This window comes from Eupeodes corollae, chromosome 1 (assembly GCF_945859685.1).
Source record: "Eupeodes corollae chromosome 1, idEupCoro1.1, whole genome shotgun sequence".
In the NCBI taxonomy this organism is placed as follows: Eukaryota; Metazoa; Arthropoda; class Insecta; order Diptera; family Syrphidae; genus Eupeodes; species Eupeodes corollae.
In genome coordinates this window covers 295,027,733-295,171,911 of record NC_079147.1, presented here as the reverse complement: position 1 = coordinate 295,171,911, position 144,179 = coordinate 295,027,733, and the positions used below count along the sequence as shown (strand labels likewise).

The 144,179-nt window shown below is 33.2% G+C and overlaps 4 protein-coding genes across 8 annotated transcripts; 3 read left to right on the top strand and 1 right to left on the bottom strand.

Moving 5' to 3' along the window:
- Positions 1-8,548: 8,548 nt before the first annotated feature.
- On the bottom strand, positions 8,549-12,330 carry LOC129951540 (uncharacterized). The gene is made up of 3 exons (XM_056063751.1): positions 11,409-12,330; positions 9,826-11,196; positions 8,549-8,739 (listed from the first exon to the last, which is right to left on the bottom strand). The coding sequence occupies exons 1-3, from the start codon at positions 12,328-12,330 to the stop codon at positions 8,549-8,551; spliced, it is 2,484 nt and encodes an 827-aa protein (XP_055919726.1).
- Positions 12,331-42,543: 30,213 nt separating this feature from the next.
- LOC129951530 (uncharacterized) lies at positions 42,544-43,224 on the top strand. Its single transcript, XM_056063740.1, has one exon. The coding sequence runs from the start codon at positions 42,544-42,546 to the stop codon at positions 43,222-43,224; it is 681 nt and encodes a 226-aa protein (XP_055919715.1).
- Positions 43,225-51,160: 7,936 nt separating this feature from the next.
- On the top strand, positions 51,161-56,361 carry LOC129940715 (protein SERAC1). The gene is made up of 6 exons (XM_056049154.1): positions 51,161-51,471; positions 53,256-53,424; positions 53,488-53,865; positions 53,932-54,196; positions 54,261-54,915; positions 54,985-56,361. The coding sequence occupies exons 1-6, from the start codon at positions 51,401-51,403 to the stop codon at positions 55,763-55,765; spliced, it is 2,319 nt and encodes a 772-aa protein (XP_055905129.1). The 5' UTR covers positions 51,161-51,400; the 3' UTR covers positions 55,766-56,361.
- Positions 56,362-66,186: 9,825 nt separating this feature from the next.
- Positions 66,187-128,534, top strand: LOC129940706 (uncharacterized). Of its 5 annotated transcripts, none has more exons than XM_056049137.1 (7): positions 66,187-66,896; positions 124,826-125,453; positions 125,617-125,825; positions 125,898-126,390; positions 126,451-127,022; positions 127,092-127,238; positions 127,370-128,534. In XM_056049137.1, the coding sequence occupies exons 2-7, from the start codon at positions 125,023-125,025 to the stop codon at positions 127,486-127,488; spliced, it is 1,971 nt and encodes a 656-aa protein (XP_055905112.1). In that variant the 5' UTR covers positions 66,187-66,896; positions 124,826-125,022; the 3' UTR covers positions 127,489-128,534. The 5 variants fall into 5 exon arrangements, with proteins under 5 accessions (XP_055905112.1, XP_055905117.1, XP_055905114.1 ...); XM_056049142.1 differs by lacking the exon at positions 66,187-66,896 and adding an exon at positions 111,818-111,910; XM_056049139.1 differs by lacking the exon at positions 66,187-66,896 and adding an exon at positions 111,819-112,154.
- The last annotated feature ends 15,645 nt before the right edge of the window (positions 128,535-144,179 follow it).

Below are 144,179 nucleotides of genomic sequence, written 5' to 3'. Positions count from 1 at the left end.
TAGCCTTCCAAATTGTATTTTGTATATTGAAGCTCTTTACCTTCTTCCACAAAAGTTTCAAGTAGTATAAATATATCATATTTTGACACTAATTAAAAAAAACTGGCATTAATAATTTACTTTTCAATCCTTCAACAAATGTTAAAGTTAAAAAGGTCAAAGAAATTAAGAAAATTTGAGAAATTAAAATTGGTATAAGAATGGCAGACGGCAACTCTATCCTATGTTGAGTGTTGGAATCTAGTAGAACTCGCACCCGAGCCATATTGTTTGCTTATATTTTTCCTAAATGCTTAGTCAACCTTCTGAAGATTGTAATGTTCTTCAATTTCAGTGCTGAATTCAAAAAAGTACCATTTTTGTTTCCCATATTTCAAAACATGTCTATACCAAAGAAATTCCCAAAAAAAAACTCAATATTTATGACCTTTCATGGGAATACCCCACGCATAAAATATTTTAATTCCAAAAACATTTGAATTCAAATAAATGTAAACTATGATAACAATTCCAGTGAACATTTCATCACATCTAAAGACTTTTCTTGTCTAATTTTAATAATAATTTATTTTTCCATTTTTCCTCATAACAATTTGTTTACTAATTTCAGTGTAAGGAGAAACTTTAATACAAAACAAAATATATTATGTACCAAACTCTCAAAAATCCCCCACAAAAATGTGCATTTCAATTGGAATTAAAATTAAATGTGCACAGTAAAATGTTGACTTTCTGATAGGTAATCTTGCTCTGTCCCTGTAAAAGACTTTTCTTGTTTTTTTAATATATGTATAGTTTGTATTGAGCTTGGTAAAGAGGTATACGAGTATATAAATACCTTATTCAACTTTTCCAATAATCCTCAATTTCTGTCGAACTAAACTAAATGCAAAACCTGCCTCAAACCATCTGGATTCTGGAGGTTCAAGACTCAAGAGTGTACTCCATTCAAATCCCACTTAAACTAAATAAAACAATACAAAAAGAATGAAGAAAAAATGAGAACATACAAATAGTAATATAACTTTATGCAGGTCTTTCGTCTTAAGTGCACACGAATGCTTCTTGAGCTTCTTGGATGATGAATTTATACATGATTGAGTGTGCCCAAGAAGTGCACTCTTGACTGGATGGGATAAGGAAAGAAGGGGATTCAAAAGGTGAACAGGAGTAGGAAAATCATCTCATCACAGTTAATCCGACATACATAAAATTGTTTGTACAGTTGTGGCCATACAATTAAGCCACCGAACGGATACAAACATTTTTTACTAAATTTCTTTCCACTTAGATTGCACAAAGACATCTTCAAAAAAGCCCGTGTTTTTGGAACTTTATCGTCTGAATTGGTTAGTTTAAGTTCAAAAGTTTTGGAAATCATAGATAACCGTACTTTGTTAAACAATTGTACCCTGAATACATCCAATATCAGTGAATTATTATAATCATTTTTTTTGAAGTGGTTTATTAAAAAACGGCGGCTTTCAAGTATTTTTGCCATATTGTTTTCATTCTTTAAGCTCCAAGGCCGTATTTGTAATTTTGTAATCTTATTGATGTAATGAATTTTGTTCGATTTTATTTTTGAAGATATAAGCATTTTCAAAAATATTAGTCAATCGGTTGAAAATTGTCTAAGGTGATAAATTTGGCTAGAAGAAGGTAAGGTCCCTTAACAGACCACATGCAGTCGAAGAATAAGCGGAGGCCCTAGACTGCTATAAAGCAGACATCACCGCCATTCAGGAAATTTAATGTGATTGGCCGAGCAAAAAGTATGGTGACTACTACCACGAAAACCAACAGCGCTTATTTGGATGCGGCTCTGTCAGGGGTACTATGCGGCTGGATGCGGCTCTGTCATTGGAGCCAAACTTAGGCAAGAAGTCTTGAGCTATGGGTGCATCAACCAGTGCCTCATGACCATCCGCATCAAGGCTAAATTCAGCAATATTAGCCTGATATGCGCAAAAGCCCCCACAGAAGACAAAGATGACAACACCAAAGATATGTTCTTGGAGCTCCTAGACAAAACATATGAGCAGTGCCCTAGCTACGATATTAAAATAGTCCTGGGCGATTTTAATGCCAAGCTAGGAAGGGAAGACATCTTTGGTGGAATAATGGGGAAAAACAGCCTGCCCCACAACACTTCAGACAACGATTTCAGGCTCATAGATTTTGCTGCGGGGGGAAACGTCATGGTAGCCAGTACGCGTTTTCCACACCTCAACATCCACAAAGGAACTTGGAGTTCTCCAGATCAATCTTCCGTCAACCAGATTGACCATATTGCGATCGACGCCAGACAGGCTTCCAGCATCACGGATGTCCGAACTTTCCGAGGAGCTAACATCGACTCGGACCTCTACCTCGTTAAAGCCAAGGTAGCACTTCGGGCGGTTAGTAGAAAGATGGGGGGCCGCCTCGAAAACACTGTTGGCTTCGTAGTCATGTGTTCTTTCTATCTGTTATTCTTTCTCTTCTGTCCTTCTGTCTTGTATTAATGTCTTGTGTTGTTATCACCTTACATAGTCTAGTCGCTCAAGTTGCTGTGTTCTCTACTCGCTGTACATTTATGTGCTGAGTAGTGTGAAATGTAATGTTATGTTATAGTATCCTTGTCCGAACGAGTTAAAAGTAACCTCTCTCGAAGTTCCTTGCCGCCAACACAATGTATCGAAAACCAGTGGCAACATTTCCAAGATGCAATTAGAGAAACTGCCTCTATAACAAGGAACCCCTGCTTTGATAAGGAATGTCGGCAAAGCAAATGCAGCCAAACAACAGGCACGCAAAGCGGCGTTTCATAAAAGGATGAGAGCTGCTCATGAGCTTTATGAGCAGAAGAGGCGAGAGGAACATCGACTTCTCAGAAGGAAAAAGAGAGAGCATGAGAAGCGTGCGGTCTGAGATGTTGAGAGATTTAAAGGCAGGAATGAAGTTCAAAAGTTTTATAAGCAGGTGAAACGGAATTCACAAGTCCATATACCTAGAACCGAAGGCTGCAAAGACGAAAGTGGAAACATCATAGCGGAACCGCAGTCAATGCTGAGGATTTGAAAGGGCCACTTCTGCAGACTGTATAACGGGGACGACGAACCGGATTCCGCTGTCAGGCAGGTGATCCATTCAACATAGACCACGAAAGCCAACAATCCCGTTCTCCCGACTTAGACGTAGTAAAGATTGCCATATTTAAGCTGAAGTCTAATCCACAAGAGTGGATGGCTTGAATGAAAAGCTTTAAAAGCACCAGCTGGAGATAATATGGTCAGAAGAAAGCATGCGCGATACTGAAAAAAGAGACCCAACTATAGAGGCCTCAGTCAACTTAACATAGCTTACAAAATCTTTTCTGCCATAATATGTGAACGTCTAAAGCCCATTGTCAACAAACTGATAGGTCATTGTCAGTGTGGGCTTGGACTAGGAAAGTCTACAGACGATCAAATACTCACATTACGGCACATCCTGAAAAAAACCCAAGAAGTTTTAGTTGACACTAACCATCTTTTCATCTATTTCCAGGCCGCATATGACAGCATCTTTAGGGACCAGCTGTATAGAGCCAAACCCGTCTGTTTGTGCAGGATGACCATAGAGAATTCAGGCTGCTCCATAAATTTTGGAAACAACTTAACAGAACTTTGGATGTCAAAAATGGTTTTAGACAGGGTGATGCGCTATCATGCGATTTTTTTAACATCGTGCTTTCAAAATTCTGTCCAATTACTTATATGCTGATGACATTGACATAATCGGAAGAATTCAGCGTGATGTCAATAGGGGTTTTGTGAGAATTGAGGCCAGAGGTGTCAAAAATGGGTTTAACGGTTAATGAGGGCAAAACAAAATCCATTCTGTCGTCGAAAGGACATACAACACCGACGTCTTGGTCACCATCGACAGACGTAACTTTAATGTGGTTAAGGATTTCGTCTACCTATTCTCCGCTTCTAACGCAGAAAACAACATCAGCGCTGAGTTCAAACGAAGTATTACTCTTGCTAACCCCTGTTAGTAATTGAGTTGCAAAGCCCTCTCTCGAGGGACCAAAGTGTCGCTGTGTAAAACCCTAATCACCTCCGTCCTGATATACGGTGCAGAGGCATGGACTATGACAAAAGCGGATGAAAGCACCTTCGGTCGTTTCGAGAGACAAGATCTTTAGTACCGATGCATAAAATGTGGGTGGAGGAGAAGATGGAACGACGAGTTGTACGGGATATGCAGCGACTTAGCCGGAAAGGTAAATGTCCAGCACATGAGATTAATGGGTCACGTAGAGGATATGGAAACCAATGCTCCGACCCGGAAAGTCTTCGAATTCTCACCCACAGGTGAAAGTGACTCCACCCAACTTGGAGCGTGATTCTTACATTGAAACATTTATTTACTACAAAGCTTAAGAGATTATTTTTATAAAGGACATTTATTCTCGGAGTCCTAAAGTTGACACACAATATAGATTTGTTTCGAACCACACATTTTTTAAATTGTGTTTGTATAATACAAAGCCTTGAAATATGAGTATTCATTCTTTAGAAATCATTCTTCTTTCTTTAGCTAGTTAAACTTTAGTTATTGAAGTATTTGCCAATTCCTCACAAGAGTATTGAGTCCGATTGAACCACTTGCTTTACAGTTCGAAAGCCATAGCCATCACTTCATGGGTAGCAACTACCACTACCACTATTGAAATTTTGAATAGCGAAATAATGATATAAATATGAACAAATTTCCTTACAAACTTATTAACCATATTTAATAATATATAAATATTGAAATACTTAATTTCCTAATGAATTCTCAATAAGACAAGATAACTTTAATTTCAATGTCCTAATTATATGACCACAACTGTAGGTAGTTAAGTATGTATATTCAACGCATGACTTCATTCGCTCCTCGCAACCCACAAAGCCTCAAGAAATCAGAGCTACATAAATAAGTAAAGCTAAACGAAGAACTGACATAAATTAATTTCAACTTGAGTTCGCAAAGATTTAGTAAAAAAGAGGGAGATGCAAAAACAAGAAAAGGGGATAGATAGCGAGGGCAAATTCTGGGATTTTGATTTAAGTTTTCTTTATAGTTTTTCACTTCCATCCACCATCAGCTTCATCTTGATCTTCAGCCAATTCTCCAACACTTAAACCAGCATCCCTCCTCCTCCTTCTCCATTTCCACCACCAACTCATTCACCCCTTCTTCCTCCTCATCGTCAGAACAGAACCGACTGAAAAACATGATTCCTTTAAAATACGTGAGAGGCACAATTTTAATGTTTTTCTTCGTGCCATTGGGTGTCTGGCGCTGACACTGAGCCCCATCAGAAATTATAGAAGAGCTTCAAAATAATGCGATGAATGTGAATCTGGTTGATGACGGGATTTTCAGATTCCGGATGGGGGATGTTTTGAGGTTAAGGTGGTGACTGGTGAGTGCGGTTTTTCGAGTGTTGACGGATGATATGGTGAGAGTGCTAAATTTAATTGAATTAAAAATTTGGTTCACACAAAAATTTATTTAAAAAAAAAATGAAGACGAACCGAGGCGTGCAACGAAAAAATATAAACCGGGATAAAAGAATATTGAAGCCCCAGAGCATTGATTTAGGTGTTGATAAGTACATATCTTAAGTCAGATAAACGAAGTGGAGGAAGGAAGAAGATTAAATTGGATGTTTTGTGTTATTAAGGATAATAAGGTGGCAAGGGGTGAAGGGGGGTTGCAATCTTATGAAATGAATCTGTGGGATCTGAAGAAGCTCTTTTGAAATTGAACAAATACGTTTTTTCTTTGTTTCAATTACCTTCTTTTACAAATTTCATGATTAATGTAGTTTTGAAATTACTTTATAATAGATTTTTGACTGTGTGGACGGACCTAGTTGATATTTTTTGTTTATATTGTACGCGCACTCAAGGGGATATGAATACCCTTATAATGATTTTACATAGTGCGAGTAATTAGGTAGAAACGATAGGATTTGAAAGGAGATACCGATGCACATTGGTTTTGAATGCCTACACATTGTACTGAGTTGGAAATTTGGAGTCTGGTAAAGCATTACACATTCGTGTAGTGCGACTAAAAAAAGAATATCTGTACTTTACAGTACGACCGAAATTTTTCTCAAGGGTAAACTGATGGGCATTTCTAAAAGAACCAGTATTACAGTTGAATTGTTTGAGGGGAGGAATGCAATTGGCTATTTCATTAGAGAATTGCAATTCTTGCGAAACCTTTATCTGACTTATTACGTAAAGATATGCTATTTTGTTTTGGTCCAAGTCAAGTTGAAGCTTTCCAAAATTTGAAAGATGCTTTATGCAAAGATCCAGTTTTGAAGCTCTACAATCCAGAGTTAGAAACGGAGCTTCATACAGATGCGAGTAAGGTTGGATACGGAGGTGTCTTACTTCAAAGGCACAATGATAATGAAATGCACCCTGTTTTTTAAATAAGTTACAAGTCGTCGAGATCTGAAAGCAATCTTACCAGCTATGAACAAGAAGTTTTGGCAATTGTAAAGTGTTTGCAGAAGTTCAGGATATATCTTTTCGAAATATTTACAGACTGTAAGGTGCTTACAGATGCTATGAGGAAGAAGGAGCTATGTACGAGAGTTGCCAGGTGGGCGATATCTATTCAAGATTTTAATTGCGGAGTCCTTCACAGAGCTGCTACATCGGTGAGGCACGTAGACGAGCTAGGTAGATTCCCTGCAATAATGAGGGTTGAAGATGGTGTTTTACATCGCGTTATAGTAAACGCAAGAAACGGACGAATTCGATGATAGCAAATATCTTGGAACATCAAGAGCATGAAAATTTTGTTATGCGCAGCGGTGTTCTTTGCAAATTTGTTGAAGGTGATTATTTTATGGTTGTTCCAAAGAAGCTACAAAGAGAAGTACTGCGAGGCATACACGGGCAAGGTTACATGAATGCAAGGAAGGTCAAAGTTTAGGCGAGAAAAAATGTTTGTCTTCGAAAATTAGAGAGTCGTCACGGACAGAGGTTCTGCCTTTACCTCTTATCTATTCAAGGAGTATTGCGAAGAACGAAAGATCAACCATTAGCTAGTGACTACAGGGGTTGCTGGCGGAATTGGACAGGTGGAGAGAGTCAACATTACTATTATTGAAATGTTGCCGAAAATGTCAATCGATGCTCCTGATAATTGGTTCAAGCATGTTTCAGGACTGCAAAGAATCTTGAACTCAACAGTGAATCGAAGCACAAACAAAACTCCATTTCGGTTAATGTTCGGAGTTCGTATGAAATGTGCGGAGAATATTGAACTAAAGCAACTGATTGAAGAATTCGAAAACAAAAGGAAGGAGATGGGAAGCCAAGCTAAAGAAGGATTTGCAAAGGTCCAAGAAGAAAATCGAAAAGGATGTAACCGAAAAAGAAAAGCTGCCACGCAATACAAAATGGGCGATCTGGTTGCGATAAAGAAAACTCAATTTGCACCAGGAACTAAGATGTATCCATTATACATAGGCCCGTATGAAGTCATTAAAATCAAGCGAAACGACCGATATAAAATTCGTAAAGTGAGAGTTCAAGTGGGACCAAATTCTACCTCGTCCTCCGTTGAATTTATGAAGCCCTGGCGAAATAAAGATGAAAGTGAAAGTGATGAAAATAATTCCGGAGATAGTGATGAAGATGTTATGAAATTTTAACGATGAAGAATCCTAACCAAAGATGACTGTTCGGCTGAGGCAGCCGACAAGAAAGATGGCCGAATGTAGGATGACTACATATCATAAACATCCTAAATTAAAACCAAACATTGGAAATGTACACTAGTATTCAAATAATATTTCCAATTCATTCCGTTTCTTAAATTCGTAATTTACTACTAACTAGACTATAAGGAAAAAACTTAGCGCAATAAGAGGCTATTCAAAAAAGTAATGTCAAGAAAAGTAAAAGTAAAGTCAAACGGAAAGTCAAGTTAAACTCTCATATCTTTTTTTATATAAAGTAGTCCACATCCAAAGAACAAAGATGAGAAGCTTAAAACATATATGAAAAGCTAAGGCTACTGTCATCAGCGAAACAATTAAGTGGGTTAGAAGTTTAAGATAAAAGATCATGTAAAACATTAAGGAAGAGCATCTGAGACAAAACGGAGCCCTGAGGCACACCAGCGTTTATTTTGTGGATATTACTGAAAGGTAATTTCTAACCCAACGAAGAAGGGATTCATCAAAAACCAAATGCACCGTTTCGATAAATTCAAACAAACTCTATCAAATGTTCGGTGAGATATACCATGAGATCACCAGTCAACCCTTTGCAACAAAAGCCATACTGCCGGTCACTAAGAAGCTTTCGTTCTTTAAGATATTTCTTAAGCTGAAAATTAATAAGCGTTTCCATGACCTTGGAAAGAAGGGATGTAAGTGCAATTAGACGATAGCTAGATGGTGAAGAGGATTCGCCTTTTTTTAAGGACAGGTTAGACCAATGCAGTTTGTCATCGACTCGGAAAGAGACCAGTAGAGTAGGATAGATGAAAAAGCTTACACAGTGGTTTTGCTTGCGTTGAAGAACAACTCTTCAGCGGGAATACTATCTGGGCCAGCGGATTTGTGAATTTCAAGATCTTTTAGTTCTCTGGCAACTGTACTAGTGTGAAAGAAAATGTCTACCATAGAAACATTTACGCTTTCAAGTAATGGCAGCATCGAATTATAACCAAACTGTGCTGTAGCTTTATCAATCGAGGTTACATAAGGAGTGTCATTAGAAATGAGAGGAACCGATGAAGACGTAGTGTTACCCACATTTTTTACAAATGACCAGAAATTTGTACTACCATTGGCACATTGTAGTATTTTTTGCCGTAATTTCTGGTCATGCAAAAACTTAAATCGTCGAATATGTCCGTTGCAGGTCTTTCTGGCCTCCTGGTTTAAGTAAAGTTTCATTTATTGAAGAACATGGTAATGATTCAAAAGAAATGAAGAATATATTGTTATGGGTGGTATAAATATTGATGTTAAAAAATATAAATTATGTATAAGCTATGTAAAATATTGTTTGGAAATGCTATCATTCGAGACGTTTGAACGTCATAACAAAGTGCACGAGAATTGATCCACGAAATGGAACTAACTCATTGATTGATCACATCTTTGTTTGCAAAGTATATAATCCAATTTACACTGTGGTAATTGAAAACGAAAATACACACCACTACCCAACACTATATTACATTAAAACTGAAAAACAGATTATTAGTAATACTCACATAAACATTTATAAATAAAACCAACTTATTCGGGGGAAAATGCCAAAACAATGTATTAAGTAATTCATTTTTTAAGTAAGTAATTCATTTATTGATTTTATAAAGTAATAACTTGATTATTACAAAAATGAATTTATAAGCTATGGCATTGCCGTCAGCTCAGTTGGCAATAATATTTTAACAATTTAATTTCTTTTTTGGTTTAAGAAGTTTACATTACAATTTTGTTTTAATCAAATTCAGTTATCAATAACATTCTATAATTATATGCACTTTTTAAGAATAAATAAAGATTTTTCCAGTTCGGGCCATTTAGCAAATTAACTGTTTCTTGCACCGTTAAATATTTAGCTCCTAAATATTGTTGTCTTTGTACTGCATAAATTGGGCACACTCCAATAAAGTGAAAGCAGTCCTCTTTTGATTTGAGGTTACACAATGTGCAAAACCGATCAAAACTTCCATTATATGGTGCACCGTTTAGCCCAAGGACCTCGCATCTAGTTTTAAATATTAAAGAGATTTGTTGGTAACTATGCGAATCACAAAAATAGTTATCAGCTTCTAGATTATAGTTGAGTTTTGAGTACAAGAATCTGCTATCCGTCTGCTGGGCTTCCGCTACAAGCAACGCTCTCTGATTATCTTCAAACTTTTGTATTGTACGATACAACCGATCTTTTATTGTTATTCTATCGCCGGGAATTATGTTGGTATTTTCTCCATAGACTTCGCCAAGATTTCGCCATTTCTCCATCCACCAATCTTTATTTCGGATTTCATACTGTAGCATTTTCCATACGAGTCGTGATTCGGGGAAGTCGAGTACTTTTAGAATATAGTCGGCTTGTGTTTTAAGAGTACTAGTAAAAATTTTGGGTAAACCTGTTTCTAAGTAAATAGCATAATTTGGAGTTTTTATTGGTAGGTTGAACAATTTTTTGATGAAACTTCTTTGCAGCTTTTCCATTTCTTCAAATTCATCAGTTCCCCATACTTCTGCAGCGTAACACAATGTCGATTTAACGACTGAATCAAAGATTTTGTACTTTGTTGACAGACTAACGTGTTCATTGAACAAAACATTTTTCCAAGTAGAGTTTATAAGTTTCTGGCAAGTTTTAGTTTTTTCTTCGAAATGTGTTTTGAAATCAAGTGTTGTATTAAGCTTTACTCCCAAATAAGTATATTCTCTCACAACATCAAGACGGTTAGTTCCCAAGAACCAATTATAGTTTTGTGTTGGGTTACCCCGATTATTTCTTGAGAAAACCATTACCTTCGATTTATCTGTGTTAATGATAAGTCCCCACTTCTCACAGAATGAAACAAGGCGGTTTATCATCAATTGTAGATTTTGCGGATTTTCAGATAAAATTACCAAATCATCGGCGTACAAAAGAACATTTACTATGGTGCCTGCAATTCTGATTCCACCAGGTAGTTCAGTCACAACATCGTTTATAAAAAGTGCAAATAACAATGCACTAAGTGGGCATCCCTGCTTCACACCACTATCTGTTTCAAACCAATCCGATATATTGTTTCCATCCCAAACAGCAGCATTAGTTCCACAATACATTTCTTTGATGATCTGAATGAATGTGGTAGAAAGTCCGATTTGCGATAACTTGTACAAAAGCGCGTTTCTATGAATGAGATCGAAAGCCGCCTTAAAATCTACAAAAAGTGCGTACACCTTTTTGTTTCTCGCTTGAAAACCTTTCACTATTGCAGTTAGACTAAAAATGTGGTCGATAGTCGAGTAGTTTTTTCTGAATCCTGCCTGTAGTTCGGTCATGGTGTTGTTTTCATCAATCCATTTTTCAAGTCTAGCGACTAGAATTCCACAAAAGAGTTTGCCAATGGTGTTCATAAACGATATGCCACGGTAGTTTTCGGCTTTATCTAAAGCGCCTTTTTTGTGTATGGGGAAGATTACAGAGTTTTTAAAAGATTTTGGTACAATAGAGTTCGAAAAAATGTTGTCATACAATTTTTTGAGGTGCAACAGAAATACTGGCGTAGCATTTTTAAAAAATTCGTACGGGATACCATCTTCTCCCGGTGCCTTTCCATTTTTTTTGATTTTTTTAAGACATTTTCAATTTCCACCAAAGAGATTTCACAATCCAGAATATCATCGACGATAAGAGGTTCGGCAGTTAAAAAGGTTATGTTTCTTTGATCACGAAGTAGAGTTTGAAAGTACAGTGATAGGTGTGCTGCAGAAACGCCTGTACCTATTTTAAATTTAGAACCATTTATCTCTTTTGTTGCTTTCCAGAATTCTTTTGAGTTTTTAATATTTGCAAGTTGAATAGCTTTGTTGTTTTCCCAGTTGATTTTCTTCACACGACACATATTTTTATAAGAGGTGTTGGCTTCAGCATACCATTTCTTTAAAACTTCGGAATCTGTTTCTCTCCATGCGTGTAATAGAGCAAAGGATTTCTTACGGAACTTCGAGCATTCGGAGTCAAACCACTTTTGCTTGTAAAATTTTTCTCCAGTTGTCATTTTAATTGAAGAAGAACTCCTAATGCATGATATTACTTGCGAAGAGTATTCTTCTACCGACTCTGTGTTCAACACCGTATTTGAAAAAAAGTTGTCTATAGCTTCATGGTATATATTTATTTTTTGTATTTTCCAGTTCATTCTTGGGAGCAAATTAAGAGTTTTTTCGTTTCTTATAGCATTATTAGTCCATTCAATAACTATAGGTAAATGATCGGAATAAGTTTTTGTTTGAACTTCAAACTTGGTTATAAGATCTACCCAGTCGTTATTTACTGCACAATAGTCTATCACAGATTTGCCTTGACCTCCAATGAAAGTATAATGACCTTCTCGATCCCCTTCGGTACAACCATTTAGAATACATAAATCATAGTTTTGAAGAATATCAAGAAGTTTTGTTCCATTTTGATTGTAGACGGTATCTTTGGATGTGCGGTTGTTATAAATGTTGGTAAGGTTTGTTTCTTGTAAGACAGTAGTTGCCGTCTGCATGTTTCCTATCCTTGCGTTTAAATCTCCAATTACCATTACGTTTTTACTCGATAAGTGAAATAGTACATTATTTAATTCTTCAGCATCTTCGATCCAGTTATTGCAGTTGATATAAAAAGGTACTATAAACATATTATTCTGTAGTAAATGTTTAACGACAGTATATCCGCATATGTCCACAAAGTCGTATGTTTTTAAGAGTGAAGTTCTGATCCCAAAAAGATTTCCGCCGCTTGCCCGGCCTTTCTTAGCTGTACGTGTTGCTGCTACCCAATGTAATTTATATTGACTAAAGTAGTTTGTAAATTTAATAATATTTTCCTGTGTTATATGTGTCTCGAATAAAAAAAAGATTTGAAAACTTTGTACATATTTAAAAAAATCTACATATAATAATTTATTATTTAAACCTGATATATTATAAGATAAAATATTTTGTAAACTAATAATACTTGAGCTGACGGTTTTTTCATATCAATGTTGAATACTACTATTTCTACTACTTTCTGCTCCGTTCGAAGAAGTTGCCATCACTGATGTTATTTTGCTATTTGCTTGTTGGCTGTTTGACATCAATGTCAGTTTGACAGCTTCGAAATTCAGTTCTCCAAACATTTTTATTAGCACCTGTTCTCCATCATTATTGTTGTGAATTAATTTATTGTTATTTGTTAAATAAAATATATCCTTTCCAATAACTAAAGCATTGTTTTTTAATAAAATTGGTGCATTGGGTTGTTTAGATTTAATAACCTTTCTATAACTTAACAGAATCCGTCGTTTGTGCTGTAGTTGTTTGGTTAGGTCGCGCTGGATATAGCAACTTGTGCCTTTCAACTTTGTTGCATTTTTAAGCATTCTCGTTGCCAAGAAACTTGAGCCAGTGGATAGTTTCAATTTAGTGATGGATTGATTTTCGCTTAATTTAATAGCTGGTGGCATTTCGTGTTTATCCTGTGTACCAAGCAAAAGGTCAACTATGCCATCAACTGTTTTTTGTACGTCAATGTCGTTTTTAGGGATGGTTAGAATAACATTACTTGCCTTTAGTTCCCGGTTTTGTAATTCTAGTTCCATTTCTTAATTATTGCAACGGGCTTCAATATGTTGGACTTTTGTTGTTAACTCTTCATTTTGTTTTTTTAATGCGGTTATCTCAGATGACAAGGTTTGGAGGTCATTCTTTGTGGCAAGGTTAACGAGCTTTGTTGTAATCTTCGAATCGATTGAACCATCAATGATTGATTTTATTTTAATTAAATCTGAATCAGAAATTGGCATTTTTGTTGAGGATTTAAATATTTTTGCGGCTGGTTTTGAATTTTCTTCTGAGCTAGATAGGTTCGAGTCTTTAGGTGGCGTTTGACAGCTCTTTCTTTTTTTATCGCTCATAGGACTTTACAAAATTTTACAGCACTCAAATATTTGGGTTTTTTCTTAAATAATTAAGATTTACCTGGTGTAAATGTATTTATCAATAAAATTGGATTGAAAAAATGAATTTTTTGTTTTTATTTTTCAAAAAAAGAAATAAATTTGTATTTGATTTTAAATAGAGCAAAAATAATCACAACCGTTTACTTGCACAGCGTTGCCAGTTTTTTATGTGTATCAATGTATTATGATTTCGCTTCTAAACTCAAAGATATATTCATAAAATCAACAGTCACTACAAGAAACTCAAAACACGGAAAAACAACCCATGGATAACATAAGAACCAATTCAAGGAATTCAAAACTAATCCGAGGAAAACTTGGGGTTTGATAAATGATTAATAAATTTGGGGATTGATAAATATGAAGAAAGAAATCTAGTATTGATGATACATTAATAAAAACTTTGAAACAAAATTTAAATTATAAGCAAATGAGTTTGCTGAGTTTTTTTCATCACAAACAGCAAATATTATACATCAATGTGATTTGAAAACATCCATACACACAAACACTCATCAAATAAACACAATTTTTACATAAGCGACAGATGATTGCGAGCTTAACACGATTATAAACATAAAGTCACTTGGGGTGAATAAGTCTCCTGGAATAGATGGGATAAGATCGGTCGACATTAAGAATAATGCTGATTTATTTGCTGCAATATTGTGAAAAATAATAAATCTAAGCCTAACCGATGCAAAAATACCTAAACATCTTAAAACTGCTTTTTGTAAGACCGATCTACAAAAGTGGATTGAAGAGCCAACTGACAAATTGTAAACCGATTTCAATACTCCCTGTCCTCAAAAAGTGTCTTGGAGGAATAGTTGTCAACAGATTGCAAAGTTTTATCGAAAAGCATTCACTTATTAACAAAAGTACGGGTTCCAAAAGAATTTGCTGACTGTATAAACGAGACCTTAAATATGGGAAATAACGTACTTGTACTGTTTATGGATTTCACCAAAGCTTTTGATACACTCAACCATTCGAAACTTTTGGAAGCGTTAGCAAGAATAGGAATTCGAGATAGGCTGATTGGATGTCGGACTATCTTTACAATCGAAAGTTCTTCGTCAAAATAAAAGATGTTAACAGTAAAGAAAAGAATGTTGAATATGGAGTTCCACAAGGATATAATTTGGGGCCGCTTATGTTCATCCCTTATACCAACGAACTTCTTAGTGTTTTCAAGTTAAGTATCCTATTTGCTTAAACTGATAACACTGAAATTATTGCTCGAGATATGTAACTGGAATCGGCCACAATGATAATGCAAAACGAATTTGATGCTGCTGTTCGATGGTGTCACGACAACGGATTGGTAATACATGTTTCTAAGACAAAACTTATGCATATCCGAAGTCCACATGTCCTAAAAACAGACAAACAAATGTATTTCAGGAATGATCTATGTCCAATCACGCCCACAACATGCATTGAAGTTGTTGAACTCTATAGTTATCTTGGAGTTGTTTTTGATTTCAACACATATTAAGCTAAAGTACCATGCTAATGAGGGTGTTCTGAAATTTTATTACCCATTCGTAGACTCAAAGCTGGGGTATAGAATACTTGCCTGGGGAAACATATGTACATCAAGAAGCTTTAAAAACTTTAAAATTCAGCTCTAAGAATAACACAACAAAATAACAGACAGCAAACTGAAAACAAACTCCGAGTACTTCGAGCAAATTTGCAAGATGACCACAATACTAGAATATTATGGCAGCAACCACTTTATTCGCCCAATTCAACATCACCTTAACACCAGACAAGGCGCAGGAGGTGTACTTCACTTACTACGGCACTACAACACATATGGAACGAGACAGTTGGCATATGTTGTCCCAACAATCATCAATTCAATGCCTCAAGAAATTAAACAAATACAAAATTACAAACCATGAAAAAAGCAATTAAAATATTTCTTTTCAAAAGATATAATTAATTGAATCCTTTAAAATACAAAAAATGTAAACTGAATTATAAAATTTATTTTGAAATTTTACTTTTATTAATCTCCTAAAGCTAAAAATAGCTCACTCTATCTAACTCTTTAAATATAAACATAAGTACAATCTTCTGCAGAAAAGCTTAGGCTTCGCAGGGAAATACAAATTTTAAATTTTACTTAGTAGATAATAAAGTTTAAAAAAAAACAGTTGGGTTGGCTTTGTAATTATTCCGGAAATTTACATTTTGGATCATAATACGCTCTTTACATCTCGAATCAAACAATGAGTTCTCTTTGGGTTTGATAGATCTTACCCTATTCGGGATAAAATATCTCATTCTACAAAGAATTAAGTTTGTAATCATATCTCCACTGGAATCCACGTCACTATCGAGGAAGCATAGTGACCAGTTAAAGTTCCTGAAGAATTAATTGAGACCGTCTCAGTTGGCTTTCTCATATTGCCAAACGGTTCTCATAGGAGTTTTTTCTTTAACTGGGTTTTTGTGACATGAGAATTTTGCAGATACGATACCATGGTCTGATGTGCCTAGAGGCGATATTATACTGACCGTTTATTTATTTAGATCTAAGATCAGAGGTAAGAAACAAGTCTAGGGTATTGGCGGATTGACCTGTAGGAGGTTTAACTTAGCAGAAATCTCGACATACCTTCCTTCAGATGTTGTCTGACCAGAATAGCGCAGCTATTATGGACATTGAAATCGATAATATGTATACGAAACTAAAATTCAATTGGTTTTGTTTTCAAGTGATATTTTATTTACGTTTTTTACAAATAAAACTAAAATAAAAGAGTTTTTTTAATAATGTCATATCCTCGTTCATGAATTCTTGGTATTGAAAAATTGAAATATATATGGGGTTGGAGTTAGGTGGGAATTACGAGTATATCTACAGAATGAAAAAAAAATTGGTGAAATTATATTCCTGGAAGCAATTTCTGAGACACAAACACCGTTTCAACACGGTTTATTTTTTCTTCATTTTTCCGTTTTTATTTTTCAATTATACAAACAAAATTATATATGGAAATGTTGAAATTACTTTTTCAACAGAATTTTTACTTAGGGGAACATAATTAAATAAAGTGCTTGCCACATATTTCGTCGTTTTGCGTATACCAAGAATTTCTATTATATTCAACATTCTACAAAGTTTACATGAACGAATTTATAAAGGAAAAGTATGAAATGTTATTAAAAATTTCGTTAAAATTATAAGTACACACACAAAAAAAACAATCTTGTTGACTATAAGATTAAAACAAATGTCAACGCAAGTATCTCTACCTTTATATGGACTTGCTACCTGCCTATAATAAAAGGCTTTGTCAAAACATACAGTAATATTCTACTTGGAAGAAGAAGTATCAAAGTTAAAGGAGGGTGGTTTTTTTTCTAGAAGGTAAAGTAGGATCAATATGACAGAATTATTAACACACTAACCACTGTTGATATTTTTCGAAATTAAAAGCATATTTTTTTTCTAAGAAATTCTGTTTCAATAATACACCTTTTGAAAAATGTCATAAAATGTTGGTTTTTATCATAAATTGAAATTCAAAAGATGTTTTCATTTTTGACTCTTTTGAAACGAATATCCATGTAGTCATTTAATTTTTTTCTATTTCATTGAGGAAGAAGTAAATGATCTTTAATGTAACCAATTTGAGACTTTTTGAATACATATTTTCATTAAATTGAGCCACCATGAAATTCTAAAGTTGTTCCGCAGTGCAAACGTTGCCAAGCTTTTGGTCATACCCAAAAATACTGCAACCGAGAGTTTGCTTGTGTAAAGTGCGAAGGAAAACATGCAACTAAAAACTGTCCTATGAGCAAAGATCAGAAAGAAAAATGAGTGAACTGCAAGGGTAATCACCCGGCATAAGCTATAGAGGCTGCCCAGTTGCCAAAAAAGTCCAAGAGTTCAGAAGCAAAAATACATCTTCTAGAGAAAAAAGCCAGAAACACAGTAAATACCGATTTAACTGCTGAAAACAATACTAAAAAGGAACCGCCTAAAAAGGCTGTTCAAAGTGAAAGCGATGAAAAGAAAGCCTATTCTCAGATTGTTAAAAATGTGCGGAAGAATGAAGAAACTTCCATAAAAGAAATGATACAACTTATTCTTAAAAGAAATGATAAACAGGATTTGAATATCAAACTGCTAATCGAAAAAGTCGCTCTTAAAAAATAATGATGGACAGAACACTTTAAATCGCTGCATGGAATGCAAACGGTCTTATACAATATTTATCCGAATTAAAAATCTTTTTAGATCTAGAACATATCGATATCCAAAACTCATTTCTCCAATGGGCAAAGTCTAGATAATGTAATAGAAAACTATTCATGTTACCACGCTCCACATCCAGCTGACAAGGCAAGAGGTGGATCGGCGATTCTTATAAAAGAAAGCTTAAAACATTATGAAGTAGCCAACTTTACTAGTGAAAATATGCAAGTAACAACTATTAGTATTGGTATGAAAAAGAAAGAGTTTAAGATAGCAGCTATATACTGCCCACCAAGGCGCTCCCCGACAGAATCTTCTTGGGCAAAACTTTCTTGCTGGCGGAGACTTCAATGAGAAACACACCCATTGGGGTTCAATACAATTGCGAATTCTATTCCTCCAGGTCGCCAATTTACAGGCCTTCCGATACTTACAAAATACCAGACGTTATTGTCTTTTTCGTAGCTAAAGGAATCAAACGAAATCACATTAGTGTCGAAGGGAATTATGACCTGTCATCAGATCATACTCCAGTGATTCTATCACTAAGTGAATCGGAAGTACTAGAAAAAAGTAATCCAAAGCTTGTAAATAAGAAAACAAACTGGAGTGATTTTAGAGGAAGGCTTTTAAGTTTTATAAATTTAAGATCTCCCATGGATACAATCGAGCAAATTGACCATGAAGTGGAACAATTTATTGCTGATGTGCAACAGGCCGCTGAAGAAAGTACTCCAACATTTTCTAATAGAAGACAAAATGAAATACAATATCCTTTAGAGATAAGAGAGTTGATAATAGAGAAAAGAAGAGCTCGAAGGAAATAACAAAATACTAGATTTCCAGATGATAAAACAACGTTTAACAGTATAAGCAACAATCTTAAAAAACAAATTTACAAATTAAAAAATGATTCACTCAATACATTCCTATGGAATTTAACGACTGATGCTTCAACCGATTTTTCGCTATGGAAAGCAGCCAAGCGCCTGAAAAGACCGCAGTTACAAAACTTGCCCTTGAAATCTCAAGATGGGAAATGGATCGGTAACCCGAAAGAAAAAGCTAATCTTTTTGCTGAACATCTTGCGAATGTTTTTAAGCCATACTCATTAAACGCGGCTGAAAATAACTTAAAGTTTGTTGATAAGATAGATGAAAGTGAAATACCAATTGTAAGAATTAAAGAATTAAAAAGTATGTGTTTACATCAACTACCAAATAAAAAATCACCAGGTTACGATCTATTTACTGCTCAGGTTATGAAAGAAATGCCATTGAAAGCCATCCCGCACCATTGGAAAATTGCTGAAGTAATTGTTATACCAAAGCAAGGTAAACCACCTACAGAAGTGACGGCTTTCAGACCAATATCGCTTATACCAATTATGGTAAAGGTTTTTGAAAAACTGCTTCTGAAGAGACTTAGCAAAATCATAGAAGAAAGAAGGTTAATCCCAAAACATCAACTGGCTTTAGAAATAAACATTCCACGATAGACCAAGTTCATAGAATATCGGATGTAATAGAAAAAGCATTAGAAGAAAAACAAGTATGTTCAGCTATTTTCTTAGATGTTGCTAAAGCTTTTGACAAGGTTTGGCATGAGGGACTTGAGTACAAACTGCAAAGGGATCTTCCCAGGCAGTACTTTGAAATATTAAAATCGTACATCTCAGACCGATTGTTTAGAGTAAGCTACGATCAAGAATACACGGAATTGAAGAAAATAGAAGCCGGTGTACCACAAGGATATGTCCTAGGTCCTACCCTGTATTTACTATACACAAGGGATATTCCAGTTAGTAATCACACCATAATGGCTACTTTTGCAGATGATACCGCAATTTTGGTACCAGACAAATGTGTCTCTAAGGCAGCAGTAAAACTACAAAATGCCGTCGACACAGTGAGAGCTTGGACCGAAAAATGGCGTATCAAACTCAATGAAACAAAATCTTCACATAAAAACTTTACAAATAAAAAGATCAACAATATTCCAATAATCATTAATATTCAAACTGTACCTTACGCCAATACGGCCAAATACCTTGAAATGACTTTGGATGCAAAGCTTAAGTGGAAAGAGCACATCAAAAAGAAAAGAGAAGAACAAAACAAAAACAAAATAATGCTGTATAATCAGTACTGAAGCCTGTTTGGACCAATGGAATCCAATTATGGGGCCGTACAAAAAAAACAAATACCGAAATCATCCAAAAATTCCAAAACAAAGTCCTTCGTGGAATAGTTAATGCACTTTGGTACATAAGAAACACCGATATAGATCGTGACTTACAAATAGAAATGGTTACAGAAGTTGTTGAAAAATACGCTGTATCGCACAACCAGACACTGCAAAGTCATACTAATTCTGAAATGGAGTTCGTCTTGAATATAAGAAACCATGTTCGGAGATTAAGAAGAACCAAGCCTCATGAGCTTATGGTCTAAAAAAAAACATGGGAAAGTATTAAAAGTTTAAACTTCCCCCAAAATGATTGTACAAAATTAAGAAAGAACAATCCGAAGTCGATCCTTCAAGATTGATCCTGATGAAGAGGTGGTTTTAGTGTCTAAGAGTCCCACACTACTTGATATCGAATACTACCAAGTGTCTTTTGAAGATTTCCTCCTGTCAAAAAAAAAATATTTTCATACAAGGTCATTAATAATCTAGGCATCGGAGATTGACAAACTTCAGTTCGTTGGCGATTAAAGAACTCAACCGGGAATATCATTTTTAATTCGTTCGCGAATTTATTGAGGAGGATCCATAAACGAACCGATCGTTAATAATGTGTAAAAAAAAGGCTGGGCTGCGACCCACACTGATAGCTTGTCTTGCTTAAACATTTTTAGGTTTTCGTGTTGGGTTCAAAGATTTTTCAGTTGAATTTTTCTTAAAAAAATTAAAATTACCAACAACGTTTTTCATATAAAGAAATAGGGTAGTTTGAAAATCTAGTTTTTGTTAAATAGATTTTTAGTCGAAAACAAATTTTTACTTATTTTAGTGGCATTTCTTAAATTTTGACAAATTGGAAGAATAAAATTCATTTGAGAGATACCAAGAACAGAACATCAATTTTTACCAAATTTGCGTACTATTTTTTCTAGGTTTTATTTTTTTATGAAAAAAATGGACTGTTGGATTTTTATAAAAAAAAAACTACTGAATATTGAAAACAATATTTTATGTGAGATAAAAAAAGTTTGAAACCAATATTTTTAATTTTTGAAAAGACATTTAAGTCGAAAATCAATTTTTATTAACTTTTATTAATTTTTTTAGGTTTTTAGTTTTGTGTAAGAAAACTATCAATTCGATTTTTTTCAAAATGTTACTGAATATTGTTGAAAACAATATTTTTTAAAAGATAAAAGTAGTTTGAAGAAATTATCTCAAAGTTTTAAAAACACATTTGAGTCTAAAATCAATTATAACTAAATTTTATTAATTGTTTTGTTTAGGATTTTATTTTTTGTAAAAAAAAACTGTCCATTCGATTTTTCTCAAAATTCTTAAGATGCCTTTTTATATGTTTCCAGTCACTTTTCCTTTACATTTTTGTTTCACAACTCAAAAACGAGTGAACAAGTATCGAAAGGAATTTAATTTTTCCTATTTTTTGAAAACTATGTGTGAGAATTTTATTGTTTTCGGATCGGGAGAAGGTTCAAAAAATTAGATGTATCGATATTTTTTGGAATTATTCCCAAATTGTTACGTTTTTTCCTGTTTACACTGTTATTGACATTTCTCGTTCGCAGTTTTTTAAAAAAAAAAATAACTATTACCTCGTGCCTTTAGTGTTACTTTCCAACCTTGTACCGTAGCAAAGTTTATATTTCTTGGTGGTCTACGGCAAGAAGCCATAACTTTATTTCTTTTAAAAACGCGCCAGTATTTCTTATTTTAAGAACTCATATAGGAAGCGTATTAAAAAGTTTGCAGGAAGGAATGGAATAGGAGTTCCTGTAACTTGTCGTACAAAAATATGGGATATTTACTATAAAGGTGGAATTACTTCGTGTGTCGGAAATCGGACTTTCCAAACATCCAGCTCTTTTAAAAAAACTTTTAAAACTTAAAAAAAAATATAAATGCCTAACGGGAAGAATTTTTAAAGATTGACGGTGTTAAACGATGGGTTTTACAAACGTTACGTATAGCTGATTTTTGAATAACGGTGAGTTGATGTAGTATGTTCACATATGCACTGCCCCAACAGAGTATTCCATATTGCAACTTGGAATGAAAAATAAACCATCTTCAACAAATAAACCATCTTCAACAAATTTAAAGAGCAATGTTTTTATCAGGTGGTAGAAACAACGGGTTGATGAGATAAGATAGTTTTTTAAAATAGAAATGTGCTAGTCCAAGTTAAGGTTTTGATCAAGGTACTTAAAGTATTCAACTATTTCAATTTCAAAACAGCTACCACTACATTTAATGTTGGGATGGTATGATTGAGTATGATGACCATTACACTCACCATAAAGTAACTTATGTCCGGAGAGATACTACCTCTTAGGCTGAAAAACATTAACTTTGTTTTGCTGCTCACAATTAACTCATGTTTAGCAAACCGAAATCTTAGCAACTGAACATCATGGTCAATATCTGAAATTAGATTCAAAGGACTATTGCTACAGTATGCAATTCCATGGTCATCGGCAAAGGCTCTGACTTTACCTAGAAAAGGAATTGAAAAAGGAGTTAATATAAACCATTAATAAAATTGGGCCCAGCACGGATCCCTGTGGGACTCCAAAAAGACTATTTTATATTCATCCGCTACATCTTTTAGATTCTATAAAACAACAAAACCATTTTTTAGTACAATTGGATTGTTGTCATTCAATATGTTCTTACCTAAAATACTATTAATGACTTTACATTCTTTTTTGATGTTGCCTTTGCTGTATGGATATTAGATTGATAAAACGAGTATTTTGTTATTCTTATTTCTTCCTTTTGTGTTCTTTAAACATTTTAAGAAACAATGATACTTCACTTTCAAACATGACTCTATTCCAATTTTCATAGAGTACTCTACTATTTAAAAGTTGATAGTTGACTCTGATAAAGGGAGTTTGGGTACAACATTCATTGCTTTCACATCTATCACTTTCAAAGAGAATTCCTGTCATACAGTGATCAGTTATATTAAGTTCAAGGTTAATTCCAGCAATAAAATTGTAGGGAATCTTATCAAAACGACCAAGAACATGGTCAAGGCACGTACCAGAACAAGAAGATGTAACTCCATTCTCGGCTATGAGAACTTTATAAAGATCAGAAACAGGATTACTTACAAGAACATCTATGTTTAATAATATTTAATATTTGATTTCTACCACACATTAATATAATTGAAGGCGTGGCAGTGAGTGGATTTCGGTTTTAATTCTGGAAACAAACGAAAAATTTTAAAAACCAAACAAATGTTTATAAGCAAAGCTGTTGTAGCAATGGGTGGACGCCACGTTTTCAAACAACCAATTTTTAAGCAACATCAGGAGTGGTACCGAAGTGAAATCCCATATTTTGTATTAACATTTGCCAACCAAATTTTTGTTACACAATTACCTTACTTTTCAAAACATTTTTGTTTGATAAATTGGCCACATTTTAAATGCTACTTCTTAAGCTAATTTAAAATTTAATGTTAGTGGCTAGCATTTAAACACTTTAGTTAAATGTTAAGATATATTAAGTTACAAAGCTAAAAAGATGATTTTTATACATTTTAAGGATTTCAGCGTCTTCTTTTATATATATTTTGAAATCAACTTTTGATATGATGTATGATTTTTATTTTTTGAAAATTTGAAACAGTTCCATTTTTCATATCATTTTTTTTACATGGGTTGTCACTTTGTAAAGACACTGCATCGAAGCAAGGTTAAAAAATACCGTGGTAAATGCCTTTGTATTTAATGGTTAATAATTTTCTAATAATTTTTCAATTTACTACAACTATATTCAGTCCAAAATTGTAGTTTGTTTTAGTTAGTAAACTTCTTAGTCCTTTAGTTTTGTAAAAAAAACAAAAAACACAATAAATCTGACAAACGGACCTTTAGCCAAGGAAACTTAAATAATGCGCTTTAAAAAAACTGAATTTTGGTAAAGAGCTTTATTTATGTGTCCCTAAAGCTTCAGTTAAAAGTCCACTAGGTAAAACAAAACAAAACCCTAAAGGAAAAATTGTAAGATGAATTTACAAAGTACGAAATCTATATCTATTTTTTTAGATATACATAGTTTTCGAAAATTCTTATTAGCTCTAAGATGACTTTTGTTCTTCGCATGAATTTATCTAATGTCTTGAAATGATTTCAATGCAATTCCATTATAGCTTTGAACAATTCATTTTAGAGTTACATTTTGATGCTGATGCTGATGCTGATTCCGAATCAAATTTTTCAATATTTTTAAAATTATTTTTTTTTCAATACTTTTCCAAAACTTGAAGGACAAAAATTGCTTTAATACCGTTTTGCGTTTGATGTTGAGTTGAGTGTCTTTTTAAGGTGTGAAGGTAAAGACGTCAGAGCAATTAGGACTTTCCGAAAAGTAAATATAGGATACTGAAAATATTTAAAGGGAATACTAGAATAGATTTGGAAAATCATCATATCTTTTATTGAAAAAAACCTTCTTCATGAATCTACGTTGCCTTAAAAAACCTAATACAGGATTTTTAGGACTATAAAAGGTTGTTGTCAAAAACTTGACGTAATATTGATTGATTTAGTAGTCCGTCTCATACTGAGGCCATCAAAACCTTTAAAAAAAAGTTGAATTTGATTGGAGGCGGCTTTTCCGTACCGTAGCACGAATTTCGTTCTGTTTTTGTATACAGTTAGGTAGGGGTCTCAATAGAAAACCATTCAAATATTGGAGAGAGGAAACCAAACTAAATAATAAAAAAATAGTTTTTCGATTTAACCTCACTTTTTTAAATTTGTTTTTCTATTATTCACACCCCCTTATTGGGCCTACTATAGGATTTGGGATGGGTTCCAGATTGAGCAGGTGCAAAGTTCCTTGCACTTAAATGTTTCCTTCAACAGTACCTACCTTTTTGCGCTACCAGGATTAATACAAAATACAAAGTAAACAACAGTGAATTATTTTTTTTTATTAATGTGTTTTGAAATTTCCATACACATGTATATAATTGCCTTTACCATTGGTACTCAACACCCCAGTTGGCAAAATTGTGATTATAGCTATCTTTCAATTTGTTGGGTATGAGTACCATGCTCCCCTACAAACAGATTATCGGGACCGCTATGGTTCACCTTTTTATGGATTTAACCATGCTCTCCCAGACAGTCATATGCTCTCCAGTAGTCGGTGTGGATTGTCGTCCCATCATCTACATGCTTCCTTATCAATTGAGTCAGCTTCTGACCTAAAAAAAAAAACTTTTTTTAAATTGTATAGTGTATATAATTATAAAAACTTACATCTAAACTGCGTACATTCCCAGTACACACCTCCAACCTGAGATCCTCAGATCAATCCTCTATCATACCTAAAACCCAATGTCCATCCACCCTACGACCTTTATTGAATTTTCGTCGTCCAAATTTGCTCTCGTCAATTTGAACGATGCGTCTAGACCCACCATTTTTGGCACCAATTTCTTGGTTCTCTAAGAAGTGGTCAACGATAACTTCACGGCAGTAGCTATACCAAAACGCGATGGTTCTCGTTGACACAGAACTTGAAGCGAAAGTAAAGTCTTCCACCATTACCGTTTTGTACTTAAACTTTCGGGCGAAACTGTACACCAAGTACATAATCCTTTGCACAGGGATACGTATCTCTTCAAACCACGTCCCAACAGAACGTCATATTCTTTTTTTGCCTCGAGACGTACTCCTGTCTCACTGAAAGAAACCGATGGAGTTTTCATGGGTGTAGATGGCCATTGGGATTCACTTTTTAAAATCTGGCAACAAACCCAGCTCTTCTGCCAGTCTCACTGCCAAGCGTTCGTCGCTGTTGTTTTGGTAGAGCTTCACTAAATTCCTTAAATGAACTTTAATAAGAAAAACAGTAATTTTTTATATACTATTTGATAATTACTACTGTTTCCGAACATCGTCAGATTTTAATTTTTTTGTTGGGTATTTTCTTCAATTTTAATTGATTTTGAACACCGAGGAACACTGCAACTTTTGCTTTCCATTTTGATATATTAAATTTGCATTCCAATGATGCAATATCATTTTTCTTAGATTGCGGCATATTTTCCGTTAAATTGTTCTTAATCTTTAAAAAATAGCAAAGAGAATAGCCAAAATTCCCAAATTTCTGTAAAATTTCCCTAAAAAAATCAAATAAAATGAACAATTTTTAATAAAATCCCAAAAAAAGTATATCTGGCATAACTGAGACGACTGCAAATTTGGAAAGAATTGTCAAAATAAGAAAAAACAACTGGAAAATGTCCATTATTGGGCAGGTTCAGGTAACATAAGTTACTTTATTTGCAGTCAACTTCATTTCTTGAACGTATATTTTGACCAAAGCAACTAGTTAGTTTTTTAAGTGTCATGAATTTCAAATTCAGAACTTTACTTCGCAAAGTTCTCTCTTAAATCCATAGTACAAAAAGTACCAACAAAATTATTATCTACAAAACACTTTTCAGGTAAGCTACAAGTCCTTTACGATTTGTATTTTGTATTTTGATAAAATTCCTTCCTTTTTAAATTTGACAAGGAACCATTTTATCAAAAACATTAAATGGAATTGTGCAGAAAATAAATAAATCACAGAGTAATAAAGTTCAGCTTTCAGTTGAATGAAAAAACATGATCAATTGTCATTTTAACATAAGTTGACTTGACTTAATAATTAGGGCCCAACTATAATAAGCATAAGCAAACATAAGCTTATGTCAAAAACCCAACGAAAATTCACTTAAGTTTGTGAAATTACTACGGATAGCCATAATGCAATGTCAGGTTTTACTTATGCGGCGAGCGACTGGGATCGCTCTTGCTTAAGTTTGCTTAAGTTAACGAAACATAGAAAAATTGAACGAAACGGCAGCTGGCCAATCAGATGCTAAAAACTTGCCTTAATTTCAAGTCCCTTATGTCGTCTGGACCTGCCCATTGTGTGTTTTTTGTGAAAAAATGTGAAACTTTAAAAATAAATTTAAAAAAACGCGTGTTAATATGTGTGCTGCGGTAAAGGAAAGTTGAGCCTTTGATTGACTGAGCCTTTGATTGACAGTTATAAAACTTATTGACCAGCATCTTTGCAATGATTTCGAAAAACATTTAAAAGGAGCCTTATTTCATGATTATCCGACAGATCAAATTTTTTACAAGATGTTTACAAAAGTCGCACAAAGAAATGAAATTCCATTTATAAATGAAATCAAAAACATTTACAAACATTTTATTTTAACTGTACACGGTTATTGTATATGATATTGATTTAGCATATGCATGAACCGACAAGCCCTACAAATGCTCATTTTAATAAGGGATTTTTGTTTTGAATTAAACCGTTTTATTCAGATATTCTTTTAAATTTTAATCAAACGATTTCTGAATTATTAAGTAAAAACTTCATCTGATTGTGTATATGCAAAAAATGTATGTGCATAAGAAATAAGACACAACAAATAAAACTCAAGAGAAACGTATTTACATTTTCTTTTTTGTATTTTCGATTATTAGCTTGATTTAATTGGCAAGATGCCATAAGCTGCATTACAACGAAAATAATTACACGTTGTTTGTAAACAATGATCAAAATATTGTTTGTAGTAAATAAATTTGTATGCGTAGCAATTGTCTAAAGGTTAAAGTTAAATTTAAAACAATACAATTACAAATGAATGTAGGCAAAACAATTTGATGTCTTCTGGCAAAAGTACTAATGAGTTAATAAAATATAAAATGATATGAATAATGTTATATTTTTTCAAACATCAAATATAACAGGCTTGACACAATGGCTGCGTTCAATCTCAGACAGATAGGATATCCGGATACCTTTTTGCTAGTGTTTTACGTGTAAAATACAAGCTGATCAAAAACAGCTGAGATGTCAAAAAAGGAATGCAAAGGTATCCAAGAATTTCTGGGGTATGCAGGTGTCTGGCAGAACAGCTAATTCAACACATACAGAAGAAGAAAGAAACTTGAAAATTGATTTCAGCTTTTTGTATTTGTTGGTGAACAGAAGGATAAGAAATTGTAGTTGCAGTTGTATTTGAGGATGTTCTGTACATAATAGAAGATGAAGAAGCTATTTGCCTCCGAATTTTAGAAGGATACAATTGAGCTAAGAGGAAATTTAACAAGTTGTTTTTATTTTTTGATGGCTATCTCCATACAGCTATCCAACCCGTGCTTCGAGGTATCTAAAATTTTAAATAACAGGAGGTCTGTTTTGTTTAATAAATACATTTTTCATTGCAGTTGCCGCTAAATGACACAAACTTAAACCAATATAATAAAAAAACGACATCTAACATCATTATGGTTGACCTTTGCTACATCACTGAGCAATTCTAATGACAGCTTGTACTTTTGGCTACAGCTATTTCTCATTCTGTTGCAGGCGGCAATACATCAATATAATCAAGTTTTAAAAAAAAAAATGTAGCCTGATTAAGGTTCTTAATGTTTGTATATTTTTAGTGTACTGTAAATATTTTTGTGAAGTTTGATATTTCTGCAACAATCTCTTTGAAAACAGTAATGGAGATCAGAGTTAAGAGCTAAAAACAATTTTAATGAATCTCATTTACGTATTATATACTGAATTAATTGTATTATTAACTTCCCATAGGAAGTTATTGTAATGGGTCCGATTTGTCAAATTGCAAATTTTGAAATTTCTCGACGTTTCAAGGTCCCTAGAGTCGAAATAAAATATTTTTAGAAAGATGTCTGTGCGTGCGTGTGTACGTACGTTTGTACGTCCGTACGTTCGCGACGTTTTTTTCGTCGTCCATAGCTCAAGAACCAGAAGAGATATCGACTTCAAATAAATTTTGTTATACAGATAAAAAGGCAGAAAGATGCAGAAAGGGCTCTCAAGAAAATTGCGTGGGTGGTTTTTTTACCATAGCAGTTTGAAAAAAAGGTGAAAATTTTGGTTAACCCTAAATATCTTACGAACCAAAAACGCTAGAGACTTGAATTAAATTTTATATAATAGATTGTAACGTAATACCAAACAAGTATATTTTTTGAAAAAAAATCAATATAACGGTTTTTTTTATAAATTAATAAAACTGAAAAAAAAAATTGTCACCTCCAAAATTTTACGACTGAAATATGATTTCATCTGCAAAACAATTTTGTGCAACGAATAATAATGTTTTTGATATCTGATAAAATTTTGAGAAAAATCTAATTGACAGTTTTTTTTTATAAAAAAAAATGTAAAAAAAAGATTACTCAAAGTTGGTAAAAATTGAATATCGATTCAAATATCTTTTAAAAAACTTGAAATTTAGGCTACAAACTTATTTTATCTTATGAGGAATATTGTTTTCAACAATCGATAAAATTTTGCAAAAAATCGAAATTAAAGTTTTTTTACAAAAAATATTGTTTTCAATATTCAGTAATTTTTATATAAAAATCCAAATCAATTTTTACCAAATTTACGTACTATTTTTTGAAGATTTTATTTTTTATGAAAAAAACGGACTGTTGAATTTTTATATAAAAATTACTGAATATGGAAAACAATATTTTCCGTGAAATAAAATAAGTTTCAAGCCAATATTTTTAAGTTTTGAAAAGCTATTTGAGTCGAAAGTAAATTTTTACCAAGTTTTAGTATTGTTTTTTTTTTAGAGTTTTATTTTTTGTAAAAAAAACTGTCAATTCGATTTTTTAAAAATTTTACCAAATGTTGAAAACAATATTTCTTATTTTTTAAAAGATATTTGAGTCGAAAATCAATTTTTACCCACTTTTATACCTTTTTTTTTTAGGTTTTTATTTTTTGTAAAAAAAACTGTCAATTCGATTTTTTTCAAACTTTAACTGAATGTTGACAACAAGATGTTTTGAAAGATAAAAGTAAATTAAACCCAATATCTTAAAGTTTTGAAAAGATATTTGAGTCGAAAATCAATTTTTACCCACTTTTATAAATTTTTTTTTTTAGGTTTTTATTTTTTGTAAAAAAACTGTCAATTCGATTTTTCTCAACATTCTTCAAAATGTTGAAAAAAATATTTCTTATAAGATAAAATAAGTTTGAAGCGTAAATTTCAAGTTTTTGAAAAGATATTTGAATCGATATTCAATTTTTACCAACTTTGAGTAATGTTTTTTTTTTCGATTTTTATTTTTTATAAAAAAACTGTCAATTAGATTTTTCTCAAAATTTTATCAGATGTCAAAAACATTATTCCTCGTTGCACAAAATTGTTTTGGAGATGAAATCATATTTCAGTCGTAAAATTTTGGAGGTGACAAATTTTTTTTGTCAGTTTTATTGATTTTTAAAAAAAACCGTTATATTGATTTTTTTCAAAAAATATACCTGTTTGGTACCATGTTACAATATATTATATAAAATTTAATTCAAGTCTCTAGCGTTTTTGGTTCGTAAGATATTTAGGGTTAACCAAAATTTTCACCTTTTTTTCAAACTGCTATAGTAAAAAAACCACCCACGCAATATTCTTGAGAGCCCTTTCTGCATCTTTCTGTGTTTTTATCTGTATAACAAAATTTATTTGAAGTCGATATCTTTTCTGGTTCCTGAGCTATGGACGACGAAAAAAACGTCGCGAACGTACGGACGTACGGACGTACAAACGTACGTACACACGCACGCACAGACATCTTTCTAAAAATCTTTTATTTCGACTCTAGGGACCTTGAAACGTCGAGAAATGTCAAAATTTTCAATTTGACAATTCGGACCCATTACAATAACTTCCTATGGGAAGTTAAAAAGCCTGGGATGCGACACTGATAACTTCCTATCCCGTCTTTTTATTTGTCTTTGTTGAAAAATATCAGTTAAATTATTCTAAGAAATTCAAAAGCAACCAAAAATATTTTGCATCATGATGAAACAGTTTGATTTCAAAATTTATTTTTTCTAACGAGATTTTTAGTCGGTAACCACTTTTTACCAATTTAAGTAGCATTTCTTAAAAGTTTTTATAAACAAATAGAAATTGGATTAATTTGAAGCCATCAATTTTTGTATACAATTTTCAACTACGTTTGTCTTTGGCAATAGTTTTAACTTCCCATAGCAAGTTATTGTAATGGGTCCGAATTGTCAAATTGAAAATTTTGACATTTCTCGAGGTTTTAAGGTCCCTAGAGTTGAAATAAAAGATTTTTAGAGTACGGTTTGGAGAAAAATTGAATTGACAGTTTAAAAAAAAAGAACAACCTAAAAGAAACATAGCTCAAAGTTGGTAAATATTTAATTTCGAATCGAATATCTTTCCAAAATTTGAGATATAGGCTTCAAATTCATTTTTTTATGATAAAATATTGTTTTTAACATTCAGAATTTTGTTTATAAATATCTAACTGTCAGTTTGTTCATACAAAATTAAAATCTACAAAAAATAGTACGCAAAAGACAAACGTAGTTGAAAATTGTATACAAAAATTGATGGCTTCAAATTAATCCAATTTCTATTTGTTTATAAAAACTTTTAAGAAATGCTACTTAAATTGGTAAAAAGTGGTTACCGACTAAAAATCTCGTTAGAAAAAATAAATTTTGAAATCAAACTGTTTCATCATGATGCAAAATATTTTTGGTTGCTTTTGAATTTCTTAGAATAATTTAACTGATATTTTTCAACAAAGACAAATAAAAAGACGGGATAGGAAGTTATCAGTGTCGCATCCCAGGCTTTTTAACTTCCCATAGGAAGTTATTGTAATGGGTCCGAATTGTCAAATTGAAAATTTTGACATTTCTCGACGTTTCAAGGTCCCTAGAGTCGAAATAAAAGATTTTTAGAAAGATGTCTGTGCGTGCGTGTGTACGTACGTTTGTACGTCCGTACGTCCGTACGTTCGCCACGTTTTTTTCGTCGTCCATAGCTCAGGAACCAGAAAAGATATCGACTTCAAATAAATTTTGTTATACAGATAAAAACACAGAAAGATGCAGAAAGGGCTCTCAAGAATATTGCGTGGGTGGTTTTTTTACTATAGCAGTTTGAAAAAAAGGTGAAAATTTTGGTTAACCCTAAATATCTTACGAACCAAAAACGCTAGAGACTTGAATTAAATTTTATATAATATATTGTAACATGGTACCAAACAGGTATATTTTTTGAAAAAAATCAATATAACGGTTTTTTTTAAAAATCAATAAAACTGACAAAAAAAATTTGTCACCTCCAAAATTTTACGACTGAAATATGATTTCATCTCCAAAACAATTTTGTGCAACGAGGAATAATGTTTTTGACATCTGATAAAATTTTGAGAAAAATCTAATTGACAGTTTTTTTATAAAAAATAAAAATCGAAAAAAAAACATTACTCAAAGTTGGTAAAAATTGAATATCGATTCAAATATCTTTTCAAAAACTTGAAATTTACGCTTCAAACTTATTTTATCTTATAAGAAATATTTTTTTCAACATTTTGAAGAATGTTGAGAAAAATCGAATTGACAGTTTTTTTACAAAAAATAAAAACCTAAAAAAAAAAATTTATAAAAGTGGGTAAAAATTGATTTTCGACTCAAATATCTTTTCAAAACTTTAAGATATTGGGTTTAATTTACTTTTATCTTTCAAAACATCTTGTTGTCAACATTCAGTTAAAGTTTGAAAAAAATCGAATTGACAGTTTTTTTTACAAAAAATAAAAACCTAAAAAAAAAAGGTATAAAAGTGGGTAAAAATTGATTTTCGACTCAAATATCTTTTAAAAAAAAAAAAAAAAATGAATTTGAAGCCTATATCTCAAATTTTGGAAAGATATTCGATTCGAAATTAAATATTTACCAACTTTGAGCTATGTTTCTTTTAGGTTGTTCTTTTTTTTTAAACTGTCAATTCAATTTTTCTCCAAACCGTACTCTAAAAATCTTTTATTTCAACTCTAGGGACCTTAAAACCTCGAGAAATGTCAAAATTTTCAATTTGACAATTCGGACCCATTACAATAACTTGCTATGGGAAGTTAAAACTATTGCCAAAGACAAACGTAGTTGAAAATTGTATACAATTTTGCATAACAAACGAATTTGGTGATAGCTTGCCAAAAACGTAAAAGTTTTCAAACAAAAAACAATTGAATCCGTGATAAAAGTAAGTTTATAAAAAAAAAACTTAGTAATTTCTCAACTAATCTGCTTAAGTCACATTTTTTAGTTCGTTTAATTGAAAAAAAAGGCCGTGACATTTTTCCGCTTCATCTGCATAAACACGGTCTTTCGCGTAGCCCCACGAAAAAAGTCCAGGTGGCCAATTGATACCGCCACGACGAGAAATTAAGAGGCCAGGAAAGGTCCTTGATCATGTTGTGCTGCATGTGGCAGCGTCTTGTTGAAACCACATGTTCTCCAAGTCGTATTCTTCAATAGCAGACAAGAAAAAAGTCGGTTACCATATTTCCATAAAGCTCCCAACTGACAGTGACAGTCGTTCCTTCGTCGTTTTCGAAGAGGTAACCTCCGGACGGCGGCGCGGTGTTATGATTGGTCAGCTGGCTTCAGTTTCTGTCTGAGCTGGACTTTACATGGATTTATAACGACACGGAATCGACACATGCGGGTCTTCACCAACACTTTCACTTGGTAAGAGCGAAACGATGATGCACAGGTCTTACAACATCTGTGACCAATGCAGTACCTTCAAATTACTTCACAATTTACTACATTGCTTATGTAGTTGGACGATCATGTAAACCATAATCTCCTCTTAAAGCACGATATGTGTCTGTGGCAGAATCACCATTTTTGTAGTAGGTGCAAAAGTTAAACGTTCCATTTTCGTAAATGTCAGACTTTCAACTGAAAAAAAATTAAACTAAACTAAGTTGTGACAGATGTCGAAACCGCAAAATGGATAACCCGTTGAATCATATATTAGGTTGAGATGAATTACGTACCATAATTTCAAAACATATTAAGTTACTAATGTATTTCAAAGCATAAGTATTTTCACGAAGTCTTTATTTTGAGTTTTAACCTTATACTACGTTCAAAGATACGTATGAAGGTAGTTCTGAAATACAATAAGCTTTATGTGCCTGTTGGCCACGCCACCTAACCGAAAAGATCAGCCGATACTTATCTCATCTAGCCCATATTCTTTCGGGTGAGAATCACCTCAGTTTTACGGCCAGCATTTATTTTTAAAAAAATAAAAACGTCATTCCTACTAAACTACATCGAGAAAATACGGAAGAAAATGCTTTCGATAATTTTTATTTCAACTGATCGTGCTATATTTTATTTTTAACAAAATACTAAGTGAGTGGGTGTTACAACATCATCATCCGTTGCGACCAACGAACTCAGAACGAACGGATCTCTGATTTTTCATATCTATAAATAAATTTGCTAATTTTCGTTGCAAAAACCGAGATCATCTTAATTCGAATGATTAATTTATTTCTACTCTGTCATCTTCTGATTGTTTCTAAGAAAATAATTGATAAATATTTACGAGAATAATTATTGAATAAACAAATTGTTTAAAAAGCAGTGTTCCAATGTTCTTGAGATTCATCTACTGTATAAAAATAGTGTCAATTATTATTGCCAACAATACAGAAAAGAAAGACAACAACAAAATAGCAAAACTATATTATGTTGACTATCTCAAAGTGTGGCGCTATTTTTTCAAGTGTCTGCAAGAAAACTTAAACAACTGACTCATTTTAATTATAAACATCGTACGATTTCTGTTTTGATAAATAAAAGATATGTTGTCACTATACTTTCCGGTTGTTTTTGTAATTTTATCTTTATTTTGCGTAAACAACAAACAAATGTGTTTTTTCAATGTATTCACACGGAATGGCGTAAGAGCTGCTAAAATGACACACCCCCTTTTTGAAAAAGTCGTAGAACGTAGATAGTATTTAGATAATCCCATAGTTTTTCATTGAAATAAATCGGTGCACCTATAGATATAAAAATAAACAAACATTGCAACCGATAAAAACAAGAAGCATTGAGCTTAAAAGAGGTAAATAACTAGTGGGGTGTTTTGATTGTTGTTATTATTGTTAACGAGCGAAAAAATTCAACAGGCAATCAAAAATTATTTTGTTTATTAAAAAAAAAGAATCATAAACAAAAATTATTAAGTAAATGTCAAGCCTATTTTGATAACTTATTTATCAACTTCCCATAGGATGTTATTGTAATTTGTCAAATTGAAAATTTTGATATTTCTCCACGTTTCGAGGTCCCTAGAGTCGGAATAAAATATTTTTAGAAAGATGTCTGTGCGTGCGTGTTTACGTACGTTCATACGTCCGTACGTTCGCGACGTTTTTTCGTCGTTCATAGCTCAAGACCCAGAAGAGGTATCGATTTCAAATAAATTTTGTTATACAGATAATAAGGCAGAAAGATGCAGAAATGGATCTCAAAAAAATTGCGTCGGTGTTTTTTTACCATAGCAGTTTAAAAAAAGTGAAAATGTTGGTTAACCCTAAATATCTTACGAACCAATGATTTTAGAGACTTGAATTAAATTTTATATTATATATCGTAGCGTGATACCAAACCAATATATTTTTGGAAAAAAAAATCCAATAAGCGGTTTTTTTTTAAATCAAAAAACTCTAAAAAATGTGTCACTTTGAAAATTGTACGAATAAAAAATGATTTTATCTCCAAAACAATTTGGAGCAATGAAGAATAACGTTTTTAAAAAATAGAACCAAAAAACAAACATTGCTCAAAATTGGTAAACATTTAATTTCGACTCAAACATCTTTTCCACGATTTGAGGTCATGGCTTCCAACTTATTTTATCTTATAAGAAATATTGTTTTCAATATTCGATACAATTTTGAGAAAAATCGAATTGACATTTTTTTTACAAAAATTAAAAACTTGAAATTAAATTTAACAAAAGTGCGTAAAAATTGACTTTCGACTCAAATAGCTTTTCAAAAATTAAAAATATTGTCTTTAAACTTTATTTTATTATACAGAAAATATTCTTTTCGATATTCAGTAGGTACTTTTTTTTTTAAATCCAACAGTCGATTTTTAAAATTTGTCACCTAGAAAATTTTACGAATAAAGAATGATTTTATCTCCAAAACAATTTTGTGAAACGAAAAATAACAATTTGAACATCTGGTAAAATTTTGGGAAAATGAATTTGACATTTTTTTTATAAAAAATAAAAAACTAAAAAAACACTACTCAAAGTTAGTAAAAATTAAATTTCGAGTAAAATATCTTTAAAAAAAATTAATATTATGGCTTCGAACTAATTTTAATTTGTAAGAAATATTGTTTTCAACATTATTTCAACAACTTTTTTAACCCAACCCTACAAACTTTTAAGCAAGACAAATCGACAGACGGGAAAGTTATCAGTGTGGGTCACATCCCAGCCTCTTTTTTATTTAGAAATGGCTGTTCTTAAATTTAATTTTTTTTCAAAAATTTAAACTTAACACAATTAGCATTTATACCTTTCAAAATAATTTTTATGAAATTTGAATATTTCAGTAAGATTATTGCTAACTTCCCATGGGAAGATACTGTTATCGGCCCGATTTGTCAAAATACAAATTTTGACATTATTTCTCTACGTTAGAATTTAAATCAACTATTGTGGAGAAATGTCTGCGTGTGTACGTGCGTTAATATGGCCGCACGTTCGGGATACCACTTTTCGTTTTCCAAATTTTGTGCTACAGATAATAACATCAAAAGATGCAGAATATACGAGTATCTTATTGAAAATATTTTCTTTACCATTTATTAAAATTTTTACAAAATCCAACTGTAAATGTAAATACAAAATGGTAAATTCAAAGTAAATATAAGTTTCCAAAACATAAGTTTCCTTATCTTAAAATAACGATAACTTCCCATCGGTGCCGCTCTGTCCATATTTCTAAGACTTTAACAAAACATATTTTTAAACCTTGTGTAAATGAAAAGTTAAAATTTGATTTCAATAAAGGTGGTTTTTATTGGATTAGTAATCCTATTCACATAAAAACATTTCTTAAGGATTATATTTTTGAAAGCGAAAGTTTAGTAGATGTACATAACTTAATCAAAAAATCATTATTTGAAAGTAATGATCGTTTTGTACCAAAGGTTTTAATTCGAAAAAATTCCAAACCTGCCTGGTTAAATAAAAGACTATTGAACTTATCAAATAAAAAATATAATTATTATACTTGTTATCTAAAAAAATATTTGCGACTTCAGAAGGAATTCGACGTATTAAATAAATTCCTTTATAAGGACCATATTTATCGCACCGAATCAAATGTGAAAAAAATAGAAATAGCAAGCGCTTTTGGTGCTTTATCAAAAGTAAAAAATCTCAAATGGGATTTACAACTGCATGCTCAGGGGCTAATTCTAGATACCCTAGTGAAAACAGTAATACGTTTCAAAATGTTGATCAGTCTGTTTATTCTTCTTCAAGTACAAATGTTACTTTTTCTTCAATCACCCCAATGTCAACATCAGTTCCTTAATCTTAAGCTACTCAGATGTTGAATGAGTTTTTTGTGATCTTGATCGTGATAAGAAATCAGGTCCTGATGGGATAATACCAATTGTCTTGAAATATTCTTTTGCTGCTCTTTCAGAAGCGTTAACGCGACTTTGTAATGAATCCCTGAGAACGCAATTTCTATTGAACTTTTCTATGCAATGAAGTCACAAGTAACCTCGAAGATGGTTTTGAAACTGATGTTATATACACTGATTTTTCTATATAGATATAATCACGACATCTTAGCAGCTAAACTACCAGCTTTAGGTTTTTATTTGAGCTTTTTGTTATGGTTACATCTTGTTTGGTAGATCGTACCCAATATGTCACCAAAAATTCGTTTTTATCACTTCCAATATCTGTGATCTCTGGCGTTCCCCAAGAAAGCTACCTTAGACCCATACTTTTTCTTCTTTTTGTAAATGATATTCCTCACATCATTAAAACTTAGCTTTGCCTTATGTTTGCTGACAACATTGAATTGCTAAAAAGTATTAAGTTCTAAATAATAAGTAAACCATTTCTCTTCAGTTTTGGTTGGTTGTCGTCTTTTGTAAAAAAAAATGTTAATAGAATTTTTCGAGAAAATTAGTTAAGAGCTATTTCGCGTATGATAAAATAAGTTTTATTTTAATATATGTTTTTATTCTTGACATTATTATTATTTATATTTAATTTTTGCTAATATTTTCAGGTCAGAAATCAATTTTTACCAACTTTTGGTAGTTTTTTTAGGTTTTTAGTTTTTGTTAAAAAAAAACTATTATTTCGATTTTCTCAAAATTAAAAAAATATTAAAAACGTTAACCTTCATTGCAATTATTCAAGAGTTAATATAAATTTTTGTTCGAAAACATTCGACGTGAGAAATATTATTTTATTTTTATTGTATTTATAACTATCACAGATGAAGAATCTCTTAATCTGTTATTAGACACCCACTTTCCAGGTAGTTCTAACATACTCAACGACTTAACATCAGAGTCTCAAGCTTCTACGAGCGATTTAGTTGATCGAATAACTCGGGAAAAACTGCAATGGGCCATAGACAGCTTTGATCCATATAAATCTCCAGGACCACATGGAATCATTCCGGCCGAACTACAAAAATGCTCAGACATGATTATTCCACCATTGGAAATCATTCTGACAAGCTGTGTAAGGTTGAGATATATTCCCAAAGCCTGGAGAATGGCAAAAGTAGTCTTCATTCCCAAAGCAGGGAAACCCTCACACGTTAACCCTAAAGATCTACGACCAATCAGCCTATCATCCTTCCTTCTTAAAACCTTGGAAAGATTGATTGAAATTTATATAAGACATAATTTAAAACCATGTCTCATTTCCACAGCTCAACATGCTTACTCTAAGGGAAAATCAGTAGAATCAGCACTTCACTCACTGGTACGTAATATTGAATATTCGCTCGAATACAAAGAATATAACCTGGTAGCGTTCCTAGATATTGAACTAGCTTTCAACAACGTCAGTTACCAGGCGATCACAACAGCAATGGATAAGCTGAAATTAGAGAAATCACTCATAGATCTTATAAGTCTAATGCTCAAAAGCAGGACAATAATTTCTAACATGAGAAGTTTTACTACCACCAGATCGGTGTATCGAGGCACTCCCCAAGGTGGAGTCCTTTCGCCTCTTTTATGGAACATGGTAGTAAACGACTTACTTACAGCATTGGAAGCAGAGGGTTTCAAGGTGATTGCCTATGCTGACGACGTTGCGATATCCGTATCTGGGAAGCACCCCCAAGTTCTCTCGGAACTCCTACAAAATGCCCTAAACAGGCTAACTAAATGGGCTAAGCAATGTGGATTGGACGTCAACCCATACAAAACAGAATTAATACTCTTTTCGAGAAGATATAAAATTCCTCAGATTAGCCCACCCAAGATTAGAGGAATACCATTAAGCTTTTCCGATCAAGCTAAATATTTGGGCCTCATTTTAGACAAAAAACTAAATTGGAAGGCAAATATTGATGAAAGAGTCAAAAAGGCTACTGTAGCGCTTTTTACTTGTAAAAAGGCCATAGGATCAAAATGGGGCTTCTCCCCAACAATAACCCACTGGCTATACACTTCGGTAATCAGACCGATACTCATCTATGGAGCTGTCGTATGGTGGACCGCACTGGACAAGATGGTAAATATAAATAAGCTCATCAAAGTCCAGCGGTCAGCAGATATGTGCATCACAGGAGCACTTCGCTCAACACCAACCGCAGCACTGGAAGTGCTTTTAAACCTAACACCACTTGACGTCTTCTCCAAAAATGTGGCTGCCAACTCATGTTTAAGGCTTAGAGCCACCTCTCAATGGACCAGTAACAATACTCGACATACTACTATTCTAGACAGTTTCACATCCATTCCTTCAAGATCCTCCTGGGAAGAATAGGGACCATTGGAAGACGATGCGGTACACTTCTATACTGACGGTTCAAAGACCGATCACGGAGTTGGAAGTGGTATCTTTTCAGAACAACTGAATCTCAGTCTATCCTATAGACTTCCCAATCAATGTAGTGTATTCCAGGCAGAAGTAATGGCGATTAAAGAAGCACTATCCTGGCTCAAAGAAAACGTTATATCTTGTAAGGATATACGAATCTTCTCGGACAGCCAAGCCGCTCTTAAATCTCTCGCGTCTGTCTCCACAAACTCTCGAACAGTCCACGATTGTCAATCATCTCTGAAGGAGAACACTGTAACATTCACCTCATTTGGGTGCCGGGCCACAGAGACATTCTGGGAAATTGCAAAGCCGATGAGCTCGCCAAAAACGGAACACTTCTGCCTTATGTTAGACAAAAACATAACATAGGAACACCACTTGCTACATGCAAATATCTTCTTAAGCAATATGCTTTAGAAACAACAAATACTAGATGGTCACAAAGTACCACCTGCCTGGCAACCAAGCAAATATGGCCAAGTATTGACTTAAAACGGTCAAAAGGCTTGATATCACTAAGCAGACAAAGTATAAGCTCTACAATTGGAGTAATAACGCGACACTGCCTCATAGGTAGACATGCTATGAGGCTAGGGGTCTACACAAATGACTTCTGTAGAAGCTGCATGGACGAGGAGGAAGAGGAAACAGTCCAACACCTTCTATGTACATGTCCAGCACTATCCATTAGAAGGAAATACTTTCTCGGTAATCCCTTCTTCGATAATACCAGTGAACTGGCGACGATTGACACAAAGCGTCTCTCTAACTTTATTAAAAGTACAAAATGGTTTGTTTAAATTCATTACTCTCCCATGAGTAACCTCATTAGTGGTATCACAATGGACCCTTGAGGTCTACGTGTGTCAATGACATCTGGACAGCCACTCTAACCTAACCTAACCATTGTATTTATAAAAAAACATAACTTTGTTTGATTTTTAAATATATATACAGTCTTATTTAAAAACGCTGTATAGAGCCTACATAAAGTTATGTTATCTCTATAATGCCTCTAAACGCAAAAATGCTATTTATAAAACTTATACAAGGTTGCATAGTCCCATAATAAGCTAAACGCGTTTTGAGGTTGAATAGAGCCTACATAAGGAAATTATTGTTATTATTATTTCGTAAATGTCATTTTGATTTCTCTCCTCTCTTTTTGAAATTAAAATAAAAACAATAATGCCTCTCGAGTTTAGCTCGTGAGCCGAAGAAACGAAGAATCTAAAAAAAATATAGATTTTCGAAAGAGAATATCATACAAATAATTGGAATTATTTTGTTATATTTTAGTTGTTATGACAACTAGCAGATTTTATAGTACTTTTGGCACTTTTTTTGATATAAGCATTGTATAACTAAAATTTATAGCAGATTTTTTTATAAATAGGAATTTTTGCAACGTTACATAGAGCCTACATAAATCCTTATTCACTGTATAACTATTCATCTGTTTAGCGAATTCTATTAAATAAGACTGATATTGTATATATAATATACAATTTAATTGAAATCGTTTCCATTATATTTGATATTTAGCGTCAACCAAAATGTTCACTTTTGTTTAATTGATATATTGTGTAAATATTTAAGAACATCATTTAATTTTTTTGACAGTCGTTTCTGCATCTTTTGAAGTTATCTGTAAAACAAAATTAATTTCGAATCGATATCTCTGCTAATCTGTAATGCGTTTCGAAAGCTAATCCGATTCGATTCGTTTATAAATTCGTACTCTGTAAAGCCCAAGCCGATTAGCCATCGTGGGGAATGATGTCCAATTCCCTCCAAACTACCCATCAAGCCAAGACCAATCCAAAAACACTCTAGACATTTGTACATACAATGTAAGAACATTAGCTACAGAAGCAAAACAATCAGAACTAAGAATAGCATTATCAACAATCAACTGGGATATACTGGGACTATCCGAGCTAAGAATTTTTGGACAAGACATAATTGAAAACCAGAATGAATTCCAATATTCTGTTACATTGGTGAGATCAAAGGCTAGCATGGAGTTAGATTTCTCACCAAAAAGAGTTTAAAGGACAGAATAATAAATGTACGATTTTTTAGTGAAAGTGGACCATATTACGCTGAAAAGAAACACACAAACACTCAGTATTCCTAGAATAATACCAAGCGAAAATATTGAAAAATATAATGTCATGCTTAAGAAAGAAATAAGACTTAATATAACTACAAATAGAATAACCGAAAATTTTCAAAGTACATATGATTCATTAGAACAGATAATAAAGAACTCGAGATAACCAACGAAACAAGGACAACTTATCAGACCAGGAAAAAAATGAACTAAGATACCTTCGGAAAACCATAAAAGAAGATGCGAAAAATGATATCCAAACATGTAACGAAACAATGATTAATAATATATTAAGCAACACAAAATCTATTAAAAAGACAAAATCATTTCTTGACAACGGAAAAGATTGGATAACATCAATTAAGAACAAAAATAACAACGCTGTTAATAGGAGAGATATAAATGAGTCTGCTACCAAGTTCTTCGAAGAACTTTTCAAATCGAGAAAAGAAATAAAAGATGATAATACATCGATGGCGGACAGTTACTCCAAATTAAATACTGTTACACTTTTTACAAAAACAGATATTGAACAAGCAATTGACGATCTTAAGACAGATAAGTGTACAGGAAATGATGGTATTGTAACAGAAATGCTCAAATATGGAAAACAACCAATTTCTACAGTCTTTACCATGATTTTTAATGACATACTTATAACACAGCAGATTCCAAAACGAAGGAAACAAGCTACAATTACTCATATCCACATAAAAGGAAATAAAGATGACATAAATAACTACAGACCAATAAGCAACATTTCTATGATATATAAACTGTTCTCCAAAGTAATGTACACAAAAATTAAGGACACATTAAACAGAAATCAGCCAAGGGAACAAGCAGGATTCCGAGAAGGTTTTTCAACAACAGACCATCTACAAACAATGAACCAACTAATTGAAAAAACTAACGAATTTGAAAAACCTATTCAAGAAACTAAACTGGGTCAATAGATATGGAATAAACATTTGGGGACAATATTTGAGCAACCTTGGATTCGCTGATGACATAGTTCTCATTTCATCAACTTCCGGACAAATACAAAATATGTTCATAGAATTGACAAATGAATGCAAGAAAGTTGGACTTCATATCAATAAGTCAAAAACTAAGATAATGACTAACCATATTAAAGATGACATATTGCTAGACAACAAACACATAGAATATATAGAAGACTCACTATACTTATCTAGGACAGATTAAGTCATTCATTAACCAAGAGAAAAAAAGAAGTTTCTAGACGCATTACCAATAGTTGGAAACAATTTTGGAGCCTACAACAAATATTACAATCGAATCTAAGGGACTAAACACGAAAATATATACTAGATTCTACTATTCTACCTGTTATGACGTATGGGTTACAGATTATATTCTTGACTTCAAGTTTACTTGACAAAATAAGAATATATATATATGGAAAGAAAACTACTTAACCTACGAATTAGCCAGAGAGTGAGAAATAGCGAAATAAGACGAAGAACTGGTTTAAAGGACGTGGTTAAACGAGCAAAACTCCTTAAATGGAATTGGGCAGGACATATATCTAGAATACAGAACCAAAGATGGACAAAAATCATTACAAAATGGACACCATCAGAAAGCAAAAGACCAATTGGACGACCGAAGAAAAGATGGGCAGACGATTTGCTTAAAGAAAGACAAAGTTGGTACAATGACGCAAAAGGTAGAGATCTTTGGGCAACATTGGTTGAGGCTTATGCCAGATCATAGAATTTTGACACGCATCCATTTATTTATTCGAACTTTGCTATTTTTTAATAATGTGTTAAAGTTGATTAAAAAAAAAATATGTCAATTTATATAGTAATTATTAATTCAAAAGAAACAGAAAATGGAAATAAATAAATAAATATAATAATAATAATAACTTTGTAAAATGTTCGAATCGAATAAAACAATCATCTAGTACTTCACTGTTTTTATAGTGTTCCGTGGATCGTTTGCTGCATTTTAGGGTCTTCCCACATATTATCGACGATCTTTTGACCCAAAAAGAACGACTTTGCTTTCTCCGCTCCACAGAACATTCCTCCATTTCTCTATTGCCGAATCTCTATGCGATTTAACAAACTCTATTCTCTTTGCCACATGCCTTTTCGCCAAGAATGGTACCTTGCGTGGACTTCGGGCTGGTAACGTTGCTTATAAAAGACGTCTTCGTATTGTGACAGCGCTAACAAAAAGTAGAAGTCCATTTCTTATTTTCCTAGAGCCTATGGAAGGGTTTTCCTTTGCTAACTGAACAATTTTTCTGTCAGTTCTTTCAGTAATCATCCTTTTTGGGCCTCGCGTTTTCGGTGTATTTTGTCATTTTAAGGCGTTACTGACCATTTTTGCTGAGCAGCCTAGGATGTCTTGAATATTTTTGTAGGTTTTTCCCTTCAAAGGCAGTTTTCGCATAAGTTTCGGATTTCTTCGGTGCAGTGTCTTGACCTTCCCATTGTTTATTTTTAAGATAGGTTAGGTTAGGTTAGAGTGGCTGTCCAGATGTCATTGACACACGTAGACCTCAAGGGTCCATTGTGATACCACTAATGAGGTTACTCATGGGAGAGTAATGAATTTAAACAAACCATTTTGTACTTTTAATAAAGTTAGAGAGACGCTTTGTGTCAATCGTCGCCAGTTCACTGGTATTATCGAAGAAGGGATTACCGAGAAAGTATTTCCTTCTAATGGATAGTGCTGGACATGTACATAGAAGGTGTTGGACTGTTTCCTCTTCCTCCTCGTCCATGCAGCTTCTACAGAAGTCATTTGTGTAGACCCCTAGCCTCATAGCATGTCTACCTATGAGGCAGTGTCGCGTTATTACTCCAATTGTAGAGCTTATACTTTGTCTGCTTAGTGATATCAAGCCTTTTGACCGTTTTAAGTCAATACTTGGCCATATTTGCTTGGTTGCCAGGCAGGTGGTACTTTGTGACCATCTAGTATTTGTTGTTTCTAAAGCATATTGCTTAAGAAGATATTTGCATGTAGCAAGTGGTGTTCCTATGTTATGTTTTTGTCTAACATAAGGCAGAAGTGTTCCGTTTTTGGCGAGCTCATCGGCTTTGCAATTTCCCGGAATGTCTCTGTGGCCCGGCACCCAAATGAGGTGAATGTTAAACTGTTCCGTCATCTCCTTCAGAGATGATTGACAATCGTGGACTGTTCGAGAGTTTGTGTAGACAGACGCGAGAGATTTAAGAGCGGCTTGGCTGTCCGAGAAGATACGTATATCCTTACAAGATATAACGTTTTCTTTGAGCCAGGATAGTGCTTCTTTAATCGCCATTACTTCTGCCTGGAATACACTACATTGATTGGGAAGTCTATAGGATAGACTGAGATTCAGTTGTTCTGAAAAGATACCACTTCCAACTCCGTGATCGGTCTTTGAACCGTCAGTATAGAAGTGTACCGCATCGTCTTCCAATGGTCCCTATTCTTCCCAGGAGGATCTTGAAGGAATGGATGTGAAACTGTCTAGAATAGTAGTATGTCGAGTATTGTTACTGGTCCATTGAGAGGTGGCTCTAAGCCTTAAACATGAGTTGGCAGCCACATTTTTGGAGAAGACGTCAAGTGGTGTTAGGTTTAAAAGCACTTCCAGTGCTGCGGTTGGTGTTGAGCGAAGTGCTCCTGTGATGCACATATCTGCTGACCGCTGGACTTTGATGAGCTTATTTATATTTACCATCTTGTCCAGTGCGGTCCACCATACGACAGCTCCATAGATGAGTATCGGTCTGATTACCGAAGTGTATAGCCAGTGGGTTATTGTTGGGGAGAAGCCCCATTTTGATCCTATGGCCTTTTTACAAGTAAAAAGCGCTACAGTAGCCTTTTTGACTCTTTCATCAATATTTGCCTTCCAATTTAGTTTTTTGTCTAAAATGAGGCCCAAATATTTAGCTTGATCGGAAAAGCTTAATGGTATTCCTCTAATCTTGGGTGGGCTAATCTGAGGAATTTTATATCTTCTCGAAAAGAGTATTAATTCTGTTTTGTATGGGTTGACGTCCAATCCACATTGCTTAGCCCATTTAGTTAGCCTGTTTAGGGCATTTTGTAGGAGTTCCGAGAGAACTTGGGGGTGCTTCCCAGATACGGATATCGCAACGTCGTCAGCATAGGCAATCACCTTGAAACCCTCTGCTTCCAATGCTGTAAGTAAGTCGTTTACTACCATGTTCCATAAAAGAGGCGAAAGGACTCCACCTTGGGGAGTGCCTCGATACACCGATCTGATGGTAGTAAAACTTCTTATGTTAGAAATTATTGTCCTGCTTTTGAGCATTAGACTTATAAGATCTATGAGTGATTTATCTAATTTCAGCTTATCCATTGCTGTTGTGATCGCCTGGTAACTGACGTTGTTGAAAGCTAGTTCAATATCTAGGAACGCTACCAGGTTATATTCTTTGTATTCGAGGGAATGTTCAATATTACGTACCAGTGAGTGAAGTGCTGATTCTACTGATTTTCCCTTAGAGTAAGCATGTTGAGCTGTGGAAATGAGACATGGTTTTAAATTATGTCTTATATAAATTTCAATCAATCTTTCCAAGGTTTTAAGAAGGAAGGATGATAGGCTGATTGGTCGTAGATCTTTAGGGTTAACGTGTGAGGGTTTCCCTGCTTTGGGAATGAAGACTACTTTTGCCATTCTCTAGGCTTTGGGAATATATCTCAACCTTACACAGCTTGTCAGAATGATTTCCAATGGTGGAATAATCATGTCTGAGCATTTTTGTAGTTCGGCCGGAATGATTCCATCTGGTCCTGGAGATTTATATGGATCAAAGCTGTCTATGGCCCATTGCAGTTTTTCCCGCGTTATTAGATCAACTAAATCGCTTGTAGAAGCTTGAGACTCTGATGTTAAGTCGTTGAGTATGTTAGAACTACCTGGAAAGTGGGTGTCTAATAACAGGTTAAGAGATTCTTCATCTGTGATAGTCCATGTGCCTGTTTCTGTCTTTAAAGCACTAGGTATTGTTGGACTTTTTGAGAGAATTTTCCTGAGTCTTGAGGCTTCTGAAGTATTTTCTATTTTACCACAAAAATTTCTCCAAGAAGACCTCTTACTCTTTCTTAATTCATTTTTATATTGCTTTAGAGCTTGTTTGTATAAGTCCCAGTCAGAAGGAGATCTAGTGTACTTAGATCTATTGAAGAGTTTACGACAGCTCTTTCTGAATGGTTCTAATTCTTTATGCCACCAATGAGGTTTCTTTTTACCCTTTAAAATGGTTACAGGGCATGAAGATCTCATTGATTCATTTAAGGCTTCGGTGAGATGATTTACAGAAAGGTCTAGTTCATCTTTACTGGAGGAGCTTTTAAGAAGGTTATGATTAAGCAGTTGTGCTAGTACCTCCCTATAACGCTCCCAGTTGGTATTCCGGTGATTTCGAAATCCCGTAGATGTATTTGCTACATCTTTGAGCTCAAACTGAATGTATTTGTGGTCAGAGAAGGAATTCTCTTTTGAGACATGCCAGTTTGAAATCATATTGTGGATCGAGTCAGAGGTAAGTGTAATATCAAGTACCTCTTTCCTATTCTTGGTTACAAATGTGGGTTCATTACCAATATTACTTATGAGTAGGTTAGTGCTTAGTAAATAATCAAATAAGTACTCACCTCTCTCATTTATATCAGAGCTACCCCATACCGTGTGATGGGCGTTAGCGTCTGAACCAATTAGGAGACCAACTTTTTTCGATTGCGCGTCCGCAATTGCCTTCCTCAAGGTGTTTCCTGGAATTGGGCTGTCGTGGCCAAGGTAGGAGGATATGAGCCAGTAGGTGGCTTTATCTGTTGTTAGGACAGCGGTGGTGGTGTCCTTGTCGCTGTAATTGGGGAGTAAAAATATGTTTAAGTCATTTTTTACTAACATGCATGACCTTGGTTCACCTTTCTCCGATGCATATAATATTTTATAGCCAGGAGTCCTGAGACCTCTGATGATGGAGTTTGAGACCCACGGCTCCTGTATTAAGACGATGTCTTCCTTGTTCATATGCAGTCGGAGTATCAGGTTGTTCGTGGCCATGATGGCGTGATGGAGATTAATCTGTACTAATCGCAGCATTGCTACTATTAGTCAGATCAACCTCCACCACTGTTTTGTCGGCGTTTTCCTCGTCTGAGGAGGACCTAAGCAGGTCTTCCTCACTCTGGGTGATGCCTAAGGTGGCGTCTTCAGTCTCCATGTCGGAGTTACTGTCGACTTTAGTTTTAGCCTCCACGTCGGATGGCTTATTTGGGGCAGTGGATGTCGATGGTTCCACTTTTGGTGTTGCATCGACCTCCATTTTCGTTGCCAATGAATCGCTTCCCTCCGCTGAAGAGGCTTCTGTGGGGGGCGTGTTTAGCGTATCTTCATCTTTTTTATATATACGCATCATGATTTCATCGAAACCATACCTAATCACGCCTTTGGTCGCGGCCAGTGGAGCCAGTGATTCCCTATTGATCAGCACGAGAGCCGATCTATAGTGACCCACTGTCTCCTTCTCAACCTTTGGTACTTTCCAGTCGTGAGTAGGCAGGTCCGGATTACTTGTTTTAATCAGTTTCATGATCATGTCTGGACAGTTGTGAAGAGCCGGGACCATTATACGTGCTCTTGGCCGGCAAGGAATATTCTCCCTTGCAACAACCTCGAGCTTGGCACCCGGCCAGACTTCTGGCAAGCCATTGACAGCAGCCCTGTATAGATCGAAAGATCTCTGATCACCACAGGCGATGAGTTTGATACGATTTTGGTACCATCCTGCATCGGCTGTGTCTTGGAGAGGCCCCTGATTTTCCTCGATAACAGATAAAAATCTGAAACCGAGGTGAGCCTTGACCTCTGCCCAATGATCATGAGAGATGTTACCATCCACATGACTCCTGTCAATGACCGCGGCAATGATCTTACCTTTGAGCGCGTCGCTGAAGGAGAGATCTTTGTTGACGGCTGATGTGCTGTTGGAAAGCACCTTCTGCCTTTTTGGTTCGGGCTTGTCACCCTCGAAAGACCTATCTCGCTTTGACGTTGAGTCGCCGCAGGTCGGTTTAGCTTTTTTGCTAAGAAAGCCACTAGCCCACTCGAGTTTACGCGTTTGCTCTGGGGTTCTTTCCGCCGCCGGTATGACACCGACTGCGGCTAGAATCCTTTCGGCGTTGCGTTGGTCTCGATTGGCCTGTGACTTCTTGGACTTCTTTTTGGCCGGCCCAGAACTATGTCCGTGTATCACAGATGTGGGTCCACCTCCAGATTTAATCGCTACCGATGCCAATCCGGGTGTGCCCTCACCCTTTGAGTCAATTCCACATGTCGCAGATTTTGTCTCTCCGGATGGGGTGTCCCTTTTTGGGGTCGCTTGCGACGTCCTAGCAGGAGCGGGGAAGAGGTGGGGTGTGGAATTTCCGCCATTGGGACTGCCGAGCGTCACAGCTGTTCCACTGACGGGTAATTCCTTTAAGTATATGTTGCGGCTAGTAGAGGGAGAAGGACTCTCGCCACTAGTTGCAACCACAGGGTTGACAACACGTTCACACACCTGATTTGGCTCGACAGCCTTTTCAGGTGATGTGACCGCATTGGCAGCCTTGGTGCGATTTTTTTGTTTAATAATTGTTTTGTTTGTTTGTTTATTTTTAAATTTTTTCATTGTATTCCCACGAGTAAAGCGGAAAGACGGTCAGCCCCGGCAGAGCCGCTTGCCGGGGTAAGGCAGAAATATGACGGACCTTGCCACAGCATCCGAAAGAGCTCGTTAACGGCTGGTTTATCCCCCAGCCTTTCATTCTTCGGCACGGTTTTCGTACTAGTACGCTCACACCACCACTGAAATTAGGAACCTCTAAACTATGATTAAATTGGGTTTCCGAACGTTGCACTATTGAGGAGTTACAACAATTCAGCGATCCAACTCAACCTTAGCTAATCACCATCCTGCCAAAAACGCACAGGACTACTGTGGTGATCATTGCCCGCCTGGCACCCACTTGGAGGGTTTGAATGAGGATTTTGCCGGGCAAATATATTTTTAAGATAACATTTATTAATATTTTATATGCTAGTTTGTTACAAATATTTAAAACTTTATATATTAAAATATTTGCTTACAGAAAAATAAAAAAACAATGAATTTTTGACACTTTTTAATTATAAAATCAAAAGCACTGCTATTTTTATGAACACTCTATATCCAGATAGTTTGAAATAATGGGTGTTCAAGCTAAAAGTCTCTAATATGAAAACGAAAGACCTTAAGATGCAAGTAACATGTTAATTTTTTTTGTAATAAAATGTGACCAGCACTGCTATTTTTATGAACACAAATGTATATTTAAAAAAAAAAAACAGTCAATTGAATAAAACAACTACTTTTTAAATTTTCTCTCTTTGTTTGAAGTCAAGAATCACTGTACATTTTTTCAATGAGTTGCAAATTCCTACCATTTGAAATTAAATACAAAAACAACAACATTCAGTTCAAAACAACAACAAAACTAATTCAAAACTTCAATCAGCAACTTGTAGTTATGCACCCAAAAAAATGTAAACAAAAATATTTATCTTTCACACAAACAACAAAGTTTTCTTGTTATCTCTTTCATTTAGAAAGAGCAAAAATATAGGAATACAAAATAATTTCCCTAGTTTCTCCTTTTGGGATCAAATTTGTTCGATTTTTCACACTCTTCTAACGACAATCGACAAATGAAGTACAACGAAACAGCAACAGCTCTCAATTAGAATTAAATAAAAAGAACAACAAACAAATAGAAAAAAAAAACATATTTTCATTTCGATGCCAAATTAACCAACAAAAAAATATTATTCATGTTTTATAAATTCACTTGCGCGAGCCGTGGCCCTCTTAATATCTTAAAGAAATTCAAACTGAGCACAACTAAAACCAAAACTAAAAAAGACAAAACTTACAAAAACAAAAAAACTCTTTTAAATATAGAGACAAAGAAATTACTCGAACTCTTAGTGAAATAAAAATAGTGAATCAAGTGCAGTGGAAATTAATTTAATTTCAAAAAAGAAAACAAAAGTTAATTAAAGGCCTACAGAGCCTGCAAAAAATAATAAATCGTCCACAAATGATGACTGATTCATTGAGGAAAATTGCTCGAAGTAGGAAATTTTATAGTGCCGTTGGAGTTTTGACAGGGTAAGTGAAAAACAACAAATTTACAGTTTTTCAACCCAAAATCCATAGTTGTCAGATTTTATTCATTCATAAAAATTATGACATCAACAAAACCAAAACTGTCATTGATGACATTGCTCGTATCTTATTTTGGATAATATCTTTAGTTCAATTAATTTAATTTGTTGCAAGTGAAATTTAAAACCATGAACTTCCTTCTTCTCCCTCGGCAGTGGCATCATCATTTATCATAATATTTTTATGTATTCAAAAGTTTGTAGTCAAAACATACGATTTTGATAGAAAGAGATGGGAGATGAAGTTCTGACGTGTTTATTATGTTTATTTACATAATTTTTATCTTGGGCAAGGCTTGACAAGACAATGGCCTGACATTTGGTGCGTCTGAGCAATGAACCCACCCAACTGCCTTGCCTCTGGTGGTCTGATTCCCACTTGTCACTTGTGGTCTTAGGGTCACGCCACATGAAAGTGACTAATTCAAAACCAAATTGGAATTTAATTCATAAAAGTTTTTCGTTTATTGTTTACGTTTTTTTTTTCTTATCAACAATTCCTCCAAAAAATTACCTCACCACCTCAACAATTGAATATAGGGTAAGAAATTTAGGAAGCATCCACTTAAAAGAGTAAAGGAGAGAGAAAGAGAGAGGGAGATTCCAACGTAAACGAACGGCACTGTTGAATTCAAGCGACCTTCAAACATCTGTTTTGCAAAAAAGGGAAATTTATTTTATAGACACAAACAATTCAGCTGGAAACACAATGTGATGTCGTTGATGCCAACAAAATATTTCATTCGCGTGCTGAATTTTTGTGGATTAAAATTACGATGTAATGAATTTAACACTTGGCAGGGAAAACTTTTAATTGTTTGTTAGATGGGTCATTTTTATTTTTAACAAATGACCAAAACTTTTAGTTGAAAGTAAACATGTTGTTGTAGTAAAACAAACATGAATTTTTGGTTGTTTATGGGTTAAAGTATTTTAAAAACTAAACAAAAATATTTTGATTCAAATGAAATGAAACGTAGTTTAGGGCAAAATAGTTTGATTGATGTATCGGTTATTTTTAGAGATTTAGGGAAGATTAAAGTGAAGACATTAAAAACGTCACGTAAAAGCAGTCAATTCAAATGATTATGAGAAACAATGGGATACACAAAATAACAAATAATAGTACACGGGTTCATCATTTTTAGGCTTCAAAAGTAAAAGATCAAGAGAATAATTCGGTGGGGACAAACGTAATTTTGCATTTTGCAACTTTACCATGAGTTTAAAATAATGCAAACATTTAACTAATATGAGACTTCAAATGACAGATGATTTTGACAGGTGTCAATTGCCAGCTTAATCACTAAACCACCAAATGAGCTGCCTTAACTTTACTATGAGTTTAAAATAATTTAAACATAGCAAACATTTAACTCATATGAGACTTTAAATGACAGATGATTTTGACAGGTGTCAATTGCCAGCTTAACCATTTTTAAACCACCAAATGACTGATGAGTTCCATTAGAGAATGACTTGCAAACTTACCTTTTTTCATTAGTCGACTTTTTACGAACCTTTTTCAGAACTTTACTATGAGTTTAAAAAAATGTAAACATAAAATTACGATGTGAAACTTCAAATGACAGATAATTTTGACAGGTGTCAAACGCCAGCATAACTATCTTTAAACCACCAAATGCATATTTACCTTTTTCCATTAGACGACTTTTTACCTACTTTTTTTAGAAGTATTCAAATATTTATCGTTTCTTCTTCTTGCAGTTGCAGTCTCGTGCTTTACGAGAAGCACAAAATCAATCAATTTCTCTCGAAACTAGTCAATCCAAGTGTCCTTGATGTTGAAAGAAAACGCCCCGACTACATTTACATTAAATACCACATCTATCGCGAGTCTATGAGGAAACTCCAACGCAAACAGGAACAAGATAAAGTAAAGTCAATATTTTCTATCTCAAGACATCTTCAGAACTAATGGTATGACTTTCTCTTCTAGAATTGGATAAATGTGATTATCAATCCTGTTGGCAAATGGTGGAAATCGTTTAAACACTCTGTGGCATGGCGTTTATTGAATATTGCTCAAAATGGTGATCAACATGAACGTCTCAAGGCCATTCAGCAATTGTCAAGTATTGATCATTTGAAAGATTGGGACTTTAGACATTTGGCACAAATTTGTGATGCAAGAACTGCAGTCTCTTTGGCAAGGTCTGGATGTGATACGAGATGGTTCTTGCCAGTTCATATGAAAGGAGTTATCAAAAATCCAAAATATGCTTTGGCTGATTTGCACAAAATGCTCGAAGATCTTCAACCTCATGATTGTGTGCACCATTTTTTGAAGAAATATTTCCCAGCAAATGATCCTCATGTAAGTCATGAACAGAGATCACTCTCACAATGAAGCAGGATTAAAGTTCTATGATATCAATTTCAGGCTGAAGATATTGATGAATTTATTCAACAAGGCAATTCCCTGTCGGTTCAAGATACAGACTTGTTGAAGGAAGTCATTGCTTTCCTTCATCACATTACAAAAGATGAAGAAATTTGCTTGAAAATCATAAAGGAAGGCGGTCTGATGCATCTTATGGAGCTGAGAAAGATCTTTGCAGGGGATAGTGAAACTCTATCGACTCTGTGCAAGGTTCTAGCTAACATTTCATTGTGTGAATCTTCAGTTCAAGACTTTTTCGCATCAGGTAAGAGATTCTTTTTGATCATTGAAGACGAACATAAAACTAATTCAATCAATTTCAATTAAAGGTTGGATTGGTGTCCTTGCTGAATGGCAAAGAGGTCATGATATCCGCTTGCAAGTGACAGGAGCCAAATGCTTGGCTAACTTGGACCATGATGATCCAAACTACACACAATACCCGCCAAATGTTTATCCTCTGCATCCTCTGATGAGGACGAGGACAAAGCCAAAGGCTGATGTTGTCTTTATTCATGGTCTATTGGGTGGTGTCTTCATAACATGGCGCCAAAAGGATCGTGTTCCAACAGAGTTGGGTCTCTATGGCAAGAATGCATTCTACACAAATGAAGTCGATGATGTGTTCTTGATTGGCGAAGCAAAACGAATGTTTAGCAAAAATGGTAAAAATGGCAAAAAGATGACCAAGAAAATTGAGCAAACATCAGCAGAGAGAGATTCTCTTGTGAGTCAAACAAAACAAAGTGGTAAAGGGCTTGAGATAAGCGATGAAGCTACCAAAGAACTTGTGGAGACATTGAGGAGTACAGCTGAATTGAGTCCCGATTGGGAAGTTGTTCATCCAGACATTCCATTAAAAGCGAATGAAGACTGCCAAGGGGAATTCAGCGTGAATGGAAGTGAATGGATAAATCATGATACGGAAGAATACACAAACTGCTGGCCGATGGAATGGCTGCCAGAGGATCACCCCAATATGAGGTGAGTTAAGACAAACAGTCTGAAAAGTGTAAACTTGTTCTTAATGTATGTCTATTTTTTCTTTTTTAGAATCCTCGGTATTGACTACACATCGGCAGTGAGTGAATGGTCAGCTAACTTCACAAAGTATTGTCCATGTGAAAAGGGCCAAGGGCATTTTGATATCCGAGCAACTTCCCTGCTTGAGCGCATCTCTCGATCAGATGTGGGCAAAGATCGTCCCATTGTTTGGATTGGCCATTCCATGGGTGGAATCCTCACCAAAATCATGCTTCTCAAAGCTCTCGCAGATCCCGACCCAAAAGTGAGACAAATTGCTGAAAGTACACGCGGAATAGTGTTCCTGGGAACACCACACAGAGGCTCCTCCATAGCCAAATGGAAGCAACACATGCAAGTGATCCTTTCGCCTTCGATTGAAGTCAAAGAACTCGAAGAAGGCTCTCCAAAGCTGCTCGAATTACATAATCGTTTCATGCATTGTCTGAAGACTTGTTTGAAGCATGTGAATATCGTGAGCATTGCCGAGGGAACACCCACAATGCTAACTTCATTCAAATTCCCCCTTCGCATTGTAACCGAAGAATCAGCACGCATAGACCATGGAGACTTCTACATTCTCAAAGATGACCATTTGAGTCTGAGTAAACCAATCTTTCGTCAGTCATTTCTCTATCAGAGGCTTTTAAGAGTCATCGAAGAATCAGTGGAGACTCCAAAGCCAGCGGAGGTTGAAGAAGAAAAAGAAGTCGAACCAGTGAGGCAGAGTTTCACAGCTCCTGCTGTGCAGAGTGTAAGTTCTAGTCTTTGGTCAATAATTCCAACATTTTTCGTCAGATATACCGCTTAGAGGGGAACTTTAGCTAGATCTGCTACTTGTGCCTGCCTGCTGCACTCCCGCCTTCCAGAGACTGTTTAGTTTTTTATAAATTTAACTAATTTTGTATTCTTTTTGTACCTACAACCTTAAATGTATTACTATTTTATATTTTAGTACATATTCTCATTTTTTTTTTGTTAAAATATTTTATTTTATTTATAAATTGTCACAAATTCATTACTTTTTTAATTAATTATAACTCTGAGCATCCATGTCCATAAAAATAAAAACAAAGAATATTTATTTAAATTTAATTAAGTGATCAAAAACTCAATGAATAGATTTTCTTTACAAGTTAAAGCTTATAATTGTAAAAGCACTTAAGAGCTTATAAAACAAAACAAAATAACTGTGTTATGAAGTAAATTTTAAAATTCTTTTAAAAATTTATTGATTAAAGAGATGACAAAATGATGTGCTTGAAAAGTATTTAATTTAAGAGCTTGAGATTATTTTCTCTTGCGAAAACTATTTTGTATTATAATACACTTAAGAAATTTTTTGATATTTTTATTAAATAAAATAATAAAATAAATTTGTCAATATTATAAATGCTTAAATATTAATTCTTTTTGTTTAACTTTATTTTCGAGAAAACACTAGACCTTGGAGTCTGGGGTATAAGCACTAGGCGACTTTGGTCGATCATATAGAACTTAATTTTGTGTTGAATTAACTTCAAAATTTGAATGCTTTAATTTTTGTATTCAGAAAAAGTACGCATACGACACAGTGACCCGTATCACTGCTGGCACTTTGGTCCTTTTGACCATGTTATTTCATCAAAGCCACGAAATTTAAATTTCGGTGTTGATCGAATTGGTGCAGCTATGGCCCTTATTATGAGTGTCGTTTGGCTTTCGAAGGGAATTTGCGGTAAAGCGGTAAAGGGATAGATTTACAACGGAACTTAATAGTCTCGGGTCTCCTGTACGTACTTGCGATAAATGGATCAGGGTAATTTTGCATTAGCATCAGAAAACATTTTTTAATTCTTTTTCGTAATAGGTTTGGGCTGATCTCAAATTTTAAATAAAAAAGAAAAAAACTGAACATAAGACAGAAATCCTGGCAACATGTGGTGGACCAAACCGACTGCATACGTTCAGTAATTTGGAGGAAATTGTCATTGACGCCTCTATAGATCCGCCAGGGATTGAGTTTGGGCAGGAGAAAATCCAAAACATGGAAACAAATTGTACGCATGTTGAGGAAGACCCAGACCCAATGAAATTACGGCGGATGAAAGTGATACTCGTATTTAAACTTGTTAAAAAAAAAAAAAAAACAAATAGAAAGGAGAGGACGAGAGGCTTTCAATTCTGAAGAACCAAACAAATATGCAAGAGGGCTTTAATAATGAAGTCAAATCAACGATAATGGAACTAAAAAAAATTTAAAGTTTGGAAGAATATACAAACAAAATTTACTATCAAAAGAAGGATGAAAACAAAGAATTGCTTGCCATAAAGAGAGAAAAGCTTCAGCTGTTAGTCTGGGAGGCGACCGTAGGGTACCCTAACTCATAAGCCGACTGGAATTGAGTACCAGAAATGGATAGAGCATGACGTGGCATATACAAAACTGCAGGGCGGGCTAACTTTCGATGGGCCAAACATGTGCCCGCCCAGCTGTTTTTGGAAAAAAAAATCAAAATTCATTAATTTTTTACATACCGAAAGTTCAATTTTTTTTGATCTCAAACTAAAGAAAAGAACGGTGAGTTGATTAGTTTCACTGTCAACTCAATAAAACCTTTAACTGAATTTGTAAAAAAATTTAAAATTACTAAAAACAAGTATTTTACCACAGTTTTTCACTGTATTACTTGTCTAAATGTATGTTGAAAACATACATACAAAACATGGCCTTATCTTCTGCTACAAATTTTTCAATCTTCACTAGGTATTTGAAAAAGCAAAACGCATACGAAATATATAAGTATTTATCTTCATTTTTTTCAAAAAACAAATAAAATATAATATAACATATTTACAAAAGATAGGAATAAGAACTTTGCATATTTCACATTATTATTAACATAACATTTTCATTTGTTTCATCTATAATATTAAAAATAAAATAGTAAAGATAAAAACAATAAAATAAATAATATTAACAAAACGAAAATAAAATTATAAACATTTTTATTTGCATTAAATTATTAACAATTGTCATCAAAATCTTCATTACTTAAATATTCTAATTCGTCATTTTCATCTTTATTTAAAATAATGTCATCAACTTTTCGACTAGTTGGTTCGTTTTGAAACCAAACATTTTTATCTCCCATCCAAAATTTTTTGGATTGAGCTTTACACAATATGCCTGTGTTGTATTTTCCACATACAACTTATGATTATAAGAAATAATTCTCTGAAATAATTAACAATTTAAAACAAAATATAAATCCTTTTGATAAAAATTTAGAGAAAGTAATTTCTATTAAATATAACAACGGGTAGAGCGACAAGTCAAGATATATCAGATTTTATTTTAAATGCAAATGAAATAGGTTTTTAAAGAGTGTTCAAGAGAGCTTGATCGATTTGCAAAACCGATTAAGCGAAATAAAGTTCTTAACTTTGCGTCTGAACGCTTAAAGAAACACTAAAAGAGTAGTGATGGTAAAAAACAGGGTCTTATGGAGGTTTAGTTCCGTGAACGATTAATAAAATATCAGAAATGATTTTAAAAAGAGTATGTTCTACTGAGTTTTAGGAGATACATATTGTTAAGGATTGAGAAAACTACAATAAAAACGAAAAGGAAACATGTATAAAAAATCCAAATTTCAAGAAATCTCGGGTAAGACTCTTAGGGCAACACTGGGAGGATAGTTCATTCAATTTAATTTTGAGAGAAACACATTTTTTTGACGGTTGACGATAAGTGTTTTTCTTACGAAGTTCTAAATGAATCTACTAAAATTGTGAAGAGTCCCAATACAATTGCAATCATAAAGAATCCGACACAAGGCTAATTTATCATGTCAGTAAAGCAAAACTGAATTCAAAATCAAATGTCACAACTCGAGCTTCTGACACCGTTATTCTTATTATTTTACTTGGAAACATGTATAAATTAAAACATTTAAAGATTTGGCTATCTAGTGGCAACTCAAAAAGGAACAATCTAAGTTGCATAAATTGATCAGAACTTGCCGCAAAACTAGGGATGAGTTTGTGTGCTGCATTACCTGCATTTCATGCACTCACGTCATAGGTTGTGACTGTACATGAAGTTTTTTTTTGAAAAGGAAAAGCTAAATCTTTAGAAATACTAGAAAAATTGTTCATTTTTAGGCCACTTTTGAAAAACTAAGTAATAAAGCTCAACCTTTAGACGAAAAAAGCACTCAAATAATTCAAAATGTTACTGTCAAATGTACGGCTTAAAGAATTTCCAAAGCGTAAATTTAGCAAAGTTCAAATATATCAAAATCTATATGGCTCTAAAAACGTAACTTCTGGTAATTTTTTTAAGAACATTGACTCCATTTCAATTCCACCGTATTTTAAGCCATTGTTTAAAAGAATAAATAGGACAATATTCATAAGCTGTAAGTGGAAAATACAACACAGGCATATTGTGTAAAGCTCAATCCAGAAAATTTTGGATGGGAGATAAAAATGTTTGGTTTCAAAACGAACCAACTAGTCGAAATGTTGATGACATTATTTTAAATAAAGATGAAAATGACGAATTAGAATATTTAAGTAATGAAGATTTTGATGACAATTGTTAATAATTTAATGCAAATAAAAATGTTGGTATAGGTTTATAATTTTATTTTCGTTTTGTTAATATTATTTATTTTATTGTTTTTATCTTTACTATTTTATTTTTAATATTATAGATGAAACAAATGAAAATGTTATGTTAATAATTGTGTGAAATATGCAAAGTTCTTATTCCTATCTTTTGTAAATATGTTATATTATATTTTATTTGTTTTTTGAAAAAAATGAAGATAAATACTTATATATTTCGTATGCGTTTTGCTTTTTCAAATACCTAGTGAAGATTGAAAAATTTGTAGCAGAAGACAAGGCCATGTTTTGTATGTATGTTTTCAACATACATTTAGACAAGTAATACAGTGAAAAACTGTGGTAAAATACTTGTTTTTAGTAATTTTAAATTTTTTTACAAATTCAGTTAAAGGTTTTATTGAGTTGACAGTGAAACTAATCAACTCACCGTTTTTTTCTTTAGTTTGAGATAAAAAAAAATTGAAATTTCGGTATGTAAAAAATTAATGAATTTTGATTTTTTTTTCCAAAAACAGCTGGGCGGGCACATGTTTGGCCCATCGAAAGCTAGCCCGCCCAACGGATTCTTAATCTAGTGAGTCTAAGCTTTCATTTGATACCTCATTTGTCTAGTCGGCGGATGAGGTAGGTTTGTACCAAAAATACCCTTTTTCGAGATGGGTGGACAAGCGGTTTGGCCCAAGTTTTTTTTTGCCCGCCCTCCTGTTTTGAAATGTGTAAGTAAATCCCAATAGACCCATTGTACATTTTTGCAGTCGGCTGATGAGGTAGGTATGTACCAAAAAACGGTACCGGAAGTAGCCATTTTGCCACCACAAGGCCAATCGAAAGTTAGCCCACCCTGCAGTTTTGGCACTCAATTCCAGTCGGCTTATGAGGTAGGGTACCCTACTGTCGCCTCCTGGACTATGTATAAAGTAGATTTGAGAAGCCGACAAAGAGACAGCACTGCAAGACTTAAATTAAAACAACAAAAGCTGGAAATCAAAACAACTCAAGTGGAGATGCATTCGCAAAAAATTTAATTTTTTTATTTATTTTTCTTGAGAATGGAAGTGTTTTTATATATCATTGTTTTTTATTAATTGAAGTATTTTTTTATTATTTTTGTTCAGTTTTAAAACCTACCGCATTGAATGTTCCTATGTTCCTAATAAAATTATGATTTTTTACTAAAAGCCTTTTTGTACCTAATAAAATAAGTATTTTTTAAAAAAAGTTGTACATCTTATTTTATTTCAACTTTCCATCATTTATATAAGTATTTCGTTTCTAATACTGATAGCATTGTTGTTTCTCTGGTGTGCAGTATCATTTGAATTTTGAATGTCACTTGAGTGATCATCATCATCATCTTCGGGCTCATTTATGGAGTCATCAACCATAGGAGTATTGTAGAACAAGCAAATGTTATGCAATGCTGCGCACACGTTTGTGATTTGAGTTACTTTCTTCGGAATATAATGCAACTCTCTTGCCCGTAGCAAACATGTGAATCGATTTTTAAGAACCCCAATTGTTCGTTCGATTATGTTCCTTGCCTGTGCATGTTTTTCGGGACCTCGATATGGAGTCAACAAATACTGATATCCTTCATCTCCTGGGGTATAATAAAACATCAGGGGTGGAATCGGCTAAGGTGATTGTTGATAAATGACAATCAAAATGATCGAATTTGATCTACATAAGGTGATAGTCAAATTGATACCTAAAAGGCTATCACAAAAAAATGTGATAGTCGTTTTCAAACAAATTTGTTTATTCCGAGTAAAGCTTCCAGACGCTTACACAAACGACTGGAAAATTTTCTTAGTTCACTTTGTTTCTTTTAAAAAAAACACATTCCTGTGACCGACAAAGCTTACGACATTCGAAAAAAGCAAGAAAAATAAGAATTTTATTCAAAATCAGCCAATTTGAAACATTTATTTAGATAATTTATAAGAATCAATTTAAAATTTCACTAAGGCAACAACGAATTTTGACAATTTGAATCTGAAATTGTTCAAACGAATTGAATTGAGTTGAATCATCTTACACAGACGGAATAAAAATGATAGACAATTTAGTCACCTTAGCCGATTCCACCCCAGCTCTTTTATGTTGTAACGAATGTTCTATTCTTTGAAATCTTACTTAAAAGGAAAGTATTTGATTGTCCTCTTTTAGTTTCCCTTTCCAGATTTACCCTTAGGGTTGACATGTTAAAAACATTGGCATCGTGAGTTGATTTAGGGTATTTTGCGTTGATGAAACGAATGTTCATCGTATCGTCACAAACCTAAAACAAAACTTGTAAATTAATAGACAAAATTGCTGAAAAAGAGTTTTCTTACTATCATTGCTTTTATGCTGTAAGATCCTTTACGATTTTAGTACGCATGTTGGGGATACTTTTTTGGAGAAGCAATTTTAATGTGCGTGCCATCGACACAACCCATTACTCCTGGTCTATGGCTGAATTTTCACTAATCACTATTCATTCGAAGTGAATCTGTGTATGTCAGTAACGTCGGGAATACTGCGCGGTATTCTTCTATCACATGAACTTATTCATTCCTTACAATTCAGATCTGCATATAAAATGTAGCGGATTTTTTATTTGATGTCTGGCTGGTTAATTGTTGTTAGCATAATATAAGTAAAAACTAATTTATTTGAATATTTGTGTTATAAATAAAAGATTATTATTATTACACAAAGAAAAATTTTCAACAATAATTTCTGTAATGAAATTAAATCCAAACATTGCAAAAAATAAGGTTAAAAGACAACCCGAAGGCCTACGAGAGTTTCGGAATAGTCTAAGAGACAGGCTCAACCTTATAGTACCACCAATGAAAGACGTGCATGAGTGGATAACTGAAAAATGATGATTGTGCTGGCCACTTTAAAACGTCGATTTTATTCAACCTAAGGCACACTTCATTAACTTTGAAAGGTGTTTAGGGTCGTTGTCGTGCATGGAGCACCATAATAGCGGCAAATTGTCTTCTGCGTAGGGTATCATATGATAAAACAGGATATCTCTGTACACGTTCTGGTCCATTTTGGTGTACATATTTACGATGGGGCCAACTCCGCCCGCCGTGCCATGAAAAAGCAGGCCAGCCCATAACGTTGCCTCCAAAGTGTTTTACCGTCTTAATGGTGTACCTTGGATCATATTCCCTGTTTTTTGGACGCCATACATATTTTTTCCCATCCGTTCCGAACTGGCAGAATTTGGGTTCATCGCTCTAGAACACGTTTTTCCAAAAACTAATTAATTTTTCTAGGTGAGCTTTGGCAAACTGTAACCTTGTTTTTAAGTTTTTTTTTATACAAGCGGTTTTCTCTGAGCAACGCCCCCATATAGATTGTTTCCATTTAATCGGCGTCTTATGGTCCTTGAGGAAACATTTACTCCACAGTTCGTTGAAAGTTCGCTTCGAATGACACTGGAGTTCTTAAACGGATCCTTGGTCCATAATTATTTATATAATTCTATCTTCATTTGTAGTTGTCTTTTTGGCCCGGATTTTTGTTTACGTTTTTTATCATTCCAAACTTTTTTAAATGACGAAGGACATTATAAACCAGCTTCCTGGAGCATTCTAACAACTTAAAAATGTCTGTTACCGTCCACCCTTTTGACTTCATTTTCAAGATCAGACTCCATTTTTCCTTTTAGAACCATTTTCCTTTTGCCATGACTAATTAATTTTTTTAAATATAGATCATTAAAAGAATATTATTACCTCGTACGTCCGTACGTTCGAGACGTTTTTTTCGTTGTCCATATCTCAAGAATCAGAAGAGATATCGACTTCAAATAAATTTTATTAAACAGATAAAAATTTAGAACGATTCAGAAAGGGCTCTCAAAAAAATTTGTATTTTTACCAAGTTTTAGTATTGTTTTTTTTTTTTAGAGTTTTAATTTTTGTAAAAAAACTGTCAATTCGAATTTTTTAAAAATTTTACTAAATGTTGAAAACAATATTTCTTATAAGATAAAATTAGTTTGAAGCCAATATTTAAAATTTTTGAAGAGATATTTGAGTCGAAATCAATTTTTACCAACTTTTTTACATTTTTTTTGTAAGGATTTTATTTTTTGTAAAAAAACTGTCAATTCGATTTTTCTCAACATTTTTCAAAATATTGAAAACAAATTTCTTATAAGATGAAATAAGCTTTAAGCCTAAATTTCAAGATTTTGAAAAGATATTTGAATCGATATTCAATTTTTACGAACTTTGAGTAATGTTTTTTTTAGATTTTTATTTTTTATAAAAAAAAATGTCAATTAGATTTTTCTCAAAATTGTATCAGATGTCAAAAACATTATTCTTCGTTGCACAAAATTGTTTTAGAGATGAAATTATATTTCAGTCGTAAAATTTTGAAGGTGGCAAATTTTTTTTTTCAGTTTTATTAATTTATAAAAAAACAGTTACATATACTGATTTTTTTTTTAAATATACCTGTTTGGTATCACGTTACAATATATTATATAAAATTTAATTCAAGTCTCTAGCGTTTTTGGTTCGTAAGATATTTAGGGTTAACCAACACTTTCACCTTTTTTTCAAACTGCTATGGTAAAAAAACCACCCACGAAATTTTCTTGAGAGCCCTTTCTGCATCTTTCTGCCTTATTATCTGTAAAAGAAAATTTATTTGAAATCGATATCTCTTCTGGTTCTTGAGCTATAGAGGAGGAAAAAACGTAGCGAACGTACGGACGTACAAACATACGTACACACGCACGCACAGACATCTTTCTAAAAATCTTTTATTTCGACTCTAGGGACCTTGAAACGTCGAGAAATGTCAAAATTTTCAATTTGACAAACCGGACCCATTACAATAACTTTCTATGGGAAGTTAATAAAGGTTTTGAAATTCTATAAAATTTTGAGAAAAATCGAATTGCCAGTTTTTTGTTAAAAAATAAAAACCTGAACAAACAAATTAATAAAAGTTGGTAAAAATTGATTTTCGACTAAAATATCTTTTCAAAACTTTGAGATATTGGCTTTAATTTTCTTTTATCTTTCAAAACATTTTGTTGTCAACATTCAGTTAAAGTTTGAGAAAAATCGAATTGACAGTTTTTGTAAAAAAAATTAAAAACCGAAACAAAATTAACAAAAATTCGTAAAAAATGATTTTCGACTCAAATATCTTTTAAAAACTTTGAGACAATAGGTTCTAACTAATTTTTTCTTATAAGAAATATTATTTTCAACATTAAGAAAAGTTTTGAGAAAAATCGAATTGACAGTTTTCTTTACAAAAAATAAAAACCTGAAAAAAAAATGTATAAAAGTTGGTAAAAATAGATTTACGACTCAAATATCTCTTCAAAAATTTTAAATATTGGCTTCAAACTAATTTTATCTTATAAGAAATATTGTTTTCAACATTTGGTAAAATTTTTAAAAAATTCGAATTGACAGTTTGTTTTCAATATTCAGTAATTTTTACAAATTTGGTAAAAATACATATAGACAAACTTTTAAGCAAGACAAATCGACAGACGCGACGGGAAGTGTTCAGTGTGGGTCGCATCACAGCCTTTTTTTTTTACTAATCTGATCCTTCTATTCTAATTTTTGTATATTTCATCATATGCTTTTATAATAATATTTTCAAAAAACATAAGAATACTAAAAATATGACTCCTACTGTATTTTCAAATTTGTTCTTTTTTAAGGATTCATTAATAAATCTTATTTAAAATTTGAATGAACAAAAATTTTAAAAAATATATAATAATTTATGTCGAAAATGGGTTGGTTTTATTTATTATTTATTAAATTAAATGTTTTTGGAATGTTTGACAAGAAATTGAAATATTACTGCTCTAGTTCTAGATAAAAGACTTGTCATACATATTTGTACTGGTAAAGCAAAGCTTTAGAGGCAGTGGGTTAATGAAAGATCATTTTGTTTTTGGTATTAAATATATTTGCAAGGACTTTTACTAATTCAGAGTTAAAGCTTGAAAATGATATTTGAAATTTTTATTACAAAACTTAAATTTATTTTTTAAAAACTATAATACAAAGCTTCGTAGTCAAATTTGTATATGTCGATATCTAAAAATTCCAATTATCAAATAATATTAATTAATTTCTCACTTAAGAAAGCATAAACCATTCTCCACGTAATTTTGTTCTTGTCAGAAATCTTTAAATTTTGCATGAATTATTATTTCTAAAAAGCACATAACGATGAAGATAAAGAAGAATTTATTATTATTTAGTTTCTTAGATTATTTTTGCTTCTTTAGACATTCTTTTATTTATATTTAGTTTTATTTATTATTTTGTACATAAAGACTGATTTATTTATTTATTTCTTTTTGTACAAAAAAGCTACACATGTTTAAATATCTCTTAATTTTCTCTTCAAAATTTAAAATAAAAACATTTAAAGAGATTAATCTTTGCAAACTTTTAGAGACTTAGAGACTCACAGACTTAACCGCCTTCACCACGCAAAATTATGGGGCAGCGCGTAGTGTAAGCGAATTTATTTTTATATAATTTCTTAGGTTTGAATTAATTGAATTTGTTTTAGTCAAAAAGCTAAGCAAACGAAAATCAAAACAGTACCAGCTGAGAGTTTGAGTTGTTCGGTCGTCGTCGTCGTTGCTTTCGTCAAACATCTCACGCTTCACGCAGAAAACAGCTTTTAATTTCGTTTCGAAATTTTTGCAAAGAACTGAACTGGTTCGTGCATCAGCTCTCTCTTTCTTTGTTTACATTTTTTGTTTCGGATTCTATCGTTCATTATAAAGTATCTATAAGATAGGAATAATTATTATCAAAAGTAAACAAAGAATTGCGAATACGATCCTCGTTTTATTGTTGTTGTTGTTTGTATTTGATATAAAAGCTCATTCCATAGAAACTTGTTCTAAAACAAGATAATAAAATAGTTTGTTGTCATTTGTTTAAAGTTCTTTTTATTTTGTTGAAATTATTTTTCGTGAGATATTACCAACAGTGTATCTTTAAGATCCACCGACGAGTGACGATACGGGACGCAACAACGTGTTGTTATGTGACTTAAATATCTACATGTGTGTCCATCGAACCTAATTAAAATGCAATAAAAGTTCAATTGTTTTTATTTTGGTTTATTTGTTGGCCAATAAAGTTTCCATCGGTGAAATAGCGACATTTTATTGAACCACTATTTGGATTTTTATAAACTTTTTATTTGTTTGAATCTGCTGCGGGTGCCTATTATCGATAGTTTAAAAAAGAATGTGATAGAACGAGATGAACATATGAACCAATTATCATTTTTGATAGCGCCTATAAAGAGTAAGTTCACTATTTCTATTATTTTTTACTTCATTAACGTGATAGATAGTGTCTTGTACGCTCTGAGCCTTAAAGAGCTTTTTAGATCTTTTTTTTTTGTCTAGTCTCTAAAGCCTATGTAACATATTCGTATAAATATAACTCAAGACTAGCAGTTGCTAGATGCAAATCATATACACAAAGCTTACATAATTAGATAAAGATAGGCTTGCCAGATTGTGTTATTTATGAGAAATTAGGCTGTATTTTTGTTTTTATGAAAATACGCACACGTAGGGCAGACCAATCATAATTAGACTATGTTTGATTTTCTTGGAAAATGTTTACAAGTATAAAAAAAACTCTTTTGAATCGAACGTTGGGCGCCAGTTAAAAGTAAAGAACGTTTTTTTGAGGTATATAACTTTGAAATGGAATGAAAAAAACTGATGGAAGTCTTTTCACTGGTCTATCACGAAAAACTATGGCATTACCACACGTTTACTTCAATAAATCAATCATAGCACGAGCCGTGTGGCAATTTGTGCCACCACAATCTTGTCGAAACCACAGCTCCTTCACAGTTTTACAGCGTCCACCATTGACTGTCATGTTTTGTTCAGCATAGTTCTTAAAGAAGTACCCACCAATGTAAGTTCCTTTTTCGGCTCCGACTTTGGGTTACAAATATTTTCAAATTGGGCATTTGAGCTACTTCAAGGCATGGCAACCCTGGATAAAGCTGGATGGATCTTAGTGGTTGGTTGGTGGTTGTGAATACGAAAAACAAAAATAAGTATAAAAATAAAATAATCCACATGTCTGTCATATGAAATACATAACAACATTCACTTTACAAACGTTTTGATATTATTTTTATTTTTTACTTATTTCATTAGGTTGATTATTATAACGAAAATAAAAACAAATTCTCTTTGTGTCGCTGATTTGTTTAATTTAAAATAAAGATAGTGAAGTGATGATGGCCTATGGATGGAGGAGGCCTTGAGTAAAGTACCCTAGTCAAGTCAGTCAGTTGTATGAATTCAATGATAGAAGTTTGCATGCTAAAGTTTTTGCTCCCAATTGTTGCAAATACCGATTTAAGATATTATTCTTCCTATGGTTCTATGAGAACACATTTAAGTCCGCTTTATTGACTGATTTTTTTGTTAAAAACTGAATTTGACTAGCTTCTTACATGTCTTTGAAACAAAATTTAAAAGTTAACTATTTACATATATGGAATTGTTCTGGAATATTTAAAAATTCTATAAGGCCCTATATTTCGATTTCTTTTGGGCATGCTTTTGGTACCGGAATATTTTGTTCTAATGACTAAATTAATAGTTGCTGTATCCACTTGAAGTGCAGGTAACTTTTAAGTGGTTTTATGCCTTAAGGCGATCATGGTTATATAAATACATAATTAATTACTATTTGAATTGGTCAAAGAAAAAGAAAAATCTTATGAGAACGTGTTGCTAAGAAATAAAACAAATTATTACTGCCCCATATAAACGAAAACCGGCTTTAATAATAGTTTTTATGTTTTTAAAGTTATAATTTATTCACAAAATTGGAGGCATATGTTAGTAGGTTGCAAAATTAACATATTTCACACGCCTCTTACCTTGAAGGAAAATGAATATCAATTAATAAGAGGGTTTTCCAATAATAGGTTTCATTTTGATACTTAAGAATTTAAGAAACAAATATATAATTTTTTTTAAAAAATATCAATGAATGTTCAATTTATTGTAATGCAAAAAGTATGCTATTAAAATTTTTAAAACGATATCAGCTAATTGGCTTTTTTCTTTGTATGAAATGTTCTAAGATCAATTCGGTGTTTGTACTCGATATCTTCACGATTTCTATCTTTAAGGTTTTGTCTGGTTTAGTTTATTCATCAAACAAAGTAACATTAGGTACTTTTGTGATTACTTTATAATGTAATTTATACTTTATTTTAAACATTAACACAAGTTAAGTTATTTAAAACTAACAATAAGCAGTATTTGTTTCTCTTAAGCACCTGTTTCAGAGTTAATTGGCAGTTCTATGATATGGAACATTAAAAAACGATTGGTTTCGAAGCAATCTCGCAGCAAAATTAATCCCAATTAAAGCTTACATTTGTGAACAATCAGTTACGCAATATGAATCCCAGCATTGAACTGACTTTAGCAACTAAAAAATCTGTCTGCTTTACAAAGTCAAGTTTTTTTTTCCAAAAATCCCACCAAGATCTTATTTATAGATATTAACGGACATATGATTCATTTTATAGATACAATTATTTGGACAACGGTTTCGAGAAAACCTTAAGCTTTGGCATTTGGAAATGTAAAAAGTTATTTAAACACTAGTCCGATATAAGATCAAGATCTTTTTGCAGAAGAAAACAAATATGTTCAGTTTTTGCACAACTTTTAAATCATCCGCGTTCATAAAACACTTTGAATTTAAAAATATGTATATCAGAAATATCGTTGATTAACAATAAAAAAAGAAGGGGACCAAGTTGGCTTCCTTGCGGGACACCCTACGTAACATACTATACCGATGCAGAACTAAAGTTATTAATACTAACACCAGGGCCGGACTTAGAGTTCCTATATATGTACATTTTTTAATTAAAATAGCAAATTTACAAAATAAAATAAATAAAGAATACGATAACTCAAAAAATAACACTTCATTAATATTCAGTTTTGTTTACATACTTATATTAATTTTTTAATTAATCTTCCTTACCATCGATTTTAATATTTTGTTGGATACCCTTAATTGGATAAAACTCCGTCCAGTCGATTGGGCATATTTTATATAATTTTTTGAAGGTATTCAATGCCTTTTTTGATCCATTCTTCTTGAAGCCGTAAATGTACTCATTGGCGAGACAGGGTGTTCGCGACCTCGAAGGTCCAATTCTTCCCACAAATTCTTGATTGGGTTAAGGTTTTTTTTTTTTTTTTTTTAATGTTTTTTAATGTTTTTTTTTTTTAATTTTTTGTTTTTTGTTTTTTTTTTTTCTTTTTTTTAAATTTTTTTTTTTCATGCCACCATGCCTATTCTACTTAAAACTAAACCCTAAAACTATAAAACAAGTATGTAAGCCGGCCAAGGCTTACAACCCCATCCCGACTACCCAATATCAAGTGCCGATTGAAGCCACCAAAACTGGTTCTCCTGCTTCACTCTATCAGTTCGCTCCCGTTCGGACACAGCCCTACTGAACCGAAGGAGCTCTGCTCCGCCTTGTGCCATGACGTCCCGATTGTACAGGAGTCGCCTATCCACGGTTCTTCGTCTGACGTGGTAGATTAACGGAACTGCCAATCTATCCTGTATCAGACCGCATCTATCTAAAAAGAGGAATGCCTCTGGGGGAATGAAGCCGCTCAAGCGTGCACTCTCAAAATACTCGTCGTTCGGATAGAACGCCCCGAAAATTAAATTGTTGGTCGAAGACATAGCTCTTGCAATGTGACCTCGAACGAGTTTTATCACGAAATTGTCAATTCTGTTGATTCGAGCCCCGTTGTATAGGACCTCGTTTGAATAGTAATGCACATAAGAAGATTCGGCTGTTCGATATAAGCCGGTACAGCGTCGTAAACACTGCCGCTCGAACACCCGAAACTTCTCCATCTGGGAAGGGGCAACGTTGAACCACACAAGACAACCAAACCATAAACGATCATTGGCCGTATGAGGGCCTTGTAGCAAATTACATTCACTCTGGGGTCAAGCCGACTGCTAAAAAACAGTCGTTTCGTCAGAGCGAAGGCTCCTCTGGCCCTGGTCAAAGCAGCATTTATATGTCTGTCGAAATATAAATACTAATCTAACCAGATACCGAGGTACTTCACTACACTTTTGATCGCTAATGGCTGCCCGTGAAGATCAACGATGACCATCTTGCGCCAATTCTTGCACGTATTCTTAGTAGCCCTAGTCAATGGAGTCCGGAACAGAATTGTCTCTGACTTCTGGACATTTATTTTTAGTTTCCAGTCGTCGCAATATCGTTGAATCTTGTCGAAATCACGCTGCAAGAGAATTCTAATAACCTCAACCTTTCGGGCCGTTCTGTACGCAATTAGGTCCTCGGCGTACGCAATTACCTTTGTAAGACTACCTATCAGATCGCTGGTGTAAATGCTGAAGAGAATCGGCGAATTCACCGCTCCCTGTTGAAGACCATTTCTAATTGAGAATGTTGTGGTAGAAGTTACATTGCCACTTTTGACAACAAACTTTCTACCGTTAAGCATATCATAAAGTATATACAACAATGGCTTGCTTATGCCAAGCCTGCTCAGTTTGTGGTGAAGACCCTCTAACCATACGGTGTCAAAGGCCTTTTCCAAATCAACGAGAACAGCACCTGTGCATTGTTGTTTTGATTTATTCCATTGGATATCAGAAACGAGTTAAGACGCAGCATGAATTGTGTCATGACCCGCCTCAAACCCGAACTGTTTATCCGGAATTATTTTCTTGTCCGCTGCCCACTTAGTCAGAGCCTTGTTGATGATCTTTTCGAAAACTTTGCTGTTGCTCGGAAGAAGACTTATCGACCGAAGATTTGGCGGATTGGAGTTGTCCTTTCCCTTTTGCGGGAGAGGATGAACCAATGCATTGGATAATATGCATTATTCAGTGCATTGTTGAAGAGTGTGGTGCAAATGTCAATTGCTTCCATTGGTAAATGTCTTAGTACAACGTTGGATATACTATCCACACCAGCTGACTTTTTATTATTTATTGAATTGAAGATGAGCTGAAGCTCAACCTTAGTCATTAACAGGAGACTTGGTTCCGTTTGGTCGGCGATTATGGCATTTGCCAAGGAATCGTCATTGAACCGCATGAAACCGCAGTTCTCAGATCGCCATTGTGTCATATCATTTTGAAGGTAAAAGTGATTAAGTAGGGCTCTGTTTTCCAGTTCGTGGTTGGGGCGAATGCTAACATTCACCTTGTACACTTGCTGGAAAGCAGCTCCCACCGCCTCTACTTTTTCCTTCGGATCTTCAATTATGTAAAAGTCATCGTCAAAGATGGCTTCCTCTGGATCTATTTGCGCTGTCATAAGTACGTCTCTGATCTCTGATCTCTTCAGTTCTTTGGAGTTTAAGACAGGGAAGGTCATTATTGTTTTTTTAATTAATTAACTGATCGGATCTTGCGGTCCCAGTACTTGTTAATTGTAGTTCTCCTTAATCAACAGATTGACATTTTTTATTGACGACTTCAGTGTCCTAACCTCCAAGTCGCGTGGCTCTATAAGTCGTCTGTACAAGTTTTTGGGTCTTGTCAGTAAGCCACTCTTGTGCCTACGTAGTGCGTCAATTGTCGCGTCTCTGTAAGTGTCCATTCGGTCCCGTTGTTTGTACTTCGGAATTGTCCGTTCCATCGTTCGTTTTATTTTTACGTCCATCTGTTGTAAGTGTTGGTCAATGTCTGTATTTGTCAGGTTTCTGTTGTTTGGTGGGGCTATGTCACTCGAACGAAGTTCTCTCGCTAGGGCATTGGTGAAACGAGGTCCAACGCACTAACCATCATGCCACGGTTGAGTGATTGCATCATTTTTTTAATGAAATATTAAAGGAATAATATATTAATTTATAAAATTTCCAAATAATAAACCCAAATTCAACTTTTACTACGAGAAAAACACCAAAAGTATGTTTAAGAATAAAAACCGAATATTAATGATACTCGCTGTAAATATAAATAGAAAAAAGAATTATCTGAAATTAAATTTTAGGGTTAACGAACGGAACCTTCCGATCTTTTTTCGCTGAAAAATTGTTGAAGATTTCGTTGTAATCCAGTTCTCGGAGTAAATCACTTTCAATGCTCAGGAGAGAGAGCTTCGATAGACGGTTTTGTATCACTGTGCTTATTTTTTATAATTTTCATTTTTGAAAACGAGTGCACTCCATTGTAATTTGTTACCACCGAAACCAAAGACATTCTCAACGCAATTTCAAGGTTTGGGAATGTAGCTTTGCAATTTTGATTGTCAACAATTTGGTAGTAAAATAGTTCCGGCGATTGTTCTGTTCCATAGTCCTTTTCCTTTTTGTATGAGTCAACAAAAAGAACCAACTCATTGCCAAGACTAGGCCACTTTCACCAATGCCTCTGCTGCAGCGTGCAAATTTTCAGCATCCATCTTCTCGATGTGATTCAGGAATCCAAATCTTGAACGTACAGCTTCATAGGCATGCAATCTTTCTTTGTATTTTTCCTTGGGTGACAGATTTGCGTCTTGTGCTTTCCCGTAATCGAGCGGATTCAACCTCACATTTTTCGTTCTGGTGCTGGTAAGCAACATTTTGTTTGTAGCGTTGAATCGCTCCAAGATATCGTTCCAAAATATTGTAAACAAAACGGTTTCGAGACCACTTTTCTTTAGAAGGTGCGTTGCTTCATTCTTCACGATGTCTTTTTGCTCTTTATTGGAAGAGATGCTGGTTAGAGCTTCTTCGATTTTCGAATAGCGGTTGACTAAATCTTTCGTAGCTTCAGCTCGATAAGACCAACGAGTGTCGCTGAACTTTTGCAAGACTAAAAACTGGCAGCTCTTCTTCTCCGATGGTGCTCGAATTCTGCACGAAATCAAAGAATTGAACAGCCGATGGACAAGAGTTAGCTGCTGCTTTTACCACTAAATTTAAAGAATGACCAGAACAAGGTACGAACGCCGATAAACGATTTATCTCCGAAGTAAGAGCCTGCATCCCCTTTTATTTGCTACGCATGCTTGCAGCATTGTCATATGATTTTGTTATTTCACTGATTGCTTGATTGGAGTAAACAAATATAGATCAATGATTTCCGTTACTTAAGATTAATATAATTAAATAATCATGTATATATGTACAAAGTACTGTAGGCTGTAGGTTAAGGTAATAGACCAAAAACAAAATACATATCAAAGTAAAAGATGTTTACTAGTGTAACTAGTTGGAGTTTTAAACAAGCATTTACCGAAGTCACTATTGTGGGGGCCTCCGTTTGTGGAGGCCGTGGGGCTTCCGCACCGATTGCCCTCCCCTCAATCCAGCCCTGACTAACGTACTGAATACGATCCCTTAAGTATGAATTTAGCTATTTTATAAAGTTCGAGTAAAAACCTACTTTATTTATCTTCATAAGCAAATCATCATGATTGGCTCTGTCAAATGCTTTGGAAAAGTCAGTATAGACAACATCATACTGGATAACCTTTCTCAAGTACATTCAGGACTAAATTACTAAAAATAGTAAGGTTAGTTGCATATGGTGAAATGATTGCTTTAAAAAAAGGTGTTAATTTTTCATAGACTTTCTTTTCAAAACATTTCCGATATGGGAATCGTATCAATTTTACAAAGTGGACGATGGTTTGAAACATCTTGCCTACTTCTTGATTTGTAAACGTAATTATACCTAGTTGTAAAACGTTTCCAAGTTTTTAAAAACTCGTAATTTGCAAGTGAACGGTTCAAAATAATTTTTAAGGAAACAGCCAATGCATTAGCACAAATTCCTAAACTGATTGGAGAAATTTGAGCTTATTTATAAGCATTGGTATGCCTTTTATCTTTAAAGTGGAAGTATAAGTAAGGTTCTTCACCAAGTTTAAGTTATTTTTTATTTTTCCTGGGATAAAAAAACTGAAATTGGTCACATTTATATCTTTCGATTTCCATTCATTTTAAAAATGGACCAGCCTCATTTTTGAATAAATAATGTTCATTCATAAAATTGCACTAAACAGGAACTTGTCGAGAATGAAGAAGCTTATCAATAACCATTCTTCGATTTCCCAAGCCTCAAAAGCTACAATTTTTCTTTAAAATGTCGGCATTTTTAAAAAAGGATGAAAATAATGTTCCATATTATTTTGATTCAATTTAAATACTTTCTAAGAAACCGACTTGAGTTTTTGTTTTAATACTGAAAATACAGTGTAATGACGTTTGTAAAACGTCTTATTCCAAAAATGAACGAGAAATATGGACAACATCTTCATTATATTCAGTAGATCTTGAGCAATGCACAACTTTCGAATCTTCAAATCAAACATTTTGTCCAAAAGCTCAAATTATTTCTGCAGTTTAGTGAATTGTCACTGATTGGAACAAAACTTTTTATTTTTGCAATGCATTTTAACAATGTTTGGGTGCCGTGAAATAAGGCCAAGTGAAATAACACCACCTTTCAAAAGTTAGCCTTATTGCACTTTACAAAAGTGAAATCAATGAAATAGCAAACCTTGCTGAAGAGAAATGTCAAAAGAGCGGCAAGAAATATGGCGTCATTTGCTATCCCTATGGCTCTGCTTTTGAAGCGTCCCTGTTGAAAAACCCTGTACGTATCAAAATCCTACGATATGTATAGATAGGTTTAATGGTACTAAAAATATTGAAGCTTGAGAGAAAAACACGATAAGATTTCCATAAATTAAATATTCTTGTCTTAAATTAAATTATTGACAAGCTAAACTTTGACTGGTTTTGTGCTTTAAATTCAGAAATATTCTAAAAGTAAGAGGAATAAGTAGCATGATCTAATAATTTACTTTATTTCAAAGGCATTTGTTGTTTTTTTTTTAAGATAATTTCAATAAATCTCAAATTAAAAATCGTAAGTGGTTCTTATGAGTTGCTATTGTTTCAACCTTTGCAATCTTCACCCATTTCTTTGAAACATATTGCAAATATTGCTGAAAGGGTCTCTAAGTATGAAATTTATGTCAAATTTGACTTAAAATACTTTCGAAACTTTTTCACTTAAACATAATTAACTTCAATAAATTTGGTGCTGTCATTTGAAATTTGTAGTTGACACGCTAGAATATTTAACCAAAAATTGTTTATAAAGATTAAAAAATGAAAACAAAACATTTGAACTCAAAAAATAGTCAAATGAATAATTTCAATTGTTTGAGTTTCCAAAATGAAATCAAATATAAAGATATAATGTGCAAAAGTTCTGATTATGACTAATAAACCAACCAACCACATTGCTACATACAACAGACATTGCTGATTTGCTTAGAAAATTGTATAGTAAAATGTTGACGTAATTTTCAACAACAACTATAATCAATATTTTGTGCGCCATGAAAATAAATGCACTTTTGAACGAGAGCTAAGTTTTATTTAAATTTAAATAAGTATACGCCCTCTAGCGCTAGAGTGCATAATACTCATTTATTATTGTTTTATTTTTTTTTACTAGAAATGTTGCTGTTTTTGCTTTCTATTGTTTAGTTCGTTTCTTTTTGTTTACATTTTTATTGAATTAAATCTAAGAATAAATTACTGAGTAATAAAAGGGTTGATCTTTAGACTTGCATTTATAAATATTGTAGTTCCAGTTACATATGCGTAGATATTATTATGGATATTTTTGTTATGAACACATTATGAATGTGGATATTTTGGGTAAAAGTCAGACTTTGACTTGGCAGATTGATTTATTCAATATTACACGTGCGATAGATTGATGTCAATTTACATTATTTGCTTTATACTTATTGACGAAATGATTTTAGCAGAAATGTGCGATCTAGACTTAAATTAAACAAAATCAAAAATACAAAAATAATAGAAATGTAAACTGTTTTCAGTAATAAATGAAGTTCATTTTGATTAAATAAAGAACACTTTTACTTTCTCAAAATTGATTTCGGTTAATGGGCGCATTTCAAAAGCTAGTGACTGCGTAGTTAAAATTCAACTAGCTTGCAAAAGCACACTACAAATCTAGTCATTCCGGAACTGTCATATTATTGACAAAAATCAAATATATAAAATAAGAAATATTTTTGATTTGATAACTTCGAATAATCTTTTTTGTTTTCAAATTTAAAAAACGATTTATTAACTTCCCATAGGAAATATTGGAATGGTTCCGATTTTTCGAATTGAAAATTTTGACATTTCTCGACGATTTAAGGTTCCTAGATTTAAGGTTCCTAGATATTTGTCACCTCGAATATTTTACAAACAAAAGTTTGTTTTTTTTTACAAAAAAACTAAAAACCTAAAAAAATTACTCAAAGTTGGTAAACATTGAATTTCGACTCAAATACCTTTTCAAAAACTAAAAAATATTGTTTTCAACATTCGGAAAAAATTTGATAAAACCTAAAAAAAAATAAAAATGTTGGTGAAAATTGATTTTCGACACAAATGTCTTTTTAAAAATTTGAGATATTATCTTCCAACAAATGTTTGCTTATAAGAAATATTGTTTCAAAGATTTAAAAAAGTTTCGAGAAAAATTGAATTGACAGTTTTTTTTACAAAAAATAAAAACCGAATACTAAAACTTGGTAAAAATTTACTTTTGACTCAAATAGCTTTTCAAAAATTTAAAACATAGTGCTCAAAATTACTTTTAATTCACAGAAAATATTGTTTTCGATATTTAGTAGTTTTTTATTATAAAAATCCAACAGTCCGTTTTTTCATACAATATTAAAATCTACAAAAAATAGTTAGCAAATTTGGGAACCATTGATATTCGGTTCTTGATATCTCTCAAATTTTTTGCATTTATCAAAATATAAGAAATGCTACTAAAAATGGTAAAAAATTGTTTTCCACTAAAAATCTATTTAGTAAAACTAGATTTTCGAGCGAAACTATTTCTTTATATGAAAAATATTGTTGGTAGTTTTAAATTTTTTAAAAATAATTCAACTGTCAACTTTTTTAACCAAACACGAAAACCTACGAACCTTAAAGCAAGACAAATCGACAGACGGGATGGGAAGTTATCAGCGTGGGTAGCATCCCAGCCTCTTTTTTCATTTTTAATTCCTGAGTATTAACCGAGTAGCTGACTGTAAAGCGTCAAAATAGCTGTTCACTAACTTTGTAGCCAAAATTTTTACACTGCGTCGAGAGGGAAATTTTAACTCATTTTATTGTTTAAAGTAGCCAATCACGTAAGTACGTACGTAGTGACTACATTAGTGAATGCGCCCAATGTCAATTTACTAAAGTTATTGCTGTCACTTCTGACGTTAAAAAATTAAAAGTTGTCCGTGGTGGAGCTTAATGCGTTGTGTATAAGGCTATGGTAAAAAACATTTCTATTATAGAAAAGTTACATCAACCCAACTGATCTATACTTTTGTATACTGCTTTGGCCATAACAATAGGAACAGAACCTTATTTTTGGTAATGATGCCTTGAACACCTGATATATTCAAAATAGGAAAGTATTTTGTTACGGTCTAAAATAAAAATATAACTCAAAATGCAATTTTTAAGATTTTCCACTTCTTTGCTGTAGACTTAATAATAAATTTGATAGATTAAACTGAAATTTAACTTTAAGCCTTTGTTAATTCTATTTGTTGCAGACTCAACTAAGTACTGGGTTTTTCTAAGGGACTAGAATATAGCATTTCAGTGAAATTTCTACAAGGGTTCATTTAGTTTTAAGTTCTATTTTAATTCACTTTAATACTGTTCTCCATGGAAACGTTTTCAATGAAATGTAGGTCAAATTATTGAAAGAAACACCAACAATCAAACAGGAGCTTCGTTTACTTTGCAGTACCCTTTTTTGCTATATGTCCAATTATTTCAAATATTGTTTTTTTTCTCAATAAAAGGTTTCATTCGAGTTTTTAAAAATAAAGTTTTTTTAGCAGTGTTAATTTTATTTCGAAGAGTTATATGCCTGTATGTCATTAAAATGAGGACCGATACCAGGATAATGACCGCCAGAGCAACCGTTGCATTCTTTTCGTACAAATTCTACAACCAATTTGCACATTAGTGCAAGTATGTCTCCAATAACTTCACTTTATCCATCTTTTATTTATTATTCCGCATTGGTATAGACCTAAACTTTCCCACGATTCCAAATAATTTATATTTTATCCAAACAACTCTTTTGCATTGGAATTTGCTTTAAATTTTCCTATCATTTTGGTCAGCTAAACCTTAAGGCAGTCCCCTTAAACAGTATAACAATGATAATAGCTTTTTTTTAAATACTTACCAATATACCGGGTCCAAAGTAGAACTTTAACATGCAGATATTAGTTCTCCAGATGTACCACGCATTGTTTTTTCCTTTCCTTACAATACTCAAAAATTCAAAACTAATTTACACCGACAGCTCCCATCTAACCCCTCCGTTTTTACGAAAAAAAATGCAAAATCAACATTACGGTAGTAGAGAATTCGAAAAAGGTGGGTCCGCTGTTTACGAATTATTGTCTTGGTTCGCCTGCAAATCGATTCTTTGACAAAAATTGAGTTGCTTGGGATTCACTCGTCTCTCTTAAAAGTAATTTGGCTTTACACAGTCAATATGTTAAAATTGGTAATGTTTTATCAAATTAAATACATTACTTTTTAGTTGTACCACAAGGCAACCACCTTGGACCACTCCTTTTTAATCTTTTTTATTAATTATTTGCCAAATTATATTTCTTATTCAAAGTGTCTTTTACATGCCGATGATCTCAAGATTTTTAGTTGTGAAAGATCTTAATTCCTGACGTTGCAGGTCAATCCGCCAACACTCTAGACTTGTTTCTTACTTTTGGTCCTAATAAATATACTTTCAGTGTATTATCGCCTATAATCTGAAAATTGTTCATGCAATATGAGAAAGCCAACTGGGACGGTCTCAATGAATTCTTCAGGAACTTTAACTGGTCACTATGCTTTCTCGTTAGTGACGTGGATTCCAGTACAGATTTGATTACAAACTTAATTCTTTGTGGAATGAGAAATTTTATCCCGAATAGGATAAAATCTATTAAACCCAAGGAAAAGTCATGGTTTGATTCAACCTGTAAATAGGTTATTAGGGTAAAAGATCTAAGCTTACTGAGGAAAACCGGAATAAGTTGAAACAAGCTAGAAAGACTTGTAACGGACATATACGATGAGTTAAATTTTGCATGACCAGAAATTACGGCAAAAAATACTACAATGTCCCAATGGTAGTAAACATTTCTGGTCATTTGTAAAAACTGTGCGTAACACTAAGTCTTCGTCGGCTTCTTCTCTCGTTTCTAATAACACTCCCTATGTTAGCTTAATTGATAAAGCCAATTTACAGTTTGCTGTTAACTCGATGCTGCCAGTGAGTGAAATAACTCCGCCTGTACTTGAAAACGTAAACGATTCTATGGGACGAATCTTCGTTCGCGCTTGTTCAGTTCCAAGAGTACTTAAAAATCTTATCATTCACAGAACCGCTGGCCAGGATAGTATCCCCGCTTTTGTTCAGAAGAGGTGTTCTTTAACGCTGAAAACCCACTGGGTAAACTTTTCCATCTGTCCTATTCTCCCGGTCTCTTTCCGAGCAGATGGAAAACTGCATTTATCCAGCCTGTCACTTAAAAAGGCAAATCCTCCTCACTGTCTAACCATCGTCCAATTGCACTTAAATCCCTTCTTTCCAAGGTCATGGAAACGCTGATCAATTTTCAGCTTAAGAAATATCTTGAAGAACGGAAGCTTCTTAATGACCGGCATTATGGCTTTCGTCGGAATGGGTCCACTGGTAATCTCATGGTTTATCTCACCGAACAGAGGAACAAATCCTTACATCTTTTTAGAGATAGTAAGATTATTGCACTTGACATTTCAAAAGCATTTGATAGAGTTTGGCATTTTGCTCTCTTATCGAAAATGCATGCATTTGGTATTTATTAACCCCTTTTCGTTGAGTTAAAAACAACCTTTCGTTTAATTCAAGTAGTATTGGACGGGATCAAATTTGTTATCTACAAAATATACGCTGATGTGCCCCATTTCTCTGTTTTGTCTCCAACGCTCTTAATTATTTTTATAAATGATCTCTTGTTTGAAATTCCTAACCCACTACATTTTTTCGCGGATGATAGTACCCTTAGCTTTTCATTTTCGTTTTAAGATTCTCATCCCCGTTCTTCGGATGTGGACTGCCAAAGGCAGGGGAATCAAAAACGGTGTAAAATTTAACCGCAAAAGCGTATCCCTCCCCCGATGCCACTATCCATGAGTAGTACTTGCATCGAGGAGACTGAACAGCTATTAGTCCTAGGTATGTTCATTATAAACCACTTGTTGTGGAGTGATCACATATTTGACATCGCCAAAAATGCTGCTAAGCGTTTAGGTTTTCTCCGAAGATGCAAGAAGTTTTTTATCACTTCTGATCTGGCTATAATTTATAAAGCCTTTATTCGTCCAAAACTTGAGTACAGTTCCCATATTTGGTCAGGTTCTCCTATAACCCACTTGAGTCTCTTGGACAGAATTCAAAAGAGACCTCTAAAAATGTAGGTGACCGTTGTCTTACTGAAACTTTTGCATCTCTCGAGCACCGTCGTAAGATTTCATGTCTCCATTATTTTATCGCTACTTTCATAAGCAAAGCTAGAATGAAGTAGCCAGTTGCATTCCTCCCCTCAAACAATTTAACCGTAATACCATTCATTTTGGGTATACCCATCAGTTTACCCTTGAGCCCAATTTCGGACATACAGTAAAGTAGAGAGATTCTTTTTTAGTCGCACTACACGAATGTGGAATGCTTTACTAGTGTCAATAATTCCCACTCATTACAATATGCAGACATTCAAAGCCAATGTGATTTGGTATCTCTTTTCCAATCCTATCCTTCCTTCCCAATTGCTCGCACCATGTATAATCATTATAAGGGTATTCACTATTCATATCCCCTTGAGTGCGCGAATTAAGTTAACAACGAAAGTTTTTTTTAAGTTTTTTTTAAAAAAAAATAAACAACTTTATTTGTCGACGTCCAAAAATCAAATGCACAAGATTTTTAATTCATAACCTTCACAATGAGAACAAACTATAGATACATATTTATTATTTGGTGTGAGAACGGAAATGCAGAAGGCTTCTCACACCTGAATTTAAATGGTTTTAGTTTACAAATTCAAAATAAAGCAACTATGTGCTGACAATCAAATTTAAATGAAATATAATATTATTTATAATGAACATTAAGTAAAGGTTATGATTACATTGATATTGTATATATATATATTTATGAAGATTCATAACTCCTCCCGCCTAAGTATGAAGTGACGGCCATGATAATGTAACATTATCGTTCGGAGCTTCTTGGTCCATTGCTTCCTCTTCAGGATTATTGTTTCTATGACGTTTAAGGTATAGTATGGTTGCAGTTAAGATAAAGATGATGATGATGTAAATCAAAAACTCTGGTCGGTGGTCTGGCATATCTTTGGTCAAAGTGATAACTTCGGTGTTGGTTATTTTGGTTGCTTCCAATGTACTGCTATTAAATTTGTCTAAATGAAGAGAGTTATTAATTTTTATAAAAATTGATGGAATAATTTTAATTTGATCCCAAAACATAGTTAATTTGTTTTTGTAGATAATATTGTTAATTTTTATTTCACATTCTTCATAATGTAAAAGCAGGGTTCCGGAGATAAATTTGTCATCGATTCCACATGTTGAAGTCATCTTCGTGGTCGGGGAATTAATTAATAGTATGAATCCTTCTTCTGGTTGGGTGATACTACTGTTGATGGTGGTTTCGATGACGTCACAGGTTGCTTCCTTGTTTTGAATGATTTTTGGTATGCATTTTTCAGAGGTCAAGTTCTTTAGCTCTTCTTTTGGGCAGTAAAACGTATGTTCAATGGATGTACAAGGTTTGCTCATGTATTGGATGAAATGTTCATTCATAATTACATAGGATTGATTTAAATTTATATTGAGAGTTTCGTTTATAGGGAGTTTTATCAAATGGTATAGGTTGAAAGGTTGTGGGAGAAGGATAGGTAGTTTTATACTGAAAATTATGTTTGTATTATTATAATAAGCTTGTAGAGATAAAAACTCATAAAGTTGTTCGTCAGAAGAAATTTTAATATTTTGTAAATTCATATGTTCATGTATCAGATCAAGCTCACCAGGATTCAAAATTTGTTTGGATATTATATTAACTTTAGCCAAATTAATTGATTCAATTATTTCTTGCAAATGGCTTGTAAGAATTTCAATATTATAATTAATCTGATATATATATATTGCATGTATTGAAATTTGTCTTCATCGGTTCGAATTTTTTGAGAGATTACTAATTGATACTTGCTCAAATACTCTTCTAAATCTTTTTGCTGTGCATTAATGTGATTGGTTATGTTTGCAAATCTTTGGATCATTTTGTCATTGATTTGTACTTGTCTGTTTAATTCTTTATTCATGTCATGTTCGTTGAGTTTTAAATTTTGTATGTCTTTATTTATTTGTTCTGCGTCATTATTGTCCATGTTGCCTGTAATTGTTTTGATCAAGGAACCTAGTCCGTTGATTAATCCTCTCCTTTTCCGGTATCGGGGAAGTAAAGACAACAATTTTGTTTGTAGTTCTTTAAATTTGAGATTAGTGACATCTTTCATTAATCCTAGGTTTGTATTTTTATTAATGAACTCTACAGATTTCTTAATGTTGTTAATATTTTCTTCATAGGCGGTTAAATTTACGATATGGATGATTTTTATGTTAGATTCAATCACTCGACTCGGACCTAATTTCATGGGAAGGATGCCTTGACTCTTGGATAGATCTTGTATGTCCATGCGTTGACTCATGGCTTGGGTTACCCTGAAATTTTCGTTTTTTTAGTAATTTATTTTTGTGAGCTTTTCTATTGTTTTTGGTTAGTACTGTTATTTTATTGTCTTTGATTACTGTAAGTTTTTTTGCTCTGGGAGCCATTTTATTCCTTCTGTTATTCCGTTCGAAGATTATATCATCCTTATGGAATAAAGGTGGAGTTTCCCTATTTTTATTAATTTTATCTATGTTTAATTTATTGTGGGTTTGGATTTTGTTTTTAATATCTCTATACAATTGGTCTTGATAAGTTTTTAGTTTGTTAATATAATCATGTTCCGAATCATCACGTGTTAATTGCTTGAATTTATGTGTCCTTCCCGTCATTAGTTCAAATGGTGTTAGGTTTGTCACAGTATGTATGCAGTTGTTGTAGGTTATTAGTGCTTCATTTAATATGTCAGTCGGAATCTGTTTGTTGTTTTTATCGTAAATAATTCGATATATTTCGGTCAAAGTTGAATGGAAACGTTCGACCGGTGAGTTACCAGTAGAATTTTGAGGTGTCGTTATGTGTAAGTTTATATCGTATTGTGTGCAGAAATCTTTGAATAGATTAGATTTAAATTCAGCAGCTGAGTCACACACTATTTTCTTTGGTGTACCGTGTTGCGAAAAGAACTGTCTTAATGAACTGGATATACACATACTGTCACGTGCAGTAAGAATAAAAGCAGAAGCAAATTTCGAAAATTTGTCTAAAATGGTTAAAATTTGTACGTTATGAATGCTGTAAACATCAATATGTAAAATATCCATGGGTTTATTAGGTATTTCTGAATGTTCGTATTGAATTTTCGGTGGATGTCTGTCGTATTTAAGAAGTTTACACTTTTCGCAATTATTAATTGTTTTGGTTATTTTTTCTTTCATTTTGGGAAAGTAATAAGTTCTTCGGAGATGGTTAAAAGTTTCATTGATGCCACGATGATTACTATCTTCATGGTATTTATTTATGATTTCATCTTGTTGGTCGGAATTCGTAACATCGTTTAATTTTTCTGTACACCTAATAAGTTTAAATATTTTATTACTTGCAAAATATTTTGAAAATACATGCTGCACTAGTCTGAATGTATCATTGTCAGTATAAACAGCTGTTAGTCTTTTAGGGTTGAGATATTCTTTTAAGATTGAAATTATAACAGATTCTTTGTCTAGGTCAGGTTGTCTAAAAATGCGTCTATGTTTGGTCTCAAAAAGAACATTATAAACCATGTTTGGTTTCACTACACAGTTAGTTTTGTTCAAAACTAATTGTTCAGTAAACTCATTAAGTGGTCTTTCAGAGATGTATATACCATCGTTTAGATTTTCAGAAGCAGAATGAACAGTTGATATATTAGAATTATTTTCTGATAAACTTGCATTATTTTGAACAGATACATTTGAGGCTTGTAAAATAGAGTTCGAGCCATTAGATTCGTTAAAATGAATTTCTATCCGACTTAAGGCATCAGCATTTGTGTTTGCTTTACCTTTTTTATACATAATCTCATAGTCGAATTCCTCTAATTTCAAACGCCATCTTACAAGTTTTGAATTGGGTTCTTTAAGGGAAAACAACCAATTAAGAGGCTTATGGTCCGTTATGATTTTAAATTTACGACCAAATAAATAGGGTCGGAAATATTTTGTCGACCAGACAATAGCTAGAAGCTCTTTTTCGATTGTACTGTAATTTTGTTCCGAACTCGTGAGTGTTCTTGAAGCGTAGCAAACTGGTCTATCAGATCCTATTGGGCCTTGACTAAGTACTCCTCCTATGGCGACATTACTAGCGTCAGTTGTTAAATTAAATTCTTTAGTAAAGTCGGGATATTGTAATAAAGGATCATTACTTAGAATGTCCTTGCAATGATTGAAACATTTTATATATCGTTCGTTAAGAACTATCTTATTTCCCTTTTTTAAGCATTCTGTTAAAGGCTTTGTAAGATTTGCAAAATCTTTTATAAATTTTCGGTAGTATCCAAGCAACCCCAAAAAGGATTTAATTTCAGTTTGAGTTGATGGGATTGGATAATTTTTAATTGCATGGATCTTATTAGGATTCGGTTTCACACCTTCAGATGTCACTAAGTGACCAAGAAATTCTATTTCTTTGCGTAGGAATTCTGATTTATCCAATTGAATTTTAAGGTTAGCCGATCGTAATTTTGAAAAAACCATTTCTAAGTTTTCCATATGTTCTTGTAAGGACGTTGAATAAACGATTATATCGTCCATATACACAAGACATACTTTACCTATTAATTCACGCAGAATATTATCCATTATTCTTTGAAATGTTGATGGGGCATTTTTGAGCCCGAAGGGCATTCGAATATACTCGTAATGTCCATGATCAACAGTAAAAGCGGTCTTTTCTATATCCCTAGGATCTACTTCAATCTGGTGAAACCCAGATGCAAGATCAAGTGTGGAAAAGTACATAGATTTTCCTATCTAATATTTCTGTTATGTTCGGTAGAGGGTAACGATCGCCTATAGTTTTATCGTTTAGTTTACGGTAGTCTACTACAAGCCGCCATTTCTGTATGCCAGAGGCATCACGTTTCTTTGGAACAATCCAAATAGGACTACTCCAAGGAGAAAAGCTAGGTCTTATTATTCCTTGCTTTAAAAGTTTTTCGATTTGTGATTTTATCTCCTGTTTGTGCACTTCTGGATACCGGTACGATCTTGTATAAATCGGTATATTGTCTGATGTTTGAATACGATGTTTAATTGTATTTGAGAAGGACAATTTTTCACCTTCAAGAAAGAAAACATCATCATATTTCCTACACAATTTAAAAATTGATTTTTGTTCTTCAGTATTGAGATGTTCTGATCGAATTAGTTTGGTAATATCAATTTCGGATGATATATTTTGAATTTGTTCGTTAAAAGGGCAAACATTGACATTGTTTATTTCTATGAACTGTTGAAAATTTTCTACTGTAATAGGTTGTTCCAAAAAAAACTTTTGTTCAGTGTTTGAAATATTATGTACTTCAATATCACTATACCAGTTTTTTGACTGGTAGATGCCTTCAGGTATTTCTAAATAATTATTAATTTTAGTCGGTTTTATGTATATATCACCATCTTTGTAATCTACAGGTAGTTTTGCTATCATTCTACAATTTGCTGGAATATTGTATATTTTAGACATTAAGTTTGGTTTGAATAACAAGGGCAGAATTGCGTATTCAGTTTTAAGTTTTTTATTAGGTAAGTCAATAGTTGCATTAAGTTTTTTGAGAGTTTCTAAACCTATCAATCCATCAAAATAGTTATGAAACTTAAAAAGGAGAAATGTTATAGGTTCTTTGCAATTGAATTCAGGGAATGCATCAAAGGTAATTTTTTTGTTTAGTGTATGGGTATTTAAAACTGTCTTGATAGTAACGTCTTCTATGTTTTCATGATATTGAGGGTTTGTATATTCTGGGTTAGTAAAATTTGCACAAGCACCGGTGTCTATTAAGAATTTTAAATGTTTACCGTAGGGTGAAGCTATATTAATATATGGTAATTGGTTATTTCCATGATTATTTAATTCTAAGAAACCGTATTGTTTTCCGAGGCTTTTATGTGAAAATTTGAATCATCAATTTCATTTTTGTTTTCTGACTTAATTTCCTGATTTGATATGTCGTATTGATAACTAATATTATCTTCATATTGTTCAACATAATAATCTAAATTTGGTTCATAATTAGTAGAGTCATTGGAATTTTGATAATAATCGTAGTCATTATTTGTTTCTGGGTCATAATCAATGTTATGTACTTCTTTTATTGAATATCTAGGTACTGGCTGAGAAAAATTTCTTTGATAGGGATGATTTTGTACGGGAGTTGGAAGCGTTCTAGCTTGGCCGCTTGCAACTTCCATTGGTGTAGAATTAATTTGTGGCTTATTGAAATTGAAGTTTGGTCTAGGAGTAGAATTATAGTGCAATTGGTTAAATGGTTTGGAAGTAAGCATATTATTTGATGGAACAGAAAATCTATTATTAAATTGTTGTTGCGCTGGATATTGTAATCTTGGAGCACTCTGTTGAATTGGTCTATATTGTGGTAATTGGTTGTATTGAAGGTTTTTAAAAAGATGTTGTGGGGAAGAATTATTAAAATTAGGTTGGATTGATTTATTAGGTCTGGAAAATAACAAATTAGAACTCGGTGAAGGTTTAATCAGAGAAACATTTTGGTTGTTCATATTTTGAGAAGGAAATTTGTTTTGAGTTGTGGAATATTTCATATAAAACATATTTTGTTCTTGAACACAATAATTAAAGGCTTCTGTAAGCGTTTTGGGCTTCATTGCACGAATTGTTGAACCTAATGGTTCTTTCAATCCGATTAGGAAGGTATTTAGACACATATCCGTAAAGAGAGATTTTTTGGCTGTAACAACTGATGGTAATTTTTCATGAATTTGAACATGGTTTACTATTGTGGACAGTAATTCTATTACTTTCGCGTAAAATTGTTCAATAGTTTCTGTTGTTTGTCTAAGACCGTGAAGGTCTCTTATCAGAGATGTTTCATTTCTCTTGTCTGCGTAGTGTAGAATGAGATTAGCTTTTATAGTATCCCAGTTTGTTGGGGTGCCATACATGTTTAGTACTTCATTGGCATCTCCCACAATTTTGTTTCGGACAGCTCGTAAAATAACATTCGCATACGGTGTACCATCTATTTGTGGTAATAAAACTAATATTTCCTCTACGTTTTTAATGAAGTCATACAATGACCTCGGGTTACCATCATAGAGTGGTAGGTCTTTTATAGCGTCCGGAATACGGAGACTTTGAAATATAGCGTTTACGTCTGGAGCCGTTGGGATTGTTGGGATCGTTGGGTTAGACATTGTTGAGTTACTAGCAGAAAGATTTGGAAGGTTTTCAGTTTCTGTGCTAATATGATTTTCTTCCAAAATTATTTTGGATTCGTAGGGAGCTGTATTAGATACACGACTTTGTTTATCTTTAGGCATATGTTAAAAAAATATATATATTATTATTAATATTACTACTTTTTTTTTTCTTAATTATTATTTAGAATTATTTAGAACCAACTTTATAATATATTTTTTTTTTTCTAGGCTTAAATTAATTTATTTTATTATTTATATCTAATTAGAAAGGCAATTTGATTAAGGAAATGAACAATATTCATCAATACAGAACTCACATTAAAACAATCCAGTAGAACATTGTTTCCTATCCTGAATTTCGGTCTGGTAAAGTTCTTCTTTGCTGTAGCAGGTTCCTGGTTTGATGAAGGTGTTGTACTTCTGTTGTTGCGTAAGTTCTTTGTGTCTTTTTCACAGTATTCACAGTTAACCGGTGTCTTTTTTGTTTTTAGTATCCACAATAAACCGTTGTGATTTTCTTATTTTATTATTCACTATTAACAGTACTGTTTTTTTTTTATTTTTTTTTTTTTTTGATTTTACACAATAAACCGTTGTGATTTTCGTATTTTATTATTCATTATTAACAGTAGTGTTTTTGATTTTACACAATAAACCGTTGTGTTTTTCTATTTTATTCAACACGATTAACTGTATTGTTTTACACAATAAACCGTTGTGTTTTTTTTTGTGAAAAAAAGAAATCCGCACGACTGCGCCAATTAAGTTAACAACGAAAGTTTTTTAAAAAAAAAAATAAACAACTTTATTTGTCGACGTCCAAAAATCAAATGCACAAGATTTTTAATTCATAACCTTCACAATGAGAACAAACTATAGATACATATTTATTATTTGGTGTGAGAACGGAAATGCAGAAGGCTTCTCACACCTGAATTTAAATGGTTTTAGTTTACAAATTCAAAATAAAGCAACTATGTGCTGACAATCAAATTTAAATGAAATATAATATTATTTATAATGAACATTAAGTAAAGGTTATGATTACATTGATATTGTATATATATATATTTATGAAGATTCATAACTCGCGCACAATATAAAAAAAACATTGGTTAGCAAGAGTTATTCTTCATTTGATCTTATTGCTGTTTTCTGTGTTTATAGCGGAGCCTAGGTAGACGAAGTCTTTGACTACCTCAAAGTTACGCCTGTAGATGGTGACATTTTGACCGAGACATCGGTGTTATAAGTTCTTTCTTGACGACAGCATGTACTTTGTTTTGCTCTCATTACCCGTTAAACCCATTTTTGTTGAATCTGCCTCAAAAGCCCCATTGACATCAAGATGAGTTCTTCTGATTATGTTAGTAATTGGACAGACTTTTGAAAGATAGTGCCTCTAGCGGGAGCTCTACACTATTCTTTTCAAGTACAAAGTTAAAAAAATCGCATGACAGGGCATCACCTTGTCTAAAACCTTTTTTGACATCGAAAGGTTCTGTTAAGTTGTTTCCAACCTTTATGGATCGATTTGATGTTCTTGAGTTTTTAACAGAATCTACCGTAACGTGAATATTTGATCGACTGTGGACTTTCTTGGTCTAAAACGACACTGATAAGGACCTATCAGGTTGTTGACGACGGGCTTTAGGCTTTCACATATTATGGCAGAGAAGATTTTGTAAGCGATGTTAAGTAGACTGATTCCTCTATAGTTCTTGCAGTTTAGAGGGTCTCCTTTTTTTAGAATCAAAAAACAAGTATACCTTGTTAAAATCAAGTATATTAACATTATGCACTTTGAAACAATTACAGAAAATGAACACTGTTTTCTGCAAGCAAAAATGTAAAATATAAAAGTAAACACAACGCCATACGTCTCAAGTTTAATAAAGTAATTAAAAAAACAATCCTATTTCTTCCGCGTTTAAATGCATCATCATAAACCAGATAATAATGCACTCATAATTTTAATCTGTTTTAGTTTTCCATTACTATAATTATTATTAAGCTGATAACATAATAATTGCATAATACTTTCATTTTACGCTAATACAGTGTCTTATTTCCATCAATTGAAAGTAATCTATGTCGTATCACCTTACACAACTTAAGATTTCGTTATTTCTTGAATTTAATCCATGTTTATTGACCGAGGTTTTTGAAAAACCAAAGTGGGTTTTTTTACGTTGCAGTCTAACTACATAAGTGTACCCAAGACATTTTTAAATTGAATAACTTATAGAATAAAAGTATAAAAACAGTAATTACTTTACTATGATAATTATGGGTACTCAAGATGAAAGCAATCGAACTTAATAAGTCAATAATCAACTATACTTCAGAAAATGATACACAGATTGATTCTTTTACAAGTGTAAACAGGTGTTTAATTTTTAAGTCAAATGAATATGTCACGTTGACATTTTCTCATAAAGTATATACAAAAAAGGTCTGTTTGGTACAAATGGAGCATAACATGCGCCTCTCAAGTGTAAACACTAAATTAAAACCTAAAATTCTATTTAAACGACATAACTACTTAAAACTGATACTGAAAACTTAAACTTTCTATAAAGCACGTGAACTGGCATCAAATCACGCCTCAGACGTGTGCAATTTCCAAATTTGTTATCACTTTTAAATGTCTAGTGAATTTGCCGCCGAACAGACTGACAGAACAAAAAATCAAACATATCTTTTTAGGGTCATAAAATAAACAAAAAAGTCGTTTGTAACAAAAACACAACAAAATTACTAAAAAAAATAAAATTCAGATAAGGAAAGGAACAAAAGTCGGAAGTTTGAACCTATTATTTGAATTTAAAGATTGCCACCATATAAGCTTATAAACTGAGCTAGCTACTGTCAAAGTCAAGAAATTTCTATTTCTTAAATTAAAAATATTAAAAGCTATAGTTCGTGATGAAAATAATTTTATTTAAATGTTTGTATTCTATCAAAAAATTGTGTATGAATATTATTGTTGCTAATTTTTGCCTTTCTTGGGGGATTATAATGATGCCATGTCTGATGGTGGAATCTTATATGATAATGAAATAAAAATTCATATTTTCAAGAACATAAAAATGTATTTAAATTATAAATGGAGAACACGAAACACACTAAAAATAGAAAGATATAAGTTGCACAACGAGCTTAATTAAAACAAAATAAATGTAGAGTAAAAATAGCAACAAAATTAAAAAAATTGTTTATACTTAAGTAAAACTTAAGTCAATTATGACAGAGAAACACATAATTCAATCTCTGACCTCATATTTTTTTTTGCAAATTAATTTAATTCAAATATTACCCTATCTATGTTTATAATCGCTTAGGGGGTATTTGAATTGATTTGAATTTAATTAACACTAAATAAACAATTCTGTATACTCGTATAAATATATTCTCGAAGCTTTTTAACATAAATAATGTAGGGGTAGTCTTGTTCTGTTCCCAAGGAAGGTTTTAATGTCAAATTATGCATTTAAAATTAATGAAGAATTTTATATTGTATATTTATAAATAATAACTTTTAAATATTTTAAACAAAAGGAAGTAATTTGGGAATGTTTCTTAAGTTGCCGGAATAAGCAGAGGTTATGACCTTAGTCAAAATCAAATATCTGCAGAAGGTGATTTCAATCAATTTGTCTTCGTTAGCAAAGATTTTTACCACTTCTAAAATGCATGTGGAGGTTGTTTAATTGTCCGCAAACCACATAAGAACATTGTCAAATCAAAAACTAATTTCCTTCAATTACGTCATTTCTGGTGGTTTCTTTGCGAAATTCAATAGTTTGGAATTTAAAAAGTCAGTCATTTATTTAGTAGGATAGGCAGATTTGGTTAAAGGTTATATATATATCAATAATGGTGGTTAAAATTAGTTTATAAAAAGTAATATTACGATTACTTTTCAAATTGCAAAAATATTTTAGAGTTTTTTTGTTCTGAGAACTAAACTCAGAGTCTTTTGAGAATCTTAAATACGCTTTGACAGAATCTGCTTTGTGCGTGCTGTCTGACTATGAACACTCAAAATTCTTTTTAAAATTAAAAAAAAAAATTTTAACTTCCCATATGAAGTTATGTAATGGGTCCGATTTGTCAAATTGGAAATTTTGACATTTCTCGACGTTTTAAGGTCCCTAGAGTCAAAATAAAAGATTTTTAGAAAGATGTCCGCTTGTGTACGTACGTTCGTACGTCCGTACGTCCGCACGTTCGCGACGTTTTTTTCGTTGTCCATACTTCAAGAACCCGAAGAGTTATCGACTTTAAATAAATTTTGTTATACAGATAAAAAGGCAGAAAGATGCAGAAAGGGCTTCCAAGAAAATTGCGTAGGCGGTTTTTTTACCATTGCAGTTTAAAAAAAAGGTGAACATTTTGGTTAACCCTAAATATCTTACGAACCAAAAACGCTAGAGACTTAAATTTAATTTTATATAATATATTGTAACGTGATACCAAACAAATTTATTTTGTGAACAAAATCCAATCAGTGTTTTTTTTTTATAAATTAAAAAAAAACTGATTTGTCACCTCCAAAAGAATTTTCTTGTAAAGTTTTGAAAAAAATCGAATTGACAGTTTTTTATAAAAAAAAATAAAAACTTAAAAAATACATCACTCAAAGTTGGTAAAAATTGATTTTCGACTCAAATAACTATGAAAAACTTTTAGATATTAGCTTTAAAATACTTTTATCTTTTTAAAAATATTGTTGTTAACACTCAGTAAAATTTTGAGGAAAATTTAATCAACAGTTTTTTACAAAAAATAAAAACATAAAAAAAACGATACTAAGACTTGGTAAAAATTTGCTTTCGACTCAAATAGTTTTTCAAAAATAAAAAATATTGTCTTCAAACTTTTTTTATTTTACAGAAAATATTGTTTTCGATATTAAGTAGTTTTTTTATAAAAAATCTAAAAATCCAGTGCGGTTTCTTATAACATAATAAATTCTACAAAAAAAATACGCAAATTTAATAAAAATTAATGTTTGGTTCTTGCTTTCTCAAATTTATTTCATTCATTCAATTTGCTTCTAAAATTGGTAAACATTTTTTTTCGACTAAAATACAATTTAACAAAACTGGATTTTGAAACTAAACTATTCATTTATATGAAAAATATTGTTGCTAATTTAAAATTTTTTAAGAATAATTCAATTGACAACTTTTCTAACCCAACACGAAAACCTACAAACTTTTAAGCAAGACAAATCGACAGACGGGATGGTAAGTTATCAGTGTGGGTCGCATCCCAGCCTTAGACTGACTTACATGAGGCATTTTTTAAAAATATTTTTAGTATTTGAAATATTGACAAAATTAAAAGCAATTTAGAATTTGGGTTCAGTAAATTCAGCAAATTAAAAACCGTAAGGAAAAGGTAACTATTCCACTTTTGCTTTACTTATTTTACAATAGAAAAGTCTGTCGAAGGTTTTATAAAGACTTGTAATTTTGTATTCTATATTCTTAAGTTTTCTTACACCCATATTATGGAGTTTCTTTAAAACTAGTTGTTTGCAAAACTAGAATTACGGAGTTGTTATTGAGTCAAACTCAGTCTATAAATCAAAATAGTTTTTGACTAAAAATAATTTAACATTTAAATCAAATTTCTTAGAAACGTAAGAATCAATCAGTTTTGACGTAAAACTTGTTTCGAAGAAACTCAATAATATAAACTTAACTAGAATGAGCAAAAAAGCCAAAATCAAAAACAAATTTACATATATATTTTTTTCCTATTTTTATTTCAATTTTGAAATCAAAATGGAACGAGAATAGAAGTTAAATAAAGTTAAAGGTTTTTCAATTTTTTTTGTTGAGGAACAAAATACTATTGGAATACTATTTTCTAATAAATTTGTATAATTCTTTGGATTCTCTTGATTTGTACTCGTTTTATATATGTTGTAGAAGTATCCGTGACGTTCATGGTTAGTGCATTTGAACGTTATGTCAGATGTCTAAGGTTAAAACCCTGACTGTGCCATCTACAATTTTTTTTGCACGGGTACTGCCTCTTGCGAAGAGTAATTTTTGTCATGAAAAGTGATTTCTCAAATTAGCCGTTCGGATTCGTCTTAAGACTGTAGGTCTCCTTCATCCCTGATAACATTACAGGAATGGTTGAGAGTTGTAAATCACTCTGCCCTTGTTCTCAACGGACTGTTATGTCACCCAATTTATTTGTTTAACTGTCAATATTTGTTATACATCCTAAAAGACTACCAGAGCATTTGATGACTGTGAAAAGTATTTACATTCGAAAGCACATTCTTTTAAAATTACGACTTTCTTAAAACTACTTAGAGATGAGTTCCTAATCAGAAAAGGAAAAACGAGGCTTTGATGCGACTTACATAATAACTTCCCATCCCGTCTGTCGATTTGTCTTGCTTAAAAGTTTGTAGGTTTTCATGATGGGTTAAAAATTAAAAATTTTAAAATTACCAACAATATTTTTCATAGAAAGAAATATTTTAGTTTGAAAATCTAGTTTTTTTTTAATAGATTTTTAGTCGAAACAAATTTTTACCAATTTAAGTACTATTTAATCAATTTACCAAATTTGCGTACTATTTCTTGTAGATTTTACTTCGTATAAAAAAAATGGACTGTTGGATTTTTATAAAAAAAACTACTGAATATCGAAAACAATATTTTTAAATTTTGAAAGGCTTTTTGAGTCGAAAGTAAATTTTACCAAGTTTTAGTTTTGGTTTTTTTTTTATTTTTTTATTTTTTGTTAAAAAAACTGTCAAGATTTTTCTCAAAATTTTACTAAATGTTGACAACAATATTTTTTAAATGATAAAAGTAAATGAGAGCCAAAATCTCAAAGTTTTTGAGCCGAAACTCAATTTTTACCAACTTTTATTAATTTTTTTGTTTAAGTTTTTATTTTTTGTATCATAAAATAATCAGAACGATTATAGCGAACTTGTTGACCAATTTTACAAATATCACAAAATGAAAATGTTTTAAAATCGTTCTGAATTCATGCACAACTCATTCAATAGATCAAGTAATCAACATGAATGTTTATTGTTGACGTACAGAAGTTTTTGTTTTGGGTGAACTCCCACGCAAAATATAACTTTCATTCATTCCTTAAAAATGTTTAGTTACCAAAGTTCAAGTTTACTTATTATTGTTTAAAGGGTATGTTTAGTAAAAGCTAATAATGAAAACAGTTAATGAGTTTTACGTACATGGATTCAGGAATATTTCTGCAACAAACAAATCTAAAATTTGGCCTAGCAATTATCGAACTGCTTAAATGATTGAAATACTAATCTAATTGAGGAATCTGAACTAGCTAAAGTTGACAATGGAACTTTAAAAGTATGCTTCTCGTAGCATTGTCTGTACAAAAAAAATACGGAGACACCCCCCTATTGTTTCCACCTGAACTTCTAACGTCGCCAAAAAAATGCTCTAAGCAAACTACAGCTGAAAAATTGTCTGTTTTGTTGTTTTACAAAGTATTGAGTTACATTTTTGTCCATTTCCAATTATACTTAACCAGTTGCAGCTCATATTGCGTTCGCAAATAATTTAAATAAACAAAAAACAGCACTAATAAATCATTAAGTATGTATTTGGTCAATTTTACTTTATTTAATATACATTTACTACATTTATTTGGATAGAAATTAAAAAGCTATACAAATCTTTCAATTTAAGACCATGTCAGCACTTCAGATTCTGAAGATGTCAGCATTTCAGATTCTGAAGACTAAATGTGAGAATGTGTTTGGGTCTTGCATCATTTCACGCACACTTTCTCACATTTAGTGTGCAGTTAGATTGTAGACAAACCGAAATGTCAGTCTGAGATTTTTCATCTTGTTAAATGGAGTTTTTTTGATGTGAACCCTTTATCAAACGCATTTAGATAAAGTCATTGCCTGACATTTACTTGGGTTAAAGTTAAGTCCATTCTTTTTGCACCAAACTACAAAACTTGTAGTTGTAGCCAATCGTTTATAGATTTTATGCATTTGAAGATTTTTATATCATCCGCATAGATTAAAATTAAAATGTTACTATATATGTATAGTACACAAAGAGGTACATCATTGATAGCTAAGATAAATAGTAAAGGTCCTAAATGACTACAATGGGGAACTCCGGTCAGGAAAAGAACTTCTGAATTTAACTTGATGAGATCTTTAAAGATAAAATACATGTGAAGTTATACAAAGTTACCTGGGTATCCCCTGATGGCCGAACAGAAAACCAAATCGACCATTTTATAATACTACAACGATGGAGGAAATCACTGTGCGATGTGAGGAATGAAAGACGTACAGATGCAGGAAGCGATCATCATCTGCTATTAGCGACAATTCGACTGCGAAAGTGCGAACAGCTGCTATATAGAGATGTACATATACGGCAACCAGACAAAAATTTAATACAATCGCTTTTAGTGACCCAAATACTTGTCGTGATTTTGCAAACACTCTTAACGACAATTCGTCAAATGCGGGGTTAAACGCAAATGTTCCCGTTGAGAAGTTGTGGGGCACGGTAAAAAAGAGTTTGTATTGAAGCTGGATCTGAAACGGTACCGAGGCAATCTAGAGATAAGGATTTGTGGATATTCCATGACACCTGGGACAAAATTACACACCGCAGAGCACTGAAAATAAATCTGAATAATGAAACTGATGCTCATCGGAAAACGGTTTTCTGAAGTGAGTATAGAACAGTTCAAAAGGTAGTGCAGATTTGTGTGAAAAGAGATAGGATAGCCAGATTAGACAAATTGGCAGAAAGCGCTGATGAAGCTGTAAAAAGAGGTAACGCGACGATGCTGTACAAAATCACTTAGGATCTTGTAGGCCAACAAAATATTGTCAACCATTCGTTCGTGACACTAACGGTAGTCTTTTAGTGTCAATGGGAGATCGATTGCGGAGTTGGAAGGAGCACTTCTGCACATTGCTGAACGAGGACCAGAAAACAAAGGTAAACGCTAATGCAAATCATCATCATCATTATCAAAGCAGCTGGGCTGGATGGCATTCCAGTCGAATTCCTCAAAGCAGACCCCGACTTTGCTCCGGTATTTTGTTGCCAAATGTTAAGACTGTTTGGGAAAACGAAACCTTTTCCAGGAAATAGAAGGACGAGGTAATTGTCAAGCTACCAAAAGAACTGCAATAAATGGCGTGGAATCACCATTCTGTCTGTATTTTCGAAGTTAATGGCAACTATCATTCTCGAGCGGGATTTTGCAGTGGTCGATCATGTGTCGTTCATATTAACATCTTGCGAATTATTCTTGAACAATCGTCTGAGTACCAATCGCCGCTTTACCTCATGTTTGTCGATTTTGAAAAGGCCTTCGATCGCGTTAGGTGTGATGTTATCTGGAGATCGCTTGGTGCTAGGGGCATTCCTGGATGCCACAATGGACAGCTTTCCGAAGCATTTGAAGTGCAATAGGGAGTGAGACAGGCTGATGTATTGTCACCGATTCTTTTCTTGCTTGATATGGATGATGTTATGACTGCTACGGTAGTTAAACACGAGAGACTGCAAAATTTTGTCGACCGCTATCTACCATAACCATATCTGACTCAGGACTGTGCAAACAAAAGTGGATGTTGACATCGCGCAGAGAAAGTGGTGCTGCATTGGCCATACATTGAGGAAGCCGGACGACAACATAGCAAAGCAGTGCTCTTAATGGAATCCTCAAGGTAGAAGGCGGCCTAGAAGGCTAAGAGAAACATGGAGATCATCTGACATGAAGGAAGCTCGGTCCCAAATCTTGGAGACGTGGTCTCAGCTGAGGTAACTTGCTAGGAATAGAGAGATGGAAGAAACTGGTTGCCGCCCTATGCTCCAAGAGGAGTTAAAGTGCCTTTTAAAAAAGTAGAAGTTTTTCGAGCTATCCAAAAAAAATTCTTTTTGACTAATTTTAACAAATATCTTGAGGTTTTGAAAAAATAGCAGAATTCTTGAACTTTTTGGAATTATAAATTCTATTAATAATTTCCATAACTAATTGTAATTTTAATGGATTGAATACCGAACTAATAAATTGTTTAAAGTAATGTTATGATTTTTAATACTTTTTTAGTTTACTTGAATATAAATTTTCTTTCAGTGCTGAAATAATTGAGTTATCATTTATCAAAACAAGACTGAAATTGAGAAAAGTTGCATATTATTTAAAATCTTTTTGAGAGTGAATTTGGTACATATCATTGATTATTAAAAGACCTTAAAGAAAATTGTATCTCTCACAGCTCTCGACTACAATAACCTTCGATTTTAAGATATGCTAATAACATATTTTCCGAACTTGACGAGACTTTGGCTTAGGTGCACAAAAATTCAAAATAAAGTAGATAGACCTAAACAAATAAAACAAATTCAAATTAGAAGTTCAACTACAATTTTTTCAAGAATTAGAGAACTCTTCTTTTAAAATCATAAGTATCAAATCAAATAAAGTGTTTCTTTTCATGACGTTAATTTACTTGCACTTGCATTGGTTTGGTAATTTAAATAATCAATAATTAAATAATAATTCAAAATATTAAATCAAATCAATTGATTTTCTTCACTTCACATAACCTCTATTATTGAACCTCAAAGATTTTAACATATTCAATATTTTTTGAATAATCTTTGCACCAGAACTTGTCTGCCTGATGTACATACATTAGTTTTCGGTGACTTTGTATTGTTTGCATGAATTACTATCCAATTGAATCAATTTAAAGTTAAAAGAAACTTTCTTATGTAGCACCAAAGAGAACAAAAATAATTGTTCTTCTGCATTGAATATTTGATATGTATGAAGATATGTTTGCAGTAGAATTTGTGTCAATTAATATAAATTGACTAATAATAAAATCAACAAATGCCAATTAAATATATAAATACAATACGATTGGATCTATTTTAATTTCGGTTACTTTCTTGTATTTGACATGCTATTGTATGACATTTCTTCGAACAAACGTCATCAGCATCACGAATGATATTTTATGAAAATCATTGTTAATTTGACATTGAGCTGTCATTATTATGTCAAAGACATAATTCCTATGAATATTTGCCACGTGTGTTCTTGACATATCGCTATTTTACGAACAAAATGTCAGTCACCTTTTTCAAAATACCATGTGATCTCTTATCTCCCATAAACATAACTTAATGTGTTTTTCTTTAAGATTCCAAACAATAAGCGCACACTGCATTCAATCGTCCGCGTCGCGTCAATTGAAGCTGATGTTTTCCATTCAAAAACGTGACAAATAACCTGACAGTTGACGTTGAGAGAGAATGCTGCTGTTGATTACTTTTATTATCAATTTTTTCGTTTGCAGGAAATCTTCAATTGAAACTTAGAGAGATGAATGAATTAAGATGAGTCGAGATTGTTGAGGGTTCACTTATAACATTTACACAAATAGTTTATACAAAGGTATGATATAAACAGATTTATAGTTTCAAAGTCAATCAGAATTGACCACAAAAAAATAATCTCAATTAAGGTGATTTAAAAGTTAAATAGAAATAAAATATACTCTTACTATAACAATAACCCCTAATTTCGTCTCAAATTTCTATTTTCCAACTTAAAACGTTCAGACTTTTGATAGAAGTGAGCTTATGTAGTTTTTAGTTGGGATATGTTTAAAAGTAATGAACCACATCTCCCACAAACAGAACTAAATCGGTTTAAAAAAATTATTTTAGTGGGTGTGTAGATTTTGAAATGCGAGCTTAATTAGTACCTCAATAAAAATAATCAAGATAAACCAATTAAGTTCTGTCTATGATAACATCTCTCTATCTCTGTGAATGGGTACACTATGTTAGGATTTTATAAAATAAATTATGCTATCAATGAAGAATTTAGTTGTTTGCCTTCAATTATTATCTGTCAGTTGCCACAGTGAATGAAGGCTGCCATAACTGTCAGTTTTGACATTGAAAATTTAATACAATTGGCAGTGATCAAATTGGAATTGGACACTTCCCACAAATCATCTTAATATCTCATTATTTTATGTTATTCTTGCTTGAGAATTATATAAGAAGAACGTTAGTAAAGAAAGGTTTTTAGAAATTTGTGAGAGTAAGAAAATAATGAAATATCAAGATAAGTTAACCAGAATATGTTTAACCTTAAAACTATCATTAAACAACAACAATTTATAGAAAATGTCGGACTTTTGAAATTCTTTTATAATTTTAAACCTATAAATCTAACCTACTAACTAAGTAACTAACTACGGTTATGTATGATCTTGTTTTAAGTTTTAAGTGCATAATTTTTTGTCATGGACGTGTTTTTGGTTTTTCTCCTGCTGTTTAGTTTCTTGAAAACTAGTTTAACGGAAACTCTAGTCTAAAGAACATTAAGATTATTAAAAAATATGAATTAATTTTACAAATTAGTAAAAATAATTCTTGGCTTTATATTTTTCTAAGAAATCAGAGATTTACATATTTGCGTTTCCATATTATTTAGTTTTAAACTTAGAAAAACTAGATTCAAAGGTATTTCGAGTGTTAAGTTTAAAAAACAATTATAAAGACGACAGCACAATTAAAATATCGCTTTTTATCAGAATTTGATTGCCATTTAAATAATTTTGTATTTAAATGTTAAACTAATTGTTAATTTCCCCGTTAAACTAGTTTAAAAGAAACTTAACCAAACTAGTTTAAAAGAAACTCAAAGGAACCCATAATTTGGATAAGAAAAAAAACTGATATTCATTTAAAACTATAAGAAAATAATATTAAAAGTAAGATCGCTGTTTTAATTTTCAGTGATTTAGAATATATCTCTCACTCAAGGTACTTGTATATGACAAGATAGGGAGTGGCCAAAATCGGAAGGAGGTTTTAATTTCAATAACATACAGCAAACAAATCAGAACTAGTAACAAAATTTTGGATGAGAGTCACATACACTGCTTTTCAAATGATAATTTTTGTAATAAATTCAATTGTAAATTAAGAAAATTCTTAAATTTCATCAAAATCAAAAATTGGTGTTAAAACTTTTTTGCTTTGATATTTGAGAACTTTTTAACTAATTTAATGCTTATTTTGTTATAATAAGCTGTCAATTGAGTTATTCTGAAAAATGTAATAAATAAATCTTTAGATGAAAAAGTTATTTAAATGGAAATTTATTTTATTAACAATTTTCGGTCGAAGTTGTGTAGGTTTTTATTTTTTGCAACAAAACTGTAAATTTCAATATCTTTTTGAAAACTAAAGACTAAGATAATAGAGACTTTGAAACGTCGAAAAAAATTACAATAGTCAAAAAATTAGTTTTAAAATACTTTTTTAACGGATTTTGCTGTCTTGAATTATTATTTTTCTATTAGATCAGGTTTTTGAAATATTTATTGCTCTTCAAAAATTGTGTTAGAAAAACATAAAATGCTTGAGGCTGTGGAGTACAACAAGGTTCTTAACAAAAACATTAAAGACGGTAATTATAATTGAAATCTAACACTTTTCTACTTAACCATAACTTCCAAATATTTTACTGACACCATAGGAACACTCCAAGTTAAACTTTAAACGTGTGTACGTACGTTCGTACGTCCATACGTCTTTACGTCCACATGTCCGAACGTCCGTACGTTCGCGACGTCTTTTTCGTCGTCCATAGCTCAAGAACCAGAAGAGATATCGACTTCAAATAAATGTTGTTATACAGATAATAATACAGAGATATGCAGGGTGGTTTTTTATCATAGCAGTTTAAAAATAAAGGTGAACATTTTTGTTATCCCTAAATATCTTACAAACCAATGACGCTAAAGACTTGAATTAAATTTTATATTATACATTGTAACGTAATACCAAACCAGTATATTAAAAAAAAAAACAATTAACAGTTTTTTTATAAATAAACAAAAACTGAAAAAACAATTTTTCACCTCGAAAGCTTTATGAAATAAATATGTTTTTAACATCTGGTAAAATTTTGAGAAAAATCAAATTGACAGTTTTTTTTATAAAAAATAAAAACCTAAAAATAACATTAGTCCAAGTTTGGAAAAATTGGTTTTCGACATAAATATCTTTTCAAAAATATAAGATTATGGCTTTCAACTTATTTAAACTCTTAAGAAATATTGTTTTCAACATTTGGAAACATTTTGAGAAAGATCGAATTGACAGTTTTTTTTACAAAAATAAAAACTTAAAAGAAAATTAATAAAAGTTGGTAAAAATTGATTTTCGACTGAAATATCTTTTCAAAACTTTGAGATACTGGCTTTAAACCATTTTTATTTTAAAAAATATTGGTTTCAACATTCAGTAATTTTTAAGAAAAAACTAATTGACAGCTTTTTTACAAAAAAAACCTAAACAAATATCCTAGAAATTTTTAAAAACTTACTTTGTTGGCCGAAGACATAGCTCTGGTAATGTGACCTCGAACGAGATTTATAATAAAATTGGCAATTCCGTCAATTCGGACCCCTTTGGATAAGAGATTCGGCTGTTCGATGTTAGTCGGTATAGCGTCGTAAACAATGCCGCTCGAACACCTGAAACTTCTCTATCACCGGCCATGAAGATCAACGATGACCATCTTGGTTCTCGTGGTCCTAGCCAACGAAGTCCAGAACAGAATTGTCTTCGACTTCTGAAAGTTTATTTTCAGTTTCCAGTCGTCGCAATATCGCTGAATCTTGTCGAAACAACGCTGCAAGAGAATTCTAATAACCTCAACATTTCGGGCTATTTTGAACGCAATTAGATCGTGTCGGCGTTCGCAATTGCCTTGGTTCGACTACCTATCAGATCGCTGGTGTAAATGATAAAGAGAATCCGCGAATTCACCATTGAAGACCATTTTTTTTTTAAATCTTGAATGTTATGCTTTCATAGTTTTAAAAAAAATATTTTTGGATTTCGAATTTGAACTAGGATTTATGCTTGAATTTAAAAAATAATTATTTTAATTGTAATAATTTTTTGAATTCAATTCATTGTAAAAATAAAAAATATATACATATCCATAAAACGCCTTATATCCGTTTTTAAGTCGAATTGGAACTAAGGCGATCAACAATATTAGGAAAAGTATACATTTATTTCCAGATGCAAGACCTTGTAAAAAAAAAACTAGATTTTATTTTTCGTCACCTTATTTATTTATGAAGTATTGAAATTATTTAGAAAATTGTCTTCTTCAAGTATTGGAGTACTTTTCAATTCAGTTTTCATGGTCATCTAAAAATTGAAATTTTAATTTACCATAGAAAACCCCATCGAAATCTATAGTCTTTCATCAAGACTGTCAAAAACCAATAGAACACATGTTGAACATCAAGCGTCTGCATTGTGTTGATGTCCATTGATCATCTTCATTGATTTTTGCTTTATTGATAGTGCTGATCAACAGCAAACAATTTGAAAAGCTTTGTCAATAATATTTAATTTTTAGTCTTAATAAGTTGAAAAACAAAGACATTTTAACATACAGTTGTTTTGTTTTTGTGTTTTTTCAAATCCTTACCCATTCTATCAATTTTCTCTAAAGATCATCGAACTTTCTTCCCCTAAAAATAGTTTTATTTTATGTGTCAACTTGTGCAACACAACTTGACCACACTTCTTCTCAATACAACAGTACAGTTTTTACTTTTCAGTCCTCAAACTGCTTTAAATTCAATTAAATTGGTGTAAATTTAATTCAATTTATATAAGAGTGGGTGCAATGCTGGCCACCGCCACTGCTCCGCCTCTAGAGTATAACTCAGATCTAACGCAAAATCAAGCTCTACAAGCCCCCAACACATACTTTTTCGAATCCTTTACACTTGATTTTTGTTTATTTGTGCAGCAGGTTTTGTTTTTTTGTAATATTGTGGCATGCAACGATCACATGCGCTCGATGCGATTTAAACGCAAGTGACGCTCGGCTAGCAATAAGTTTGTTGGCCGTTCTGTCGTTGTTAGTTTAAAAAATAAATAGGTATAGAAGTTGATGCTGTTGGCCGATGGCGTTTTTCTTTGGCAATTACCCAAGTGGAAAAATGAACTACAAATAATATGAAGGCCACAATAATATGTAAATGTTAATAGTTCTGACGTTATAAAAATCTTTTCAGTTCTTTTGATGCCACACATGCAAATTATGCACCAACAGCTCTTGCTCAAATAACAGGAACATTTGTTATTTAATTAAAACGAACACGACTTATTTGGTTGAAAGAATCAAAATTTTGGTAGAATTAATGTTTGATTTTGAAAATACATATGTCTAAACTTTCTTTAAATAAAGGTGACAGAGAAATTTTGTTATAACATTTTAAGCTAATCTATTCAAAACGGTTCTTCGTATCCTGCGGAAGGCTAGATTAGGTGAAAGTTGCTGTGTAAGATGGAGTAGGACACGCTTACGCTAGTTTAATATATACCATTGTGATACCACATGAATCTTGAAGCTTTCTTTTAAACTCAATGAAACCCGTTTAGATCCCTTACGAAACGTAAGAGGTTGATGATGTTAATATGTTTGAGATCGTTTAGATACTCCCTCTACCTCATTCATACAGGTTCTGCAAAAGTCACATGAGGATATGCCTAGCCGCGTGGCGAGCTTTCCTATTAGACAGTGCCCGGTTATGACACCGATTATCAAGCTTACATATATGCGATCTGCTTAGAGATAGCAAGCAACTTGATCGCTTTAAATATAATTGGACCAGATGTGCAACGTGGTGATGTAATTTAGCACCTGGTGTTTGCGTTCTTCTTAGCGTCTTGCATTAGAAATAGTTTACATAAAACCAGCATTAGCAAAACATTGGGGTTTACTGTACCATTCCTATTAAATTCATCTGCCTTACAATTTGTTGAATAGTCTCTATGGCTCGTCATGCACCCAGCAAAGGTGAATATTAAACTGTTCTGAGATCTCCATGAGAGATGATCGACAGTTATGGACTGTAATTGAGTTTGTATAGACAGAGTCCAGAGATTTGATAGCGATGTGACTATCTTGAAAAATACTGATATCACGATCTCCTTAAGCTAGGGCAACACTTCTCTTAATACCAAAATTCTGCTGGAACTCGCTAAAATGATTGGAAAGTCGAAATGAGAGACATAGTTTCAGTCGTTCAGAGTACACACCTCCATCCAACCCTTGATTTGTTTTTAATCCATCTGTATAAAAGTGGACTGACTCTACTATTAAGAAGGCAGTATCCTCAAAGAAAGATCTGGAAGGTATAGCATTCTGGAAGTTTCTGTTAAACAGCAGTTGGATCGTGTAATCTGTGTGCTTTGCAATTGATTCGAAATATTTTAAAACGACGGAGTTGTCAACACTTTTTTTAATTCACTGCGACGAGGCTTTTAGGCGAATAGCAGAACTTGCAGCTATTCATTTGCTTAATATATCAAGAGATATTAGTTAGGGTAGGGTATATCGAAAATGAATCTAACTTTAGCCAAAATGTCCTTTGAAGGTGCGATGGCTAAAAACAGACGTACCTTTAAAAATACTAGTTGAAACAAAAAATAAAGTAACAAAGCCATGACGCCTTTAAGGCGCAAAGAAGGAACAGAATGCAGTTTAAAAGGTTGAAACAAAATTCGGAAGGGATTACAATATCAGTTTATTCTCCAATAGTAGTACCCATGACATGATAGTTAGGTAGAAATGGCGATATCAAGGCAACCTAGCATGAGATCCAATTAGCGCTGTAGTGCGCCGTTTTGATAGATATGATAGTTAGTACGTTGGAGTGTCATGCGAGAGGTCTTGGGTTCGATCCGAGCCTGTGCCACCTAAAGTACTGCCTGTTGCTAGGAATTGACAAATTCTCCAAGGTAATTCTTGTCATGAAAAAGTGCATTCTCAAATTAGCCGTTCGGATTCGGCATATAAACTGTAGGTCTCCTCCATCCCTGAAATTACTCGCACACAGGAATGGTTGAGAGTTGTAAGTCACAAAGCCCTGGTTCTTTATGGACTGTTGCGCTACCTAATTTATTTACTTATTCCCCAATGGAAAAAGTATTCAGCTTCAAGCTCACGTAAAACCAATATTCAAACAAAACCTTTCAAGAAAGATGTTGGTACCATGTTGCTGTATGAAAAGTAGAATTAGTTTAATTGTTTTAAAAAATAATTATTAAAAAAAAATATCAAACTCAATCTATCCATAAACATTTTTTTTATAAATGAACTGTACATTATATTCTTTTTTGATGTTTAAATAATAAAGTTTTGTAAAAAATTAACTCTTAAATTTTGACATTAATATAACTATTTTTTTTAAATAACAAATTGAAAAACATTAAGAAAATATTAACCAAAAAATTTAAAAGGCAAAAATATAGTTCTGTTACCTTACACAATTGCTGCAGACTCAATTACAAAAAAATTAAGTTCTGTTTCTATTATTTCGGACGAAGCTGTATATAGGTTTCTATTAGATTTGTGGTATTAAAGACGCGCGTTCATGCACAACCAGTAATAGATAGGACGAGGTTGAGCTTTTTGTGTTATGTGCATACATATGTAAATAGCTTAGGTTAATGTTTCGTGTTTTTTTATTATTTAAATTGCAAGCAATCAATCTATTTACGCAGTTCACTTGCATAAAATAGCATTCAATTTATGTGACGTGTTTAATATAACCATTTGTATTATTGTATTTTATTGTTGCGTGAAATAAGTGAAGTTTTGTATTCTCTTAACAAACAATAAATAAATTTAACAATATGGAATAGCTCCATTTAATTGGTCTTGTTGTTCAAAGATATAATGTAGTCAAGTCAGTCAAGCGTATTTCAGACTAAATTATCACAGGTTGAAATTAATTTCATTATTTTTTAAATTTTACAGCGAAATATTGTTCACTTTTATTAGAGGAACTTTGTTATTCTTGTAGACACAAAATATTGTTTAAATTTTACTAAATCAAAATATTTCAATCATTGTGTTTTTAATTAAATAACATACTATTTAAATAATACATATTTTTTTGAATTCAATTTATGTGAAAAAGTCATGATGTTTTGAACACCCTGTATCGAGGAAATTTAAAGCAAATTATTTAGTTTTCTTACAAATTTGATTTTTTCTCAAAGTCAGGGGAAAATGAACACATAATTAAATTTTCACCTAAAAGTCTGACGTACATACGTTAGTTCTAAAATTCATTCATTCTTGCTTCAGAACAAATTCTTAGGGAAAACAATGGCATTATTCCAAACTCGTGTGTGTAAAATTTTATAAATGCGCAATTTTGATTTTTGATTGAATCGGATAGAAATATATTTCTATAAAATTAATGGTTGGGCATTTTTTATTTGTATTTAAGTTTGTGTCAAAAACTAAAAAACACTAAGAAAGAGTAGGATTTGAACAGGGTCGAAATACTGTATAGGTCAAAATACAGTTTGTTAAGATTCTGTGGTACAAAGTTCTGCATGGACAAAATTGAATGCTCAAAATTCTGTAGTTAAAACCTTTTTTGGCAAACACTGTTTTTTTTTTTCAAAGCGCTGTTAAAAAATATCTTTTTCCAGACTTGATATTATTAAATAAAGTTCGTTGAAGTTTTTTATTCATTGGTTAGGAAATAAAAATGTTATTATGATATTTAAAAATAATAATAATATTTTATTAAAATAGGAACATGTTTTTGAAATAGTTCATTAAAACTTGACCACCGTTATAGTTTCCGGAAAAGTGCATGAACAATTCCGTACATTTTGTTAGAATTGCAACTATTTTTAAGGCTTAAACGTTTTAGAAATATTCTTTAATTTTTTGCTTAGAACTAGACAATAAGTTAGGCTGTTAGTTTAGAATTTACTACTATTTGAATTTAATTTAGATTAGATTTGAAAAGGTGTATTTGCTAAACCATTGATTCAGTAGTTTTCAATATCGTTTTAAAATAAGTAAAAAAATAAGTAGTACCCGTGGCATGACGGTTAGTGCGTTGGACTGTAATTGTTATAGTTTAACTTAGAGTGTCCGTATGGGACCATTAAGTTAGTTGTAAGTTATGGATAACTAGGCTAGTTTTATGAATTTTTGTCTAGCTTTAAGATAGGTTTAAGATTGAATAAATAAAAATGAATTTGAAAAAAAAAAAAATTACAAAAAAAAAAAAAAAAAAGTGCGTTGGACTGTCATGCAAGGGGTCTGGGTTCAATCCCTGCCTGTGTCACTTTAATTTAAAAACAAAAAAGACAAGAAGGTATACTGAATCGATTCACGAATCACTCACTTACTTCTCCGTAGAGTTTTTTTTTTCAAGAATGGATAGTTTCTGTGCTTGTAGAAGGATTCAAGCTTCGTTAGGTAACACAATCTCTTCCAAACATGTGAGTAGAGGAACATCCCAGGGAGGTGTTCTCTTTTTGCTCTTATGGATTTAAGTCATACATACAATCTTCATAAAGTTAAAAGGTTCTGATTTGGTCTTACTGGTGTCAGAAAAGTTCTTCACCGTGATTAGTGAAATCGTGGCGTAGGCATAGGTATTAATTAGAGCAAAAATGAATAATCCAAAACTAAATTACCTGCCTTCATCCTACCCCGACTTAACGGTCAAACTATATCTATATTCTCTAGGACCGAATGTGTGGTGGCCAGCGCTTAGCAATAAATACAATACTGAAAAAACTAAGAAAAACAAGGAATATGTTCGGTCTACAGAGCATTTAGAAAAGCTGACGCAGCTGTGGATACCAACATAAAAGGAAAACTGAGCCTCACTTTCTCTGTAAATGTCCAGCCCTGGCGAATTCTAGAATGTTAAGCTTCGGAAGGGCATTCCTTAAAGATCTTGATAAACTTTCCGACACGAAAATCTAAGACTTTTCTTCTCTAATTTTGTCAATAAAAATTCGTCATAATATTATCTTTTCATATTTTTATTTTTCAGCGCTCATTGAGTCGCTCAGCAAGGGCTCCTTGTGATTGCCATCTCCACCTACCTATAAAGATCACTGAAAAATAGATTTCTAGCTTAAAAAAAAAAATTACCAAAATATTGTGGATGTTAATGTTGTTTTCCAATCTTTGATTTTGTATGTCAACTCATTAATTATGCATTTAACAGGTTCCCATCTAATACTAATAATGTTTTACTGTTTGGAAAGAAGAAAAATAACTTCTAATATATTTACAGCTGTAATTTAGAAACTCTAACATCTAAAAACACAATCTAAGGCTCGAATAATATTTAATTTGATATCCCTAAAACTGGAGATTTTGATCACCAATTTACCACAAAAGTGAGGAAATTTCGGAATCTTGCAGATTTTGTTTCATGTCACGTTCTGCGCTCGAGGTGAAAAAAACAAAACAGCCGGATTTGATACACCGTCTGAAGTTTGAAACTTATACTTAAAATAAAAAAAAAAACGATCTTCTGACCCACAACAATGTTGTTCTTGAAGATTATGGCCAGTGATTTGTAGAAAAATTGATTTTTTCTGTTTCACGAGGTAATTGTGTTACAAAATTGTAGTTGTAGATTACAAAGGGAAATTTGTAGAAATTTCATTATTTTCGTTTCACCACAAACATTTTTTTGTTGTATTTTACAAATACAAATTTGTAAAATATTTTGTGTCTCATTTCTTACAAATTTGTTGGATTGAATTTTGTAGTTTGTGAAACAGAAAATCAGTTTACAAATTTGTAATTGTAGTTTACAATTACAAATTTGTGATTGTAATTGTAATTTGGTGAAATAGACCACAGGATAAAGCTTTAATTACAAAATTATTGATAAATGTCTACTTCTCATAAAATGTAAATTATTTTTCAATACTAGATTTTTTTAGTTAGCCAGGTATGTACTGAAGCAGTTATCAACCTATTTATTGACTTGAAAATTTTGATAGTAGGTAATATCTTTAAAGAAATACTCTTTAAAAGTAAGTAGGATTTTGTATTTTACTCAGGCAGTTTGTTACCAACACTATTTTTATAGGCAAATTCATCATCTTCCATTTGGAGAAAAACTATAGAAGCTATAAGCTATAGAAGCTATAAGTCCAGCAATGGACCATTTTGTAAGGTCCAAGGAGCCATTGTAAAAAACACTCCTCAGTCGATATTTTGAAATAAAAGGCCTTTTAAAAATGATTGTCATTAATAAATTATTGTGTAAAATGAAATACCGTTTTTATAATCTCAATTTTGTTGGTAGTATTTCTGAAAAATCCGAAAAAAAGTATGTTTTTTTGGCGTACATTGACAAACGTAGACATTTTTTCAAATTGAATGCAAAAACATTACGTTCAAGCCCCAGTGTACCGTTCTCATTTTTTTAAAATATTTTTATAGAAAATATAACTGCGGTATATTTGTTTACGGAAATTATTTTAATTGACTTCATGAAGGCTACTAAAAAACAAAGAAACTGGAACTAACTTGCCGCTTGCGTGAATCCCTTAATTGGTTTTTTTTTACAATGACCCACCAAAATATAAATATGAAAAAAATGTACTGCCATCTTATATTTAAAAACCATAACAACAATTCTATGCAACCAATTCGTTCATCCTAATACTTTTATCTAGGAATTATATTGGTGTCTTAAAAAGATGGGATGCAGATGACCTTTTGACAGAACAAAAGCTCTTCTACAGACAGAATTTTGAGAGATGCAATACCTTCTTTTCTTTCGTGCTTCTCGTGTAGGCGGTTAAAAAGTGCTTCCTTATAGATTTCAATGATGGGTTACAAAAAAAATTCAGCATGACGACAAGAGTTTATTTTAATCAAAATTCATCAACAAATAAATCTAATACATCCCACATTACATATCTGAAACTCTCTGATTTTCCTATCTATAGATGTTGGTATCCATTTTCCAAAGCTACAGATGGTTACATTCATCTTCTCTTCAAAAATTAAAAAATCCTCTATGTTCTCTCCCCCTATTCAAAGTGTAAAATTCCACTGATTTTTCGTTCATTTATTTTTGTTCTAGAAAAAAAAGCTCATTTCGCACAAAGCTCCTCAAACATGTGCCTTCACAGCCATTTCTCGCTTTCTAAGAAATGAATAATTATTATTTGTTAATAATAATTCACCACCGCGCCATCAAGTCACTCGCATAATATAGGCTTCAGTCTATCGAATTTACATAAATATTTTTGTTTGTATTTATTTGAAAATATGTGACATATAAACTAGCAGACCGAAAGGAAAGCTTATCTGATGTACGACTACGAGTAAACCCAGCCACAGCCAACCCCCAAAAGACAGCTGAGGGGTTGTTATGCATTTATAAAATGCGGTACGGCTACGGCATAGCACAGCAACGACAACGACAACGACGACGCGACGTAGACGGAGTACGGACGGTTTCAACAACTATAACCGAGCCGCCCTCTCCAATTTTGTTAATGAAAAATAATTCGCGCAGTTTTGTCGCGAAATTCTTCGAGGTCGGTTGTTTGACTATCGAGGGTGCGTCAAATTTGTTGACTTATTTATTTTCACCCCATATCTTTTATTAAGTTATAATTTATTTTTAATTTTTTCTCAAATCAATTTTGATTTGAAATTTTATATAAAATTTATTAAAATAAAATCTATTGACTGCGCAACCTCTCTTCTAAATCGAGAAAAAAATAAAATAGGGGATTGTTCGTTACAACAACCCTAAGGAAAATCAGTTTGAGGAAGTCCATTCCAGTTGTCTACGGCTACGGTACGTGGTGTGTATAAAATGCCAATTTTTGTTCGTTTTGTTTTATTGTTTTTAAATTAACTTAGCCTGGTTTAAAGTTTAAACAAATACAAATTCAAACAAAATCCATTAATAAGTGCCAAGTTTGTGTTAAAAACTACATGTGTTTAAATTCATAGAGCGGAACAAACGATTTTCCCCATTTTTATTGTGAAACATCATCAAGCTCAAACTGTCTGCCAACTTTATACATCACATGCAATAACCTCCTAGTTATGGTATAACATATTTTTTATATTTTCTAAATTATTTTATTATAAGCAAACAAACATGAGAATTCAAAATAAAATCTACCGGGATGTAAAAACATTTCCGTTCATGGTCACTGATTCGTTTCATTTGCAGTGAAGTTTAATTCAGTCTTTTTAAATACTTTTGAAACAAAAGCCGTCTTTAGTTTAACAAAAGGTTTTTCTATGTGTTTTTTCCTTTTTTTTGTTTAAGTGCAATCGGAATTCTTTTGTTATTCGAAAAGGCTTAATTGCCTCTTCAAGACTTAAGAGCATACATATATCGGATAGGTATACTCACTTGGAAAATATGGGACAATTTGCTCATTCAATTAAGGTATAGTTTTTCAGATATATTGTGTAGAGGAAATCATTAAAAATATTCTTCCCAGGTTAGTTAGGGAAAATCTCCATGTAAGCTTTTCTTTAATATTAGAAAACGTGTGCAACCATTCATAGACTAATTTCGTTTTGAACTTGGTGAGGCATAAATTGCGTATGCTATGCCGGTGGTGGCTTAGAACTAATAAAGGGTATATTTAGCATAATATACATATTTATGTATGCAAAGATGTCTGTTCTCATACCCTAAATTTTGTTAATCAAACAAAAAAGCTTATTTCTAATAAAATATGTATAAAACAAAAAAAGTTGTCTAACGCATTTGAAGAAACACTATTTTCTCAGGTGTTTTTTTTCAAACTTTGTTTTCGAGAAAAGTGTGTAAATCGACATTATCAAAAAAAGTTTTTGGTGCGGATATCCATTATTTTTATTATAAAGTTGAATAAACTAAAGTGGGCCACTTACGACACTCAAAGTATTGAATGGGTGTTTTTTTAATAGCTCGAGAACTTTAAATACAATTATAAGGAAGAAATATTGTCAAATTGAGTTTTTTTTATAATCTGGAAGATAAATGGAAGATCATTCTAATTTTTCAATATGTTTTCCAATAAATCTGGCCATATAACAATGCTTTGAAGTTTTTCATCATAAATCGATGACTTAACAGAGCCCCATGAAAAGCAAAGGAAGGGCATAAAGTTGGAAGAAGAAAGTATAAAAGCTACAGGACACTTCTGGACTACTAAAACGCTAAGTCTTGTTAAAAACAAAGATGCTTAGTATTTAAACTTTATAGTCCGTCGAGAATTAGGGCCTAGTGACATACAACTCTCAACCATTCCTGTGTGGGACCTACAGTTTTAAGCCAAATTCAAACGGCGAATTTGAGAAAACACTTTCCATAATAAAAATTACTTTTGGAAGATTTGTCAATTCCTCACAAGAGGCAGCACCCGTAAAAAAACTTTAAATTGCACAGACAGGCATTGAACCCAAGACCTTTTTTATTTTTTAAATTAAGTTTTATTAATTTATTCTTAAACCTATCTTAAAGCTAGACAAAAATTCATAAAACGAGCCTAAATATCCATAACTTACAACTAATTTAATGGTCCCATACGGACACTCTAAGTTAAACTATAACACTAACTACTAATGCCTTTTTACCCTAGGATCAATTTTAACTTCATTTCAATTGTATTTATTTTTATTCCATGTTTTTTTGTTTTTTTTTTATTTTTTAATTTTTTTTTGTATTTTTTGTTTTTGTGCTCCATGCCTATTCTACTTTAAGCTAAACCCTAAAGTTATAAAACAAGTATGTAAGCCGGCCAAGGCTTACAACCCCATCTCGACTACCCAATATCAAGTGCCGATTGAAGCCACCAAAACTGGTTCTCCTGCTTCACCCTATCAATTTGGTCCCGTTCGGACACAGCCCTACTGAACCGAAGGAGCTCTGCTCCGCCTTGTGCCATGACGTCCCGATTGTACGGGAGTAGCCTATTCACGGTTCTTCGCCTGACGTGATAGATTAGCGGAACTGCCAATCTATCCTGTATCAGACCGCATTTGTCTAAAAAGAGGAATGGCTCTGGTGGAATTAAGCCGCTCAAGCGTGCACTTTCAAAATACTCGTCGTTCGGATAGAACGCCCCGAAAATTAAATTGTTGGTCGAAGACATAGCTCTTGCAATGTGACCTCGAACGAGTTTTATCACGAAATTTTCAATTCTGTTGATTCAAGCCCCATTGTATATTACCTTGTTGGAATAGTAATGCACATAAGAAGACTCGGCTGTTCGATATAAACCGGTACAGCGTTGTAAACACTGCCGCTCGAACACCCGAAACTTCTCCATCTGGGAAGGGGTAACGTTGAACCACACAGGACAACCATAAACGATCATTGCCGGTATGAGGGCCATGTAGCAAATTACATTCACTCTGGGGTCAAGCCGACTGCTAAAAAACAGTCGTTTCGTCAGAGCGAAGGCTCCTCTGGCCCTGGTCAGAGCAGCATTTATATGTCTGTCGAAATATAAATACTGATCTAACCAGATACCGAGGTACTGCACTACACTTTTGATCGCTAATGGCTGCCCGTGAAGATCAACGATGACCATCTTGCGCCAATTCTTGCACGTATCCCTAGTAGCCCTAGCCAACAGAGTCCGGAACAGAATTGTCTCTGACTTCTGGACATTTATTTTCAGTTTCCAGTCGTCGCAATATCGCTGAATCTTGTCGAAATCACGCTGCAAGAGAATTCTAATAACCTCAACCTTTCCGGCAGTTCTGTACGCAATTGCCTTTGTTAGACTACCTATCAGATCGCTGGTGTAAATGCTGAAGAGAATCGGCGAATTCACCGCTAACTGTTGAAGACCATTTTTAATTGAGAATGTTGTGGTAGAAGTTACACTGCCACTTTTGACAACAAACTTTCTACCGTTAAGCATATCATAAAGTATATACAACAATAACTTGATATGTCAAGCCTGCTCAGTTTTGGGTAAAGACCCTCTAACCATACGGTGCCAAAGGCCTTTTCCAAATCAACCAGAACAGCACCTGTGCATTTTGTTTTGATTTATTCCATTGGATATCAGAAACGAGCTTAGACGCAGCATGAATTGTGTCATGACCCGCCTTGAACCCGAACTGTATATCCGGAATTATTTTGTTGTCCGCAGTCCACTTAGTCAGAGCCCTATTAATGATCTTTTCGAAAACTTTGCTGATGCTCGGAAGAAGACTTATCGACCGAAGATTTGACGGGTTGAAGTTGTCCTTTCCCTTTTTCGGGAGAGGATGAACCACAGGAGTCTTGCATTGTTGAAGAGTGTGGTATAATGTCAATTGTTTCCATCGGTAAATGTCTTAGTACAACCATCCACACCTGCTGACTTTTTATTATATATTGAATTGAAGATGAGCTGAAGCTCAACCTTAGTCATTAACAAGGGACTTGGTCCCGTTTGCTAGGCGATTATGGCATTTGCCAAGGAATTGTCATTGAACCGCATGAAACCACTGTTCTCAGATCGCCATTGTGTCATATCATTTCGAAGGTAAAAGTGATTAAGTAGGGCTCTGTTTTCCAGGTCGTGGTTGGGGCGAATGCTAACATTCACCTTGTACACTTGCTGGAAAGCAGCTCCCACCGCCTCTACTTTTTCCTTCGGATCTTCAATTATGTAAAAGTCATCGTCAAAGATGGCTTCCTCTGGATCTATTTGCGCTGTCATGAGTACGTCTCTGTTCTCTACAGTTCTTTGGAGTTTAAGACACGGAAGGTCATTATCGATTTTTTAATTAATTAACTGATCGGATCTTGCGGTCCCAGTACTTATTAATTGTAGTTCTCCTTAATCAACAGATTGACATTTTTTATTGACGACTTCAGTGTCCTTACCTACAAGTCGCGTGGCTCTGTAAGTCGTCTGTACAAGTTTTTGGGTCTTGTCAGTAAGCCACTCTTGTGCCTACGTAGTGCGTCAATTGTTGCGTCTCTGTAAGTGTCCATTTGGTCCCGTTCTTTGTACTTTGGAATTGTCCGTTCCATCGTTCGTTTTATTGTTTCGTCCATCTGTTGTAAGTGTTGGTCAATGTCTGTATTTGTCAGGTTTCTGTTGTTTGGTGGGGTGGTCACTCGAACGAAGTTCTCTCGCTAGGGCGTTGGTGAAACGAGGCCAACGCATCTTACTGTAATTGTAAGAGTGCGTTGCAACGTATTCCTCCAACTCAACGCGTTCGTTCGGAATCTGCATTACAGCAACCAGTCCGCAGTGATCACTGTCGTACTCGACTTTCTGTACAACTAACGAAACCATCATCTTACAAAAGAAATCTTTAGGTGAGGTCATTAATTCTTAAGTTCATCAAATTTGAGATTTTTTTAAATCAGCTTGATTTCCCAACTTATGTATGTACTGTACATACATCTGGCTTTGAAAACTCCATGCCTGAACAAAAATCTACAAATTGCTCGAGACACTTAAATACAGTTTTGGATTAATTTGGTTTTAATTTTGCGTTGACAAAAATAAACAAATGTGGTGAAAGGTAAAAATGTAATCGTGTTATGGAATATATCCTCTTTGTACCTTTTACTTGCGATATATAGGAACTATATGGCTCGAGATTTTAATCAAACATGACATAACAATGGTAGAAAAGTTGAAAAAAGTGGGTTTTTCCTATCCATACAAATGTTTTGGTCGAAATTCGAAAATTCTTCGAAAACATACCGATAGATTTCTTAATATTTTAGGAAAAAATTGTGTTTTTAATTCAGTTTCCATCAATATAAAACAAATATTTTTGTATTGCTCCTCGAAATCCTTATTGTGATTTTTGGTTTTCTCAAGAACTTATCAACCAATTTCATAAATTTTTTTCTGACCAAGCTCTTATACTGTCTCAATAATAGTTGATGATCCAAAATGTCATTGTTTTTATTTTTGATTTAAAAAAAAAAATATTATTTTTTTTGAAATTCGATATCTTGAAAATGGGTTATCATTCTTTTACGAAATTAAAATGTAAAATGTATATTAATATGATCTAAATAACTGCATACAAAAACTATTTTTAAAATAAAAAAAGGGGCTAGGATGTGGCCCACACTAATAAGTTCTTAAAGATCTCAACATTCATAAATCCGCTGGCCCAGATGATATCCCCGCTATTATTCTGAAGAGGTGTTCTTCCACGCTAGCAAAACCACTACGTAAGCTTTTCCATCTATGCTATTCTTTTGGGCTCATTCCGAGTAGTTGGAAAATTGCATTTGTTCAGCCAATCCCGAAAAAAGGCGAATCTTCTTCTCCCACAAATGACCGACCGATAGCACTAACGTCCCTTCTTTCTAAGGTCATGGAAACGCTGATTAATTATCAGCTTAAGAAATATCTTGAGAAACAGAAGCTTCTTAATGACCGGCAATACGGGTTTCGTAGAAATAGGTCCACTGGTGATCCCATAGTTCATCTTACCGAACAGTGAAACATCGTTTTGAAAAAAGTAAGATTATTGCACTTGATATATCCAAGGCATTTGATTAAGTCTCGCATCTTGCTCTCTTATCGAAAATGCGTGCTTTCGGTATCAGCGAATCTCTTCTTCGTTGGATTAGAAATTATGCTTCGAAAACGCAATGCTGTTTCGTATCGTTAAAGCGAGAGAAACCCTCTTTGCCTTTATTGCCTAACGGAGAATCTTGACATCTTCGGAATGTGCATCAGCTACCACCTTTTGTGGAGCGATAAGCGATGTTGCCAAAAAGGCGGCAATATGTCTAAGTTTTTTGAGACTACAATCTACAAAACCTATATACGTCCAAAACTTGAATATAACTCTTATTTCTGGACTGGTGCTCCAGTAACTTATTTAAGCCTCTTGGAGAGTATTCAAAACAGAGCTTTTGAAAGGATTGGTAACATTAACATCATCAACTCGTTTACGTCACTCGAACATCGACGCAAGGTTTCTTGACTCATCCTTTTTTACCGTTATTTTAACGGACTATGCTCTTGTGAAATAGCCAGTTGTTTTCCTTCCCTTAAACAATTTAACCGTAATACCCATGCTTCTAGGAATGCCCATCAGTTTACCCTTGAGAGATTCTTTTTTCAGCAGTACTACGCGAATGTGGAACGCCTTACCACGCTCTATCTTTCCTTGTAGTTGCAATATTCAGAAATTTAAAATCAATATACACCCACACCTCCTATCCAACCCTTCCCTCTTTTCCTAATGCTCACACTGTGTCTTTGGCATATTAAAGGTATACAAAACCTTTTTAGTGTTCGCTTATTAAAAAATACGAACTTTTAGTATTGTTTTTCTTAGGTTTTTATCGTCGATATCTTAACTGGTTCTTGAGCTAAGCACGACTAAAAAATCTTCGCGAACGTACGGACGTACAGACGTACGAACGTACATCATTTATTTCGACTGTAGGGCAATTGAAACGCCGAGAAATCTCATAATTTCCAATTCAACAAATCGGACCCATTACAATAACTTACTATGTTAAATTAAAAATCGATTACAACAAATTTCTACATTAAAGTCAAATGTTATTACAAGTTCTTTTTAAATATTAAAAATGAAATAAAATTCAAGGGACACAAACAATCATCCTAATTATATGTCCAAACAAATGTTTCGTCTAAGGTGATTTTATTTAATGTGTTCTCTTAAAAGTTTAGCATAATTTTCATAGCTAAGTCCAAAACAAAAAGTTCAAAAACACAATAAAATAAAACAAAAGATGGTGACGTTTGTCGTAGGTGCCAAATCATTTTAATCTTGTGATTTTAAATGTGTATAAATAAAACTCTATGAGGTAATAATAAAATAAATATTAAGAACATGATTTTTTAACCTCAGGAACAAGAAGAAGATTCTAATTGACAATAACCTAGTCAAATAAGACATTTGGTAAGTGTGAGGAAAACATTTCAAATGACGCAATTACTCTAACAGAGTGTATCAAAAGGCAAATAATAAATAATTTCATAATGTGAAAAACTCTTTTTTTAAATAATAAAAACAACACTCATTACGGTCTTTCATTAGAAAAAAAACTAATAAATCGAAAAAAAAAACATAAAAGTAAACATTCTTAGAAAGCTATGTTAATGCAATATTCTTCAAATCAATGGTTTGTGATTTTTGACCTCGAATATTCATGATGGAATTTTTTGATTTCATTTTTTTTTTCAAACACAACAAGTGCAAAATCTATTTACAAAAAATTTCCTAAACATTTTCGACCTCAAATTCTTTACGTACACATATTTTTTAAGAATTGCGATACTATGGAAAATTGAACCCACGTGGTAAAGTATGACAACTGCTGTGGCCGGCCAAGACGTTAGTCGTCCACGACGGGGTTGAATTTATTTATTTGTTTGGCTTCATTTTGTACACAAATTAATCTAAAAATAAAGTCTAAGGTATCGGATCAGGTTAATACGGTAGACTTGTTATGTAAGACTTCGTCACAAAATGACCATGAACTACAAGCGGAAAATACTTTGCACCGTGTTGTCATTACCCAATGAAAATATTTTGTCTCTGTCCATTTCCGCTTAAGGTTTTAAATGATTGGATTAATTGGTGGTGACTTGTGGGCTGACGAAGCTCAAATTAATTTTCCGTGTTAATGTGATAAATTGAAGAAAACATAAAAGATGCAGTTTTTTTATAAGAGACTTAGCGACTGTAAATTTTCGGACGTTATATTCACTCTCACATTTTTAGAAAAATTGTAACACAAGTATTTGTTAACCATGATTTCAGATCTTTTTAAAAAGCTTATGCAAACTTGCAACTTTAAGTTCCCCGACTATATCCGTAATGTGCTCATTTTATTTGAATATACATTTTACTTGATATATCAACGGAAGTATAAAAGAATAGAACAAAAGACGTATTTTAAATATTCATGTGTGTCAATGCATGTTAATGGGGATTCAGCCAAAAAAAAAAGCTAAAATGTTTAATAGCTTTGGGGATATGCATAAAAGTTTTCAGGATTATTCCATCGAAAAGCAAAAAGATGAACAAAAAGGAAACATTTTCTTTTTCGTTATATTTATAATGAGGTCAATGTTGAATTATACTTTGTCTTAAGATCAAAGTTGAAAGAGTTTAAATCAAAAGAATTTGTAGAAAATGTTCCATTCAGCAAATCTCAGATCTGGATTAGACTAATCAAAATAGAACTTATGAAAATACTTAACCCAAACTTGTAAAAGCATTAATATTGTTTGCAAGTTATTGAAAACACTTTGTTCTGTCCGATTGAAAGTTTTGACAGTTTTAGTATCCATTTAATCTAAATCGTCTTGATATGTTTTCTAATATTGTTCGTCATATTACTTTTTGAAAAAAAGTGTACGAAAGTTTAGAGGGTGTTTTTGTACAACAGCAATTTAAAAATTAAGAACACAAAATTTGTGACGTCCAATATCTTAGAACCATTCACATTACGCCGATATAAGGAATTAATATCTAATCCAACGTTTTATTGAATATTTTATGTTCTGCTCGAAAATAATAAACGAAAATAATATCAGCTTCAGAATAATTTAAGAAAGAATTCAGTTTTTGAAGTCTAGTAAATATACAAATTATTCCGTTGACTTTTTTTTACAAAGAAAGAAAAGCTGTACAATAACGGCTAACATCTTAAATTTTTATTGACAAGTTTACCTACAAACAATTATTAAAAACCGTTTTCAACAGTTTTTTTTAATTAGAATTTGTTTGATATGTAAAACCACTCTTCGATTATGTTGCAGTTCTAAAAATGTTATTGTATTGCATTGCATTGGAGTGCCAAAAATGATAAATTTAGAAAATAGAAGACTGTTGAATGATCGATTTTTTATATGAAAACCAGGCAGAGAACTTCATGAACTTTGCTTGTTTGGTTATTGCACGAAAGAAATGGCATAAGCCAAAGAAGATTCATGTCCTTTCGATTCCAATACTCTCTTACTTTAGGTATCGCTCTCAGTCGTTGGACTTTTACGTCACTGTATAGCCCGTACAGATCTTCGTTCCATATTCTACTCCACTTATCTTATATGGATAAGACACCATAAATCACGGGAAGAACATTTCTCTCGAAACAATCCAAGGTGCTTACATTCGCTTTTGTCATAGTCCATGCTTCTGCACTGTATAGCAGGACGGGTATGATATAGTGACACGTTAGTCGCTCGAGAAAGGGTTTTACTAATCTATTGCTTTCATAGACCAAATAAACGGCGGCTTACAATATTAATTCTTCGTTTGATCTCAGGACTGATGTTGTTTTCTGCATTCGTAGTGGACAAAGTCCTTAACTACATCAAATTTATTTCTGTCGATAGTGACGTTTTGACCGAAATGTCGGTGTTGTAAGCCCTTTTTTGATGACAGCATTTACTTTGTGTTAGCCGTAAACCATTTTCGCCGCTCCTGCCTCAATACTCACATAAGCCCCTTTGACATCTCGGTGAGTTCTTCTAAATATGTTGATGCCATCAGCATGTTTTAGTATTTGGACAGGCTTTTGAAAGGTAGTGCCTCACGTGTTAAGTTGTTACCTCTGCACTTTTTTTCAAGTTCGATGTAAAAGAAATCTCATGACAGCGCATCATTTTGTAAACAGCCTTTTTTGAAATCGAAAAGTTCTGTAAAGTTGTTTCCAACCTTCATGAAGCAGCTCGAATTCTTCATGGTCATCCTGCACAAACGGACACGTTTGGCAGGGACTCCAAAACTTATAGACATGGCTCTATACAGCTCGTCCCTGTATAGATTCTGTCATATGCGGCCTTGTAAGAGATATTGAGTGTCGATTTGATGTTTTTGAGTTTTTTTTCTAAGATTTTCCCCTAATGTGAATATTTGATCGACTGAAGATTTTTCCTAATGACCTATCAGGTTATTGAAGATGGACTTAAGAAGTTCACATATTGCTGCAGAGAAGATTTTGCAAGTGATGTTAATTAGAATGATTCCTCTATAGTTGGTAAAGTTTAAAGGGTCTCCTTTTTTCAGTATCGGGTCCATTTATCGGTCATGTTTTCTTCCGACCATATCTTACGGATAAATTGGTGCATGCTCCTAACCAAATTATCTTTACCTTATTTGTAGAGCTCGGCGTTCATCTGCTCCAGCAGTTTTTTTGACTTCAGCTTAGATATGGCAATCTTTACTTCGTCTAAATCGGGAATACAGGATTTTTGTCTTTCGTCGTCTATAGTGAATCCTGTCTGACAGTGGAATTCGGTTCATTGTCACCGCGGAATTCGGTTCATCGTCACCGCTATTTAGCAGAAGTGGTCCTTCCATAATTTCAACATTGACTGTTGTTAAGTTACGCTATAATGTTTTTACTTTCGCCTTTGCAGGCTTCAGTTTGAGGCTTATGTATCTGTGAATTTCTGCTTTTGAGGCTCTCAACATCTTCGATTGTACGCTTCTCATTGTCTCTCATTCTTTGCCCTTTTGCTAGAGCTCGTGAGCAGTTATCATCCTTCTATGTAGCGTTGCTTTGCGTGCCCGTGTTTGGCAGCATTCGCTTTCGAACATTCCGCATCAATCCAGGGGTTAACTGCTGGTGTGTGCTTGAAACCCAGAGGCGGTTTCTCCGATTCCGATTGCATCTTGACAATGTTCCCACTGGGTCTCCATACACTGTGTTGTCGGCAGAGAATTTCGAAAGAGCTTGTTTGCGATTCGGTTGTAAAAGAACTTGGCGATCTCTTATGCGATTGTAGCCCTTCGATGTTGTATCTTTTCCCAGAATCTCTCTGCTTGCCTTTTTACGATTTAAACTTTAACTTTTGTAAAAAAGTTGTGTGTTTTTTTTTTATCGAAATCGAATTTAAGAAAACAGCTTCTTTTTGTTTTGAATTTCTAGTTTTTTAACTCTTTTGAGACAAAAATTGAACCCAAGAAATAGAGTGAAAAAATCAGTTTTGAACATTTTTGAATGCTCTTTTAACTGCACTACCTCCCCTAAATGAAAATTAAACCAATTAATACATAATCAGCTTCAATACTATTTTAATTGTTTTTTTTAATAATCAGCAAAAAAATGTTTAAAATTAATAATCTAGAGTTATAAATAGTCACCAATCATTTCTGCTCAAATATAAGTCTAAAAAAAGATTAAATCAAGCTGTTACCATTAAACTCAATTCAATGGTATTATATCATTTATTCGTTTAGCCATGTTGACATTCTCTGTTAAGAAATGTCTTTAGTTGCTACTTACCCATCCTTGATATTTCTAACACATAGGCATGGTTAAGTGTTGTAAGTCAATAGACCCAGGTTCGCTACAAGTTATTGAGCCACCTAATGTATACATTTTTAAGAAGTTTTGTTTAACTTTTTGAAAACATAAGTTCAACTTACCCTTCCGTGTTTACAACTCAACGGTTTTTTAATTTGAAAACATAGATGAAATATATAGAAATATCAAGCTCACCAATTATATGTGTTTTAAAAGTTAACAATTCATTTAATATTCAAAAAGTTAATAACTTTTTGTCATGCTAACCAAAACAAATAATTTCAATTCAATAAATAATTCGAAATGAAGTCAATTAAATTGTCTACTTAACTAAATGATAAAAAGTTAATAAAAAAAATATTGAAAACCGTAAAATAATCTATATTGACAACACGAAACCAATATTCTAAAGAGCAAAAGTCAAAATTACACACTTAACACCTTTTCTTCTAAGTCACAAAACAGAGTTTGAGTCCTGCTTTTGTTGTAAAAACAAAAATATTTTGTTTCATATTTCTTTTAGATTAAAAGGTCATGGGTGTCTATCTACTCGTATGTGATATACTCATAGATACATATGTTTACCAATTATTTGACTCACCTTACAATAAAGTCACGTACCAAAAATTTTTCTTCAAATTTATACACGACATGGCAAGGGCTCATTTAGTAATCCTCATGCACTACAAATTACAAAAAACAATAACAATACCGAAACTAAAATAAACCAAAACCTTGAATTTTGTATGTGAATATTGCAATGTATATAACCTTCCCACGTGTATTGATGTTACTTAATAAATTTTCAAACCAGTTGTTTCATTGTTCTTGTGATTTCTGTAGAAAATGCAGCTTGATGATTAAGATTATTCAAGTGTTTAAGTTCCTAAGCATTCTTCAATTTTACCAACGATAACTTATTTTGAAAAGCATTCCAAAAAGAAGTTATAGATAAGACATTACTTAACTTTAAGTTTCATAAGAAATAAAAAAAAAATTCCACTTGACTTAGTGTTATCTTAAGTTCAAAAAACCAATTGTTAATTTTGTTGACATAACTTATCTTCAGACATAAACGTATGTTGTCAATATTTTGTATCAGCTTTCCGTGTATTCTTATTTCTTCATGTGATAAGATATCAAATATCTCTCCGATTCATCAATTTTAATGAAAAGAAATCTCAAAACATCAACAAATAATAATTTAAATATTTATTTAATTTTTTTAATTGTATTTATTACAGATTTTGCTAAGTTCATCATCGTAAAATGTGATAACAAATAAACAATATAAAAAGCACCCACGCCAAAAACAAGACTAAAGTTTAACAACAAAAATCTAAATAAACAAAGCACTTTTTTTACAAAAACAAAAACAAAGAGGAACAACAACAAAATAAAATATTAAATAATACAAAAGAAAAAAAGAATCAAAACAAAAATGATAGCAAACGATAAAACAATCACTCAACAACAAAACGCTGACACATCATTGGATCCAAAGTACAACAGCAACAATTGTAGCAGCAACAACTTTTCATCTTTTAATACGCAACATGATGACGATGATGGCGGAGTTGAAGAAGCCGAAGAAAACAGCGATATTCAAATGAAACTCAAAGATATCAACTGTGATACGGAGGAAGACGGTGATGAGGAAGAAGAATTGGAAGGGGACAATGGAGTTAGCGAAGATGATGCATCACAAAATGATTGGGTCATAGATCATGCCAAAAATGCCAGTAATTCCAATGATGCTGCAAGTGCAGCAGCTATGTACCTGAACGACCTGGTGCTAGATCGTGACGAAGAGGAGGAGACAATAAACGAGCTGGTTAATGTGTCCGAAGTTGATGGTCAACTAATGGAAAGGTGGGTCTATGAGTTCTTGAAACTGGGTTAATTGCACAAAGTTTCCGAGAACTTCTTCCATGAAATTCTGAAAGTTTTGCTTCCTTCAGACTTGAGTGGAGATACACTCAAATGGCCTTCAGTCTTTAGCAATTATTAAATTAAGTTCCTTTGTATTTTCCAGCTCCCAACAAAACCGTATGCGTGTAGCATTTGGTATTATTCTTCGGTTGGTGCTTCCATTGGCAAATGGTGTTGCTCGTAGTTTGAAAGGCATTCGTGATGTACGTTTTTTACATGCACTTCGCAATTTAGCAACCAGCCGTCAAGGCCTCACCAATGCACTAGCCTATGCAGCCAATACAATTTCCATGAGCTTATCTTCCGTTCAAGGTAGATTTCTATAAATTCAGTGAAAAAAGGTCAAATAACCTACGTTATTAGTATTTTTATCTTGACTTTCAGTCTCCCACCGAATTGATCCATTATTGAAAATGATGAAACTCAAACGCTGTGATGGTATGATTGAAAGCATTCCAGACTGTAGCAGACCCACACCCCCTTCATCACCTCTGATGCATGAACCTAAATCCAAGACAGCTGATGATCTTCATGAAAACACAAAAGCGAAAAAATGTTGCACGATCAAAATTCTAACCGAACCTCCTCCGGGTACTCCGATACGTGCTGATATAGTGTTGATTCATGGATTACATGGTTCCTTGGCAAACACCTGGAAACAAGGTCTCTGGAATAATGATCGGAAGCCAGAACATTTCAAAAGACCGCCAAAGCCTGAAGTAAGGCCACCTAAACGCCCAAGACATTCCCGATCGAATATCATGATACCAACGCACAAAGAGAAGAGAAGACGTTATTCCGATGAGGAGCATTTTGCGTCTAGCTACCATGATATCGAAGCTGATGATGATGGATGCAGCGAACAGGAAAATAATGGGTAAGTTAGAATCTCATTTCTCTAAGACATGCTGATTTGAGCTGATTTTCTATTTTTCAGTTTCACCTATGAATGTGGCACACCTGAGGAGGTCCTATTTTGTGATGGAGTCGAATACAGTTTCCCTTCATTCCGCCTTCGCTTGAATAACGATAGTAAAATTGTAGAACCTGATTACGAGTCCACAAGCAAAAGTAACATCAAAAAAGCTTCTATCCATGATCCGAACTATTCGAAATGTTGGCCTCGAGATTGGCTACCTTTGGACTGTCCTGGAGTTAGAGTTATAGCAATCAACTATACGACAGATCAATATCTCTGGAGACCTGTGTGGAAGACAAAAGAAGCCCGATCGGGTTTAGTTGAGCGATCTAGAGAAATGACTGAGTTATTGGTAAAAAATAAAGTTGGCTATGGTCATCCCATTATTTGGGTTGGACACTCGAAGGGGGGCATTTTTGTAAAGCAAATTCTTGCTGATGCCTGGGAAAGTGGACGACCAACAGCAGCTCCACTCTGGAGATCTGCAAGAGGTGTGTTCTTCTATTCAGTTCCACATCGGGGATCACATTTGGCATCGATAAATGCACCACTTTTGAGAAGATCAGTCGAGTTGATTGATATTGAGAAAAGTACGTAATTTTTAGAATTTGTTCAGAAATGTTCGGTTTTCTAAATGTTTTAATTTTTTTTTATTTTAGATAACAAATACCTTTTGGATCTTCATAGAAGATTTGTTGGACTTTATCAAACGGGGCATTTGAAAATTGAAGTTTTCAGTTTTGTGGAAACAGCGTTAACACTTATGTCGGTGCTTTACTTGAGAATTATTGGTGTCGATTCAGCAGGTAAACCATTTGACTTTTATATTAACAAATCTTAAACCTTAAATGAACCCAAATTATTAAACTTTTTACAAAAATGGAAGCACTCAAGTGAAGAAGTTACTAAATTGCATTTCTTTCTTCTTCTATTTCAGATCCAGGTATTGGAGAAGTTTGCGGTTTACACTTAGATCATCGACAAATTTGTAAGCCAAGAAGTCGAGAATGTATTTTATATAAGGAACTTGTTAAGATGATCAACAAAGTTTGTTAGCATTCTTCAATAAGAACTAGCCATTAGTTTTATTATTATTATTGTTTTTTTTTTTTAAATTTGTATATAAAACTTTACCTAAATAATTTGCTGTATATAGTCTAAGATTTTATAAGAACAACAACAAACAAAAACCAAATTACAATTTTTGAGAAAACAAACTAAAAACAAAAAATACAAATATCATTCTTCCGTAATTTTTCACATAATTATTTATTAAGTATATTTGAGTAGATTTTATTATTATTACCGTACGTGTAAATGTTCAGCTCTTGTTCATTGGAAAAGATTTTATCGTATGAATTTGTAAGAATAATCAACACTATTAGTAAAACCCAGTTTAAAAAATGTTAACAAGCCTTTTTGATGGCTAAAAATGGATATAATCGTTGGTAAATCTTTGACATAAAACTAAAGAAAAGTAACTTGAGAAATATTGATGAGTAATAATTAGAAAAATACTCTGAATCGGGAAGGTTTTTGAAAACCAATACGATACGATATTTGTTTGTTTGGTATTTTAACAAGGCTTTTCATGGAAAAAGAATGCATAGAAATAAATGTAATATTTGTATTCATCAAAATATGACGAATTTATTGCTATAACAATTTTAACCACTGTTTTATACTTTTTTGTTTTTATTTTATAAAAGCTGTGAATTAAATAATTGGAATGTGATTTTTTCTTAAAAAGAAAACCAAAAAGTACTACTTTATTGTATCATGCATAAATATTTTGTGAGTAAAAGAAGAAAAATAAGGAAATAAATGAGATTTGATAAAATAAGAGAGAGAAAAATAAAGTATAGAAGATTACCAATAACATTTTTTTTTGTTCAGATATTATTAGTTTTGTAAGTTTCAAAAACATTGTATACAACAATGGATAATTGTCTTTTGGATATATCATAAAATGTGTATTCATTAATTCCTTTTATCATTATAACAATGCATATATACATAATTATTATTTGAGGTTGCTTAATATAATTAATATTAATGACAATCTTAATTGAAAATTAAAGCTCAGATGATATAAATGGAAATTTGTTTTATTTTTGTAATAAGAGATTAGTTTTAATTTTAAATTTTCTACTCAATATTAAATTGAATAAACTTAGTTGACCTAACTTACTTCCTGGTGGTGGGAGCTAGGTAATTTTTATAAATTGAAATTTAAATAAATGGAAAATGTCTCATTGTCATTGCACAACATTTAATCCTGGGTTCCTGAGGTAATTTAAAGTCGAAAAATGTTTGTGGTAATTTCCTTTTTTTTGTGTCTTTTTTTAAACCACCTGCTACTTTTTTTAAATAGCGACCACTTCTTGAATGAAGAGAGTGATAACTTTTATGCAAACAAATTTTGCATTCAGAATACAAAATTATTAACTTAAAAGTGTTTCTAAAGAAAGAAGCCAGAAAAATAACCTTTAAACCAAATAAAAAAATCAATAATCGGTTGCTATTTGGAAAATTAGGTCTTTTTAAAGAATGATTACCTAAAATTGTAAGTAAGAACATTATAAGCGGAAACATTTTCCGCTTAAAAATTTTTATTTTATTTAGAGGATTTTGAAATGCTCTGCAGATAAACAAACATTGATCTTGTATCACTTTAAACACGATTAAAAACGTATAGCTTATATTTTGGATATGTTGAGACCGATTTGGGTTTCTAAAAGGGAAATAAAAATCGATCGATTTTTGAAAAGTAAAATTATGAAAATAAAAATAATAACTAAAATAGTTTTTTTGTTATTTGGTCGTCCTGATGAGTGGAAACAATGAAAAGTTTTCTTTAACAATTTTTTAAGTCCGAACCGTCTTTAACACTGAACTACAGTGTTCAGATTTCAATTTTAAAATGAGCTAGTAGCTAGCTAGGCTTGCATATACAAGAATATGTACTGTACAAGTGTACAATGTACCTATGCATACGACTTTTTTTTTTACAGATTTTTGCTTAACTTTTGAAATATTGTTGTCTCGTTTTTTTGGCAGCGAAGCCTTTTATAAGTTCATCGAAATCTATTTCATGAAGCAAATCACTCTTAATACAGAGCAGAGATAGTGCATCTTTCCTGTGAAATTATCACGCATTTTCTCCAGTTGATCGGACAATGATCTATCCCCGGGTTTCCCAAAGTGTGCTCCGCGGAGCACTTGGAGCACTACAAATATATTTCAAATATTTTTGTAGTAGTAAGGAACACTTTTGCATCCACTTGGAACGGTAAAAACAACTACTCTTATGAATTTATTCTTATAAATTAGCATACAATACCGCGAAGACTAGTGAGAGTGACGATTGTAATAGAAACAGGTTTTGTGCAATTCGTGTAAACTTTTAAACGTAGTACGGTGAAGTTAATTTGCAGTTGCTTTTAGTGGGTGAGTTTTACTTTATTTTGTTTTCATACATACAATTTTTGAAAGGATTGCAGCCTTAAGCCCGGATCTTTGAAAAAAGCAAGTGAATGCTCCGCAAAAGCACCCGAAGCTATCAAAGAATCATCAACTGTCGGGTATGTCCAAACAAAACCATAATTTACGCAAAATAGTAATCCCCGGTAAATAAATTCAGCTTTTCATTTTACCACACAAAATGATTTCAATGATTTTATTTCAAATTCGGTTTTCCATATAAATTACTTACATTTACTTATTTAAGTGCGAGGGAAAATGACGCAATAGAGACAGCGGGGTCAGAGATTTCTGAACGTTTTAAAGTTGATAGTTTACCTAGTACTAGTTCCACGGTGATCATTGCTACAGAAACAAATCAGTTAAAAGGAAGTACCACGATTCATATTTGAATTTTGGACTTGGATTTGCTGAGACAAGTGACAACAAACTTCAATGCAGCGATTCCTCCAAATTGCAAAAGCAAACAGGCTGATTTCTTTAAAAGAAACTATGCTGAACTTAATAAATCTGAAACGATTATTACTTATCACTCAAAGACAGTGAACGAAAATGCGTTGATGGCATCCTACTTGGTAAGTTTCCGAATCGCGCAAATTGGTGAAGCCATACCATTGCTGAAAACTAAAACCATGTGTTAAAAACATTGTTTAATGTTTGGGTGAAAAGGGCAAAAAGTTAGTTGACACCGTTCTTTTGTGAAATAACACAATATCAAGACGAATCGAAGACTTAGCGGAAAATGTGAAAGATTAACTGCGTAGATTTATACACGGACGGTGCCATGGCCATGACTGGAAAAACGTCTTACAATTACGTGGATTTTCGAAATAATAGCTGAAATTAGAACCTTCGTCATTGACTACAACTTTGTTTTGAGGGAAATGTTGTGTAATGAGCATTGGTTATTGAAATTAGCGTTGGTTAATGAAATCTGTCAGATATATATTTAAGAAAATAAATGATTTGAGTGTATCACTCCAGGGAATGGCAATAACTGTTTTCGATGCCAGTGACAAAATAGAAGAAATAGAAAAATAAAATCCAGACTGAATCTATTAAAAATCGAAACCTAGACAGCTTCCCAAAGCTCAAAGAATTTAAGGAAGAAATAGATTTGGACATTCCCGATGATGTTTAAAATGAGTTTAATATCCACCTAGCAGGTTTTGCTGGATAGCTTTCTCCACTATTTTTACTTTTCGCAACAAAGAAGTCTTGTTGCGGTAAAATTTACCACAACAAGCCTATCTCGTATCCTTTTTTTTCCTTTTTTTAACCTTCCTTCCCTCGTTGCGGCTCGAAAATATTTTAAGAGTTCAGTAGAATCCTGCTTTCCATCAGTCAGTGACCTGCTCTTATTGTATTTTGGAAAAGCAAACAAAATAGTTTTCAATTTTAATGCGGTTGTGTGACAGAGGGTCCACATATTCACTTAGAAATTTGTGACGGGCGATCACAAAATACACAATTGTGTGACGGATGAGTCACGGTTACGGCCTATTGAGTGTGTGACAGGTGGTTCACACAAGGAAAAATACGAAAGTGTGCATCCTTGGTATAATTGGCACACCAACCTAAAATTAGTATGGCTTAATGCCCAACGTAAAGTGTCGGAATACGAAGTAAGGTCACCTTGCGATGTGTTTTTCCTTTTTCCTGAAATTGTCTGCACGAAAGTCTAAGGGTTTATAGTCTAAATTTCAAACTATCGGATTCTGCCTCTTAATCTTGATTGAAAACGCTTTTCTCAAGTTATTAAACTGGGCCGGTTTGGGCTGGGGAATTTTATTCGCGAACTTTCAAAAATGTTTCGTTTACTTTTTAGACCAATTGAACTGAACTCGTTCATTAAGCCAAGGTTGGTGTTCAAATCACCAATGTGAAAGAGACCACAAAGGTTTGACTGGTTTTTGAATCGGCATGCACCCCAGCGAAAAAGCCAGGTGTCGCAGTTAGACCGAAAGAGAAAACCAGATCATAACAAAAGGTCAGAGTAGGATGGCAAACTTGTCGTGGCTATTGGATGAGGAAAGTTCGCCATGAATATGGCACTTTTTAGAGAAGCGAAGAAGAGTGAGGTTTAAAATAAAAAGGAGTGAAAAATGTTTGGAAGAGAAAAAAAAAATAAGAAGAATCGTGTTAGTTTTTTTTTGTGTTTGGATATAATTAATTAAAATTAAAAATTGGAAAAAAACCAGACATAAAATTTGAGGAAAGCGTGATTGGAAAAAAAAAGGGAAAAGGAGAGGCAGGATCGATTATCGTAAACTAAGGAAGCTAAGTATATTCTTTTTTTGTCGAGTGAGTTTGTGCTTTTTTTTTATCGTTACTTTTAATTTGTGGTTGGCTATAAAAAGCCAAAATTTAATCCGTTAGACTTTCGGCCGATTTCTTTGTCTCCCGAGATTGCGGGACCCGCGACCTTTGTTCTTTTGTTCTTTGGGAACTTTCCCAAGGTGACCTTTCTTTGTGTTCTTGGTGCACAACCCAATTGTTCTTTTTGTTTTTTTTGTATCATCTTAAATTGTATAAATATTTTTTTGAAAAAATTCTGGGTTTTATCCCTATATCTATAAAGGTTTCCCAGATACAAAATAAAATATCTTAACCTTTCTAGGTGAAGAATTGATCTTGAAGTTTATTTTATTTTTTTGGGAAGTTAATTTTCGCTCTTTTTAATTATTTATCTTGATTGGTGATGGTAAGTACCATAATACTTCCTGGCGCCCATTTTCATTATTTTTTTGCTACGCCCCTGTGTAGTACATTTTATTAATTTAATAATTAATGTCGATTTTATTAATCGAGTTCGATTAATAAAATCCATCTTTTCCAAACCCACCCCCAAACTGAGCTACTGGGTGACAGCACTGTTTTTGCTGTCGGTTGTTAAATTAACAAACCAACCTTTTTGGAATTTGACATTTGTCAATTGTTTTCAATAGGTATCCAATCGTGCGCGCCGGCTACCTACCCATTGTTATTTTAAATAATTTCGTTTTGTTTTCTTGTGTTTTGTTTTATTTAATTTGCGGATCATTGTTCCGCCAACCTAAATTGAAATTTAATAGTATTATCGTAATATAATTCGGGTTTGTTAATTTTACAACAATTGGCGTCCACAACGTGGGGCTTTTGCTTTCGCTTTGTCTGCTGTCGACAAAAAAAAAAAAGTGTTTGCAAGTGCACTAACATAATTATCGGGATTTGTTTTGTTTTCTAATTAGGAAAGTGTCGTTGCTTTGTTTTATTTGAAAAGAAATTTATTTTGTGTTGTTTTCTTTTTCCTAGGTAAAAATTCATTGTGTCCAGCTAATATCGCAACAAATATAAACAAGGAATACCTACAGAAATACCTGCGGTATCACCAAGTGTTCGTTGGTTCGGATTTGTGGCGAAGGGGTTTTGTTTTATAGGAGAGAAAGAAGTAAGAATTTTATTTTTATTCGTGTTTCAATTGATTACTTCTTTTATCGTTATTGTATATAAAAATTATTTGGTGAGAAAATTATTTTGGCCACCATTTTATAAATTGCGAGTGATTATAGTGTTGTCTCGTTCAGACACATTGAATAATCTGTCAGCGCAATTTATATTAATTTTTAGTAGTTTCTATTGAATCAGTGCTGTCGTATCAACATTATAACAATAGTACTTTTTCTAATACTTTTGAATATTTTAAATATTATTACAATAGGAAGGAATTTAATTTTCGTTTCGCTTTTAGTTATCTTTTTTGTTTAATATTTTTTTTACTTTCGCTGAAAACGAGATTCGGTTTTCTGTATTTTAATATAGATTAGTTTGTTGTATTTTTCTCAATATGGAAGTGAGTCAGGTTAATAGGTTATCTCAGGACGAGATAACCTATGAGATAGAATTCCGAGGTTTAACCGTAGGGACAGTCGAGGAGATGCGCAAAGCACTCAGGGTAGCATTAAAGTAAGAGCGTAGGAATTCTTTTATTCATCCCGCTTATCCGTTTACGTATGAACAGGATTCGTTGGCGGTAGAGAAAAAATTGATAGAGATAGGAAAGTTGCTAGAAACTCCGCCGAAGTCGGAAACTTCAAAGGAGTATTTAAAAATAATTACAAAGGTTGAATGGGGATTACGTAGGATGGATAGGAGCATTCCAGAGAATGAGAATCAGGAGAAAGGAAAACAGGTTCTTAAAAATAAATTGGTAATGGCCATGGCTGAGTTAGAAGGGGATGAGGAAGACGAGGAAGAGGAAGAAGATGAAAGCAATGATGAGGAAGAAAATAAAGATAGTAAACAAAAAGGAAAATCGAGTGGTAGAGTTAGTGAGGTTGAAAAGCAGCGTTCAGCTGAACCTCAGCAAAGTATGTCGAGCAGTACGGCTGCCGGTACCTCGAAGAATTTAGGAGTGGCAAATTCGAATAGGGATAGAATTAGAGATAGTGAAAATCAGGTTAGCTCGGATAAGTTTTTCAATATAAACAAGTGGGACGTGAAATTCACTGGGGAGCGTTGTGGTGCTTCAGTAAACGCGTTTTTAGAAAGGATTGAAGAGATTCGTTCTGCTAGGGGGGTTTCGGAATCCCAACTTTTTAAGGCAGCTGTTGAACTTTTCGTAGGGAAAGCTTTAATTTGGTTCAGGGCAGTTAGACCATCAGTTAGTTCGTGGTCGGAACTCATTCGAGAGATGAAGTTGGAGTTCTTGCCACCGAACTATGATGATCAACTGTTGGATGAGATTAGGCGTCGCACACAAGGCAAAGACGAATCCATCGGAGTCTATGTGGCGACAATGCAAAATTTGTTTGGTAGGTTAACTGAACCAATTTCGGAAAGTAGGAAGTTGTCAATGATTCAAAGGAACTTGACACCTTTCTACCAAACTCAGCTTGGTTTGGCTAAACCAAGTTGTGTGTCCGATTTGGTCGCACTAGGTAGGAACTTAGAAGCAGTTAGGGCAAATGTGGAATCGTATCTTCCACCACCTAGTGTTAGGGATAATAGGAACCTGCTAGAACCGGATCTAGCATATGTAGGCGTAGAAACTCCAATGGTTTCGGTTGTTGTGGGGAATGACCAAACCAAAAATCAGACCAGTTCTGGGAATCAAAACTCTTCGCTGAGATGCTATAATTGTAATGGATCAGGCCATTTTTCAAATAGGTGTTCCGCTCCTAGGCGTTGTTTTGGTTGTGGGCAGTTAGGGGTGAAGAGACAAAATTGTCGTCGCTGCTCGGGAAACGGGCAACGGGCTCTTGCGCCAGCAGGGCGGGAAGTCCGCAGGAATTGAATAGGTTGCCTGCTGAGAACCAGCCGGCAGATCAAATTCATCTAGGTTTTACTTTGGAGGCAAACGGTAGTGATAGGAGACCATTTTTAGGTATTAGCATTTATGGTACTAGATTTTTAGGGTTATTAGATTCAGGAGCTTCTAGAACCATAATAGGTAGGGATGCTTGGAACATTCTCCAAAACTTAGGTCTTTCTTTAAAAACAGATGGTGTTCACTGCGTTCGTTTAGCAGATGGAACAGGTGTAGGAGTGTTAGGGACTGTCTCTCTTCCAATAGTTGTCGAGGATAGGGCAATCTTAGTTGACTGTATAGTCATACCAACTCTTCCACAAACAGTGATTCTTGGTGCAGATTTTTGGGCACTTTCGGGTATCGTCCCGGATTTGAGATCACGCGTTTGGAATTTTTCGGAACAGCCGGTTTCGATTTGTTCTATTACAGAACGTTCGGAGTTAGATGATAGGGAAATTAAGAGTCTAGAAGATCTGATTACTCAATCTTTTAGTAAAATGCCTGAAGGTTTAGGTTGCACAACTATGGTTGAGCATAAGATTAGGACGTCGGCAGAACCGATTAAGCAACGTTATTATCCGGTTTCTCCGGCAATGCAGGAACACATAGATAGGGAATTAAACGAGATGCTAGAAGCAGGAGTTATTGAGAGATCGACAAGTGCTTGGTCATCTCCAATACTTTTAGTCAAAAAGAAAGACGGCTCCTATAGGTTCTGTGTGGACTATAGGAAGCTGAATAAACATACAGATAGGGATGCTTATCCACTTCCATACATTAATTCAATTTTAGATAGGCTTCGAGGGGCTAGGTTCTTGTCTTCGCTAGACATTAAATCAGCATATTGGCAGATTCCTATGGAAGAGGAATCAAAGCCATATACTGCCTTCACGGTACCTGGTAGGGGTCTTTTTCAGTTTAGGAGAATGCCTTTCGGTCTTCACAATTCGCCTGCGACTTGGCAGAGGTTTATCGACACAGTTTTGGGTGCCGACCTCGAACCATACGTTTTCGTCTATTTAGACGACATCATCATCATTACAGAAAATTTCGAAAAACATCTTGAAATTCTGAATGAGGTGATGAAAAGGTTAAGTGAAGCCGGATTAAAGGTTAGTAGGGAAAAGTGCAACTTTTGCATGCCGTCACTTAAATTTTTAGGGTACATAGTGGATCGAAATGGTTTACACGTAGATCCAGAGAAAGTGGAAAGTATGGTTAGGATTCCAGCACCGAGGAATGTTAAAGAGGTTAGGAGTTTTATAGGGACAGTATCATGGTACCGTCGTTTTGTACCAAATTTCGCTGAATTGCTTAGGCCGTTATCGGATTTGTTAAAAAAGAATAGGAAGTTCACTTGGACTCAAGAATGCCAGGATAGTTTTAGAAAGGCAAAAGAGTGTTTGGTGAAAGCACCTATACTCACTTGCCCAGATTTTAAACGACCTTTTGTCGTTCAAACAGACGCGTCAGATTTCGGTATCGGTGCAGTTCTTTCACAGAACTTTGAGGAGGGAGAAAAGGTTGTCTGTTACCTTAGTAGGTCTTTAAATAGAAATGAAAGGAATTACTCTACGACGGAGAAAGAATGTTTAGCGGTATTATGGGCTATTGAGAAGTTGCGGCCGTATATCGAAGGTGTTCGGTTTACGGTTGTGACCGATCACTATTCATTGGTATGGCTAAACAATCTTAAAGATCCACAGGGTAGGTTAGCTCGTTGGGCAATAAGGCTCCAACAATTTGATTTCGAGATCATTCATCGCAAGGGCAAGGAGCATGTAGTTCCAGATATGCTCTCTCGGGGAGTGCCGCAGTTGGGTGGTATCTCAGACGAGGATTTAGACCCTTGGATTGGAAAAATGATCTTAGCAATCAATTCTAATCCGCTTAGGTATCCGGCCTGGAGAGTTGAACAAGGTCAGTTGTTCAAACTGGTGAAGGCAAATCATGTGATAGTGCATGAGAACAGTCAGGAATGGAAGAGAGTCTTAGGGAAAAACGAAAGGTTAGGAATTTTACAGGAATACCATGATGGCCCTCTAGCGGGACATATGGGAGTAAGGAAAACTTTTTCTCGAATCGGAGCAAAGTTTTACTGGCCAAAGATGAGGGCCGATATAACCAAATACGTTAGGAACTGTAAAGTTTGCCAACAGGTAAAACCGGTGAATGAGAAACCAGCTGGGTTGATGACTGAAAGGGTAGGAATCAAGGCACCGTGGGAAATGATTTGTGTTGATTTGGTAGGTCCACTTCCTAAATCGAGTAGGGGTTTTATTTATATACTGACGGTGGTAGATTATTTTACTAAGTTTCCACTTCTGTTCGCCTTAAGGTCGGCCACTGCAAAGGCCATTGTTAGGGAACTTGAAGATAATGTTTTCCTCTTATTTGGCGTACCAAAAGTGATCGTGTGTGACAACGGTCCCCAGTTTCGATCTAAGGAACTGGAAACGCTTTGCCAGGCGTACGGGTCACAATTAAAATTCACAGCCCACTATCATCCGCAGGCGAATCCTGCGGAAAGAATAAATCAGATAATTAAGACGACGTTGAGGGCTTACGTCGCTGAAAACCACAGAATGTGGGATTCACAATTAAGTAAGGTGGCGTGTGCTATACGCACTTCGCAACACGAGGTTTTGGGAGTTTCGCCGTATTATGCGAACTTCGGTAGGGATATGGTAACTTCAGGTCGAGAAGTACCATTAGTTGAAGATGGTTCAGGAAATGTTCAGGATCTGGGTGAGATCGCTGAGCGTTTCAAGGAACTTAGGTTAGATATTGGGAAAAAACTGGAAGTAGCATCCAAGAGAGCTGCTCAGGCCTACAATCTCCGACGGCGTGATGTTCAATATCACCCCGGCGATCTTGTATGGCGTAGAAACTTTTCGTTGTCGGATGCCGCGAATTATTATGCTGCCAAATTAGCACCGAAGTTTGTCGGTCCGTTTGAAGTTAAAAAGCGTGTGTCACCTTGGACATACGTGTTAAAAGATAGTAAAGGTAAAGAACGCGGAACATGGCACGTTAAAGATTTGAAACCGTATACCGATGCATCCGAGGATTGATAAGTAAAGTAGCTTATTTTTTTTGTTGTTATTGTGAATCATTTTTTTTATGTAACATTTTTTTGATTTGATTTTTTTTTGATGGAAAATCCTTTATCTTGTTTCCATTACCTTGGCAACCTTTAGAAAATGTGTTACAAAACTGTAAGCACATTTTCTAGGAGGTAAGGGTGGGATTTGTTGTAGTTTTCAATTTTAATGCGGTTGTGTGACAGAGGGTCCACATATTCACTTAGAAATTTGTGACGGGCGGTCACAAAATACACAATTGTGTGACGGATGAGTCACGGTTACGGCCTATTGAGTGTGTGACAGGTGGTTCACACAAGGAAAAAAAACGAAAGTGTGCATCCTTGGTATAATTGGCACACCAACCTAAAATTAGTATGGCTTAATGCCCAACGTAAAGTGTCGGAATACGAAGTAAGGTCACCTTGCGATGTGTTTTTCCTTTTTCCTAAAATTGTCTGCACGAAAGTCTAAGGGTTTATAGTCTAAATTTCAAACTATCGGATTCTGCCTCTTAATCTTGATTGAAAACGCTTTTCTTAAGTTATTAAACTGGGCCGGTTTGGGCTGGGGAATTTTATTCGCGAACTTTCAAAAATGTTTCGTTTACTTTTTAGACCAATTGAACTGAACTCGTTCATTAAGCCAAGGTTGGTGTTCAAATCACCAATGTGAAAGAGACCACAAAGGTTTGACTGGTTTTTGAATCGGCATGCACCCCAGCGAAAAAGCCGGGTGTCGCAGTTAGACCGAAAGAGAAAACCAGATCATAACAAAAGGTCAGAGTAGGATGGCAAACTTGTCGTGGCTATTGGATGAGGAAAGTTCGCCATGAATATGGCACTTTTTAGAGAAGCGAAGAAGAGTGAGGTTTAAAATAAAAAGGAGTGAAAAATGTTTGGAAGAGAAAAAAAAAATAAGAAGAATCGTGTTAGTTTTTTTTTTTGTGTTTGGATATAATTAATTAAAATTAAAAATTGGAAAAAAACCAGACATAAAATTTGAGGAAAGCGTGATTGGAAAAAAAAAGGGAAAAGGAGAGGCAGGATCGATTATCGTAAACTAAGGAAGCTAAGTATATTCTTTTTTTGTCGAGTGAGTTTGTGCTTTTTTTTTATCGTTACTTTTAATTTGTGGTTGGCTATAAAAAGCCAAAATTTAATCCGTTAGACTTTCGGCCGATTTCTTTGTCTCCCGAGATTGCGGGACCCGCGACCTTTGTTCTTTTGTTCTTTGGGAACTTTCCCAAGGTGACCTTTCTTTGTGTTCTTGGTGCACAACCCAATTGTTCTTTTTGTTTTTTTTGTATCATCTTAAATTGTATAAATATTTTTTTGAAAAAATTCTGGGTTTTATCCCTATATCTATAAAGGTTTCCCAGATACAAAATAAAATATCTTAACCTTTCTAGGTGAAGAATTGATCTTGAAGTTTATTTTATTTTTTTGGGAAGTTAATTTTCGCTCTTTTTAATTATTTATCTTGATTGGTGATGGTAAGTACCATAATAATTCCTGGCGCCCATTTTCATTATTTTTTTGCTACGCCCCTGTGTAGTACATTTTATTAATTTAATAATTAATGTCGATTTTATTAATCGAGTTCGATTAATAAAATCCATCTTTTCCAAACCCACCCCCAAACTGAGCTACTGGGTGACAGCACTGTTTTTGCTGTCGGTTGTTAAATTAACAAACCAACCTTTTTGGAATTTGACATTTGTCAATTGTTTTCAATAGGTATCCAATCGTGCGCGCCGGCTACCTACCCATTGTTATTTTAAATAATTTCGTTTTGTTTTCTTGTGTTTTGTTTTATTTAATTTGCGGATCATTGTTCCGCCAACCTAAATTGAAATTTAATAGTATTATCGTAATATAATTCGGGTTTGTTAATTTTACAACAGTCTTTATCAGAATTCTGGTGTATGTTGAAAGACGAGTTCAATTTACTGTCAGAGAAATTAAAAAATTCTTCTGTCGTTTGCAACACATACATGTGCATATCAGGGTTCTCTGCATATGTTGGAACTAAAAAAAATTTTCACGCAAAAAGTGCTCCACGACTAAAAAAGATTGGGAACTGCTGAACTTAACAAATTCGCGCAGTAGTAGTGTTACGTCTTCGGTTTGCAAAATCTTACTGACTTTTTGAAAACTTTGTAAATTATCGTTCCATAGCACAACCTTTGAGGCAAATTCTAGTTTATTCATTTTGTTTAGTAGATCACTAGCTTTCCTTCCAGCATTTCCTTTTAATGTATTACCTTCAGAAATGTCGTTTAAAGTATTTAATAATTTAATATATGATTTAATGATGGCAATTATCATTTTGAAGAGCAAAAGAAAAAGAAATCAACTGCGATAGGGCAGCATTCCATAATATATAGACTGCGTATGTATATGTCAGGAATTTGCTGTTGTATCCCTTAATACTGACCGGACATATTTGGAGCATTGTCGTATGTTTGCGCTCTACATTTCAAAATTGATTTGTAAGCAATACCGGATCCAGTATGGGAATGCATCTCCAAAAACGTTAAGAAGCGTTCAATAGGTTCTCCATCTTTAACATACCTCAATTAATACACATGTGACAGATCTACAGACAAGCTAAAATACCCAGAAATATTTATTTGTTTAATGATTTCCTCGCGAACTCTTTGAGCCGTTGTTTCAATCAGTTCTTCATATATAGTTTTAGAAAGATATGAAGTTGCTCCTAAACCAAGATGTCCGAATTTTTAAATATGAGTGGACAAGAAAGGATCAAACTGCTGTTAATTCAAGAAGATCCATAAAATTAATATTATTTGATGAACCAAATTTTTCTTCAGATCCTCTAAATGCTAAACCATGTTCAGACAATGTGCAAATAACAGCAATAAGTAAATCTGTCTTAATTCCGCGGTGAGATCTACGTGTAATGTAATCCACCATCGCTTCTTTATGAGAGCTCGATTTTTCATGATTTTCTATTAAATACGCATTTTTCCCATCAGAAAAATATTCAAGATTTATAAATCTGTAATCAGAAAATAGCTTACATTAAAAGCAGAACAACGCTCCCTTTGAGATGGAATACAAAATCCATTCACGTTGATAGTTCTCCCCAATTGCTTTTTTACCAATAAAATAGGACGATTGGCAAACTCTAATTTTACCTTCCGCGTATGTTCATCGAGATTTAAAAAAGCCAAAAGGACCATCATGATTATTGCATTTGCTAGGTCTAAAGATGATCCAATATTCAATATCATCACTGGAAAACTTACTCCATAGTGCAGGGTCAGGATTTTGTATTTCCGTCAGCTTCTTTTATTTCATTCGTTTCAGTTCCCGATTTTCCATTGTTTATCATACTGTCCGATCCAGATGGACCATCATCTACATTTTAATAAGTACCTTAATTATCGTTATTCGTTATCGTCAAATGAAATGTATTTATTTGTAGGTACATATATGAAAACAATTCAGCCTTACACGTTTTTTTCTAAAAAATTGTTTCTTACTAGTTTAACGTGTCAAACATGTGTTTGTTATTAGGTTTTAAGCTGATTTTGACTTTCTTATTTTTTCCAGCTTTTTGAACAATTTATATTTTTTTATCTAGTTTTTTTTTAGATTTTAATGTTATTTTACGCTGAACTAATTGATATTTAATTTTTCAAAAAGGATAAAACAAGAAAGATATCCTTTTGAGAGTAAATTTTAAGTACTTACAAAAATTATATGTGCTGCCTTACATTATTTTTTAAACTTCACTTCAATTTTGAAGAATATCCCATTTAAAAAATAATGTAATCCTTTCTTTTGTAGCACAGTGTAATTTTTCCATACGTCCATAGCTCAAGAACCAGAAAAGATAAAGACTTCAAATAAATTTTGTTTTACAGATAATAATGCAGAAAGATGCAGAAATGACTCTCAAAAAAACTGTGTGGGTGTTTTTTTTCCAAAGCAATTTTAAAAAAAGGTGAAAATTTTGGTCCCAAAAAACCTCACGAACCAATAATGCTAGAAAATCGTAGCGCGATACCGAACAAATATGTTTTGTGGAAAAAAAATCCAATTAAATTAAATAAATTTTTTTTTTAAATAAAAAAAATTAACAAAAATATTTGTCACCTCGGAAATTATGAACAAAAAATGATTTTACCTCCAACGAAGAATAACGTTTCTAACATTGGATAACATTTTGAGACAAATCGAATTTACAATTTTTTTTTTTATAAAAAATAAAAACCTAAAAAAACATTGTTCAAAGTTGGTAAAAATTGATTTTCGATTGAAATATTTTTTTAAAACTTTGAGATATTGGCTTTCAACTAATTTTATCTTTTAAAAAATATTATTGTCAACATTTAGTAAAATTTTGTTGAAAATCGAATTGACAGTTTTCTTACAAAAAAATAAAAAACCTAAAAAAAAATTACTAAAAGTTTTTAAACATTGATTTTCGACTCAAATATCTTTTCAAAAATTAAAAAAATATTGGCTTCAAACTTATTTTATCTCACAGAAAATATTGTTTTGAACATTCAGTACATTTTTTTAAATAAAAATCCAAGAGTCCGTTTTTCCATAAGAAAAATTAAATCTACAAAAAATAGTATGCAATATGTGGTAAAAATTGAAGTTCGGTTCTCGATATCTCATAAAAAATAGAAGATATTGACTTCAAATTAATTTTATTCATCCAATTTGTATTTGTTTGCATAAGAAATAAAAACTTTTAAGAAATACTACTCAAATTGATAAATAGATTTTTAAATCAAACTATTTCGTTATATGCAAAATATTGTTGGAAATTTTAAAATTTTTAAGAATAATTCAACTGAGAACTGTTTTACAAAACATGAAAACCTACAAACTTAGTTATCAGTGTGTGTCGTATCCCAGCCTATTTTTTATTATTATAATTATTCAGGATAAGAATTCCATTTAGACGCCGTGCGAAGAGTTATGATTTCTGAAGAGTTTAATAGAAGAGTGCCAAGAAAAATACCATTAATCAGTAACGTCAATCGTGAAGAACTTCTAGAGTTCGGGAACCTGGACACTACGGAGGATCACGATATTAGAAATGGGAACTTTTTACTGATTAAAGTAAATTTTATATTTTGGGTCCGATGGTTGAAAAATATCACGGTTTGGGGAGCTGTAGCAGTTTCTAATGTTGGTAGGTTACTTTTTACTGGGAATATGGATGAAGCGCTAGGGCTCTGAACCCATTGGATACTGCACCATTTTGTTCGTTCTATACCTCGAAGACTTAAAGCTATCCAGAACTCTCTTTCGTATGTGTGTAAGATTCTTAACATATTATATTTGTAAGTTCCTCAAATACTTCCGTATGAAGAACTATTTTTTCGAAATTCTTAATTTGTTTCTTTTTCTTGCAAATAATTCAAACTCTGTTACATTACTTTAAAGTTGTTTATTTTAATAATAAGTATTTTTTAAATACTAGTTCAGTAAGATAAGGATTTCGACTCGGAATGTAAGATAGTAAAGCTATAAAATAGTTTATACATTTACTTTGGTATGATTTTTTTTACACTTCAGATTTTTCAGAAAGTAGTCAGCTTATAGCAAGCTTCAAACTACGATCAGAGGCTCATCATAAGTGCATGTGTTAGTTGTTAGTAAGATAATAACACAATTAAAGCCTAACACACGCACAAAATACAAAACATAATTAACATTTAACATGAACAACAAAAAGTAAAATAAAGAAGTGGAGCACTAATTCTAAACAATGATTTTAATCCCACCTTATCTAAGTTCTATGGAAGTCACTATGTATAAAATCAAATGAACTAGGTGATGAGTTCCACTTCGGTAAATCAAATTTACACAAGACAGCAAATAAGGTGCATCAATTTCATA

Coding starts and splice junctions, on each gene's coding strand:
- LOC129951540 (XM_056063751.1), bottom strand. CDS start 12,330: ATGGTAATTGGAGATTTAAACGCAAGGATAGGAAACATGCAGACGGCA. Junction 11,197..11,408: donor CGTCGATGATATTCTGGATT/GTGAAATCTCTT, acceptor TACACAAAAAAG/GCGCTTTAGATAAAGCCGAA. Junction 8,740..9,825: donor AGAAGCTGATAACTATTTTT/GTGATTCGCATA, acceptor CGATTGATAAAG/CTACAGCACAGTTTGGTTAT.
- LOC129951530 (XM_056063740.1), top strand. CDS start 42,544: ATGATTAATAATATATTAAGCAACACAAAATCTATTAAAAAGACAAAA.
- LOC129940715 (XM_056049154.1), top strand. CDS start 51,401: ATGATGACTGATTCATTGAGGAAAATTGCTCGAAGTAGGAAATTTTAT. Junction 51,472..53,255: donor GCCGTTGGAGTTTTGACAGG/GTAAGTGAAAAA, acceptor TTCTTCTTGCAG/TTGCAGTCTCGTGCTTTACG. Junction 53,425..53,487: donor GCAAACAGGAACAAGATAAA/GTAAAGTCAATA, acceptor TTTCTCTTCTAG/AATTGGATAAATGTGATTAT.
- LOC129940706 (XM_056049137.1), top strand. CDS start 125,023: ATGATAGCAAACGATAAAACAATCACTCAACAACAAAACGCTGACACA. Junction 125,826..125,897: donor GAGCTTATCTTCCGTTCAAG/GTAGATTTCTAT, acceptor CTTGACTTTCAG/TCTCCCACCGAATTGATCCA. Junction 127,023..127,091: donor GTTGATTGATATTGAGAAAA/GTACGTAATTTT, acceptor TTTTTATTTTAG/ATAACAAATACCTTTTGGAT.